Source organism: Lepidochelys olivacea, assembly GCF_965140295.1.
Source record: "Lepidochelys olivacea isolate rLepOli2 genome assembly, chromosome: 9".
In the NCBI taxonomy this organism is placed as follows: Eukaryota; Metazoa; Chordata; order Testudines; family Cheloniidae; genus Lepidochelys; species Lepidochelys olivacea.
Window position 1 is genome coordinate 50673728 of NC_140419.1, and position 121896 is coordinate 50795623.

Consider the following 121896-nt stretch of genomic DNA (forward strand, 5'->3'; position numbering starts at 1 on the left):
CCCTTTATGGTCTATATTCCTCCTGTTTACAATATTTACACTATCATGCTGTCTTTGAAGTTCAGTATGGATCAGTCTGCTAAGTGTCTCTGAATCGTACTGGTTTTCTAATTACATGATCTGGACACATAGCACTTTGGTCATCTGGCTGTCCAGTAATTGCAGCAACTGACTGTGGTTGGTTTTGAATCCTTGAGAAGTTGTTGTCATCTTGTTCTGCATCTGCCATCTGTGGAGTGTGCTCAGTTTGTTCTTTCTGAGGAAAAAACTGTAGGTGTTTCTAACTCTCTGTGATTGGTCTCGATCACTCAATCTGGGTGATGAAGCCTTTTTCTTTATAACGGCTGGAGTTGTCATCCTTTTTCTCCATCCAATTCAAGGTGAAGAGTCACATTCTACTCCTGGCAGCTCTCTAATTGAGTGATGTCTACTGTAAAAGTATTCCTAAGCTGTTTTAGCCTTTTTTATCTCTTCTGGCTACTCTCTGCATAGCTGGCCACTTTGGAAACAGGTTCTTTTCCCAAGTTGGAACAGTAATTCTCAATTGTCTTCCCATCAGGAGTTGTGATGGACTATATCCAAAAGCTGCTGTTGGTGCTGATCTGTAATTCAAAAGAGCAAGGAATGGATCTTCCTGCTGTAGGATTTTCTTCACTGTCTGTACAGCTCTCTCAGACTCTCCATTTGCTTGTGGGTAACACGGGCTGCTAGTAATATGATCAAAATCATATTTCATTCACAGTGACTTAAATTCTGCCACTGTGAATTGTTGTCCATCATTAGTTCTGAAATACCAAAGTGAGCAAAAGCGCACTTCAGTTTCTCTAACACTGACACGTTATGTCTTTCAAGTACACTATTTCTATATTCCTGGAAAAATAGTCCATAACAACCAATTAATGGTGTGCTCTGAAGTCACATAAATCTGCAGCTAGTTACTTCCAAGGTCCCTCTGATAGAGGTTTTTGTACACTGTATGGTTCAGCATTGTCTCTTAAGTTGACTTTTGTACAAGATCTCCTTTCAAATGTCCAATATCATCAAATCGTCAGAGTTCTTCCACCTTTCTCACTAGGCCCATCATGGCTGCCATTCTGCAGCTCAGAAGGTTATTGTTCTTTGATCTTTTTGATAGCATGCATTCTGAATGCAAAGTTTTTTGTCTCTGGAAGTTTTCTGTGGTGAACTGGTCCATGGAGTTCAGAATACATCCAGGGCTAGTCAGAGCTGTGTCAGGTGACTTCAGCTCTGGGAGGGATTCAAGGTGATTGTAAGTCTCTTCTGAGATGACTATGACCTCAGCTTCTGAGTCAATTTTAAAGTCAATAGTCTTGCCTTGAACATTTTGGTTTCACTCTCCAGTCAGGCTGTGTCTTCAGATGTGATAGATCCCAGAAACAATGGCTCTTGATGGTCTGTAATATGAGTCAACTCCCTGACTGCTTTGGTGTGGCAAACAGCTGCAAAATATTACACAATGAGCCTCTGGCTAGACATGCATCATCTCGGGATATGATTTTTTCCACACCTTGAACATGTAGGCTGGAATTAGTCTCTCTTAGCCTGGAAGTTCTTTCTCCTTGCCTTAGGGGTTTTGTGATGACGACTTTTATCACTCAAACATCTGTTTATAATTTCTAAGCTAGCTTCAGATTTTTCAAGATGCCTCTGTCTTTTGTTCTGTTTGACTAATTCTGACTGTTTTTGCTTTGCTCTCTGTGTAGCTCTGGTTAGGGTTAAAACTTTCTTCAGTAGTAGCTGCTGTGAAAGGTACTTATCTATTAACCCAATAACCAGCCTGTCTCTGATATTCATGTTTTGCATTCCCAGAATAAGTTTTCAGACAATGTATGCAGCACTTTTATCACACATTCAACATTTCCCCCTGGTTCTTGAATTCGCAGATGAACACATGCCCTTTCATAAAACACTTCACTTCTCTGATGTATAAAGTATGCATCAAACGTAGCCAGAACCCTTTTATGATCACCTTTGTTACTGTCTTCAGTAAAGTCAAAGGATTTAAAGATATGTTCCTCTTGCTTCCCAAGAGTATAAATGAAAGAAGATACCTGTATATCTCCCAGTTTCTTTGTGGAGCTTGTTTGCAATTTGAAATATTGCAAACTACTGCTTCCAATCTCTCCATTCTGAAGGTTTGTCAAAGCTGAAGTTCTCTGGGGCATTGAAGAATGTCATGTTGATGAGATCCTGCAACCTTTGTTACTATTCCTTCTGTCTGCAACTTTTGTTGCTGGTTTTTCTTCTGTTTCTGGTTTACTTCTGACACCATATTGTATTCTTCTGTACCAGATATGGATTGGTCACAGAGCTTGTTCATATACCCCAGATGTGTTCCTCACAAGATCCTTTAATGCTCTGCCAGGTATGGCTGAAGTTTGTTTAAATAAGGTATCTTACACATTGGGCTACCTAGTGGCTGAATGGTATAATCTGCTTTTAGCATTCTATTACAGCAGTGTTACAGCATTTCATTACACTAGAATTTGCAATGGTGATAATTAACACATTTAAACACAACTAAAATGTCACAGGTAGACCTGTCCAGTATGTGCCAGGGCATTTAGGTCAACTCCTCCTTGTACTGCAGCTGGGTAAAAAGAAGAAACCTTCCTGTTTCCAGTGTGATTATTCTGAGCAGGGTTTTCTTGGGCAAATATATTCCCAAAAGAGATGCCAGTAGGGTATGTTCTGGAACAAATGTATTTATTCCTCTGCCCTTTCTGTACCACAAGCACTGCTTCCATACCAAGGACTTTAAGATGCAGACACTGATAAATGTTTCTAGAGCTCCGTGAGGTTGTACCGCAGACTAATAGGAAAGATAGCTCCGAACCCCAGAAGTCTTTGGTTTTGAACAGCAGGGTGTCCTGGCTGGCACCAACCCTGCCCTAGTCAGATCCGTGCTTGCATTCTTGCTAGCTCTAACTTTGGTGCTGTTTGCGGTGTTGTGATAATATCTAAAGGGGAACCCTGGAGGTCACATATTCAGGAAGGAGTCCTAGCCACTGGCTGTGTTCGCATGGATGGGGCCAATGCCAGGGTGCAGCATTCCACTCAGGATGAAGATTGGGAAACTTTCCCTTTGTCCTCAACCATCACAAAACCTGGTCCTGTTTCTCTGCTGCTCAGTGTGAACTTTGGGTGTTGCTTAGGGTGACCATATTTTCCCAAAGGGAAAATGGGACATTGTACAGGGCCAGCCCGTGGTGCTCCCTCCTCCCTTCCCACACAGGTCTGGTGTTGTCGCCTCCCCCCACAAGTTTCTCCGTGCCCCTCTAGGGGTCACATGCCACTTTTTTGGCATAACTGGGCATTTAATAGAATTATAGAATATCAGGGTTGGAAGGGACCTCTGGAGGTCATCTAGTTCAACCCCCTGCTCAAAGCAGGACCAATTCCCAACTAAATCATCCCAGCCAGGGCTTTGTCAAGCCAGGCCTTAAAAACCTCAAAGGAAGGAGATTCCACCACCTCCCTAGGTAACACATTCCTGTGTTTCACCATCCTCCTAGTGAAAAAGTTTTTCCGAATATCCAACCTAAACCTCCCCCACTGCAACTTGAGACCATTACTCCTTGTTCTGTCATCTGCTACCACTGAGAACAGTCTAGATCCATCCTCTTTGGAACCCCCCTTTCAGGTAGTTGAAAGCAGCTATCAAACCCCCATCTTCTGCAGACTAAACAATCCCAGTTCCCTCAGCCTCTCCTCATAAGTCATGTGTTCCAGTCCCCTAATAATTTTTGTTGCCCTCCGCTGGATGCTTTCCAATTTTTCCACATCCTTCTTGTAGTGTGGGGCCCAAAACTGGACACAGTACTCCAGATGAGGCCTCACCAATGTCAAATAGAGGGGAACAATCACGTCCCTCGATCTGCTGGCAATGCCCCTACTTATACAGCCCAAAATGCCGTTAGCCTTCTTGGCTACAAGGGCACACTGTTGACTCTCATCCAGCTTCTCATCCACTGTAACCCCTAGGTCCTTTTCTGCAGAACTGCTGCCAAGCCATTTGGTCCCTAGTCTGTAGCGGTGTATGGGATTCTTCCATCCTAAGTGCAGGACTCTGCTCTTGTCCTTGTTGAACCTCATCAGATTTCTTTTGGCCCAATCCTGTAATTTGTCCAGGTCCCTCTGTATCCTATCCCTACCCTCCAGCGTTTCTACCTCTCCTCCCAGTTTAGTGTCATCTGCAAACTTTCTGAGGGTGCAGTCCAAGCCATCCTCCAGATCATTAATGAAGATATTGAACAAAACTGGCCCCAGGACCAACCCTTGGGGCACTCCACTTGATACCGCCTGCCAGCTAGATATGGAGCCATTGATCACTACCCATTGAGCCTGACGATCTAGCCAGCTTCCTATACACCTTATAGTCCATTCATCCAGCCAATACTTCTTTAACTTGCTGGCAAGAATACTGTGGGAGACCATGTCAAAAGCTTTGCTAAAGTCAAGGAATAACACGTCCACTGCTTTCCCCTCATCCACAGAGCCAGTTATCTCGTCATAGAAGGCAATTAGATTAGTCAGGCATGACTTGCCCTTTGTGAATCCATGCTGACTGTTCCTGATCACTTTCCTCTCCTCTAAGTGCTTCAGAATTGATTCCTTGAGGACCTGCTCCGTGATTTTTCCAGGGACTGAGGTGAGGCTGACTGGCCTGTAGTTCCCCGTATCCTCCTCCTTCCCTTTTTTAAAGATGGGCACCACATTAGCCTTTTTCCAGTCGTCCGGGACCTCCCCCGATCGCCATGAGTTTTCTGCAATCACATCTGCCAACTCCTTTTAGCACTCTCAGATGCAGCGCATCCGGCCCCATGGACTTGTGCTTATCCAGCTTTTCTAAATACTCCCAAACCACTTCTTTCTCCACGGAGGGCTGGTCACCTCCTCCCCATGCTGTGCTACCCAGTGCAGTAGTCTGGGAGCTAACCTGGTTTGTGAAGACAGAGGCAAAAAAAGCATTGAGTACCTTAGCTTTTTCTACATCGTCTGTCACGAGGTTGCCTCCCTCATTCAGTAAGGGGCCTGCACTTTCCTTGGCTTTCTTCTTGTTGCTAACATACCTGAAGAAACCCTTCTTGTTACTCTTAACATCTCTCGCTAGCTGCAACTCCAAGTGTGATTTGGCCTTCCTGATTTCACTCCTGTATGCCTGAGCAATATTTTTATACTCCTCCCTGGTCATTTGTCCAATCTTCCACTTCCTGTAAGCTGCTTTTTGTGTTTAAGATCAGCAAGGATTTCACTGTTAAGCCAAGCTGGTCGCCTGCCATATTTAGTATTCTTTCTACACATTGGGATAGTTTGTTCCTGCCACCACAATAAGGATTCTTTAAAATACAGCCAGCTCTCCTGGACTCCTTTCCCCCTCATGTTGTTCTCCCAGGTGATCCTGCCCCTCAGTTCCCTGAGGGAGTCAAAGTCTGCTTTTTTGAAGTCCAGGGTCCATATTCTGCTGCTCTCCTTGTGTCAGGATCCTGAACTTGACCGTCTCATGGTCACAGCTTCCAAGGTTCCCTTCCCTTCCAAGGTTCCTCCCAAGAGGAGCTCTGCCCCAGTTGGTTCCTCCAGCACTTGCACCAGGAAATTGTCCCCTACTCTTTCCAAAAACTTCCTGGATTGTCTGTGCACTGCTGTATTGCTCTCCCAGCAGATATCAGGGTGATTGAAGTCTCCCATGAGAACCAGGGCCTGCGATCTAGTAACTTCCATTAGTTGCCGGAAGAAAGCCTCATCCCCCTGGTCTGGTGGTCTATAGCAGTCTCCCACCATGACATTGCCCTTATTGCTCACACTTCTAAACTTAATCCAGAGACTCTCAGGTTTTTCTGCAGTTTCATACTGGAGCTATCTGCAGTCATACTGCTCTCTTACATACAATGCAACTCCCCCACCTTTTCTGCCCTGCCTGTCCTTCCTGAACTGTTTATATCCGTCCATGACAGTACTCCAGTCATGTGAGTTATCCTACCAAGTCTCTGTGATTCCAATCCCATCATAATTCCTTGACTGTGCCAGGACTTCCAGTTCTGCCTGCTTGTTTCCCAGGCTTCTTGTATTTGTGTATTTGTCTAGTTTTGCTAAAAAAATCAGGACAGGGCTTAAAAAAAGGACTGTCCTGGCCAAAATGGGACATATGGTCACCCTAGGGTTCCTCCCATCCTCCATTCTTCTGCCTCCATGATGGGGTGTGAATTGCTGTTTGGTTCTGCCTTGCTGCCTGTGGTACGTATGCTTCCTGGGTCAAGCATAGCTCGTGTTGATGGGGTGCACCCCCAGCCCACACATGATCCCTATCTTGTGTCACAAATCTGCCTTTGCAAAAGTGCTGTAATGAAAAAGAGCCACTTAGAAACTCAAAGGAAAATGAGAGGCAGAAAAGGCAGCAAGGTGAAGCCTTGAGAAGGGCTGTAGTGATGATTTCCAGAGGGACTCACAGGATTTCGCTGTGAGCATGTAAAGGATACACACGTCTGAAAACAGCAGGAGGCTTCGTGGGGCTGCAAAGGGCCATTTCCTCTTAAGCAGAACACCCCCACTGACTTCAGTGGCATAATTTGGCCTATGGGAATGGGGAAAAAGGAATGTGCCAATGAGCCCAGGTGCAGCGATGGAAGAGGTCACTGTAGGGCAACCAGTCCACTTCAGGTAAATGGTTAACCCTCCTGGGGTGGAAGGCACTTTACCTGCCATTAGCACAGCCTTGCAGCCAGAGTGCATTGCTCAAATTCTGGTGACATTAGCATATGTTCATGGCAGTCGAGCAGAAGTACAGGTGTTCTATCTGATGGAGATCTGCATTGTAATTTACAGCACCACTCGCTCCAGAGGCAAAAAAGGACGGTCTCGAGCCCCTTCTCCCTCCTGCAACGCACACCGCAATTAACAGCGCAAAGAGGCCTGAGCAGCCTCCCAGGTATTTCTGAAAGGCCTGACTTCAAAGGCTTTAAAAGGGGGAAGGAGGCTTCCTTTTGCTGCATTGCTGCATCTCCTGGAGGAAGGGTTATAATTAGAGTTGAGCTCAGGGTGTGATCAAGGGATTGCTCATCATCCTCACACACAGTCCCCCTGTCTATTTATCTCCTGCTCTCTGTGAGGCAAAGCCTCTATTTACAGACGCGGGGCTCTATTAGGAACAAAGGCTACATTCTGTTTGATGTGAATTAAATGCAATCTATAAAAGGGAGGAAAAATGCCAGCTTCACCTCGAATAACCTGTTCTTTTCTTCTCCTTCACGTGCTCTCTGGTACTCCAGGTGGTTTTGCTCATCCCCTTTTGTGCCAGAATCAGGCTGTGCCACATGCAAAGAGAAACTGGAGAAAGACGTTTCTGAGCTCTCCGTCTCCTTTCAGGCAGAGCAAATGTAGCCTTGCATCTCCCCCAGTGAAAGAGTAACCCCAAGTCTCCTGCAATCCCTGTCACAAGGTAAGGGGCCAAATTCACGAATGGATGTTGGAGAGTGATTTATTTTTTTTCCTCTTGTCAGAAGTGAAAGTAAGCCAAACCGGTCCAGTACTGCATACCGGCAAGAGCTGACCGTACTGGCAGGGGGCAGCTTCTCCAGGCCAGCAATTTAAAAGGGCCCTGAGCTACCGGCAGCGGCCGAAGCCCCTGGCCCTTTAAATCACCGCCAGAGCCCCAGGGTTCCCAGCTGCCACCACAGCTACCACTACCATGGGGCTCTGGCAGTGATTTAAAGGGCCCGGGGCTCCTGGCCGCTGCTACCACAGCCAGAGCCCCGGGCCCTTTAAATCCCCGCCGGAGACATGGGGTAGCAGCAGCGATTTAAAGGGCCTGGGGATTTAAAGGCCCTGCCCCCCTTGCTCAGGACCCCAGCCCTGCGTAACGGTAAGTCCCTTAAGTTACTTTCACCCCTGCCTGTTGTGGAGCCTTAACAAATGTTCTTCCTTTTATGCATTGATTGGACTTTGGCATCTTAAACTAATAGCTCCACAGACAGCTATTTAATATCTGTGCTGAATTGGCACAGCGATCGATCATTGCCCAATATTTATGACCTCTTTGATATCTCCAGAAAACTGGCATACTATATTTGTGATGTCAGTTTCTTGGGGATACTGGCGTTTGATAATCATGACAGCCATATGTAAAAATGAGGCACTAAGCAATAAATAGTGGGAATGTCCCTGTTTCCTTGTTGTGCAAACAACAATAATCTATTTCCCCCTCTGTCATTGTGAGAAAACAGATCTGGTGTATCCCTGGGACGATTGGCAGGCATGGAATGTCCTCCAGCAATGAGTCTTCCTACCGCTCCTTCCCACCTCCCAGCAAAGAATCTGATTCCTGAATCTCAGGTAGTGTTTTCCACTAAACAGTAGCAATGAGCTGAAAATCCCAGTTGATGTTTCTCCTCATTTGCTGAAGGACTGATTGATTCTGGCCTGGACTGAGCCGCATACCGTATCCGAGCAGGTGGGCCTTTTCCTGTTGATCAAGGTGGGGGCAAAAATGAAACCATTGGGACCGCTAAGGCCAATGCATAGAGGTGCTGCTCATCGGTCTTTGGTATCATGAACAAATTTTCTCAAGCATCCAAATGACTGGCAGATCTTATTTCATTCCATGATATTCCCTAAGGGGGTGAGTTTCATAATCACCAAGTGATTTAGGAGCCCAGGTCTTTCAATGGGGCTTTCAGTGGAACAAGCAGGAAAGAACAAGGCATTGCCTATAACTATGATCCTTTTCCCACAACTCTTGAGCTTATTTTATCTAGGCTTCTATGGCTCTCATTGCCACGAGTATTTGATTATAACATAGGCTCTAATGTAGGAAGAGAAATAGCTGGATTATTATACAGAGGGTTTGTAGCTTTGGTGTGTATGTATAGAGCTCCTGAGGCAAGATTTAGTCACAGAGGTGCATTTGTTTAGTTCTGAACGTGGTTAGTCCCGTGGCCATTCTTGTCTCTGACAAGAGTGAGCTCTGTAGCCACGGTCCAGGCCCTGGGAACGGCCCATCTCTCACTGTTAACTGGCCCAATATATACAAGGAGTTGGTGCCTGTTCTCGCCCATTTCAGCTAGGCACTGATACAGAAGCAAACATAGAGTGAGTTATTCCAGCATTCCACTTCCCCTGTGACTCTGCGCATTCTCTCTCTGTAAATGGATACGCTTCCAAGCCCTGTGGGTTCCACTTAGCAACTGACCGATTTCCCCAGAAACAGACCTGTTAAAGCAGCGCTTCGTTTTATCAAACCAAAAGAGAAACAGACACAGCAGTCATTGCAAAAGCCTGATCCTCCAAAGCGTTACTCGTGGGAGTAGTGTCATGGATGTACTACCTGCTGGAGTGAAGGTTACTCAAAGGAGTAAGTGACATGACAGGCCCCAGATGAAGAGGAATAAGCATCAGGTCCTAAATGATCAGGAATCAGCTAGTGAGGAAAAGAACAAACTTTCACTGCATCTGCAAGTGCATTGTAGCAGAATGGAAGTGGTCATCTGGTGGGGGGGTGTGTGTGTGTGTATATATATATATATATGTATATACAAACACTGGAACCAGTTTAAAAATAAGCCTCTGGGAAAGGAATACAGCATTCAAATGAGTCCCTTTGCCATCCCCACTTGTGACAACATCCTGTTTCTTGGTGAAAAGCAGTGGATGGTGCATGGCTTGCTGAACCCCTTTAAGAAATCTCACCAGGTTTCCACAGCCAGGACTTGCATGAGGCACAAGGATCCTTTGCCTCACTCCCCTTCACCTGAACCAGGAGGCAGAATGTCGCCAAGGGATGACCAACTGTTACTCTCTCTGCTAGTTGCTGCTTTTCACAACAGATCTAGGATGCAGCCAGGGGTGAAAGTAAGTCGAGTGACTTACCAGTACTCTGGGGCCAGCTCTGGCCCCAGAAGGGGCGGGGCTAGGGCAGAAGGGGTGGATTTGAGGGGGTCAGAGCCAGCCCCAGCCCACCCTGTAAGGTAAGTGTCCCCCCTCCACTGGGGTAGCAGCAGCAGCCCGGGGCTCAGGGGGCTATTTAAAGGGCCCGCTGCTCCCCTGCTTCTACCGCCCTGGCCCTTTAAATAGCCGCCGGAGCCCTGGAATAGTGGCAGCAGGACTCCAGTGGCTATTTAAAGGGCCCAGGCGGTAGAAGCAGGGGAGCCCCAGGCCCTTTAAATAGCTGCCGGAGCCCTGCAGCCGCTACCCCAGGGCTCCAGCAGTGGGGCTCTGGAGGCAATTTAAAGGGCCTGGGGCTCCAGCCACTGCTGGGAGCCCCAGGCCCTATAAATTGCCCCTGGGGAAGCTGGGCTGCCCCAGTATGGTGCACCGGCTCTTGCCGGTACTCCAAACCAGGGCACACTGGCTTACTTTCACCTCTGGATGCAGCCGGATGAGCTCAACTCTGTTACTAGCTTAGTCACTGGGAGCTACAGACCCTGATCCTCTGCACTGCCAGAGAGGTGCAACAATGTAATATAAGCCCATGCTACAGCCCTCTTATTCTGCCAGGGTGGTGTAAAGGGGCCTTCGTGTAAATGAGATCCCCTGCCAGTCAGGCAGGCTGCAGAGGAAGGATGGCCCGGTAATTAGGGCATTAGCCTAGGACTTGTGAGATCCAGGTTCAATTCTGTTCTTTGCCACAGCCTGCTCTTGCCCTTGGCACTTAGCCTTTCTGTGCCTCAGTTCCTCTTGTGTACAATGGGGATAACAGCCGTGCCCTGTCCTGCTCCCTGGGTGGTGTGAGGTGGAGTAGGTTAGATTGTCTGACGCTCTGATGATGGGAGCCATGTAGCTTCCTCGTCTACCTACCTGAGCTCACTGTGTTCTTTGCAAAAAGAAAAGGAGTACTTGTGGCACCTTAGAGACTAACCAATTTATTTGAGCATAAGCTTTCGTGAGCTACAGCTCACTTCATCGGATGCATACTCTGAAACCTGTGTTCTTTGCATTTATCACTTGGGACCAGAGCAGCACAATGAAATGAGCCCCGTGACAGATACAATAGCCAGGGCAGAGTCAATGTCATGGACAAAACAAACCCACTGAAGCGGTTTCATGTATTTGTGACAAGAAGGCTTATCTGTATTTACATGAGGTATTGCGTCTAATTAGAAATATTAGTCTCTTTCACATTGTACTCCTCAGTGCACCTGCAACCTGCCAGTATCTGAGGGAATTGTTCATTTGCATGTAAATGCAGCTATTTCTTGGAAGGTGTTAAATGCCCTCTGGTCAAAGAGAGTCACTGAAAACAGGTTCCTGTTTGCCTAGGAGATGAGATAAATCCTCTCAGTTTTGTATGGAGAGAGGTTAGCAAGAGTTGAGAAAAGAAAAGGGGTACTTGTGGCACCTTAGAGAATAACAAAATTTATTTGAGCATAAGCTTTCGTGGGCTACAGCTCACTTCATCGGATGCATTCAGAGTTGAGAGTGTCACAGAGAATCCTATGACACGTTTCAGAGTAACAGCCGTGTTCGTCTGTATTCGCAAAAAGAGAAGGAGTACTTGTGGCACCTTAGAGACTAACCAATTTATTTGAGCATAAGCTTTCGTGAGCTACAGCTCACTGTGTGAGAAGCCCAGGCAGCATCTTTTTTGTGTACCACAACCTTAGGGCAAAGCCCCGCTTGTGGAAAATGGGACAGCACCTTTTAAGGCAATGAATTATCATAGAAAATCCATTGTAACTGGGAATCTGGGGGCCAAATCTGGCTTGCTGGCAGTGGGGAAGCTCACTTGACTTTACTAGAATGGCAGTGACTTATACCAGGTCTGAATGGGGCTCAGTATGTGTCTAGTAATAAGACAAAGGGAATTGTAACTTCTGGGCTTTGCTGTAGCTTCAGACAAGAGGATGCCCTGTCATCAAGGCCTCCTAGATAGTATGACCCAGCCAGCCTTTAACTAACTGTCCCTTCTGAGCAAAAGAAAATTAGCCTATTAGCAGGGCAAAGGTCTCTGCAATCTGGGAACTCATTCTGGTGCTAGAGGTAGAAGGAAGAGGAGGTTTCTCTTACTCGATCTTTTCCCAGGTTTAACTTTAACAGCAGGATTTCCACACTGCAGAAAGCCATGTCTGTGGCTGGTGTTTGTTTAAATATAGCATATTTCTGCTGGAGAGGGTTGCCTAGTGGGTAGAGCACTGTGCTGAGAGTCAGAAAAGCTGGGTTGTGTTCCCAGCACCACCACTGTCTTGTTCTGTGACCTTGAGCCAAATCACTTCTGTTCCCCAGGCCTCAATTCCTCCTACCACCATTTATCAGTCTTGTCTACTCAGATTGTAACAGTAGCAGCTGTACGTTGTGCCCATGCTCTTTGCGAGAGAGCACTGAACTTCACTGGGGACACCATGGGCTTCTGTAATATAACCAATATTCAGCAGTTGCCTAGGTGATCTTAAAAATTAATGGTGGAAATTAACTAACTACCATGCTTCACTTATTGTGAGAGAAGACCTCCTCTGCCACTTCCAAAATGCCTGAAAACCTATTCTCTTGGCGGTCCACAGCTGCCTAGATGCTGGTGATGAGATAAGAGAGAGGCTCTCTTGAAGGCTGGTACCCAGAAGGTTCAGTGAGGAGACACACTGTCAGTTATTTGATTTGACCTGACAGCCAATTCGTTACTTATTCTGGTGCAAACAATGTGGAGTTTATTAAATAAACCCAGTAATAAAGGCCAGGGAAGCAGTAAAGGCCTGTAGCAGTAAAAGGTGTACTTCAGTATTCAAATGCTGAAGTCCATTGGCTGTGTGAATGGCTGCAGTCTTGCTAACTTGTGGGAGTTTTTTTGGTCACAAGGCTTGTGATAGCTTGTGTGCGTTTTTCCCTTTAAAGCTGCTGTCAATGTAGGAGAATTGCAGCTTCCATTGCAAAGACAAAGGAAGCATCTGGCTCTCGTGGTTGCTCAGAAAAGCTTAAAACCATGACCTGAGTGCAACCTGAAGGCTCAGAGACTAGAGAGTAAAGGGAAAGAACAAACCTTTGTGACCTTAAAAATCACACATCTATGGACCATGTCATAGAATGAGAAATGTAGGCCCAGCCCCCTGTGCTAAGGCAGGACCAAGTAAACATAGACAATCTAGTTTGGTGTTTGTTCTTAAACCTCCAGTGACGGGGATTCCACAACCCCCCTTGGAAGCCTGTTCCAGAGCTAACTACCCTAACTCTCAGGGTAGTTATGTCTACATTGGAAACTTCAAAGCACTGCCTCGGGAGCGTTCCCACAGCAGCGATTTGAAGTGCGAGTGTGGTCAAGCGCTGGGAGAGAGGTCTCCCAGTGCTTCTGGTAATCCACCTCCATGAGGGGATAGGCTCCCAGCACTGGGAGCCTGTCTACATTAGTGATTTTTCACACCCCTGAGCCAGCAAGTTAGAGCGCTATAAAGCGCTAGTGTAGACAAGCCCTTAGAAAGCTTTTCCTAATCTCTAACCTAAACCTCCCTTTGCTGCAAATTAAGCCCATTACTTCTTGTCTTGCCTTCAGTGGAGATGGAGAACAATTGATCCCCATTCTCTTGAACAGCCCTTCACATATTAGAACACTGTTATCAGGGACTCTTATCTGTCTTCTTTTCTGAAGACTAAACATGCCCAGTTTTGGTTGTTGTTTTTTTTTTTTAACCTTTCCTCAGAGGTCAGGTTTTTCTAAACCTTTGGTCATTTGTTGCTTTGTTTAGGACTCTCTCGAATTGTCCACATCTTTCCTAAACTGTGGTGCCCGGAATTGGAAACTATGCCCACGGAAGCCTCCCTGGTGCCTAGTAGAGTGGAACAATTACCGCCCGTGTCTTACATATGACACTCCTGTTAATACACCCCAGAATCTAGGCCCTTTTTGCATTTCATGACTGACCCCCAGGGGTTGGCTGTACTGTGTCCACACCTAGGTTTGTAGTAGTCCACCTTTCACTTACTTCAGTGCAGGGCTAGTGACTGAGGTCAGGAAAAACACAACTCAGGCTGCCTTTCCCCTATGTTAGCCTTCAGGACTTTGTGTTAGTATTTAATACTACCCCTTTTAGTACAAGAGGCCACCCCTGGCAGTCAGGGGCTGCCCAGATCAAGTACTAAATGGTAAGCTTCCAAGCAAGCTGTGCATTGCAAACCTTTCAGAGGGGGATCTCCCTGGCTTTGTAGACAGAGACTAGTCTTCCTTACTGAGAGCACTAACCCTCAGTGCTCAAGTCAGGAGCCAACAAAACCTCAAAGCCAGGTTTTATCCCAAGATCACCCGCTTAGCCGTGTACAGCACTCCTTCAGTGGCCATTCACCCAGCCCTTTTTTGATTAGATTTCAATACAGGGAACCCTTAGGCTTGCATCAGTACTGGGTTTACAATGGCGCCATGGTGCGGGGCCCACGCTCAAAAGGGGCCATGGCCCAGCCCACTCCACTTGCACTGCACCCAGAGCAGCTGGCTCCTGCCCGCCCCCAGCTCGCTCATCTCAGCCAGCCCAGGGTTTCTCTCTGTCCCTGTCACCGGCCGGCAGCCGCCGATGGAGACAGGGGCAGAGAGGAGCCTTCAGCAGCTGCCACTCCGGGCTGATGACCATCCACTTCTGCCTACCTAGGAGCAGGGCCCGCCTCCCCCCGCTGCTCTGTGGAAGCGGCGGGCTCGGGGAGTTGGCGACTGCCTCCCCCGCCACCCCATGCAAGGAAACGGCTTCTCTGCCATGACCACCACTAGCACCAGGCGGGTAGGGCTGGGTGAGCCCTGGGGAAATGGGACTGCTCTGTGCTCCCAAGCTTCAGCTGTGCGGGGGGGGTCCCTGTTGCATTGGCTCAGCAGGGTCTGTGGGGCAGATGCTGGGCTGTGAGGGGGTGGTAGGCTCAGGCAGTGGGGGTGGGGTTGTGTGTTTTGGGGTGTTGGGCAGTGGAGGTCGGGGAGGGGTGCTGTGTGGTTGTGGGGAAGCATACTGGGCAGTGGGGGTGGGGGAGATCTGTGCACGTTGGGGTGGTGGTCAGTTGTGGGGTCTGAGGTGCTGTGGAGAAGGACAATGGGCAATAGGGGGTGGGGGAGATGCGTGCGGGAGTGGGGGTTCTCTGTGGGGTGCTGGGCTGTGTGGTGGGGCTAAGGGTAGGGGTGGTGGTGTGCAGGGCATTGTGAATTTGTGCTTGGGGGTGCTGGGTATAGCGGGTCCGGGGAGTGCTGGGGGGCTGTGTGGCGTGGCGTGGTATGGTCCTGCATCCAAGGGGAAGGGGCATGCTGGCAGCATAGGGCAGGGTGGGCTAGTATGCATCTGGCGACTGCCAGTTTGTAAACAGTGCCCTCGCACTGAGCGGAGCGGGTCCACCGCTGCCATGCCAGGCCATACCATGCCCCATTGCCCCTGGCTTCGGGGACTGACCTCCTCATGCCATGTTCCATTGCCCCCATGAGGGCCCACAAATATGTTTGGGGCCGGGCCCAGAAAAGATTAATCGGTCCTGGTTTGCATATTAATTCTAATTGTAGCTCCTGACAGAGGGAAGGTTTACACATCTGTAATTCTTCCCTGTCTCTCAACACCAATTGCACCATGTTCTCTGTCAGCCCACAACCTCTCCCCACACTGTGCAAAGGCTGTGTTTTATAAATCATTAGCGAGTCAGCGTGCAGGAGAAGGGCCAGGAACATGTGTGGGCAGTGCTTTTCATGCAGCAAGTGAGAAACAGGGAACCAAGCCTCAGCATTCTTGTGCTTGGCCTCGGGAGCTCAGTTTATTGCTTTTACAAGACAGTTTTTGTTTCTGTTTTTTTTTAACTGAGGTCAAAAGCAAATAATATATCTTTTCAAAGGGCACTGTGTTACCCTGCAGCCTTCTACAACACACAGCTTGGAAATAACAGAACCTGGACATCTCAGTCTGGTCCAAGAAGGAGCTTTGCAGATGGGCAGGATCTCTACTCCTGGCTCACGTGTCTCTGACACACCCTGTGGCTCTGATCCAAAGCCTTCTGCCAAATGGGGGTTTTTTCAATGACGCCGTAGGGCTTTGGATCAGTATGTGTCTGACATGTATGTGGCTGTAGCATGTGCTTGTTATCCACACACAGGCAGTGCAGATCATGGTCTCACACCTGTTAAATTGAGCGTATTGAGAACCTATAATTACTGCTTCTTTGGGGAGGACCACAGATGCCCTGATGATAGGAGTCGGAAAAGAGCCTAGGCAAATGCTGTTGTTAGATACATAGGAGAAGGAGACTTCAGGGGTTTACATCTTGTCAGAGGTGTCATTTTTCCGCTTCCTGTCAGTATGCTGCTGGCTGTCATGCTTCCCTTACTGCTGGCCAATAGGAAATTGATAGTTGACCCAAAGCTGGGGTGGAAGATGTGACCCTATCCAGCTACCTGTAAATGCTTCACTGCTTGTGACTCTGGTGGAAACGTTTGCAGTGTGAAGATTTTACCTGCTCTGGTAGGGTGTTTCTCCCCTCCCCATTCCTGGTCTTTTCAATATTGTCACAAACTTTTCCATATTTTTTTTTCCTTATGGCAATAAACCTTGCAAAAAAGATACCAGGTTAAAAAAAAAACAATTAGTTTCCCCCCCCATTCACATGTTTGTTGGTGCAAAATTTTCCCATCCAGGGTCCACTCCTAACTATGCCCGTGGCCGAGGCACGGAGCTCAGGAATTGCACTAACCAGTTGGGTGCGGTTTTGCCTTTAAGCCAGTCTAAGAACTGGCTAAGAAGGGTGCCTAGCCTCTTGTTTTTGTTACCCTCTCTCACCCGCTCCATGCTCTGATCTTCCTGTCTGTCTCCTCACCCATGATATCTCCTTTTTTAGACTGCAATGTCTCGGAGACAGGGACTCTAATGTTCCACATGTTTGTACAGCGCCTGGCACCATAGGGCCCCAACCTGGTTGGCGGATAGGTGCCACTGCAGTATAAATGGTAAATAATAATAAAAAGAAACGGACATTCCCAAGATAAACTGCATTCATGTCTCATTGGGTACGGTCTCTTATCCCAGACGTTACGTTTGGCAAGTGGATCTGTGCTTAACACTGCTTTGGGCATCGTGGACTAGGAATAAAAGAAAATGAAGATGCCAAGCTGCTTTGCACTCTGCAGGGTGGAGGTTAGTCATTCAACCACTTGTGTGGCCAAACAGCCGTTTTTGCCTGGGCATTTGGTCCAACAATGCCTGAACTTTGCAGCCACTTCTTCAACTGGCGAGAACAAGGGGCAGAAATCTGATCCAATGGTGAAAGCAAAAGGGATAAAGGTCCAATCCAGGCAGGTACGGAGGACCCTTGATCCTAGGATGTTCAATAGGCACACAGAGCACTCAGCACCTTGCAGGGCTGAGCCTTTAGCCAACTGCCTCCTACAGAACTGCTAGGGAAAGCTGGACATGCTGTAGTGAAGTGCAGCACTCTGCTCTGCAGGTTCAAGACCATTTCAGCTAGGACAGGGCTAGGCAAAAAGACTAGGAAGCAGAAATCTGTTTTGGGAACTCTTGGGTGGTTTCTCGCTAACTTCAGTGGGGCCAGGATCTCACCTGTTCTTTCTAAAGAAGGGGCATGGAAGGTATTGAAAGCATCCAGAGGCTGGGTTGTACGGTGCAGGCGTGCCTTGTACTAGGGGAACGGGGTTAAATGGCAGCTGCTGAGAACAAAGGCATGGGAGTGGATGTGACTCTTGGCCGCAGCACGGGCTGCACATGCTCAGGAGCTGATTGCCTGGGCCGAGGCCGGTGCGGCGTGTGGGATGGGGTGGGCTGGATGGTGGGGGAGAAAGCGGGGGTGTTCAGAGATCAATAGGGCTAAAGTTAGTACTTAGGAGGCAGCGTGGTCTACTGTGAAATGGGAACAGCAGGGCTGGTCGCCCCCAAAGGGGGCCAAGCACAGGACAGTGCCTATGAGGAGAAATCTCCATAAGATTCCCTTTAGCCCATTGGATTGAGGGAGCTGGGTTTGCGCCCCACTGAAGCAGCTTGGGGGGCCAAGCCCTTCAAACCATCCCCATCCCTGGGACCCACACAAGCCCGAGAGAGCTGCTGCTCAGGAGGCCTCTGGGCTAGGTCCTGTGCCCTCTACTGCTCTCCCAGAGCTACCCCAGCTTTCCCGGTGCATAGGGGCTCCAGCACAGTGTTATAGCCTGAGATGGTGCCTTCCCTGGCCCTACCTCTCTGGCTGCCGCCCCAGCATGGATCCCTCTGGGGCTGAGGACAGTGAAAGGGGTCTGGGGTAGAGGAATGACTGAGCATAGAATATGTAATTCTGACCTCAGCAGACTGGATCGCAAGGCTGTTCTTCCCACAATCGCCCATGCAGGCCAACAGGAGAACAGGCACAGATTACAGATATTACAGAATAAGACACACTTATTGTTTTATGTTTGTTGATCAAACTAGCCCTGCTGGAGAGCTGCTATGGGAAGGCTATTTCTGGTGCAAATGTTGACCTTATTGCCTGACTTATAGGGATCCGGGCTGGGCTCTGATCTATCAATCAAGCACTAATGAGCTATGTATGACTTCAGGAAAGCTCATGAACAGGCAGAGGTGCAATGCAAGTCGATCGCACCAGCTAGTGATTCCCTTAGTTTGGCTTGTTTCATCAGAGTAATTAATTCATGACCTACAAGAATCCTAGGGCAGATCTCGGCCCTGTGGAAGGGCATTTTAATCCCTCCCCTAGCTGCTTCTCTCTCTGACCACAGAGTCACTGTGACTTGAGTGGAGTTTCGCCTGATTTAGACCAATGTGAGGAGAGACTCAGGCCCTGGGGGCTATTTCGATACATCTGACTGCAGGCTCTGGTATTTTTAATGAGCTTTGCACACATGGCCTCCCACGCAGCGTGAGGGAAACACAGTCCTTTTGAACAAAACTGTCTAACACCTGCGCTGAGTGGGTTAGAGATAAGGGGCATGATTTAATTGTTTCACTCCAGCCCCTTTGCACCATGCTTGTTGGAATTGCCATTCGCTCCCCCGTTACAGCCCGTTGCACGCCTGGAGCGATGTAGCAGGGTCTTAGTGTGACTGAAAATCAGGTTCCCAGAGTTTATTTATCTAAAATGTCGTCATCATCTGTGCGGTCTGAAGTAGGAAGCACCTGTTATTTGTCATCTTCCTCTGTTTGGGCTCTTGCCTCCTGAGTCTTCTAAGGATCTTTGTTCCAATCCCCTCCCTGGAGCCATGCTAGCAGCTACAAGGAATGATTTGGAGCCTTTCTTGCTGTAATTTATACAAGTGAATGAAAATGCACCTTGCTTTGTCAAGGCGTCTTTCTCCACCTGATGTTTCCCAGCTGGTGCGGAAGCTGCCCCGCGTTTGCTTTGAAAATGACACCTGCACAGCAAGCGTCGGCGCTTGGCTGGCTACCCCCCTTCCCCCTCCCCCGCCCCACTGTCAAGCAGTGTGGAACAGCTCATGCAGTCTTGCAGGGGCAGTTTACAGCTGGTTTGCAATTCCCAGGCATGTCCATCTCCAGCGCTGGCAGGCTGAGCGATTGCTTGTGGCCTTTTCTAGCTGACTTCCCCCTGCAATATGGAGGGCCTGGCGCATTTAGGGAAGTTCTCTTGGGTGCAGCATTGCAAGAGAGGATGCAGAGGCCCAGGCTGTATAGACAGCATTGGCTACCACTCTGCATGGCTCTTTTCTGGGACTCCTATGGGAGCCACTCAGCCATTTGCTGGCTCCTGCTGCAGCTACTCAATGGGCGATGGAAGGATTCCCCGGTGGAGTTAATACAGATCAAAATTCTGTTCGCTCCCAACCACCTAGAGGCCAACCTGGAACTTGGCCTGGTATGCTGGCGATTGATGCACCAGGGTGCAATTACTGCTCAGTCTATCGTTCCCCACCTCTAAACCTGTGTAGGGTCCCTTCTGCGAGTCACCCGTAGGGGAGGAGCAGGCAGCACCCCCTGTCTGGGGGATTGTCCCATGGAAAGTCCTGCAGGCCTGGCTTTATCACCACCTCATCCTGTGGCGCTTTGACAGCCCTGCCAGTGTAAAGTGTCTGCACTTTGGGACAGCAAAGGCTCAGTCAGCTGAGGGAGAACAGGCCTGGCCGTGCTCAGACGTGCCCTCTTCTTGTTCCTGGGCTTTCCCAGCTCCTCAGGCTGTTCTGAGAACATGGAGGCAGACAGGGCCAGGATGCAGCCAACCCCAGGGCTGGATGGCACAGACACCTGGCAGGATCTGCTAACTCACCAGGTCGCAGATTTCCACACCAGAACAGCCTGGACTCAGCCGCGGGAGAGCTGGCTTCTATTCCCAGCTTTGCTTCTGACCTGCTGTGGGACCTTGGGCTGGTCACTAATTCTCTCTGGGGTTTGGTTCCCAGTAGGTAAAATAGGGCTAGTTATCCTTCCCTACCTCACTGGGCTGCTGTGAGGCAGAGTCTAGGAGCTCGTGTGATTACTCCATGAGAGTCAACACTCCCATTGGAGTAAATAGATTGCTGTGGTTCTAGCTGGGGGGCTGGGCTAGAACTTCTGTGGCCCAGATTTAGCCGCGCACCTCAGCCCACACTGTTGAAGTCCTCACAGAGAGCAAGGGACTGCAGGATTTGCCCCCATGTGTCCCCTGACAGAGCCATGACTGAGAGAGAGGCTGTGGTAGGGCAGTGCAGCTAGGAGTTAGCTAAGTGATATGCTTCATGACGAAAGAACTTTCCATTATCAGCAATCAAGTCAAGGCTGAAAATGGACAGGGCAGAAGGATGCCTTGAGACGTGACAAATAGCAAAGAATCATTGGCAGGAGAAACGCATTGTCCTGACTGAAAACGCCAGTGCATTCCTGGTCCTGGTCAGAAGCCACCATCCAAGGCCTCCCCCAGAACTGTATTGTACATAGCATCTTATTGCTTCGACATCATGCAAAAATATGGATCCCAGTTTTTTACTGAACACCATAGTCTAGCTCCCCAACCATATGAACAATGCCATTGAGATTGGAGCAACAAGTACAAGCAAACTCCTCCATGTCAGGAGTGCTAACAGTACCAGGCCAGGATTTCCCAAGGGATTTGAAGACACGATTCCCATTAGTGTCTCACTGAACTTCCCAAGCCACCTTTGAAAGTCCCACCCTTTCTTAGGGCATGGCTACACTTGCAGATGTAGAGCGCTTCGAGTTAAACCCGCCTTCGGAGAGCGCAGCAGGGAAAGCACTGCAGTCTGTCCACACTGACAGCTGCAAGCGCGCTGGCGTGGCCACATTTGCGGTACTTGCAGCGGCATTGGGAGCGGTGCATTGTGGGCAGCTATCGCACAGAGCGCCTCTTCCCATTCTGGCGCTGTGGATTGTGGGAAGGGGGCGGGGGTGCGGGGCGTTCTGGGTCCTGTCCCAATGCCCCGTGATGCTTCGGTTCACATCCCAGCAATCCCTCTGCTTCCGTTCATAATTGGCGCCATCTTTCAATGTTTTTTGTACTGCGCGCGCTGTCTTCCCTTTCGGGCTGCAGGAATGGAGCCCAAACTGCTGAGGAGTATGCTGACGAGTGTCGCCAGCACGTCACGTTTGGCAGTCGAGTTATTCCTTAAGATCCAAAGTGACAGCGAGGACTCAGACGATGATATCGACGCGAGTAATGCATATGACATGAGATTGCTTGTGGCTTTCATGGACATGCTCACCACCGTGGAACGGTGCCTTTGGGCTCGGAAAACAAACACTGAGTGGTGGGATCACGTCTTCAAGCAAGTCTGGGATGATGAGTAGTGGCTGCAGAACTTTTGGATGAGAAAAGGCACTTTCATGGGACTGTGTGAGGAGCTCGCCCCCACCCTGCGGCGCAAGGACACGAGATTGAGAGCTGCCCTGGCGGTGGAGAAGCAGGTGGCGATTGCAATCTGGAAGCTGGCAACTCCAGACAGCTACCGATCGGTTGCTAACCAGTTTGGAGTGGGGAAGCTGACCGTTGGAATCGTGTTGATGCAAGTTTGCAGGGCCATTAATCACATCCTGCTCAGAAGAACCGTGATTCTGGGTAACATGCATGACATTGTGGCTGGCTTTGCCAAATGGGTTTCCCTAACTTCAGAGGGGTGATGGATGGGGACGCATATTCCAATTCTGGCACCAGCCCACCTATCCTCCGAGTATGTTAATCGGAAGGGGTGTTTCTCGATGGTTTTCCAGGTGCTTGTGGATCACCGTGGGCATTTCATTGACATTAACGCAGGCTGGCCCGGAAAGGTTCATGACACAAGCATCTATTGGAACACTGGCCTGTTCAGAAAGCTGCAAGCTGGGACTTTTTTCCCAGACCAGAAGATCACCATAGGGGAAGTCGAAATACCCATTGTGATCCTTGGAGACACCGCTTACCCGTTAATGCCGTGGCTCATGAAACCCTACACAGGGAGCCTTGACAGCAGCAAGGAGCGATTCAACAGGCTGAGCTGGTACAGAATGACTGTGGAGTGTGCTTTTGGCCATTTAAAGGGCTACTGGCGCTCTCTGTATGGGAAGCTGGACCTGGCTGATGACAGCATCCCTGCGGTTATATCCACGTGCTGCACCCTCCATAACAGTTGTGAAGGGAAGGGTGAAAGATTCATTCAGGCATGGAACTCGGAGGTTCAACACCTGGAGGCTGAATTTGAACAGCCAGAGAGCAGGGCTATTACAGGGGCCCAGCGCAGGGCTGCAAGGATTAGGGATGCCTTGAGGGAGCAATTTGAGGCTGAAAGCCACCAGTAATGTCTGGTGCCCTGAACGGGAGTGAAGTGCAGTGGTTCCAATGTTAGTAGGAATCTGTGTTTGCTATGTATGATACACTGGCTTGCAGTGCCTGTTTCTTTCCTGGGCTACGGTATCTTTTACTTTATGCAATAATAAAGAATGTTTTCAACGCAAAAAAATCCATTTAATGAAAAGAAAATGCATTTATTGAAAAGAAACACAACTGCTTGGGAAACAGACAGGGCAAGGGGGTGAGGTGAGGAACAGTGCAACCACAGATTTGCATGTGTCCTGTTATCATACTCAGCCTTCCTGGCCGGAGTGCTGTGCAATAAGTGCTGCACTTCAGGGTGGCTATACTGCATGGTGATGGGGGTTGAGTGCAGTGGGTAAGGGCCGTAGTTTTCAGGGCTGGGTGGTGAAGCTACAGGTGTTGGAGGCAGCTGGTGGGGGTAAGAACCCAGATGTTGGGGAAAGTGGGCTGGAGGTGGCATGGGGGCACAAGGGAAAGCGTTTTGGGACAAGGGCTGCGGGGCAGGGGGGCGCGCGGTGGCGCTCCGCCTGCATGGCTATGAGCGCCTGGATTGAGTCCGCTTGGAGCTCTATGATGCTTATCAGCCGCTCTGTGCTTTGGCGCCAGCGATCTGCAATCTGCTGGCGGATCCTCCTTTCACTCTCCTACCACTCCCGCACTTTTTGATTTTTCATAAAGGGATTACTGCATGACTTCATGCAGCATGTCCTCTTTGCTTCTACGTGGCCTCTTCCTGGTTCTTTACAGCCTCTTGGCTGGTGATAACACGGACGGCTGAGATCTCAAGGTTGCATCTGTAAAGGAAAAATGCAACACTTAACAGAGGCAGCATTGTTCACACCAGACAGAGCAATGATGCCCCCGTACTTAAGGAGGGCAAGCACAGTCTACACAATTGCATAATTTGCCCGTCCCAAAGCGAGCGCACATAACCCACAGGAGCCCCAAAATGCTGAGTCAGCACACGGTCAAGGGGGACTGATTGTTTCACGGCTGTACTGCCCTCTGGGTTTCTGCGCCTTGGGGAGAGCCAACAGCTGCAGGGGGCCCCTATACTGAACACCGTCCCTACATTTTCCACAGGAGTTTGTCCTAGAAGATATCTCGCTGCTGAGGGTGACCTGGGAAGCAAGGGAGGGTCTTCTACTAGAATTCGGCTTCCACCTTGGCCCATATGCAGCTTGCCTGTGTGCAGCAATGGTACCCCCACGCCACATGGCACAATGGCGTGGCCGTTAGCCTGACTGGGACAAGGAACAGAGCGGGTCTCCTGAGAAACCTGCGCAAGCGCATTGCCCAAGTTCTGGATGAGACCTTTGAAGAGATCGCTGAGGCCAATTACCATGATGTGAGAGAGAGCGCACCAACAACCTATTCCGCATCTAGGCATGCATGCAGCCCTAACCCTCCTCGCCCCAAGAGCCCACACCGAATATCTTCCTTCCCAAAATAAAAGCCGCTTACCAGGAACCTCCTCTGGTGTTTGTCCTTCCCCAAGCACCAACCACCGTGACTGGCTACCTTCCTCCTGGCTTGAGAACAGCTCCTGGCTGCATGCATCTAGGGATGCTGGGGTGTCTTCCTCCGCCTCAGCACCCTCACTCCTGCTTTGCTGCTCCTCCTCCTCCTGCCTTGTTGCACTGGGCTCTGAAGTGTCCACGGTGATACTCGGAGTGGAGGTGGGGTCCCCCTGAAGTATCGCGTCCAGTTCTCTGTAGAAACGGCAGGTCGCAGGGGCAGCACCGGAGTGGCTGTTTGCCTCGCGGGCTTTGCAGTAGGCATTCCGCAGCTCCTCCACTTTAACCCTGCACTGCAGTGCGTGCAGGTCATGGCCCCTTTCCATCATGTCCCTTGATATCTGCCCGAAGGTATCGTAATTCCTACGGCTGGAGCGCAGCTCAGATTGGACAGCTTCCTCTCCGCAAACACTGATGAGGTCCAGCACCTCGCCATTAAGAACATAAGATTGGCTATACTGGGTCAGACCAAAGGTCCATCCAGCTCAGTATCCTGTCTTCTGACAGTGGCCAATGCCAGGTGCCCCAGAGGGAGTGAACCTAACAGGTAATGATCTAGTGATCTCTCTCCTGCCATCCATCTCCACCCTCTGACAAACAGAGGCTAGGGACACCATTCCTTACCCATCCTAGCTAATACCCATTAATGGACTTAACCTCCATGAATTTATCCAGTTCTCTTTTAAACCTTGTTATAGTCCTAGTCTTCACAACCTCCTCAGGCAAGGAGTTCCACAGGTTGACTGTGTACTGAGTGAAGAACTTCCTTTTATTTGTTTTAAACCTGCTTCCCATTAATTTCATTTGGTGGCCCCTAATTCTTATATTATGGGAACAAGTAAATAACTTTTCCTTATTCACTTTCTCCACACCACTCATGATTTTATATACCTCTCTCATATCCCCCCTTAGTCTCCTCTTTTCCAAGCAGAAAAGTCCGTTCCTCTTTAATCTCGCCTCATATGGGGCCCGTTCCAAACCCCTAATCATTTTAGCTGCCCTTTTCTGAACCTTTTCTAATGCCAGTATATCTTTTTTGAGATGGGGGCCACAGCTGTATGCAGTATTCAAGATGTGGGCGTACCATGGATTTATATAAGGGTAATAAGATAGTCTCCCTCTTATTCTCTATCCCTTTTTTAATGATTCCTAACATCCCGTTTGCTTTTTTGACTACTGCTGCACGCTGCATGGACGTCTTCAGAGAACTATCCATGATGACTCCAAGATCTTTTTCCTGATTAGTTGTAGCTAAATTAGCCTCCATCACATTGTATGTACAGTTGGGGTTATTTTTTCCAATGTGCATTACTTTACATTTATCCACATTACATTTCATTTGCCATTTTGTTGCCCAATCACTTAGTTTTGTGAGATCTTTTTGAAGGTCTTCACAGTCTGCTTTAGTCTCAACTATGTTGAGCAGTTTATTATCATCTGCAAACTTTGCCACCTTGCTGGGGATCACCTGGCGCGTGGAGGCATGGTCACCTGGAAAGAGTCGCTGAGAGCACTCCACGCCTGGCTGAGCAAACAGGAAAGGGATTTTCAAAATTCCCAGAGAATTTAAAGGGTGGGTCTGACGGTTGGTCACCTGAGGGCAGGGCAGTAGAATTCAAAGTAATGACCAGAGTGGCTAGAACAGGCACTGTGGGACAACTCTGGAGGCCGATCAGAGCGCACTAACAGACCAGGGCATCCACAATGGTGCCGTGGCGCTCCAGCGGGGCGCACCAAATGTTATTCCACTCGCTGAGGTGGAGTACCAGGAGCGGGCCAGCTGCGGAGTCAGAGCGCTCCATGTGCCTTCCAGTGTGGACGGGTAGTGAGCTAGTGCGCCCGGGGCTCCTTTTAATGCGCTGTAACTCGCAAGTGTAGCCAAGCCCTTAATGATCAGTTTGGTTTGCCTGTCTTCTAGCAATGGCAACAAAACTGGAACATCTAATGACAGAGGCCAGGCCAGGACTCCTTGATAATGACAAGCTGTCAAAGATCAGACTGCTCCTTTAACAGCCTCTTTTATTGCCCGCTATGCTGATAAACAGAGCTTGGCATTTCCTCAGCCTGCTGCTGTGCTAGTCATCAGCTCCCTTGGCCCCTGGAGGGTGCATGCCACCCCTCCCCCATAGCTGGCATGTGGGACGAGCGATTTCCCATACCCATTGCTTTCCTCCGCTGGAAGCAGGAGACAGTTACAGCCGCATCAAACACCTGCAGCCTGCCTAGGACCGTTCCACCCACCGTGGCCACGGATTATGGTGTTGCACCTGGAATTGTGTCGTGAAGTTCCCAGTTACTCAAATCCATGAATCTCTGTGGCGGCACGAAGCATGCACCCCTTTGTGTGTTGCTGGGGAGCTGGGGAGCACGGTGTGCTGGGTGTTTTGTCCAGCTGAAGAGCTGCAGCGCTGCTTTTGACTGTAATTTGTGACTGAAGGAAGGCCAGATGGCTGTGAGATTGACATTTCGCACTTTGGCAGCACCAAATCCTGAGCACAGTGCTTAGGGAAGGCCTCTAACCGCTCCAAGCCTGGCTGTAAGAGGGTCCAGGTTTCTGCATCACCACCATCCAGCAACATAGGCTTGACAGATCCTGAACTTTGCCTCAGCGCAGAAACATTTTTACTACCCACCCCATAAAAAACCCTGCCACTTACGTGACACTGGCAGGCCATCACCTTCTTCACTCTGCTTGCGTGTACGATCCTCGTCCCACAGCACTCGTTCTGTCTTGTCTGTTTGGAGTGTGAGCTCTTCGCGGTACGTACAGCGCCTGGCGTGATGGAACCCACCTGGGGCTGTCAGATACTGCCGCAGTACTTGCAGTGGTAATGAATTGCTGTATCAGAGCATTAAAACACCCATCATAGTCCAGGGCCTGAGGGCTCCCTTCATACACACAGATGTGGCTGGTGCACATGGCACATCACTGCTCCAGTGGGGGCCGGTATCTCTGAGCATGGATCCCCCATGGCAGTGTAGGCAGTGCTCAGACTGACCCCCCCCTTCCCCCGAGGTTCTACTTCAGGGAGCAGCTGGGGCTTCCTGGGTGCCCTTCCAGGGAAGCTTCCCCTGTAGGTGCCCTAAATGCTCTAGACCCCACACCCTTCTTGTACCCTCAGGGGGTGGGGAGGCTGCATTTGCCTTGCACCCCTGCCCCGCTCTGCGGGAGGCTTTGTGCTGCCGGGTGCTGTGCAGCCAGGCCTAGGAGCCAGTCTGGATCTGGGAGGGAGAGGAAATGAAGCTGGACACTCGAGCAGAGACCTGCTCAGCTGTCAGCATTGGCCTGCACAGGTGGCCATGGTCTGCGTGCAGGACTTGCCTGGTATGAGGTTCTCTGCAGAAGAGGGGCTTGCCTGCAGGATCCCAGCAGTACCACACCTGGGTGGTCACTAGGGGATAGCATAAGTCAAGCAGCCCCAGCTGGCGGGATGGATGGAGACTCAGAGAAGCTGGCTGTAATTGTGGAATAACCAACCTGCAGCAGCTGGACAAAGACGGGCAGTCTCCAGGGCCCTGGCACTAGCCCGTGGCCAGTGCTGACGGCAATCAGGGCCACGTGATGCTGGGCTCTGGGGTTCCAGGCAAGGGCACAGGTGCATGTGGAGACTGCGTGGAGGGGTGAGTTGCTGGTTTGGGGACAGGGCTGGATGTTCGGGTGTCTGAGGTGGGCTTTTTGCAGGGAGAGCAGCCTGCCTGCTGCTCCTCCATCCCTGTCCAAGGGACGCATCCCAGGAGCCAGCCCTCCCCAGGCCCACCTTTCCCAACCCCTGAGCATTGACCCAAGCTAAACAGCCAGTGTTAGAATCCACATGGGCCAGCTGCGAGGGAGGGAAGCGGCACACACTTTGCCAGTGTTGTGAGCTATTTGTTAGATAACAATAGGAGTTGGGGGACCAGCATTTTCATCCTGGCTCTGAAGGGGAATGTGCTGTGCAGGCAGGGCAGCTCAGGACACATGGCATTTCAGATGCTCAGCATGGTGTGCATGAGACTTACGCTTTTCCTGTTGCAGGTTCTGTTTTCACCTCTGCATCAGCTGAGGTCGTGCAGTTGCTCTTACCTTATTTATAAAACGGAAGCTGTGGTTAGACTGCCTTGGAGGGTAGGTGTCTGAAGCCTTGACCAATGATCTGGGCTAGGAATTGCACTGAAATATAAAGAAAAGGAGTACTTGTGGCACCTTAGAGACTAACAAATATATTAGAGCATAAGCTTTCGTGAGCTACAGCTGTCTGAAGGTGAAGCCCCCAACTAAAACCTCTCCAACGCATCAACAAGGATCTACAACCTATCCTGAAGGACAACCCATCACTCTCACAGATCTTGGGAGACAGGCCAGTCCTTGCTTACAGACAGCCCCCCAACCTGAAGCAAATACTCACCAGCAACCACACACCACACAACAAAAACACTAACCCAGTTGTCCTGTGTTATCCTGGCAACAAAGCCTGTTGCCAACTGTGTCCACATATCTATTCAGGGGACACTGTCATAGGGCCTAATCACATCAGCCACACCATCAGAGGCTCGTTCACCTGCACATCTACCAATGTGATATATGCCATCATGTGCCAGAAATGCCCCTCTGCCATGTACATTGGCCAAACTGGACAGTCTCTACGTAAAAGAATAAATGGATACAAATCAGACGTCAAGAATTATAACATTCAAAAACCAGTCAGAGAACACTTCAATCTCTTTGGTCGCTCGATTACAGACCTAAAAGTGGCAATTCTTCAACAAAAAAACTGACTCCAAGAAGAGATTGCTGAATTGGAATTAATTTGCAAACTGGATACAATTAACTTAGGCTTGAATAGAGACTGGGAGTGGATGGGTCATTACACAAAGTAAAGCTATTTCCCCTTGTTTATTTCCCCTCCTACTGTTCTTGTCAACTGCTGGAAATGGGCCACCTTGATTATCACTACAAAAGGTCCCCCCCCCCCCCCCCCGGCCGCTGGTAATAGCTCACCTTACCTGATCACTCTTGTTACAGTCTGTATGGTAACACCCATTGTTTCATGTTCTCTGTGTATATAGGTTTCAGAGTAACAGCCGTGTTAGTCTGTATTCGCAAAAAGAAAAGGAGTACTTGTGGCACCTTAGAGACTAACCAATTTATTAGAGCATGAGCTTCTGTGAGCTACAGCTCACTTCCTCAGATGCATCTGAGGAAGTACTCCTTTTCTTTCTGTGTATATAAAATCTCCCCACTATATTTTCCACTGTATGCATCCGATGAAGTGAGCTGTAGCTCACGAAAGCTCATGCTCAAATAAATTGGTTAGTCTCTAAGGTGCCACAAGTCCTCCTTTTCTTTTTACGGATACAGACTAACACGGCTGCTACTCTGAAAACTGAAATATAAACAGCTGAGAGGTGAGGCTGGAACCTTCCCAGCTTAGTGCATGGTCACCTCACCTAAAGGGAATTTGGAGAGTCTCTCCCATACCACAGTGACCAACTTTGCAACTTAGTGGAACGAAACTCAAGTGTACCTGAGCCCTCTGCTCCTGTACTATGCCCCTGTCTCTGAAGGCCAGGGTTTGTAATCCCAAGCCACACTGATACATGTAAAGCATTTCCTCCTGACTAATCGTGGGGCATCCAGAATGCCAAAGGGATTAATAATTTACCACTGGTTGCAGAGCTGCCTCCTGTCACAAGCCTTGCAAATGCATGAACATGGTATGAGGGCCTTGCATAGTTTACCTTAGAGCTGTCTGAGGCAAATTCAGAGATTTCAGCAGCCTTGACAAATATCAGCTGTTTTCTCAGAAAAATGCAAGTATTGTGTGGGCTAGGTTGAATTTCCTGTGCCATGGACTGCCATCAGCCTTAAATATGAATGAGGAAACATACTTCCTAGCCTATTTTATACACAGAAGGATCCACCTGTGAGTGCTCTTATCCAGCTAGTATAAATTGGGTCAGTCTGGCAATTACACGTGGCCGAACTCCCCCAATCTCTCCAGGCCTTTGCAGAGATGCCTGGAGAAAGAAACGCTCGGTCAAACTGCATGGTAGATAAAAGGAAATACTTTTCCCGACATAAGAAGCCTGGGGAACTAATTGCCACAAGATCTGAAGAGCTAAGCAGGACTCAAGAAAAAGAATCATCCGTTTATATGGATGAGGGGATGTCTATAGTTACATTAGACAGGGTTTTAAAAAAATGAGGCCAGGATACACCAAGATCTGCAGAAGGGGGGAAGGAGGACTGGTCACGCCATAATTGGTCAGTGGGGGTTCTTGCCACTTCCTCTGAAGTGCTAATCACGGTCCGAGACAGGAGCCCAGCTCTGATCCAGCCTCTGAGAACTTGCTTCCTCCAATCTCACTGTCGGACTAACAAGGATAATGTCACTGTTCATTTGTTGTTGATTGTATTTGAATGCAGGTGTTAAGTGACCCAAGCGGCTGGCACAGGCTTCAGGTGGACAAATATGTAGATTTGGCTGATCTATGTCTGTATGGAAAATCATCAGCAACAGCCTAAACCAGCCTGTGGCTTCAGTGGAAGATGCTACATGCTGACACGCCTGAAAATCAGTCCATGTAAGAGCTACCGAAGGATTAAGGCCCTGATCCTACAAACACTTACATGCTTAACTTCACACACATGAGTAGCCCCACTGAACTCACTTGGCCAGATTCTCATTTATACTAAGGCCCCTTGCTGGCAGTAGGAAAGGGCCTTAAAATGAGTAAATTACACTTACACTCAGTGAGCAGCCTTAGTGTAAATAGGAATAAGGCCGAATGAGAGTGCCTGTGTGTGTTTGTGACACCTAACTTTAGGTACCTGTCTTTGATGCTATTGGCTTGCGGCAGTATGGTCTAGTGGACAGAGCGCTTAATGGGGACTCAGGAGACTTGGGTTTTAGATCTGGCTCTGCCACTGGCCTGCTGGGTGACCTTGGGCAAGTCACTTCCCCTTCTGTGCCTCAGTTTCCCCACCTGTAAAATGTAGCTAACACTGCTGACCTCCTTTGTAAAGCACTTTGAGATTTCCTGCTGCCAAGCACTATGCCAGGGTCTATATTTAATCTTTTATGTTCATGTAATTAAAAAGACAAATGCGAGTTGAATGATACAAAGAACTTTAAATGGCAAGAACAAAGAAAAAGGAGGAAGTGTCAGCTGAGTTGCATTAAAATCAGCATTAAGTCCCTCTGTGGGCCCGACTCTGCCTGAGTGCCCCATTGGGGGGTCTGTCCCCTCACGCACAGCGCTTGGCCAGATTAGGCCCCACAAAGAAGCCCATCGTTAAGTTGTCATCTTGAGTTCTTTAAAAAACAAATCAAACCCAAGTTTTAACTGAAACTTCTTGGCAGTTCTTCCTGGACAGCAGTTTTCCATTTTGTAACTTGTCTTGTAGGGGAACTGGGAGGATGCTAATTGCATTGTCCTAAGAATAGGAGTCCCTTTTTTCTTTTTCTTTTTCTTTTTTTGTGTGGCTATAGACACCAAATGAAGCTTGCTGCATTGGGGGAGATTTTCCATTGCTCAGTCTGTTTGAATATTTTTACCTCCAGGGTTTCTAAAGCGACACTCTTGAGCAGTTCTTTCTTCAAGTGCTTCCCTTCTAGCAGATCAGGTTTTGCTGTCTGGCATTTAGGCAGGCAGTTATTTCCTTGAGCCATAATAATATTCAAAGGGGATCCCAGCAGCAGCTGTGCAGCACCGCCTTGCCAGGAATCATTAAAATAAAACCTTTCTGCACAAAAGAGGGGTGTAATTAAATAGATGGGCTCACACCCACCCCACCCACTCCCTTGTGTGCTAACTGCAAGCTAGCGGCAGCGTAGACACTAAAGCACTCAGGTGCACAAAGCCGTTTCTTTGCCTTGTTCCCATTTGATTCCCTCTCTGATCCCTCTGGAGAGGGAAATTCCTCTACCGAAGATTCCTACCACCCCCAGCTGAAAACAAACAAAAAGAAACAATCTCAAGAGGGCTGGGCAAAAGATACAAAGCTCTCCAAGGCGGTGGGACTCCTCCTCTTGACAACTGACTTCTCCTTTAAATGTCTGCAAAGGCAGGCTCCAGCTAGAGTTGCTTTTGTGGCTGCTGGGGGAAAGTCTCCTTCGGGCTAGGGCACTGGCCTCTCCGAGGCTCACCGGCCACATGTGCCAGCTGACACAGGCAGTTCCTACGCTTCCTCTTTTCTGAGCCTCCCACCTCTGTGCTGATTTTTGTGCTTCCTTCTGGAAACCTTTCCTCTACCTAATGCCAGCTAAGAGGCCAGGCGGAGACAGGGATCAGCCGGCACGTGTGGCCGGGAGGAGAAGCAAAGCGGAAGGGCAGGCTGCGTGACCAGCTCTCAGAGGAGCAGTTGAAGCTGTGAGGCTCCTACAGTGAAAGCCTTGGCAGAGTCCTGCTCCTGGAAGTGCTCAGGGGGACGGGGGTGGGGGAAAGGAGGGAGGGTGATTACATCCAGGATGAGGAGGTCTCCAGAAGTGGTTGTCATGTGAGCTGGCTATGAGAAATCGGAGTGGATTCCTGAGCAGAGTACCACCTGCCCGGGGTCTGAAGACAGGAGGGCAGGAGTGTTCTTGTGCATGGAGCCAGTGAAGAAGGCCCCCTGATGTCTGCTTTGCTGGTGGTCTGGGCTGTGCTCCTGCACTCGGGGTTCACCAGCTACCTGGCCAGCGGAGGGACGTCATGGCGACATTGCACAGGTAGGAGCAGCTTGTCTTGGGAGTTAGTACAAGTTGTTTGATAAGCAATCATTGGCCATCTTGCTGGTGGGGGTGGGGAGCTGGGTGTGGAGGAGCTTGCAATCCAACCTCTGCGCTCAACGCTGCCCTTCCAAATCTGGGAGATCATCACAAACGTGTCAAACATCCCTCCTCTGGAAGAGCCACAGCTGCAGTCCAGGGACCCTGATGTGGAACTACACCCAGCATGGCTCTGCCATTGACAATATCCTCCGGCGCTCACCCTTCAGTGCTGACTCTGACTTAGGGCCGAATGAAGCTGGCGGACATGCCGGATATTTTGGGTCTGCCATGAGTCCTGTTTGCCCGGGAACTTGATCCAGCGAAGTGTCCTAATCCGTGCTCAGAAGCACAGCTGTGTTTGTTTCCTTCTCCCTCGAGGATCTTGTGCTGCCTTCTCTGGACGGTTTGCTCTGCTTTAGTTTGGCTTCCAGTCACAACGATCGGAACCTCAAGTCAATGGCTCTTGCAGTTTTTGCAGAAACAAATCCCCATGCTGTAACCTGTGGGTGGAAATTTGTAAAAGCTGGTGGGGCATCTGACTGAGCCAGAGCTAAGTGAACTGCTGGGTCTGCTTGTGGGCTTTTGGCTCTGCAATTTATTAAAGATGACCTGATTTATCTGCTAACGAGCTGGCTTTGGCACCATACCAAGTATTGTGATGAATAGCATGTGCCCTGCCATTCATCCAATGACCTCAGCTAAAAATAAGGGAGGAAATCAGGCAATCCAGGCCTGGAGTATTACAGCTGCCGTTGGCTGGGGGCTGCAGAAGATGTGGCCAATAATTACACGGATTTAATCTGCCAGGATAGGCTGTTATTGCCATGGCCTATATTGCTGTAGGAGAGTATGTGAGGGTTGTAAGCAAAGGACTGAGGCAACTGCCAGCCTCCTGGATTTGCTGGTGTAAAAGGAGAGTAGGGCTATTGATGGTGACTAGGGCTTTGTTTGGGCCAGCTAGAGCCATTTCAGAACCCAGCCCAAATGTCCTCCATCCTGAACTGTCATCATAGCAACTGACCTGGGTGCTCATCTGGCCTCTGAGCATCGCCATCATTAATGGGACTTGATCCTTGCAGACCCTGCCTCCTGGGAGGGTATGTGTGTGGGGTGTTTGGTCCCCATTTAGTAGGCAGGGAACCACAACACAGGGCGGATGATATCACTTGGCAAGGTCACCCGGGAAGTCCGTGGCTGAGGCGAGAATGAAAGCTGGGTCTCCCTAGGCTCTAGCCCTTTGCCCATCTTTCCAGTAGAGGCTAGTTCCAGTTCCTCCCATCAGCAAATCTCCCCAGGGACTCCGGAGTCCCGTGCTGCAAGGTGATAGCTGACAAAGATGGAGTTCCTGGTAGGGCTGTGGCAGCTGGGAGTGGGCAGGCTGGATGGGGGCATGGAAGGGGGGAAGAGTGGGCAATATATAGCACATGTTAGAGGAGGAGGAGGAGTGGCCCTTATGGGGCTGCCACGTTGTTCTCCTGCTTCCAGTGGCATCCTCTGCTTGCAGAAACCCGTGAATACAGTGTGGCAGGGACAAGGGGCAAGGGGCTGCCCATGTGCGGGAGGAGAGCTGCAGGGAAATACAGCTCGGGGGGAATCAGGACTCGGGCAGGTTGTGAGGAGTGTGTGGAGGGGGGTGCAGGGTGGGATGGGGACTCTGGCTGGATGCTGCTGGGGGGCAGAGGGATGGAGTGTGGGGAGTGGGATCTGAACCAGCACGGTGATGGAGCAGAGACGGGGCCTATGGCTGGGAGCTGGGGAAAGGGAAGATTGCTGAGTGGAACGGGGGCACAAGGAGGCCAGTGGGTGATGGGGATTGGCCATGATGATGGAGGATGGAAGTGGGGTGGGAGCAGGACTGACAGTGCTGTGTGCTCAGGGTGGTCCCTAGCCCCTCTGGCAGGAGACCTGCCATGGGGAGCCAGTGGGAAAGGGAAGGCTGAGCATTTCTGCTGCACGGCAGCCACAGCTGATTAACTAGTGGGGCCGCTTAGTGATGTGTCCCCATCCAGCCAGGCCCCAGCAGTGCCCCCAAGCTGGGTGTAGGGCAGCAGGGCAGGTGCAGGTGATGATGTCTGCCTGTCCCTGTCCCACAGCCGGGGTCTGCCAGCTCCTCAGCCCGAAACCCCATTGCCTCCTTGCTTCACGTGCGTGCTGTGTTTACAGTGTCGGGTTCAGCAAGGCTGACATTGGGGTGCTGGGGGTCTGGAGGGAGGGGCAGCACCAGATTGTGTCTTGCGGTTACGTTAGGTGAGAGTAGCCCTGGCAGATAGCACTCACTCTTCAGACTGTGTACAGACCTGCAAGACACTGCTGAGCCCAAAGGTTTAGTGGCAACACCCCTTGTAAATGCCAGAGTAGATCCTGATCTGCCATGCATTGTGTAGGTCCTGTATGAAGCAGGGCCTGGGCTGTGTGCCCATGGCAGGTCCATGCCATTGAGCCCATATGCGCTGGTTCAGGTCCACACACCGGGAAGAGGTTTGAATCCCTTTCTGGACAGGCTGTCCCTGGAATCCTTTGCTGTGGCACTGCTGGAGTTAGTCATCTCTGCCAGGGGAGAGTCAGGGCTCATGGTGAGCCCACAAGTCTGAGCCTGCTGTGTGTAATAACAGTGCAGAGCGTTTATTATCTTTAAGTGCTTTGCAGGCACCGAACACCCCTTCCAACAGCTCTGGGAGGTTCCTAAGTAGGTGCTATTATCCTCACTTCACAGCTGGGGATATTGAGGCAGAGATTACGTGTTTTGCCCAAGGTCACAGAGAAATCAGTGTCAGAGCCAGGGTTAGGCTCCATTCCTGCTGCTCAGGGCTGGGCGCATGCTCTCGCTTCATGATCATCTTGGAATTGGAGTCAGTTCTATCCCTGCTGCTCCGGCAGCTAAAGCAAGGAGTGGCGGCTGCATTCACAGTGCACTATCTGAGCGGATTCATGACATGCTTAACACAAGGCCTAAATGAAAACACTAAGAATGGAAGGGTAAGGAAAGCAGCCCTCAATACCCAGGCCTTGCCCAGACAGCACCAGCGTCCTTGCAGGGAATGGGTAACACGACCTAATTTGTATTGCAAAATTGCAGGGTGGATGTTTCCAGCTGAAGAGGTTGCGGTGCTGGGGCAGGCTGGCAGTGCTGCGATTTGGAGCGCCATCTTGTGAGCTTGCTGTGCACTGGGTGCCATTCTAGTGCTGCCCCTAGGATGCGGGGAGAGCTGCTGGGGGATCCCATTCACAGAACCTTCTCCACAGCTCTACTTCTGCATATGGGGAGGAGACCCTGATGGGCGGGAGGGGCAGAGATGGGGAGGAGGCTGGGAGGAGACCATTTTTAGGCCAATGTTACGTCACTCGGCTCTCAGGGGGTTTGATGGCCCATGGAGGCAGATGTGCATCTCAACCAGGGGAGGAGGTCTAGCCATGCCCACACACCTTAGCGCTGTGACCAGTGAGCGGAGAACCCCAGCACAGGGTGGTACCCCTGCCTGCAGGACCTGCCCTGCAGCTGGGGCCAGTGCCCAGGCCAAGGGAAGGGCATGGGAGCACTGTGGGGTGGCGCTCAGAGCAGTGAGCTGGAATGATGCCTGTGGGAGGCACGGGACACTGCTTGCAGAGGCAGGAGCAGGGCTGGGAGCTGGCACCCCAAGGGCTGGGCTTGGTGCTGGTGGTGCCCTTCTGGGAGGCCGGTTCTGCACCCAGCTTGTGTTGTGTTTTTGGTCTGAAATGCCCCGACTGGGGGAAGGGAGAGGAGGGACAGAGCATAAAGGGTGAATTGGTGCGCAAAGGAAATGGGGTTTCCTAGATATACCATCAGAAACGCGTAGCCGGCTCTCCTCTTGGTCTGTCTCATGGTGGTTTGAGGCAGCTCTGGGGTGCTCAAGGCGGGCTGGGAACTGGGCTTCCTGGCCCGTGAACGTTCCTGCGGTTTCGGGTCTTGCCTTGTTCTTTGTCAGGATGGACGTGCGAGCAGAGCTTCCTGTGATTCAGGCTGTGCGGGACCCAGGTACAAGAGCCAGCGCTGCCTGATTCCGACCAGGCCCTTGAACCTTGCTCCTTCATATCCCAGGTGCCCGACCTAGTCCCCTGGATGCTGGCTGGTCTAGGGACAGTGACTGGCTTTCTCTGGCCATACATTCCTCCCTGGACCTGACGCAAATTTAGTCCAGACTGAGACTGGTGCATTCCTGCCAAAAGATTGTTCTGGCAAATTGGCATTTGACAAAGGAGGTGGGGGTGGGGGCGGGAGAGGAATGGGACTGGCTGGGCCAAAAGCCAGGGAAGGGATGGTGTTGGGAGGCTGAGATTGGATGAGGAGCCCAAGGAGGGAGTCTGGGACTGGGAGCCAGTGGTGGGGGAGGGGAAAGACTGATCAGGCCAAAAGTTGTGAGCAGGGAACTGGGATTGGCAGGGCAAGGGGAATGGGATTGGGATGTGAAGCCTGAGAGTGGGGACTGGTCCTGGGTAAGCAAGGAGAATGGGACTGAAAGAAGGAGCCAGTGGTGGGGAAGAGCTGGATTGGGCCAGGGCAGAAGGGGAAAATGGGCAGAAGAGTCTGTGACTACTAGAGCACACTCCCCTCTAGAGCATGAAATGGAACCTCAGATGCCTATGAACTCAGACTGGCTATGAAACCTACTGGCACCCAGATGGCAAAGTGCATGTTTTGTTCCCCTTTAGTGCTGGTCCACACAGAGGATAACAACCTACTACATCTCTCAGGTACTCTGTTAGCTTGAGCGGCAGAGCTCTGTGCAGTGGATCTAACAGTTCCAACCCTGCTGATTAATCATGTGGGTGTCAATACAATGCCACAAGATGGAATTTGGTGTATGCATTATGAGACAGTTTTTAAATACATGATCACCTTCTATTTTTCCCACAGGACCCCTACCTCATTCAGGGCACAGGACGAAGTTGCTCTGGAGATGAATACATTTGTTAGTCTCTAAGGTGCCACAAGTACTCCTGTTCTTTTTGCGGATACAGACTAACACAGCTGCTACTCTGAAACCTGTGTAGTGAATGAGGCTTTTGTCTGTAGGCCCTGTCTCATTTGTTGCAGAGGTTGAAAGGTGATTAAAGAACGAGGAGGGGTTTGCAGGTAGAGAAAGGAGGGTCTCATGGTTCAGGCAGTTGAATGCTGCCCTGGAGAACTGGATTCTATCCCGGCCTCTGCCACAGATATCCTAGGTGTCTCAAATTGAGCCCCCAAAATTAGTGGAAACTCTTGACTTTCAGCACTCTGTGCCTCAGTTTCTCAGCTGTAAACTGGGGATAATACCACACCCATCATTTCACAGGGCTGTTGTTATAATAAGCTATGAAGCACTTGGATACTATAGTGATGAGGGCCATGGAAAAGACCGGGGGAGATTAATAATTCTGCCTTTAGAGAACGGTTTGAATAGTTCGCAATAAATAAATTCTGGGGTCACACCCTGAATGAGGAGAATACAAAATATTCCAGGGCTGCTCATTAAGTGAGCACCATCCATCCCGTGCACTGAATGAGGCAGGTGTCCTGTGGAAAAAAATACTATGTGATCATGTCATTAAAGACCATATCATAATGCGCACACACACAAGGGAGGTACATTTAGGTTGCACAGACAACATTAATTCTGGCATTTCCTAACTGTTGAGTACTTGACTTTGCAACCTTACAAATATTCTTTTCATGCAATTATTTTGTGTGTAAAATATTTAATATTATAAAAATGAAACCTTTCAATAAGGTCATTTTAATTTTTCCAGATAAACATGTTTTGGGATTTCCATTCGGGAAAATTTCTAAATTTCAACTTTTCTTCCTGATTTGGACCAAAAACCATTTTGGGAATTTCTGAATTTCCCCTGGGACAGAAATTCTGTTTTCTGGGCAACTCTAACACTTCGATTGTCAGGTTTCAGAGTAACAGCCATGTTAGTCTGTATTCGCAAAAAGAAAAGGAGTACTTGTGGCACCTTAGAGACTAACCAATTTATTTGAGCATAAGCTTTCGTGAGCTACAGCTCACTTCATCACGAAAACTTATGCTCAAATAAATTGGTACTTCGATTGTCAGCTCTTTAGGGTAGGGACAATCTCGCTGTTAGGTGTTTTGTGCAGTGCCTAGCACAATGGGGCCCTGAGCCAGGACTGAGGCAACGAGGGGTCACTGTAATACAAATAAGGCAGCCTCTTTCAGTGACTTGTAGTTCTGTTCTAGTCACAGAAATGACCATGGCTGTATGCAGTGTAGGGGTAGCTGTGTCAGACATCGTAGAGAGACAAGGTGGGTGAGGTCATATCTTTTATTGGACCAAACTTCTGCTGGTGAGAAAGACAAAAATGTCCAGTAAAAGACATTAGTTCACCCACCTTGTCTCACAAAAATGACCAGACTGGTTTGAGTGCAGGCAATATTTGCTGTCTGCACTGGCAAGCCTGGCTCTAAATGCAATAACACATTCAGCCAATCTCTTACGCATTGAAATGCACCTATTTTCTTGTAAGAGCATTCAGACTTTTTTTTCTTGTCTGTGCAGTGCTTCCACCCAAGAATAGCGTTCCTTTTTGCCAAAGGTAAGAGGTAGCTCACCAGATTCCAAGACATGAAAGCAGCCAGATTTCAAGATCTATAAGCTGGCCAAACTGCTCTAAACCACCCCAGCTGCTGCTCTAATCATTAATGAGGTTGTGTGTAATCACCAGCTGTGTTTTAATCATTAACAGTGCCTGTAATGTGGGAGCTGAACCAAAACACAAATCCTTGTCTTTGGTTTTAACTGAAGATCAACTTGGAGGGATGGTGGCTCTCCATTGTATTAAAATCTGACTGCAAGCTATGGAGAGCTTGGGTGCAAGAACAGCTCCCATTAATACAACTTATGAAACTCCTCATTCCAGATGCGTAGCCCTGTGGGAAATGAATTTTGGATGATTCATCTGCACAAGACAGCTGTGATTAGGGAAAGAATCCATGGGCTGCTAACAGCCAATGGCTCTGTAAATCCATACAGAGCTGAAAACCCAGTCCTAGGCCTCTAGTTCTTCAGTTTCAGAGGTATAGATGTCTCCCACATGAGCCAAATAAGATCAACCTCTGCTGAGAGTTGCCAGCCACAGGAGAACATTACAGCCCATGGCTGCCTCCAACAGCAAGTCCGGGCCCCAGGGCAGGATAGTCAATGGGCCCCCACACCTGCACAAGCTGCGTCTGCGTGGACGCAGTCCACCTGACATTTGGGCAGTGCTGCGCCTGTGCTGGCTGGTGCCCAGCGAGCTGCCGGGTGCGCTCTTCCGGCCCGGCCAGGGCTTCTGCATGCCCGCCCGGTAGGGTTACCAACTATCTAATTGCAAAAACCCGGAGACCCTTGTCCCACCCCTTCCCTGAGACCACGCCCCCTGCTCACTCCATCCCCCCTCCCTCTGTTGCTCACTCTCCCCCACCCTCACTCACTTTCACCGGGCTGGGGCAGGGGGTTGGGGAGTGGGGTGCAGGCTCTAGGAGGGAATTTGGGTGTGGGAGGGGGTGAGGGGTCTGGCTCTGGGAGGGAGTTTGGGTGCGGGGTGCAGGCTCTGGGATGGGGCAGAGGGTTGGGGTGCAGGAGAGGGGCAGGGGGTCAGCGCTTACCTTGGGTGGCTCCCAAAAGCAACTCGCACATCCCTCTGGCATTGGCTCCCAGGTGGGGGGCCCAGGGACTCTCTGCGTGCCGCTGCCCACAGGCACCACCCCCACAGCTCCCATTGGCTGCAGTTCCCGGCCAACAGGAGCTACGGAGTTGGCACTCAGGGTGGGGGCAGTGCACGGAGACCCCCTCCCCAGGGGCTTCAGGGACGTGCTGGCCACTTCCGGAAGTGGCGCCGAGCGAGGGCTGGCAGGAAGCCTGCCTTCACCCAGCTACGCTGCTGGTGGTGGCCGGGGGCCCCCAGGCCCTTTTAAATCACATGGGCCCCTGGGCAATTGCCCCTGCTCCTCCCCTCCCCCCCGGTCGGCAGGCCTGTCATACCTCAGATACGTGTACAGAGTTGGTGCATGCATTCGGCTGGGATCTTCAGTATTGGCCTAGCTCTGCTCCTATTGAAGTCAGTAGGCATCTTACTATTGACTTCAACAGGAGTTAAGTTAGGTCAGCGGTTCTCAAACTGTGGGTCAGGACCCCAAAGTGGGTCCTGACCCCATTTTAATGGGGTTGCCAGGGCTGACTTAGCCCGAGCCCCACTGTCTGTTGAAACTACAGGCCCCCTGGCTGGTGCTGAAACCCCTGGGCTTTGACATCCCCCCGCGCCTCCCCCCGGGATGCCAGGAATCGGGTGGGCTCAAGTCTCTGTCCCCCGTCCTGGGGTCATGCAGTAATTTTTGTTGTCAGAAGGGGGTTGTGGTGCAATGAAGTTTGAGAACCCCTGAGTTAGGTCATTGCAGGACCGAGCCCCGCTAACCCCCTGCGAAGGCCTGTCCCATTCCCCCCCCACCCACCGAGGAGGGGCTGCGTAGGGCTCCAGAATAGCTAGGGATGGCCCTGTCCACAGGCAAGTCCCTCCCAACCTGTGTAGGTGGGGGGGGGAAGTGGGGCAAGAGCAGTGAGTGATGGGAAAGAGAAGTGAATGGGGGTGGGGCCTTGGAGGCAGAAGCGGGGCCTCGGGAAGAGGTGGGGCAGGGCCTTGCGGGGAAGAGGCAGGTGGGGGAGGTTCCGGCACTCCTGCTGGAGTGTTACGGTCTCTAAATATTGCAAAGTTGGCAACCCTACTGCAGAGTCATTTCACATGGCGCCTCTTTCCTACTTGTTCTGCAAAGGTACATGGGTTCCCCAAGGAAACGGAGCAAATCCAGATCTGTTGTAAGAGGCTACAGGTCCCGCTGAAGTCTCTGGGTCATGTTCAGTAGTGATGTAAGCTACCCATCGTCAGTGCATGGGTCACAAAATGCTACCTCCAGGGTGGTAGAAAATTCTGATCGGACAGTGTTTTACTTGTCCGAGTCTCAATGACTAAACAAGCTGCAAGGCAGTGGAGGATCCAGCCCTTAGCACCGATTCATAGTTACACAGACGTTAAGGTCAGAAGGGACCATCTGCTCATGTAGTCTGGCTGCCTGTGTAACACAGGCCACAGAGTGTCACCCAGTGATTATTGCATGGAGCCCACAATGTTGGTTGAGCTGGAATGTATTTCTGAGGGTGTACCTGCCCTGCTGCCAGAGGTGTGACTGCAGCCGGCATAAACAGCTAGCTAGCTCTGGGCTTCAGTGCAGGCTAACCCCCTGGGGCTAGCTCACAGCGCTGCTAGCCAGATGTGAGCTCGCTCAGGTAGGTCTACTCCAGCTGCATCATACCATGTGACTGCAACACAGGCCTACCTGTAGAGAGACAGCCATTGTTCTCTGGAAGAAAAGTGTACCAGGTGGTCTTCCTAACTGGTGACCCCCTCAGACCAGAGGCTGTGGGGGAGGGCTGGAATTTGATGGTAGCAAGGTAGAGCTGAGTAAATTGGGGGGAGGACTTTCCCACGATCATTGATTTGAATTCAAACACAAATTCAGTTTCAGCCTTGTTCATGACCCTTTGCAGCTGGCTTGCCATGAACATCTAAGCAGTCAAGGCTTAGCATAAATAGCGGCTAAAAGCAAATGCTAAGCTTGAAAGCATCCATTTGGCTAAAAGGAAATTTTGAATTATAATTTGTTTGAATTGTACATTTGGTGGTTCGTTACATAAATTAGGAGGCAGAAATAATAGCCTGTGACTTGTGTTATTAACCATCGTGCAGCCATTTTCCAAGTTCAAATGTGGATCATTTCCAACCGAGTGTTCACGAGCTCTTCATATAAGGAAAACAGCAAGGAAGAAATGAGCAAGGAGTTTGGTGTAATGCACGCAGTCAAAAATTTTGTGATTTGTTTGCTAACCTTTTACAAGCAGAAGAAGAGGTGAAATTCAACAAATAGTGTGTTCACTCATAACCCAACTAAATATTGAGTGCTCCACTAGGGACCTGGGAATTTCTCTGTTTAACCGAATGATGGAAACCAGGACAAATTTGTATGAAAAATGTGTTAATTTCATTCCCTAAAATGTAACCAATTCAAAGAGAGGTTATAGCACGGAGCCAACAAACCCCAAAGCAACAAGAATGGCTGCGTCCAGAATGATGAGAAATTGAATCTGGAATGGTAACCAAGGTCATCTCCTTGGTGCCACAGAGTGCTGCCAGCCAGCCAGTCCAGCTGCTCCACAGATGAGGTTTAGGTTTTCTGAGTGCCTGGTGAGTTTTATTTCACTCTGATCCCATGGTGCTGGCCCATTGGAAATGCTTGGAGATGCAGAAATGGACAATGGGATTGTCTGGGTGAAACCCAATGCCCTGCCATAGCTTCTGGGACACGACAGGCCGGGTTTCATTTCCTCTGTCCTCTGAGGGGATGTCGTTTGTCTCATACAAACTGTGGGCCAAATTCTGATCCCCTTACTCACACGGAGTAGCGTCATACTCTGTTGTGTTCAGTGAGCCTGCTTTCTGACCAAGGTGCTACTTCCCAGGAGTAAGGGGATCAGAATCTGGCCCATTGCGGGTAGAAAATATTCACTGGCTACAGACACCTGCAGAATCTCTCATTGAATTCTGGGAGTTCCCGAAGCTCTTTGGGGCGGGATGGTCTCTTTGTTCTGAGTTTGTACAGCACCTAGCACAATAGGGGTCTTGGCCATGATGAGGGCTTCTAGGCATTACAGTAATACAAATAATATCTTCTCCTACAAGCAGGAGCCAGTAGATACCAAAGCCAGGTAAGCTCGCTGTCTAGCACAGTTCTGCTGAAAGGTATCTTCACCTTAAAAGCATCAGTGTAGCTGAGGGTGGGAGGAACATCAGTGCACCAGATTCTGTGCAACAGACAGATCTTTGCTCAAGTGCACAACCAGTGCAAACACTCTGGTCTGGTCTATTTTTGTTAAACAAAGAATGTTGTCAGGGACGCTGACAGCAATTAAGAAAAATTGGACTGACGTGACGCTGATGCCAGTTAATAGGTGAAGCACCCGGGCAAAGTTTTCTCCTTTGCAGTTGCTCCACAGCACGGTATTTGCGAAGAGATCAAACGGTGGGTTCTCTTAACTGGTTATAATTCAGCATTGCTGGCATGGGTTTGAAGCGCTGCAGACAGGTTGTGGGTGGCCTAGGTCTGCCAGGCTGATGTCTGCACTTCCCAGCTGTGCCCAATCAAAGGCTGTCTCCTCATTGAGTTTTTCAGTCCGGGGGATACCCTGAGGCCACCTGTGCGTTGCTTTCTTCTCTGAGTAGATGTTAGTTCTTTAACAGCGATGTCCTATGGCTCTGTGTGCGGGCAGGTGGGTGGTGCATAATTAGGGATGAGCCAAAAAACCTGGAACTTCCAAAGCAAGTTGTTTCAAATTCCTGGGCCATCTGGATTCTGAGCCCCAGATCTAAACCTGCCCCTACGACTTTGGTCTCAGTTCAGATGCAGAAACGTTCAGAGCCCTTTGTGGGATTCTGGGTCTCTGAAACTTCATGAGAGTGGCGCAGCTCCCAGGACTTTCCCCCATTTTGACTGAATTTGTGTGGGAACAGCTCCCGAAGCTTTGATGACCTTGATTCTGCACCCAAACCCCAAAGCTGCTTGAGCCTCCAGCCTGAATCATAGTGTAAATCCAGACCTGAACTTCCGCAAATGCAGATGCAGGCTCTGGTTAAAGATGATTTCTAGCCTAAAACTACATCAGGATCCGCACCCCATCGCCTCTGCCCATCTCTCTGCCTGCCAGACACACAGTGGGTGGGGTGGTGCTGTACAAAGCGTTTACCAGCAGGAGTTTGGGCTGGCCGCATTCCTCCCCAGGGTGTTCTGTGCTTCCAGGAGTCTTTAGAAAGCTGTGCTGACACTGTTATTTGTGTCCCGGGGGCATGTAAAGCCAGGCACCTCAGTACCATACTGTACTTGAAAGACTGTGTTATACTAGAAAGAAAAGGAGGACTTGTGGCACCTTAGAGACTAACCAATTTATTTAAGCATAAACTTTCATGAGCTACAGCTCACTTCGTCGGATGTGTGTGTGTTGCCCCCTAGTGGCAGAGAGGATATGAGCCCCATTGAAGGGAGACGGCTTTTAGCTCACATGACAATGACCAGTAGTTTTGGAAGAGAAGGGCCAGGATTCTATTCTAAATCCGGCTTCCCCCAACCCCGCATGCTTGATTGGCCTAGTCATTGATTAGCCTAGTCATTGAGCATGTTGTCTGCAGCACACAGATCCAATGCAACACCACTGAGAAATCCCTACAGTAGCTGTTATAATGCCAGGGTTGCAGGGGCCAATCTCCTGGGCCATAGCAGGGCTGGCAAACAAGTGCTATGTCTCAGCGGGAAGCTGGCCTGATGGACTGAGAGCTACTGGCTCTTTAACCTGTCCCTGGCACAGGACTGAGCAGCGACTGCCCTGCAACTCAGAGCAGGGTCATTGTTTCCCTGGGGTGGGGAGGGGAAGGAAATCCATATCCGAAGGACGGGAGTAGGGGGCTGAAGAAGGAAAGAAATGTTTTTTTAAGCAGTTGTCGGAAGCATCTCACAGGTTTGGGGTGTTGGAGTGAGTCCCATGGAAGGTGGGAGGAGTGCAGGGGCAGTGCTCAAAGGTGCATGACAAAAACAGTTTGTCAGCCATCCATGCTCTGTTGTACGTGGATATCACCAATCCTTTTTCGGCGGTGGAGCTGAGCCCGGCATTCCCTCTTGGGGATTCTGCATGGTGTGGTCAGCATTAATTTATGGCCAGGGATCCATGGGAAAGGACATGCTAGATCAGAGCTTCCCTGGCGACTCTCATCCAGGTCCCACAGTGGAGGGAAGGGAGAAGCCACTTTCCATCAACACCCCTCCTCTATCATCGGGACGGACATCTGTGCCAGCAGAGACTGAAGTGGATCCTGGGCTGATCTGGGCCCCAGTGCATTGGGGGAGATAATCTGTTGCATTATCTGAAACGTATTAGCAGTGATTTTTCCTCTCCCTCCAAGCACAGCTGAACTCCGGGTTCCAAACCGGGATGGCTTTACAGGCAGAGGGATACAGATATTGTTTACAATGCGGAGTGAACTGGCGCTGCTTCATTGACCAGTCCCATGAGTTAAAAAGCATTCTTAATCCTTTGTGGTCAGGTAGGAAACTCCCGCCCCCAATGTATTTTTTGAGGGGAGAGGTTGTCTTCTAAGCATCAGGGATGGCCATGGCTGGAGATGGGACACTAGACAGGGCGGGCCAGGGCTCTGAGCTGGCACGGGACATTCTCTCTCTGGTGCTTTGCTGGCTGCATCTTGCTCACATGTCTGATTGCCATGTGGGGTCGGGAAGGAATTTTCCACCACGTCAGATTGGCAGTGACCTCAGGGCGTTTCACCTTTCTTTGCAGTGCGTGGGTGCGGGTCACTTGTCAGGATTATCTGGATATTTCTCACTGAATCATTCCTGCCAATGCAGGGGTCTCAAGCATTGGTGCATCACAGTCTCTCCATTCTCTGCCTTTGGCACACAATAGTCTAGTGTCCTGTGGACTGTAATATTTTGTGTTAATTCAGGTTGTTGGGCTTGGCGTGCAGGTGGCTGAACAGTGCCCAAAGTGGTCTGAAAACCCTTTGGGGGCTCCTCTCAGAATCTGGGAGCAGCAGCTGTGGTAAGATGGTGCTTGAAGTGTCCCCTCAATCCCCTAGCTCAATTGAAATCAGTAGTAGTAGTATTTGGCCAGGTCTGCAATCCCTTGTGCCCTCTCCCCACTTCAAGCGCTGTGGCTGGGTGGCCATGGGGGCTTGTGCTGTACAGGTCAGATTATGATCGGGTGGCCCCTTCTGGCCTTGAACTCTGTGACTCTCTGCAGAATACAGGGCATCAAATTCCTGTCCAGGGCTGTAGAAGTGAGTGGGTGTCACCGCTCATGAGGAATCCAGCCATCTCAAACCAGTGATGCTACAGCGCTGACTCCATGCAGCAGGGTGGGGTGTGCGTGAGCCATCTGCACGTGTTGTGATGAGTGCTTGTCCAGGATTCTTTTGTGGGAGGCACCTCCCAAAAGCAACCACAGGCACATCTGCCCAGAGGAGCGCACAGCCTGCATCCAAAATGACACGGAATATTGAGGGTTAGAAATAGACCAGGGGGAGGGGAAGCAGGTGGGCGGAGCTGACAGTGGTCAGTCCAGGCCATGACTCTGGTAAGGCATGTGCACATGGCATGGCAGCTGTGCTTTTGGGGGTTTTGTTTGTTACCCCCCTCTCCCCACATCTGATCCATCATCTTCCCCCCACATTTGTTGATGATTCCAGCTGGGTGGTTTTAGTTACTTATTTAGCTGAATTGATTTTCTGGTCACAAAAAGCATTTTTCAGTGCTCCCAAACTATTTGTGAATTTGGGTCAAATTCAACAAATGGTTTTTGGCTGAGGGAAAAAAATGAACTTTCTTTTTGAAAAAGTCGACACATTTCACTTTGGCCATTTAGAAACAACTTGTTTGGGCTTTTCATTTTGAAACAGGTGTTTTGAATTCAAATTTGGCCAATTAAAACTCTCCCCCCCACACACACAAAGGGTGAAAAACACCTGAAAAAAGCCAATTTGAAATGAAAAACTCAAAAATCATTTTGAATCAACCCAAAATATTTCAGTTGATTCAGAACAAATTTTTTATTAGAATTTTTTTTAAAAAAATGGTTTTGAATTAACCAGATTTTTTTTCTGGTTTGGTACCCAAATGGAAAAATCCATTCTTAGCTCAGCCCTACTGATGATCTTCATGCCATTGGCAAGGGTCGTGAGCAACCTTAGCGATGTGGCTCTGTGATTTCTCTGACACAGACTTGCGCCCCCTGGATATTCTCTCGGAAGTGGTTCCGACTAGTGGTGTGAGAAGTGGGATTCGGATGCTCCAAGTGCAGGGGGCACGTGGGTTTCAGTTCTCTGCATCAGCACGCCATGCCCTGAGCTTCCCGGCTTCCCAGATTTTCCTCTACTGTGACCTCTTCCCAGAGGAATTCTCCATCATCATCACCCTGAGGGTCCTCAGCGTCCCACCAAAGGTAAACACCAACCGCGCCTGCACCAGGGCCCTGGGTGTGGATGCCCCTCCCCTTTGGTGAATGGTTAGGACCCAAGCCCATATGCAGACCTGAGTTGCACTCCAGTGTCTCAACCACAAACTCATCCTTCCTGCCTATGAGCTCTCAGTTCTCCAGTGCAATCAATGAGCAAAAAGGTTTGCATGTATAGTCGTCTATGGGCAGCCTCCACGCCCCAAATGCTGGCCTCAGAACTAGCCCTTTCCCTGCTCTTTCAGAAAAACGAGTATATCTTCACTGTGATGAAGGAGGAGAGCAACACGGTGCTTGTTGGGCTCAGGTACTCGCTGAACAAACTCTACTTCTTCTTCTGGAGCAGAGAGTTCTCCAACGGCTGGCAGACCCAGGTCATCTTCCAGGGCATCTCCTTAACTGACAACCAGTGGCACACACTTGTCTTGGCCGTGTCTGGGCCATTCTTCTCCCTAACTGTGGACTGCAGTATCCCCATTGACGTGTATGTATAGTAAGTGCAATTCAGGGGGACCTCCTGGGTGTAGGGCTGGCTGCGGGGTGGTGAAAGCTTTTCAGATGTGGGTGCTCTGCAGGGTTTGCTGTTGCTCTGTCTACTCCTGCCATCTCATCCTTGCACACATAACAAAGCAGAGAACCTGGATGCTTACCAATGCTGCACAAAGGACAGAACTCTATGTCCTGTCCCTGTCCCTGTCCCTCAGGCAGGGAGTCCTGGAAAGCAGAGTCTTGCTCCAGCTCTCACCAGCCTGGCATTCTCAGAGGGTACCCAGCAATGTCAGCAATTTTTTGGAGGACTCTGCTCTCTTCCCCAAGTTTGGAGCCAGGCTCCTTGGTACTGGGGGTGACATGCCTGCCCCAAGAGGAGTTCCACAAGCGTCTCCTCTGGGGTGGGAGCACTGAGCCAATCCAGATTCACGGTCTCCCCTTTTCTGTGCCATTCTGCCATGGAGTTACGAAGAACAGAGCTGGCTGGAGTCCGATCATGCTGGGCTAGAGGCTGTCAGTCACCCTGGAGAGGTGCCATGAGGCGGGCAGGGCAGCAGGAGGGTGCTGAGGCAGCACTGGCAGGGTAAGCTGGGTGGGGGTGGGGGAGATGTTTTGGGAATGGGGAGGTAGGGAATGGAAAGAGGAAGGTGTCTTCTTGCTTTCATCTCATCCCCCCCAAATGCTCCACTTCTGTGTTGTGTTTGTCTCATCTCTTTAGCCTGTGTTTCAGGCCAGGGATCTGGTGCTCTGAGCTGTGTTGGGGCTGGCTGGAAAAATGTCACCAAAAAGCCAGTTAAAAACAGGGTTTCATTGAAAAATGACTCTTTTTTTTTTTTTTTTTTTTTTTAGCTGAAATGCCTGTTTTCAAGGAGATTTTGAAAAAAAAATTCTAAATGTTCATTTGGAAATACTGGGGAAATTCCCTCTTGCTCTTAGTTCCCCCCACCGAAAAAAAGGGAGGGGGAGTAAAAGTGTGGGAAAGGGGGGAGCCCTCCTAAAACTGAAACATTTTTGGAATCAAAATGAATTTTTTCTAAATAAAATGAAAAATTTCCATTTTCACTTTGCAATTTTTCATAGAACAATGAAAACCCAAAACCGAGTGAAACATTGGACAAAACAAAAACTGTTCATTTTCTTTCCAAAATTTTTGCAACCCCTACAAAATGTGTGTTGCCCAGCTCCAGGGCAAGATGGATCAGTTTGGGAGAAGGGCCTTTGGGTGCTATTGCAGTATAAATACTACATAACAATCACCAAACTGGCTGCAGGCAGTCCATAGGCTGATTGGCTCTGCTGTCTGGTGACTTTAGTGTGAGAAGGGTCCACCACTGGCTCCCCCTTTGGGGGGAGGGGGGGCCTCAGCTGTAGCTTGGCTGGCTCAGGAGGAAAGTACTGACCCCTGGTGGAAGGTCTGGGGGAGCGGGTGCCTTCCCTGGAGGGAAGGGGATAATCTGGGGCATCTGCAGTGTTACAAATGGGGAGGGAGGATTTGGTAGGCAGATGTGAAGGGGAGCAGAGAGAGTGTCAGCTTAAGTAATCTCACTGAAATCCTGCGTAGGGGACTTGTCATCTGAAAAGTTGCCGAATGTTCTGTCCAGATCAGAGTCAAAACAGCCTGTGAGACCCGGTTCTTCCCTAAAATCCAGAGAAAAGGAAAGACTTTAGTGCCCATCACAGAATTACCTTGTGGAACTCTCTGCCACATGAAATCATCACTGAGGCAAAAGTCTTTTAGTAGGAGTCCAAATATGAATAGCCATCCTAGCCACTGTCTGAGGCAGGATCCCAGGCTAGATGAACTAGTCTGGCAAGGATCCCAGGCTAGATGAACTAGTCTGGCAAGGCCTGTGTTTACATTTGTCTTCCTAGCAACTGAGCGCTGTAATTACAGGAATCTCCTTAGGCCATCAGGCCCAGGTTTGGTCTTTCCAGTCACCAGTGGATGCCATGAAGTTAGCTGCTCTGTGCTCATGTGCCTCTTATTGTAATCCCTCCAGGGTGGTGGATACACCGTTCCCCGCATCCTTGGCTGTGAAGGGATCCAGGTTTTATGTTGGGAGCAGGAGGAGAAGGAAAGGGCTATTCACGGTAAGTGTCACTAGTGACATGGGATTGGCTCGGTGTGCTCTGAGAACATGATTATCAGACACAGGGCGGGCTCTGGCTCATGTGGGCTCCGGTGAGATATGTTAGCAGTGGCAGTGCAGAGTTGCCCCCATCTCTGGGCCAGAAGCATCATCGGTTTGAGACACACTCCTCTCAGGAAGACTGGGCTCAGGTAGCACAGAATGCTGGGCTGGCCTTTGGGAAAGATGCCTGCACATTTCTCAGCCGAGCTCCCAAAGGCAGTGGGAGGGGACCCCAGTTTAAAACTCCACCATCTGAAAAAGGCTTAGGAGCTCCCTGGTATGCTGGCCTCTATTGTCTCCCTCCATTAAACAGCATCTAATGGCTAAGGCAGTTCCTGAACACATATTGGCTCCCAGCCACACTGGCCTTCGGTCACTGTCCTGATAGTATCTACACTGGGTTTCATTCCAGCTCTTTATTCATGAGCCCAGGCTTCCGTCGGGTAACCACAGCCCCTGCTTGCACCATAGACAGTACAGAGATGCCGGGATTGCTGCAGAGCGGCCAGTGCTGGGACACCCCTTAATACTTTGCAGAGTTCTTTGGATGCCTCTGAGGGTGCAAGGCCTTATCCCTAATTCTCTGGATGGCTCTGCTAATGTGAGCAAACTCTGCAGGATTGGAGCCAGGATGGACAGTGCTGATCTGCACTGTTGTGGCTTCTCCATTCACTATTCTGGCAGTTAGAGAATTCTGATAGAGATTAACATGGCTGCTTCTGTTCCCTGCTGATTTATGATTGCAAACGCAAGCACATTTCTGAGCCGAGACCATGTGCTTCTTCTCATGCAGTCTTTGCCCCCAGTACAGAATTCAGCTGCGAGACAGCATGACCAATGTGACAGAACAAACCTGGAAAATCTGGGGTCACTTCTTAATAGGGTGGACCCCGGTCCTGCAACTGATAGCATGCGAGTGGATTGCTGTGCCAGTGTGGGGTTCCAGTGGCACCATTATGAGCACTGGGCACATGGATTTACCCATGTGGTTCTTTCTGCAAGACTGGGGCCTTATTCCTTTTAGGTATTTTTGGATGGTGTGCTCATCTTCTCCCTCAAAGACAATGGCAGACTCCAGATTACCTTTATTTTTGGAACAGCAAGGCCAACAAAAATTCAAGCATTATTCAGTTGCCTGTTACTTTGTTTCACAGCTGGTTACGTTGCTGAATGAAAATAGAGTATGTCAGCGGTCATGTTAGTTACCAAATGCAAGCACTTAAGATCAATGAAGTGACTAGATGCGGAATCTATCTGTATCTGCCTTTTGTCTCTCATCTTGTACTTAGACTGACCTTTTACTCTATGTTTATACAGCACCCAGTACAATGGAGCACGGATGCATATTTATTACTTACATGCTTTGCACCAAGAGGCCCCAATTAGGAATGGGACCTTTGTGTGTTACCACAATATAAATCTCTGTCAATAATACCAATAATTATAATAATAAACCTTCCACTGCCCATGTAATCAACAACAGCATAATTCTTATAGAATATGAGACCAATTTCATCACAAGAGAATAGCTTTCACTCTGGCCAATGGTTTGATGGGGTTTTGTTGTCTTTGTTTTGGTCTCTAAATAATTTTCATTTAAAAGATGTTGGCAAACAGGGAAGTAATGTCCATTAAATGTATTTATTAACTGGCCACCAAATTTTATTTTGTCAAATTACTTTATAATTCCTTTGAGAATAATGACAGGCTTCAGAGTAGCATCTGTGTTAGTCTGAATTCTCAAAAAGAAAAGGAGTACTTGTGGCACCTTAGAGACTAACAAATTTATTTGAGCATAAGCATTCAAGAGCTACAGCTCACTTCATCGGATGCATTCAGTGGAAAATACAGTGGGGAGATTTATATACACAGAGAACATGAAACAATGGGTGTTACCATATACACTGTAACTAGAGTGGTCGCTTAAGGTGAGCTATTACCAGCAGGAGAGCGGGGGCGGGAACCTTTTGTAGTGATAATCAAGGTGGCCCATTTCCAGCAGTTGACAAGAACGTCTGAGGAACAGTTGGGGGGGGGGGGGATAAACATGGGGAAATAGTTTTACTTTGTGTAATGACCCATCCACTCCCAGTCTTTATTCAAGCCTAAGTTAATTGTATCCAGTTTGCAAATTAATTCCAATTCAGCAGTCTCTCGTTGGAGTCTGTTTTTGAAGTTTTTTTGTTGAAGTATTGCCACTTTTAGGTCTGTAATTGAGCGACCAAAGAGATTGAAGTGTTCTCTGACTGGTTTTTGAATGTTATAATTCTTGACGTCTGATTTGTGTCCATTTATTCTTTTACGTAGAGACTGTCCAGTTTGGCCAATGTACATGGCAGAGGGGCATTGCTGGCACATGATGGCATATATCACATTGGTAGATGTGCAGGTGAACGAACCTCTGATAGTGTGGCTGATGTGATTAGGCCCTATGATGTTGTCCCCTGAATAGATATGTGAACACAGTTGGCAACGGGCTTTGTTGCAAGGATAGGTTCCTGGGTTAGTGGTTCTGTTGTGTGGTGTGTGGTTGCTGGTGAGTATTTGCTTCAGGTTGAGGAGCTGTCTGTAAGAGAGGACTGGTCTGTCTCCCAAGATCTGTGAGAATGATGGGTCGTCCTTCAAGATAGGTTGTAGATCCTTGATGATGCGTTGGAGAGGTTTTAGTTGGGGGCTGAAGGGGATGGCTAGTGGCATTCTGTTATTTTCTTTGTTGGGCCTGTCCTGTAGTGGGTGACTTCTGGGTACTCTTCTGGCTCTGTCAATCTGTTTCTTCACTTCAGCAGGTGGGTATTGTAGGTGTAAGAATGCTTGATAGAGATCTTGTAGGTGTTTGTCTCTTTCTGAGGGGTTGGAGCAAATGCGGTTGTATCTTAGAGCTTGGCTGTGGACAATGGATCGTGTGGTGTTTCGTGGATGGAAGCTGGAGGCATGTAGGTAAGTATAGTGGTCAGTAGGTTTCTGGTATAGGTGGTGTTTATGTGACCATCGCTTATTAGCACAGTAGTGTCCAGGAAATGGACCGCTTGTGTGGATTGGTCTAGGCTGAGGTTGATGGTGGGATGGAAATTGTTGAAATAATGGTGGAATTCCTCAAGGGCTTCTTTTCCATGGGTCCAGATGACGAAGATGTCATCAATGTAGCGCAAGTAGAGTAGGGGGCGTTAGGGGACGAGAGCTAAGGAAGCGTTGTTCTAAGTCAGCCATAAAAATGTTGGCATACTGTGGGGCCATGCAGATACCCATAGCAGTGCTGCTGATTTGAAGGTATACGTTGTCCCCAAATGTGAAATAGTTGTGGGTGAGGACAAAGTCACAAAGGTCAGCCACCAGGTTTGCCGTGACATTATCGGGGATACTGTTCCTGACGGCTTGTAGTCCATCTTTGTGTGGAATGTTGGTGTAGAGGGCTTCTACATCCATAGTGGCCAGGATGGTGTTTTCTGGAAGATCACCGATGGATTGTAGTTTTCTCAGGAAGTCAGTGGTGTCTCAAAGATAGCTGGGAGTGCTGGTAGCGTAGGGACTGAGGAGGGAGTCTACATAGCCAGACCTGCTGTCAGGGTGCTAATGCCTGAGATGATGGGATGTCCAGGATTTCCAGGTTTATGGATCTTGGGTAGCAGATAGAATACCCCAGGTCGGGCGTCTAGGCATGTGTCTGCACAGATCTGTTCCTGTGCTTTTTCAGGGAGTTTCTTGAGCAAATGCTGTCGTTTCTTTTTGGAATTAATTTGCAAACTGGATACAATTAACTTAGGCTTGAATAGAGACCGGGAGTGGATGGGTCATTACACAAAGTAAAACTATTTCCCCATGTTTATCCCCCCCGCCACACTGTTCCTGAGACGTTCTTGTCAACTGCTGGAATTGGCCCACCTTGATTATCACTATAAAAGTCCCCTCCTCCCCCCCCTCCCCCACCAGCCTCCGCTCTCCTGCTGGTAATAGCTCACCTTAAGTGATCACTCCGGTTACAGTGTGTATGGTAACACCCATTGTTTCATGTTCTCTATGTATATAAATCTTCCCACTGTATTTTCCACTGAATGCATCCGATGAATTGAGCTGTAGCTCATGAAAGCTTATGCTCAAATAAATTTGTTAGTCTTTAAGGTGCCACAGGTACTCCTTTTCTTTTTGAGAATAATGTTTTCTGTGTAGTTTAATAGGCGAAGAGTATAACAGCCTTGATTTATAGTGAAATGACAGGTGCATGGGTCTTATATTGGAGACTGATCCATGTGTCTGTTTTAGCTTTTGTTTCTTTTTTTCAAAAGGGTTTTATGTTTTCGGGTTGAGTAAATGATGGGTGAGTAAGAACGTTGTTGCTTTTTAAAGACCATTTCCTTGCTTGGACTAGTAGCAAAGCAGGAGGAGAGAAGTCCCAAGCTCATATCACTTGGCAGGCAGGAGCAGGGAAAGCTAGCTGGCTCTGCAGCAACTCACCCAGACCTGCGCGTGTTTTGGCCCTGCTGCATCTGTGCTCAAAACACAGAGAGCAATGAATCCTCAAGTCAAATGATAAGGACTGTCCTGGAGTTCAGGGGATTCAGGGGGCCAGTCACAGGTGTGGGGGTAGAGATTGTGCCCATCCTGATTACCACAGAGGAGGGCCCTCCTGGGTACCACCCCCCATTCCTGCCCTACAGCTGCAGCTATTGAGCACCCCTGTCTAAGGCTGCACAGCCCATGAATGTTCTCAGCTGACTGAGAACCACAGAGGAAAGCGCTCCCCTAAAAAGCTGGGGAAACACTGTGCATGGGTACTGCCATCCTGATGCCCTCTCCCATTGCCAGGGGAGAGAGTCGTCATGGACCATGCCCCTGAGCAGGGGGTGGGGTTGAGTGTAGGTACCAATCCCCTACTTGACTTTGACTGGCTTTCTGCTGCACCAAAGCACACCCAGGACATGGCACAATAGGTGTTTAGAATTCCTTTAATCTGATGCTAATTGATCTTTCCCCATTTATGCTGTTTGTTCAGTCTTTACATTTCTCGCAGCTTGGGTTGGGAAAAGCAGCTAGTCAGTTTCATGCTGGGGCTTTCCTGCACAGGTCCTGTTTAAGTTACAAACCCTTTGTGACAAGTTTAAACCCAAACATATGCAATGGTGCCAGTTCTCGTGATTTTATTGCTAGTCTTGTGATAATTGCTGTTCATCCGTCTGGGACAGTTCCTCAGATTTGCCACCTAAAAAGAAGGGCTCAAGTGTGGGAATCCCCCGCACATCCTCTGCAGTGAAGACCAATAAAAAGAATTCAATTAGCTTCACCACCACACAGTCCAGCATAACTGACAGCCTCAACCACTGAGAGCATCAAGGCTGGAATAAGGGGGTGGGCTGCAGGGCCAGATTCAGGTGCATTGGCAGAGCTGTGCAGAGAAATGATCCAATGTGCCTGGGCTTGCTATATAAGCATCTAATCCAGAGATGGGCAAACTATGGCCCACAGGCCACATCCAGCCCGCGGGACTGTCCTGCCTGGCCCCTGAGCTCCTGGCCTGGGAGGCCAGTCCTCGGCCCCTCTCCCTGGTCCCCCTCCCCTGTAGTTATGCCACCACGCGGGCAGCGGGGCTGCAAGCTTCTTCCGCTCTGAGCAGCATGGTAAGGGGGTGGCGGTGGGGTTGGGTAGGGTGTCCTGGGGGGCAGTCATGGGACAGGAAACAGGGGACAGTTGAGGTGGGGGAGGTCCCAGGGGGCAGTCAGGGGACAGGGAGCAGGGGGCGGTTGGATGGGGCGGAGGTTCTGGGGCAGTCAGGGGTCAGGGAACGGGGGGGTTGGATAGGGCATGGGAATCCTGGGAGGTCTGTCAGGGGGTGGGTGTGTGGATAGGGTTAAGGACAGTCAGGGAACAGGGGGGGTTGGAAAGGGGGTGGGATCCCAGGGGGGCAGTTAGGGGTGGGGGGTCCCGGGAGGGGGCGGTCAGGGGACAAGGAGCAGGGGGGTTGGATGGGTTGGGGGTTCTGAGGGGGACAGTCAGGGGGCAGGAAGTGGAGGGGGCAAATAGGGGGTGGGGTCCAGGCTCTTTGGGGGGCACAGCCTTCCCTACCCGGCCCTCCATACAGTTTCACACCCCAATGTGGCCCTCAGGCCAAAAAGTTTGCCTACCCCGATCTAATCGCTGCTGGGGGAAAACCTAATTTTCATTCAGCTGTGAAAGCCTAGGAGCGTGTGACGTTTGGAGAGCTCTTTGTACATACGGGTGTAAGAGCTAAGTGTGGCGGGATGGATTCTGTCTAGCAGCTGGGCACTACACGCATGGCCTAGACTACTAGGGAGGGGGTTTATTTCACCATGTTAAAAACTGCTACACTTCTGCATCTCAGCTTCACCCTCTCTCAGGATCTTGACAGTGAGTTCCTTGGGACAGCAGAGCAAATAATTCACAACAAATGCATCCAGATTTAGCCTCTCTGCTGCTTGGTGAATATCTGTGACCCCTGGTGATTTTCCTTGAATGTATTAGTTATCCACATTTATTCAGCAAATGTTGCATTGAATTAGTTTTTTACTTTCTGAATTGACTGAGGGCGGGTCTCTCTCTGAGAATTTCAGAATTAAAATCTGAGCTGTGGTAGCCAGAAAGTCACATAGTATTGTGGCTGGATGAGATTGCAAGGACCTCCAAATACTTGTGGGTGGGGATTTAAAGTTAGTTTCCCACAAACACTCAAACACATGACTTTGAAATTGCGTTTCTCTGAACATTGATGTGAGTAAATCTCAATTGGTTGGGTGTTTGCGGAAAGCAAGCACATAGGGCAGCAAACGTGGCCAAAGAGAGTTCATTTAAATGTGGGAGCGAATATTGTTGGAAAATGAATGATCATATCATAGAATCTTAGAACTGGAAGAGACTTCAAGATGTCATCTACTCCAGTCCTCTGCACTCATGGCAGAACTAAGTATTCTCTAGACCATCCCTGACAGGTGTTTGTCTAACCTGCTCTTAAAAATCTCCAATGATGGAGATTCCACAATGTCCCTGGGCAATTTGTTCCGGTGCTTAACCACCCTGACAGTTAGGAGATGAAATATCTCACAGCTCTTTTCCAGAGGCAGCTATGCAGCCAGGTGAGTTGTTAAAACATTAGGCAGTAATTTGTTTCCCCTGTCTCTCATCTCTAGTTGCTAGTTAGATAAATGGGTTGTCCTGAAACCAGCCTCATCCTTCACTGAAACAGCAAATACAACACTGTCCGCCCCAGTGATCTATCCCTGGAGACCTTCCCTCCCGCAAGCCCACATCCACAGGCTACAAATATGAAATAAAGCGTGCTTGCGACATAATGGATAACTTGAAAGCGAGAGAATGGCCTACAGCCACCCCTGTGATCACAGGGTCAGAACCATCAGCCAGAGCCCACTGAGTTGCCACTACTGGCTGCACAGGTGGAGAACTTGGTGAGCGACCTTGCAAAGGAGGTTGTGGAGGGGGCTCAGATGTGGAGCACGCCATGGAGGAAAAGGATTGCTAATGCAGTAGTTTCTTGCTGCTCTAGGACGCACAATCCAGCCAGTGGGAGTCACCATGTTGGGTGCCATTGCTGAATCACCTGCAGGACATGCCAAGTTCTTTCCTCTGGATGGGCTGTCAGAGCTCCAGGAAATAGGCCCCTCCAGCAAATGAGGGTGTTGGTGGGGGGAAGGGAGGATGAGGGTGTTGCGGGAAGGGAGGATTTGGGGGCTTGGTGAGAGGGGATAGGGAGGATTTGGGGGTTTGAGGGAGGGAAGATTTGGGAGTTGGTAGGAAGGGGAGGAGAGGATGGGGGGGCTGGGGAAGAGGGGAGGATGAAGGGGTTTGGGGATGTGAGTATTTGGGGGTTGGTGGGAAGGGGAGGGAAGGATGGGGGGGCTGGGGAAGAGGGAGAAGGGAGGATAAGGGGTTTGGGGGGAGGAGAGGCTGGCAGTTTGGGAGGACTGAGGGGGGAAACTTGGGCGTGAGGGGGCTTCGGCTGTAAGGGTGAGGCTGCAGGAGGGGTGAAGGGGCCTCGCTGTGCTGGGCCTTCTGCTTGTGCAAGGAGCTGGTGGCACTTCAGGGCCCGCCTCCCCCCATCTTTGCTGACAGAGTCACGCCCCCGAGGACAGAGGCCATTCAGGAGCTGGGTTGGGCTCGGAGTGCTGCTAGCGTAGCTCCCAGGAGGAGGGCCTTGGGGAGGTACAGCGCCATCCCCACACCGGGGCTCTGCCCCCAGCTCACCTTGAGGGTGACATGGTTTAAGAGCAGCCCTCGAAGGGCAGGGCAGTGGCTTGGCCTGGGCACCCCTGTGGGGATGAATGCCAGCCTTTTACCCCACACAGGAGTCCAGGCCCTGAGGCCAGGCGCAGGAGTGAGCGGGGCAGATGGGTGGGGCTGGGCTGGGAATGGGCAGAGCATTGGCTCCACTCCCCCTTTTCTGGCCAGTGCAGAGAGTCGGGGAAGCAATTTGTTGTTGAGACATGGCAGCAGTAAATTACCATCCCCTGTGAGCAAAGGGACGGACCTGAGCTCATATGGTGGTGCAGCAAGGACATAATCCTTCCTCTGCATAGCATGGTCAGGCCTGTGTTTCAAGCTGCTTTTCCTTTGTCAAGCCGTTGGCACAAACACCAGGTTAACCCATGTTTTTTCTGAGAGAAGTGGGCACGGTGAATGTCAGTCATGTATCTGAAGCCCACCCCTAGACAGAACAAGCCCTGCTGGCTGTTATGTATCCACAGGCAAGAACAAGGCACGCCCCTGCAGTCTCAAATAACTGGCCTTTTAAATCAAGGAAATCAGCAGGTAAGAGCAAAAGTAAAGTCTCCAAAAGCGAGCACAGTGTGTGCGTTTCCTCTGTTCCAGACTAGAGACAGCTCTGAGAACAAAATGGCCAATGAACTCTACATGAATCTACCTGTGTAGTTTAGGTGTTTTACGCAAAGCTGAGCACTGCCGTATCTATGCACTGAGAGCCAGATTATTTAGGTGCCTAAAGATGCAGACAGAGGCCTAGTGAGATTTTCCAATGTGCCTAAGCAAGTTAGGCATCCAATTCCCATTGAAACCCATAAATTAGGTATCTTAGGAGAGTTTGAAAATACCACTAGATGTATAGGTGTGTTTTGAAAATACCACGAGATGGCTGTGTTCATCTTTAGATCCCTAAACACCTTTGAAAAATCCGCCCCTACTTCCCTAACCCAAAGCAACTCCCATTGATTTCAATGGGCTGTGGATCCGGCTCTGAGCATGGGAAATGTAAAAGCGCAATACGCAGAAATCCAATGTCAGTTTGTCAGCTACGCCTGCCATATGCTCCACTCATAGCAGGCTATGCTGCGGGTTGATAGGGAGTGAAGTGCCGTGTGTGAAATTGCTGAAGCACCTGCAAGAGGAAGGCTAGCCACACGCACTGGAATCTGACCCAACATTTCCTGGCATTTTCCCAGACTTGCATGACACATAGAAAGTGACTCAGGCAGTTTGCTTAAAAACTTTTGACATTTTAACAAATATCTTAGCGGTGTGAAAAAATATTGACTGTCCCTTATCTATGGGACTGATGTGGTTTTTGAAATGTCAGTGATTTTGTAAAGGCAAGGGGACAGTTGCCTGTGGTCATTCTTGGTCTCTAATTTGGCAGCGAGGTCTTTTTAAAGCTAATTGTCTCATCATTGACATTAATATGATGATGGCTCTAGAACTGCTGTGGATGGACATCTTGGAAAGCTAAGATGGTGTCATTAAACTCTGACCCTCGTTCATGAATCACACCCACTCAGACTGTAGGAGTTTAAGGGAAATTCAAACCACAGATCACCACCTATCATTGCCCATGCCCTGCAGTCTTGATGGATTATTCCTACCTACATGCCTCCAGCTTTCACCCTGACCACACCACACGATCCAATGTCTACAGCCAAGCTCTGCGATACAACTGCATTTACTCCAACCCCTCAGACAGAGACAAACACCTACAAGATCTCTATCAAGCATTCTTACAACTACAATACTCACCTGCGGAAGTGAAGAAACAGATTGACAGAGCCAGAGAGTTCCCAGAAGTCACCTACTATAGGACAGGCCTAACAAAGAAAATAACAGAACGCCACTAGCCGTCACCTTCAGCCCCCAACTAAAACCCCTCCAACGCATTATCAAGGATTTACAACCTATCCTGAAGGATGACCCAAGACTCTCACAAATCTTGGGAGACAGGCTAGTCCTTGCCTACAGACAGCCCCCCAACCTGAAGCGAATACTCACCAGCAACCACATACCATACAACAGAACCACTAACCCAGGAACCTATCCTTGCAACAAAGCCTGTTGCCAACTGTGCCCACATATCTATTCAGGGGACACCATCACAGGGCCTAATCACATCAGCCACACTATCAAAGGCTCGTTCACCTGCACATCCACCAATGTGATATATGCCATCATGTGCCAGCAATGCCCCTCTGCCATGTACATTGGGCAAACTGGACAGTCTCTACGTAAAAGAATGAATGGACACAAATTGAAGTCAAGAATTATAACATTCAAAAACCAGTCGGAGAACACTTCAATCTCTCTGGTCACTTGATTTCTGATCTCAAAGTGACTATCCTTCAACAAAAAAACTTCGAAAACAGACTCCAACGAGAGACTGCTGAATTGGAATTAATTTGGAAATTGGATACAATTAACTTAGGCTTGAATTGAGACTGGGAATGGTTGAGTCATTATAAAAAGTAACCTATTTCCCCCTGTTTGTTCCCCCCTCCCCGCCCACTGTCCCTCAGACGTTCTTGTTAAACCCTGGATTTGTGCTGGAAATGGCCCACCTTGATTATCATACACATTGTAAGGAGAGTGATCTCTTTAGATAAGCTATTACCAACAAGAGAGTGGGTTTGTTGGGGGGGTGGGGAGAAAACCTTGATTTGTGCTGGAAATGGCCCACCTTGATTATCATACACATTGTAAGGAGAATGATCACTTTAGATAAGCTATTACCAACAGGAGAGTGGGGTTTTTTTGGGGGGTGCGTTGGGGGGGAGAAAACCTGGATTTGTGCTGGAAATGGCCCACCTTGATTATCATACACATTGTAAGGAGAGTGATCACTTTAGATAAGCTGTTACCAGAAGGAGAGTAGGGTGGGGGGAGAGAAAACATTTTGTAGTGATAAACGCCCATTTTTTCATGGTTTGTGTATATAAAAACATCTTCTGTATTTTCCACAGTATGCATCCGATGAAGTGAGCTGTAGCTCACGAAAGCTTATGCTCAAATAAATTGGTTAGTCTCTAAGGTGCCACAAGTCCTCCTTTTCTTTTTGCGAATACAGGCTAACATGGCTGTTACTCTGAAACTTGATCTCCCTAGTTTTTCTTCCTCTCTTTTCAGGGCTTGTTAAGACAGCTAGTCCTGTTGCCAGGATCTGATGCTACCTCAAGGATGTGCACTAACATGAACTTTAAGCTAGCAGTGCTCTCCATCCCCCCAGTACTGCAGGATCTCCCAGTGAAGCCAGCGAGCAATGAGGTGCTGAAATACCCTGACGGTCAGTAACATGCAGCAGATAGTTCATGAGGTGCCTCACCATCGCGCATTAGCAGAACGTTAGAGCAGAACCTTAGTGCTGCTTTCTAACTGCACGGAGCCTGATACTAGTCTGATGGGAAAGCCAACCACGGTGAGTGGACTGCATAGCAAGCAGGCAAGAGTTGCAAGGCGTTTAGCATCTCAGGGGAAGGAATTTTTGTCTTCCATTGATTTTATCCTATTCCTTTTCTTGGAAACTTGCAGAATCAGTCATGGAACAGAGCAATCTTATGGGTATTTCCCATCAGGTGCCTGGGCCAAGCTTGGAAGGAATAGCAGTAGCTCATCTCCTTTCCCAGAACAACACTTAGTTAACAGCAATATGCAAGATAATGTATTTCCCTAAGCAATTTCCTGTAAGTACAGTATAGGAAGAATCTTAAAACAGTAGTATATTTAGAAGAAGGATAGTAAAGTGACTACGGTGAGGGGCCTGGGCAGCAGCAGACCCAGCTTCTTGTTCTGCTATAAGCTTCATGGATGATTTTAGGGTGGGTATCTTTCTGAAAAGCGAATGGCTTGTTGAGAGAGAGAGAGAGACGAGGGTTTTGAGAGAGACGAGGGTTAAAAAATGAAGGTTTTCTCCCCTTCTGAAGGTTTGTTTTGGCTTGTCATAACTCCAGAATGGCTTGGCCCAGAAATGACTGATTTGGTCTAATCTATTGGTCTGGGTAAGAGTTGACGCTAATGAATAGTCTTAGGATGGGGCGTATGGAGAGAGGGCCCAACGGGATGATGCAGGGAGGAGAGTTGGCCCATACAGCAGTCCAGAGACCCACTCCTGAAATAAATCCGCCATTCAGTCTTCATTAGACTTCAGCGTGAAGACCTTATTAAATCGCATGGGGACAATTCAGGCCATTCATATTCATTGTGTCTGGCTGTCTGCAGACTCAGGCAGGTAGCACTATTGTGTTGTGCATTCTGTTCCTGTTTGGAAGGTGTTTGTCAGTCCCATAAAAGCTACAAACTTAATTTTTTTTTTTAACATGAAAGCTTAGGCTAGCATCCAGTTCTGGCAAGGGGTGGATTGGGTGGCAAATTCTGCAGAGCCCTGTCAATAAGGAAGCTGGTTTTATCCCTTGGAAATAGCAAGAGAAGCTGCGTTTCTGAGTTTGATCTTTGCGGTACGTGTCAGTTTGCAAACGCCACTTCTGAGAATTGCTAGGGAACAAGGCCCTGCCAGCAGAATTGCAGATCAGCCTGTGAGAGCTGTCCTGGGGATGTAATGCCTGTAGTGCACAGTAATATTCTCATTAGAGCCCTGCTGTGTGGAGCTCTGTGGAAACAGGTCTGGGCTGGTCTCTCTTGCTCAGAAAACATCCCAGTGTTATTCCCTATGCTGTTATTCTAAGCACTGCTGTGGTTCTGTTTCCCCTCCAGGCTATTTACTATCATTCTAAGCATAGTGCAGCATCTTCCAGGGCTTGTAGCTCCTGGAAGGATGGTGTGGTCCAGGTCTTTGTGTCCCCGAAGGGAATAGAGCAGGGAGCTCACTCTGGAATTCTGGGAGGAATCCATTAATACATCTCCATGCCTGAGTTTCCACTGGCTCACACCAGTGTGATTCCTCAGATGTCAGTGAAGTTACCCCTGATTTGCACTGGTGTAAGAGCGAGGAGAATCAGGCCCAAGTTTCGGGAGTCGCTGCAGAGCAAAGGAGAGCCAGGCACTGAGAGCAGGGGGATCCGAGAGCGCACTCTGTGGCTGGTAAGGTGGTTGTGGCAGGGGGTGATGTAAGCCAGGAGAGAGAGAGAGAGCAGTTCCGCCCCACCAGCCCAAATCAGCCCAAATCAGGTGACGCTGGGCTCTGTAGAGTTCTGCAGTAGGTGGTTCAGAGAAACTGAACTAGCAGCTGAATTGAGATACCAGGGGGAGAGCTCGGAGTAGAGGGAGAAAATTAAAAAAAGAAAAGTTTTTTCCACTTTTAAAACATATGGAATTGAGGCACTGCATAGTGATCAATATGCAAATTAAGCTCTTGTACATTTTGTATGATATCTCCAGATTTCTGGACCTTGGGCCTTAACAGATATGGACTAGATTAAGCCCTCAGAGCTCTGCAGCATATCTGCTGAGTCTGGCTTTGTCTTGGAACAGTGCCCTTGCTAATTGCTCCTGCAAAGTGGACATACAGTCTCTTTCTCGTGAGTGAAGGCCCCATTCAGCACAACACTAAAGCACATGCTTGACGTTAAGCGCAGCGGTACTCTAATTGACATGAGTGGGGTACGCTGATCTACTTAAAGCTAAGTGTGTGCTTAGGTGCTTTGCAGGGTGTGGGTCCTAAGCCATGTAACCCACTGTGATCTGTAGGACTCTCTACCCAATCCAGGCCACCCTATGCTATATGCTCTGGCAGGGCAGTGGTCTCCATTTTTAATAGTCCAATTTAATCTTTCATTGTATTGAGGGCATTAAAGGGACCTGTTTGCTTTTGTTTTGTGTTCAGAGGCTGACATGAAAGTGACTCTAGGATCCCGACCTCCCTGCACGAAGAATGAAAAGGCCCAGTTCTGGTTTAACGCTTCTCAGAAAGGGCTCTATCTATGTGATGGGAGTGCATGGATCGCCATGCTAGAAGGTAAGAGATCTGTGACTGGTAGACAGCTCTGCTACTATGGCTCACTTTGTTGCTTCTAGTGGTAGAGATTTAGATTGTGAGCTCTGTGGAGCTCAGACTTAGTCTTCTCATCTGGGAGCACATGTGATTGGTCTGACACTCCCCTGGACACATCTTATGGAATTAAGATAAATGTTATTGAATTAAGTTTAATATCTTGGGGTCTATTGTATTAAAAATGCAAGTGTGGATGTGTTATTGTGGAGCATCTACAGGAGACTGACTAGTACAATCTCTGGGACGGATTAGGAACTTCCGAGGACTTTTTGGGGACAAGAAGTGTGAAGTGGAGCTCCTAGGAAATACATGAGGTGAGGGCATTGCAACTCCCCACCTACACACTCAGTCTTTGAAACTTCGCCTTGTGGGGGCACCTGTTGTCTATTGATGACCTGTTACATGCGGGCAGTTCAGAGACACAATCTGGATTCTCCAGGGACCTACAGACACAGAAAGGACTTCACAGAAAGATGACTCAGGACCTTCTCCCTGATCCAACAAATGGGCAGGACCTCTGGGCGACAGAGGGCCCCAATCTTTAGGGTTGGAAGGATTTGACCATCTGAGGCCCCATAGGACTGGGTGCTGGTTCTGAGCTGAGGCTTCTGACCATAGCAGAGACCGCTTTGTGGGGTATGGAAGAACTTCTCCTGCCATAGCCCATGGTAGAGTTGGGGTGACCTCTGGTAAACTTGTCTGTGTGTACATAGGTTCTCTTCTCGTTTTTAATATGTTTTCTCTGGAGTGCTTTTACCCAAAGAATAAATGTGCTTGCTTAGGAAGAGCTGTGTAGTAGCTTAATTGTGGCCAGCAAACACTATTAGTCCCTGGAGAGAAAGCAAGCAAGTGTGCTTAGACAGATTGTCTTTTCCTGGGAATAACACAGTGATGGCTGGGAATTGTTCAGCCTGTAGACACCCTGTTCAGGAAGAAAAGAAACGCAGGTCTCCACCCAAGAGAGGCGATGGCAGGGGAGCTAGGGGCCCTTGCTGTACCACTGAGGGAAAACACAGGTGCAGTTGCCCTGAAACATGACAGCACCTAGCATATATTTGGTGCTATATGAATAATAATAATGATGATGATTAACAAAAGGTGTAAGTATGGCAAGTTGAGGTGTTTTCTCTCTTTGTCTCTTGTGCAAGGTTGTTCTTTGCTAGTGAGTGTGTGAGAGCTCAGCAGAGGTACAGAAAGATTTTTTTCACTGCTCTCCTGCCCTCATTTTTCATTCTTTGTGTGATGGGTTCTTTCACAGAGACTCCCCTCAAGAGTGTCACTCAGTGAGCTGGGATACCACTGAGAACAACCCTCCTGCCAGAACAGGTGCCCCTCCACTCCTGTCTTGCTGAGTTAGACACTCCAGCACAGACCCAAAGGTTGGACAACATCTCTCTGCAGTTCACTGAAACAGATTCACTCAGCCAAGAAGCTTCTCAGTTGACAGGGACTTGCCCAGTGGTCAGCCTTTCTGGGAGCCTGAACTCCAGATAAATCCGTTTTACTCTGTATAAAGCTTATACAGAGTAAATTCATAAATTGTCCACCCTCTATAACACTGATAGAGAGATATGCACAGCTGTTTGCTCCACCAGGTATTAATCACTTACTCTGGGTTTATTAATAAACTCAAGTGATTTTATTAAGTATAAAAAGTAGGATTTAAATGGTTTCAAGTAATAACAGACAGAACAAAGTAAGTCACCAAGCAAAATAAAGCAAAACCATGCAAATCTAAGCCTAATACATTAAGAAACTGATTACAGGTAATATCTCACCCTCAGAGATAGTCCAACAAGCTTCTTTCACAGACTAGACTCCTTCCTAGTCTGGGCCCAATCCTTTCCCCTGGTACAGTCCTTGTTAGTTCCAGCAGACATCTCAGGTGGTAAGCAGGGATTTTCTCATGACTGGCCCCTTTTGTCCTGCTCCACCCCCTTTTATAGCTTTGGCACTCGGGAATCTTTTGTCTGTGCTTGTCCCCACCCTCACCTCATCAATGGAAAAGTACAAGGATTAAGATGGATTCCAGTATCAAATGACATGGTCACATGTCACTGTAAGATCCCAAGTCTCCATTTTTCCTGGATTGGCCCACACATGCACAAGAAGGCTTTCAGGTAAATAAACCATTTACAACCAATTGTCCTAGTCTATGGGATTCTAAACCACCATTACTGGCCCACACTTTACATATTTACAATAGGACCTCAGAGTTATACTTCATATTTCTAGCTTCAGATACAAGAATGATACATGCATACAAATAGGAGGAATATTTTCAGTTGGTTATAACCTTTTTTATGATACCTTACAAGAGACCTTTTGCATAAAGCATATTCCAATTACATCATATTCACACTCATAAGCATATTTCCATAAAACATATGGAGTGCAATGTCACAGTATGGATGTACATATTAGAAGACCAAAGGTCAGGCTTTCTCACCTATTTAGCATCTGGTTGAAAACTGCTTGATTGCTTAGTACTAGGAAAATTCATCTCTAGGACTGCACTGCATAGGGTACTAGACTAAGGTTCAGAGTGCCTGGTTTCTATTCCCAGCTCTGTTATGAAATGGCCTTGGGGAAATAATTTCAATTCTGTGTACCCCTCTGTAAACTGGACATGGATTTCACCCCATCACTGTAGCATAAGCACCTCTCAATATTTAGAAATGGCAACAACATTTATCTACTGCCTGCCTTCCACTCCTGCAGGAGAACTAGCTTGACTAGCTGTTTGTGTGTGAAGAACTTACTGAGTGAAGGCGAATTCAATCATTGTAACGAAACTCACCTGCCTTTATAATGCATGTTGAGAGCTAGGACTGAACAATGCTATGCATTAAGTATTAAATGGCTCTATTATGAAAGAGGTTTTACATATAGCTGGGGTCTGCACAGTTAAGAGCTTTAAGGAGCAACTGAAAAATAATGCTTGCAAAATGCTTTGTACAAAGTATTATTAAAGAGGGTCAGTGATAGGGGTGGGACTGGAACTTCAGCTGCAGACTCAGAACCTCTCTGTGCACTCCTTTTAAGCCGTGTGATTTCAATGAAGTCTTGTGGTTGGAGAGAAAGCTGCTTTTAACATTCCTTGCATGCATAGGTGCTAAGTTTTCTTTTTCCTCCGGGGGTGCTCCCCCCTGCCCTGATCCAAGCCCCCCCGGCTCTGCCTCTTCCCACCCCTGCTCCCCCTCCTCCCCAAGGCTCTGCCCTCTCTGTCTCTTCCTGGCCCACTCCAACCCCCCCCCAAGGCCCAGCCCGCCTGCCGCTTGCTGCTCTCCGCCCTCCTGCAAGTGCCTCCCCCAGCTGCCGAGCAACTGTGGCTGGTGGGTGCTGAGCACCCACTATTTTTTCCCCTTGTGTGCTCCAGCCTATAGTCCAGGGATTCTCACAACAAATGTTTGGGTGGCCTCAGAGTGCAGCCACCAACTCTCACTGGTGGCCGCACTGACACTTTCCCCCTAAAATACTTAATTAACTTTCGGAAAAACAATTCCATAGGCACAGATTCAACTTCCAAATAATTGTAACGAGTATTTGTAGGGTTTCTTGGCAGACTCAATAACAAAAATCATGCTGCCTCCCCCTTCACTTCACTTCCCCTCCCCTCCCTCGCCCCATGCAGGGCTTCATGGGTCTTGGGGCTTGCTGTGAACAGAGATATTTGTATATTTGTTAATATCACAGCACACTTAGTAGCTACCTGGGAGGCTATGAAAAGTGATAAGTGATATTAACAAACATACAGGTATCACTTTTCATAGATAGCTAGTAAGTCTGCTGTGAAAAGTGATACTTGCACGTTTGTTAATATCACTTTTCTCAGCAAGCCCCAGGACCCATTAAGCCCTGGATGGGGAGGGGGAGGGCAAAGTGGGGAGGCAACAGGGGCCAGAGGCGATGGGGGGATGGATGCAGGGCTGGGGGAGGCTGAAGGGTCCTGGGTGTGGGGAGGGTGGATGTGGGGCTGTGGGAGGCAGTGGGGGCCCATGGTAATGGGGGTAGGGGTGGATGTGAGGCCAGAAAGGCAGCAGGGTCCAGGGGCAATGGGTGGGAATGGATACAGGGCTGTGGGAGGCAGCAGGCGCCGGGGTGATGGGGGTCGGTGATGAGCCCCACTGTTGCATGGCCAGAGGCAGGGCCTGGTGTCTGCTGCCATGCGTCCAAGGCTCAGTGCCCGAACCCGGAGCTGGGGACAGGAACTGCATGGCTGGAGCCAGGGATTGGAGCCCACTGCCATGCAGCTGGAGCTGTGGGTCAGCGCCCAGGGCTATTGCCTGCCGCTGCATGGCCAGAGCTCGGAGGTGGGTGCTGGAGCCCAGGGGTTTGTGGCTGCAGCCAGGAGTCAGCACCCGCCATTGAGTGGCTGGAGCCAGCACTTGCTGCTGTGTGGCCAGGGCCAGGGGTTGGCACCTGGGGCCAGCTCCCACCACTAAGTGGCAGGAGCCCAGGAACAGAACCGTGATTTGGTGCCTGCTGCCATGCAACTGGGGCAGAGGATCAGCACCAGGGGCTAGGGCCACGTGGCTGGAGCCTGGGGCCAGTGCCCACCACCGAACGGCTGGAACTGGGGGCCAGAGGCAGTCTGAAGCTCTGCTGCCAGAGCTGGGGGTTGGCGCCCAAAGCCCTATGGTTGGAGCCCACTCCCCTGGGGCTGGGGCTGGGGGTTGGTGCCTGTGGCCAGCACCTGCCACTGTGCGGTTGGAGCTCAGGACTGGAGCCGAGAGCCAGTGCCTGTTGCCATACAGCTGAACTCCGGGGCCGGAGGCTGAAACCCTGCAGCTGGAGGCCACGGCCATGTGGCTAGAGCCGGGGGAGGGGGAGGGGGGGATGGTCATTTGGAGCCTGGTCAGTTGGAGCCTGTGGCTGCACAGCCAGGTTCCTGAAGTCCCCGCTGCTGGAGCCTGCTGCCCAGACCCCCTCCCACAAGGAGAGTCAAGAACTCACCTTGCTCCTGCAGCGTTGTGCCCCACTTCTCTCCAGAGGCCGTGCAGGGTGGTGCATCCAGAAGCAACAAGGAGGGAGGGGCCGATGCTTTGCCCCTGCACCCCTGGAGACTGTCGTGGCTGCATGAAAAACCCCTGGTGGCCGCATGCGGCCCCAGTGACTGCGTTTGAAAAACATTGCTCTAGTCAGTGCCTATGCTTTGTGACAGGGCAAGGCCAGGTGGCTATGGAAAATTAGTGGGAGATAGATAGATTAGCTCCAGGCTAAACAAATCCCTGGTACCAGGATAAATGAAATGGCAGCTGCTCCAGGTCAATTAAGACACCTAGGGCCAATTAAGAACTTTCCAGAAGGCAGGGAGAAGGCTAGGTTGATTGGGACACCTGAAGCCAATCAGGGGCTGGCTGAAACTAGTTAAAAGCCTCCCAGTCAGTCAGGTGGGTGTGCATGTCAGGAGCTGTGGAAGGAAGTTGTGCTGTTGGAGAGGCTGAGCAGTACACACCATATCAGGCACGAGGAAGGAGGCCCTGAGGTAAGGGTGAAGTGGAGCTTGAGGAAGTGAGGGCTGCTGTGGGGGAAGTAGCCCAGGGAATTCTACGTGTCATGTTTCTAAAAGGTCAGCTACCATAGCTGATACTATTAGGGTCCCTGGGCTGGAGCCTGGAGTAGAGGGTGGGTCCCCCCCCCACCTTTGCCCCCTGATTAATCACTGAGACTGGGAGACAACGGAGACTGTGCAAGGAAGGATAACTTCTCCTCACCTCCCTTGCTGGCTTATGATGAAAATGGCTCAGTAGACTGTGACCCTTGTCTCTAGAGAGAGAAGGGTTACATGGAGGGTCACAGTGAGCCTCTGAGGCTAGCGAAATCCACCAGGAAACGTGGGACCCACGGAGGCAAGGACAAAGCTTTGTCACAGCTTGCATGTTTTGAATCCTCTTGGTGCAGCAGGCGTTTCAGTGGGTAGTTAAATAGCTGTATGTGCATGCTTACTACACCCATGTTTGAAATGGCTGTGTAAAAGCTAATGACAGAGATGATGGGTGAGGTAATATCTTTTACTGGACGAACTTCTATTGGTGAGAGAGACAAGCCTTCAAGTTATACAGAGCTCTTCTTCAGGTCTGGGAAAGGAACTGAGAGTGTCACAGCTACATACAAGTGTGGAACAGAGAAGGAGTTAATAAATGTTGCAAGAGATCACGCAAGGTGAAGTGGGTAGATAACACCTCTACAGGCCTAGGACAAAGGAGGATTACTGGGTTACTGCCCTGCAGTCTAAAAGCTCTTTTCTACTGAGCATGGGCTGTGGAATATTTTCAAACCTTCATAACTTCTCCATTTTATCTTCCAGTTTTTGCAGGTGCCTAAATCATGCACTTCCTACTCCTTGTGGATGTACTTTTCAGTTGATTATTATTTATCTGTATTGCAGCAGCAGCCAAGACCTCAACCAAATCACACCCCATTTTGCTAGGCACTATACATAGTGTAAGAGACACTCCCTGCATTAGATTTACAGATTATAAGGCTAGAAAGAACCATTGTGATAATCTGATCTCCTGTATAGCACAGGCCAGGGAACTCCTCCAAAATAATCCCTAGAGCAGATCCTTTAGAAAAACACCCAGTCTTGATTTAAAAATTGTCAGTGATGGAGAATCCACCATGACCCTGGGTAAATTGTTCCAGTGGTTAATTACTCTCACTCTTAAAAATTTACATCTTATTTCCAATCTGAATTTGTCTCACTTCAACTTCCAGCCATTGATTGTGTTAGACCTTTCTTCACTAGACTGAAGAGCCCATTATTAGATATTTGTTCCCCATATAGATACTTATAGACTGTAATCACATTACGCCTTAACCTTCTCTTTGCGAAGCTAAATAGATTGAGCTCCTTGAGGCTATCGCTCTAGGGCATGTATTCTAATTCTTTCATCATTCTCATGGCTTTATCTGAAACTCTCTCCAATTTATCAACATCCTTCTTGAATGGGGGACACCAGAACTGGACACTGCCTTGGGGAGCTTACAATCTAGATAGACAAGAGAGAGGAGGGTAAGGGGAAGGAGTATAACATACAAGCAGAGTGAACAATATGATAGTGACGTGTTTGTGGCATGATAGTACCACAATTTTTTTTTTTTTTTGCCAGGCTCAGCTCTGGCTGGCTGAGTTTCTGGCTGTCTCCTCCCAGTAGTGTCTTCCACCTGTAGCTGATAGGAAAGTGGGAGATCTTGTGTCCCTGAAAGGGGAATCCTTTGCACAGTTCTGGGTCTGGGATGCTGGGGAGAGGGTTTAACTCCAGCTGATCTCAGCTCTCCCCTAGAGGGTGTACCTGCTGTAACTGCTTTTCTTTCCTCCAGGTGGCTCCTTCCAATGGTCTCCTCAATTAGATTCAAAGTTCAGGGACCTTCCCCACCCCTTTTTAAACTAAAAAAAGGTGATTTTTTTTTAACCCTCTCATAGTGGGAAAATGCCTGACTGAAGGGATTTTGCTCCAACTTTCTAGAAGCATTCATGGGCTGGCAGAGACCGGACCTACAGAATGCAGCTCTGGAGGCGAATGTGTTGGAAAATGATCAGTATGTCTTATGCACAGGGAGGTACAAAGGCAACTGTTTTGCATCCTTAAGCAGAGTGGCCTCTGCAATACATGTAACATCCTTCCACTCACAGCGCCGTGTTTACGGAACCCTTGTCTTCCTGGTCCATGCTGTCCATTGTCTGTGGCCATCACTTGTCAGGTCACTTTGCTGAGGGCTGGACTGTGCAGGCAGAGCCCAACAGTAAATTAACTTGCCCTTTGATGGTTAAGCCCTTTAGCACAGGACTTTTAATTTGGCTACTCAGTGCCATGCATACAAAATAACCAAAAATATAGCCCTCCATTGAACTTTGGAACACAGTTGAATTAAGGAGGCATCTATTTTTCATTTCCATCCTTTTTTGTTATTTCCTAGTCAAAGAGAGGCTGGACTATGTAGAAGAATATCAGAACTTGATGACCAACTCTGAAACCATGGGCATCGAGATCTTCGTCATTCCAAAGGTGGGGGTTTTTGCGGCCACAGCAAATCGGTACACTCCGCCTGGGTCAGCTATCTACAAATGGACTGATGGAAAATTCCTGTCTTACCAAAACATCCCCACCTACCAAGCTCAATCCTGGTGCTATTTCACCATAGGAAAAAAGGTAATTCCGCTTTTAGGGTTCCTTTGGTGCTGTGTCAAACTGTGTCAAATTCTCAGAAGGGCTGGCCCAACTTTGAGTCTTGTCAGGGTTAATGGTTTAGGGCCAGATCCTTAGCTGGTGTAAACTGGTGTAGCTCAGTTAATTTCAACAGAGTTGTGCTGGTATAATGGGGTTGTCCCCATGGCTAATCTGCAACTGTACATAGATGATTGGGAAGGAAATGTTGCTTTTTTTGATTTTACTATTGTACAAAGCAGCAAAAATCCTAGCTAAGCTGATATCAGTTACTGACACGCCATAGGAAATAGATACTTGTTTGTCTCTCCATAGCATTCAAAGCTCATCAGTCAGTCCTTCTTGAATTACTATTCTCCACAGCATGTAGGTCTATATGAAGTCTCCAAGCCTGTGATTTTCTGTTCAAGATTCTCCAAAACAACAATTTGTTGCTGCTGATTTCTGGTGGACTCTGTCTGCTCTCAGCTCAGACATTAATAGGTTTCTATTAAAATCATATCTGTGAATGTTGCAATGTCCTGTTCCCATGCAGGTCATGTATCCAGCAGAATTGTATCATGGATGGATTTTAATAAGTCTAATGGGTATGCATTTCCCAGTCTAATAACTGGCTTTCCAGAGAACTGGGCTGTGTGACACATGCCCCCTTTGATTCCATAAAACTATGTAAAGTTCCCATTGTCCAGAAAATAAATTCGATTTCCAAACCTGGGCAGAACTCCATGTCTGTAACATGAACCTTCTAAAATCTTAGCCGGGACATGCTTCCATTTACGAGATCTGGAGCCAGATTCTCTTCTCCATTGTCCTAGTTTTATGCTGTTGTGACTCCATGGATTGTCCAGTCTATTTCCAGCATAAAAGTGGTGGGTGGTGGAGTGGAGAATCAGTAAATTGCACATTGCTTCTGCTGTAGTTTGCTTTCCCTTTTCTGATGTACTCATAAATGGAATCACACCTTATGTTATGTGTGTGACTGTCATGGTTCAGGGCCAGCTGCCCCCATGGCCCAGCTCTTATCTCCCCAAGTGCACCCAACTCCCGGCATCAGACCTCGTGCCTTCACCTGCCCTGCAGGGAATCCCATGACTCTCCTAGTCTTAGACTGGGCTGAGGGCTGCAGTGCCCTGTGACTGCTTAGCAGGTGGTAGCACAGGGCGTGACCAAACAGCCTTCTGAAAACAAATGATTGTTTCCCCTTAGCAGCAGGGAAACAGCGCAGCACGAGAGAGAGGATTTCAAACAGTGAAGGCCTTTACACTGGTCGGTCGGACCAGGCCTGGCCCTCAAGAGGGACCAGCTGCTACAGACCCATCCCACAGGGCCTGCCTCTGTATCAGTCCGTTTCTCCACAAACGGGTCCTGACAACTGCCTCCTCCGCAGTCACTTTTGATCTGTTTCAGTCCTTTCAACCCAGCTGTGCCAACCCGGGCAAAACAGCTGTGTAACCAAGCTCACCAGCCTAGGCCCCTTGCAAGGGTTTACTTGGAGGTTTCTTATCTATTTGTGTTCCCTTCCTGCTACCTCTGTTAGTCAATATAGTCCTAAAGTTCACGTTGCCCGTGACTCGGTCACATACAAGCTTCGTGAATGAACACAGATCTGTAGTAGCAGTATTCCTATGTTATTACATCTCAGCCCCACCTCCTGCACACTGACCTCTTGCTCTGCACGCTGCTCAGCACCTTGCTCCTCGTCGCATGGGAGCTTTCTGTGCAGGCGGTGTGCATACATTATGTGCTCTGCCGTATGCACATGTTGTCTGTTGGGGATGGGCAAAGAGGCTTGTATTTGGATTTAGATTATGTTTGGCTCTGAAGTTTCTGACATTTGGATGATGCTCATGAATACCCGCATTCAGGAAAATGTATGTTGGTCTGGAGAGGGAGGTGTTGGTAGAAGAACGGCAGCACTTTCCTAGCAGATTGAGAGAGCAGGAGAACCACATCGGGCATTCACCAGCTCCAAAGCCCACCATAACAGCTGGGCCCCAGGGTTCAGAGACCACAGACTCAGCCAGGGAAGCGTCCTCCAAGGAATGTTAGTGGGGCTGCTCTTGGCTGAGAGCTGGCGGCTCTGTGCAGGTGATGCTGTGGTGGGTGTTTGTTCTCTCGCTCGCTTTGTGCTTCCTGTCTGAAGGGGCAGGCTGCTCAGCCACAGAATCTTCAAAAGTTCTCAGCAGCTCCTGTGGCCCTCCCTGGAGCCTGCTGGGGGCTGAGCTTTTTTGAAAATCTGGCCCTAGTTAGGAGTGCGGAGACCTTGAAAATTTGGTCCTGGAATCTTTTGCAAAGCTGGCCCTTCGAATCCCGCTGCTGGTGGTTGCTCTCTGGCTTCTGTTCTGGTACCTGCAGGCAGAGGTAGGGAGCTGGGCCCACAGCTCATGGGAGAGCCGGCCTGCTGTCTGCAAACACTTGAGGAATGTCTTTTCACAGTCATGGATATACTGCTATGATTGAAACACATGTTGAAAACAAAGGCCCCCCCAACTATGTACATGCACTGCTTACGACCTCCCCAACCTCTGTACATCTCCTCTGTCCATACACAAATCCTCCCAATTCAACCCCCCAACAATCACATCCCAGCTCCTTGTGCAGCTGAAGCATAGAACTCTGCGGAGCCAGAATTCACCATGCCAGGGTAAGGAAGGCAGTCAGGGTGGCCTGCCAGCACCTGCCTCTCCTCCTCTTCCTCTCTGCCACTCTCCTTCCATTGTAAACAGCTACTGCAGCAGCACCTGCAACATGTTCGTGCTCCTGTCCAATTTCTATTGTGGCAAGGGAAAGAACTGGCCCCCTTTTCTTAAGGATTCTGGATGTACTCTTCAGTTCATGCTGGCTACCCTGGATGTCTCAGTTGTGGAAGCCTTAGTGATAGGAATAATAAAATAAATAGTTGATCTAGCTGTCCAGAAAATGTAATAGCACCTTACTGAAAGAAAAGTTGGGATAGGTTCTGAAAAAGTCCTTTTAAAAATTATGAAGCTATTAGCTTTTGCTGTATTTCTGGGGCCCTTCCTAGAGAAAACCTGTATTTCTACTTGTTTCAGAGTAGCAGCCGTGTTCGTCTGTATCCGCAAAAACAACAAGAGTACTTGTGGCATCTTAGAAACTAACAAATTTATTAGAGCATAAGCTTTCGTGGGCTACAGCCCACTTCATCGGATGCATAGAATGGAACATATAGTAAGAAGATATATAGATACATACTGATAAGTTGGAAGTTGCCATACAAACTGTGAGAGGCTAATTAGTTGAGATGAGCTATTATCAGCTGGAGAAAAAAACTTTTGTAGTGATAATGAAGATGGCCCATTTAGACAGTTGACAAGAAGGTCTGAGGATACTTAACTTAGGGAAATAGATTCAATATGTGTAATGACCCAGCCACTCCCAGTCTCTATTCAAACCGAAGTTAATGGTATCTAGTTTGCATATTAATTCAAGCTCAGCAGTTTCTCATTGGAGTCTGTTTTTGAAGCTTTTCTGTTGCAAAATTGCCACCTTTAAGTCTGTTACTGAGTGGCCAGAGAGGTTGAAGTGTTCTCCTACCGGTTTTTGAATGTTATGATTCCTGATGTCAGATTTGTGTCCATTTATTCTTTTGCGTAGAGACTGTCTGGTTTGGCCAATGTGCATGGCAGAGGGGCATTGCTGGCACATGATGGCATATATCACATTGGTGGATGTGCAGGTGAATGGGCCTCTGATGGCATGGCTTATGTGATTAGGTCCTATGATGGTGTCACTTGAATAAATATGTGGACAGAGTTGGCATCGGGCTTTGTTGCAAGGATAGGTTCCCGGGTTAATATTTTTGTTGTGTGGTGTGTGGTTGCTGGAGAGTATTTGCTTCAGGTTGGGGGGCTGTCTGTAAGAGAGGACTGGTCTGTCTCCCAAGATCTGTGAGAGTGAGGGATCATCCTTCAGGATAGGTTGTAAATCTGTGATGATGCACTGGAGAGGTTTTAGTTGGGGGCTGAAGGTGATGGCTAATGGCGTTCTGTTATTTTCTTTGTTGGGCCTGTCCTGTAGTGGGTGACTTCTGGGTACTCTTCTGGCTCTGTCAATCTGTTTTTTCACTTCAGCAGGTGGGTATTGTAGTTTTAAGAATGCTTGATAGAGATCTTGTAGGTGTTTGTCTCTGTCTGAGGGGTTGGAGCAAATGCGGTTGTATCTTAGAGCTTGGCTGTAGACAATGGATCGTGTGGTGTTTCGTGGATGGAAGCTGGAGGCATGTAGGTAAGTATAGTGGTCAGTAGGTTTCTGGTATAGGGTGGTGTTTATGTGACCATCGCTTATTAGCACAGTAGTGTCCAGGAAATGGACCGCTTGTGTGGATTGGTCTAGGCTGAGGTTGATGGTGGGATGGAAATTGTTGAAATAATGGTGGAATTCCTCAAGGGCTTCCTTTCCAAGGGTCCAGATGACGAAGATGTCATCAATGTAGTGCAAGTAGAGTAGGGGGCGTTAAGGGACGAGAGCTAAGGAAGCGTTGTTCTAAGTCAGCCATAAAAATGTTGGCATACTGTGGGGCCATGCAGATACCCATAGCAGTGCTGCTGATTTGAAGGTATACATTGTCCCCAAATGTGAAATAGTTGTGGGTGAGGACAAAGTCACAAAGGTCAGCCACCAGGTTTGCCGTGACATTATCGGGGATACTGTTCCTGACGGCTTGTAGTCCATCTTTGTGTGGAATGTTGGTGTAGAGGGCTTCTACATCCATAGTGGCCAGGATGGTGTTTTCTGGAAGATCACCGATGGATTGTAGTTTTCTCAGGAAGTCAGTGGTGTCTCGAAGATAGCTGGGAGTGCTGGTAGTGTAGAGTCTGAGGAGAGAGTCCACATAGCCAGACAATCCTGTTGTCAGGGTGCTAATGCCTGAGATGATGGGATGTCCAGGATTTCCAGGTTTATGGATCTTGGGTAGCAGATAGAATACCCCAGATCGGGCATCTAGGCATGTGTCTGCACAGATCTGTTCCTGTGCTTTTTCAGGGAGTTTCTTGAGCAGATGGTGTAGTTTCTTTTGGTAATCCTCAGTGGGATCAGAGGATAATGGCCTGTAGAATGTGGTGTTGGAGAGCTGCCTAGCAGCCTCTTGTTCATATTCTGACCTATTCATGATGACAACAGCACCTGCTTTGCAGCCTTTTTGATTATGATGTCAGAGTTGTTCCTGAAGCTGTTGATGGCGTTGTGTTCAGCACGGCTGAGGTTATGGGGCAAGTGATGCTGCTTTTCCACAATTTCAGCCCGGGTACGTCGATGGAAGCACTCTATGTAGAAGTCCAGTCTCTTGTTTCGACCTTCAGGAGTAGTCCACGCAGAATCCTTCTTTTTGTAGTGTTGGTAGGAAGGATTCTACCTTAGTTAGTATGTTGGTCAGAGGTGTGTTGGAAATACTCTACTGGCCTTACCAAGCACAGCGTATCAACCTTCCAAAAGGAGATCCAAATATAGTAAAATATAAATTACAGGAGGAAGTCAGTGAAGAGTCCTTTAGGTTGCTGCTGAAAGCACATGTCTGAGCTGATGCAAGCTTTTCTGTTGTTTGTATTCTCTGCTCTCTTGCCAGCAGCTCATCCAGTTTTGCATGTGGATTGCAAGAAGCTTTAATCTGCTTAGAAGACAGTGATCCCATTTTTCTTAAAGTGAACATGCATTGAAAGGCATCTGGTGTCATCACTTGTCAAGGGATATGTATTGTTGCTTTCAGGATATGGTTTTGTTGATCAGTTGGAGAGGGGTCAGAGAAGAGTCACAAGAATGATTAAAAGATTAGAAAACCTGCCTTATAGTGATAGACTCAAGGAGTTCCATCTATTTAGTTTAACCAAGAGAAGGTTAAGGGGTGACTTGATCACAGTCTGTAAGTACCTGTATGGGGAACAAATTTTTAATAATGAACTCTTCAGTCTAGCAGAGAAAGGGATATAAGGTTGAATGGCTGGAAGTTGAAGCTGGACAATTTCAGATTAGAAATAAGGAGCATATTTTTAACAGTGAGGGTAATTAAGCACTGGACCAGTTTACCAGGGACCATAGTGGATTCTCCATCACTGGCAATTTTAAAATCAACTGGATTAAAAATAAAAATAAAGACCTAGTTCAAACAGGAATTACTTGGGGCCATTTTCTGGCCTGTGTTATAGAGGAGGTTAGAGTGGATGATCACAGGTGTCCCTCCTGGCCTTGGAATCCATGGATTGCCTTGGTTTTCTTAAAGTACAGAATCATTTCCAGCTTGCTTAGTGCCCAGCCCAAAAGGATTTGCATGCCCCTGGCGGCTTATAAACTGACGGCAAACAAACTGAAGAAATGTCATAACTTTATGCAGTACTGCCAACCCCAAGTGTTCAAAAATCATGAATCAGGCCCCAAAAAGCATGAGAGATTTTTAAAATAAATATTGAGTTCTTTTTATTTGCTGTCGGGTTTCTGAGGCTAGGGTACATTCCAGTTCCATGTTCAAGCATTTCTCTGCAACCACAAGGGCTGGAAACATAGAGCTTGTCTGCACTTGGAAATTTACTGAAGTAGCTATCACAAGTGATTTTCTGACACAAAAGGTATAACACCCAACATAAGGTAATTCTATTTTGGACTCCTTGTGATGGCTAAAGATGAATTAATCACTAGACTGGAAATTGGTGGTTGCTTAAGGACCAGTCAATGTGATCTGATTATATTCAACATAGGGAAACAGAGGATAGTCCCAATCATTGATATATGCACTTGGGGCATCAAAGGGGCTACTTTCCCAAAGCTGAGGAAAATTGTAAGTGAAATTGACTGGGAGGAAACATTTAGCCAGAAAAATTTGAATGAAAATTGGGTGTTCTTTAGGAAGAGTTTATTAGATGGAAAAAAAGCCACGATTCCATAATAAAAGAGGACAACTTTAACTAAAACCCATCTTGGTTTAGTGAAGGCAGTAACTAGAAATAAAATGGCAAAGTATAAAAAATGGAAAACAAGGGCAGATAGATAGTAATTGATATAAATGAGAAATTATGAAGTGTAGAAAATTGATAAGGGAAGCTAAAGACATAAGGGAAATATCCATGACTAGAAGTGCTAAGGACAGTCAGAAGGAGATTTTAAAGTATATTAGGAACAAAATAAATAATAGCAATTATATAGGCCCATTACTAGATAGAGATGGTAAAATTGTTGTTAATAATCCAGAAAAATCAAGAGTATTCAGTAAATATTTCTGTTCTGTATCTAGAAAAAAACATGATGATGTGCTTGTATTGCATGAGGATGGCAAAGTACTTTCCAGTCCCTCCCTTATTAAGTAAGGTGGATGTTATACGTCTACTCAGGATAAACATTTTAAAATCAGTAGCCCTGGATAACTTGCACCCAAGAGTCCTAAAAGAACTGACAGCTCATTGATGTTAATTTTTAATAAATCTCAAAATACCAATGAAATTCCAGAGACTCAAACAGTGCTACTGTCGTGTGAGTATTCAAAAAGGACAAGTGGGATAACTTGGGTAACTATAGGACAGTTAGCTGCACATAAGTCCTGGGCAAAATAATGGAAAAGCTGATAGGAGATTCAATTACTAAAGAATAGGAATACAATTAATGATAGTCAATATGGTTTTATGGAAAACAGGTCTTGTCAAACAAACCTGATTTTATTCTTAGAGGAGATTACAAGTTCGGCTGATAAAGGTAACTGAGGAGATGTTATAGACTTAGTGTTTTGTAGGGCATTTGACTTAGTACCACATGATTAAAAAATTAGTACTATGTGATATCAGTAAAGCATACATTAAATGAACTCGTTACCTGGGAGATCTCAAAAAGTAGTTGTCAATGGGGAATCATCATCAAATGCGGAGTGTTTAGTGAGGATCCATAGGGATCCGTTCTAGGCCCAACACTATTCAACATGTTCATCAGTGATCTGGAAATAAATATAAAATCACTGCTGATAAAATTTGTAGATGACACAAAGGTTGGTAAATAATAATGAGGACGGGGCAGTTCTACAGGGGGATCTGGCTCACTTGATGAGGTGAGCCATTTCAAGCAAAATACATTTTTATACAGCCAGTGCAAAGTTATACATCTAAGGACAAGGAACGCAGGCCACATCGACAGAACGGGGGACTGTATCCTGGCAAGCAGGGACCCTGAAAGGATCTAGGGGTTGTAGCGGGTGCACAGCTTAACCTGAACTCCCAGTGTGAAGCTGTGGTAAAAGGGCTGATGAGGTCCTTGGATGTAGAAACAGAGGAGTAGTAGGGAGGTTATTTCCCCTCTGTATATGGTTGTGGCTCCCAACATTTTACTAATGCAACCCACCATTTTAGGGGGGCCCACCATTACTCCTGCACCCTCTGCCCCTTCTCAGCTCCCTGCTCCCCCATCTCCACTCTGCTGCTCAGTCCAAGCCCCCTGCTGAGCTCCTCCCCCCACAACTCCCTTGCAGTAGCTTTCCCAGCCCTGTCCCTTCCCACAGCCCCAGCTCCAGCCAGCTCCTCTCTCCCGGTGGCTGGGCCATAGTCACTACCAGGCCACTGACTGTCTCTTTGCTGGCTCCAGCTGCTTCCTATCCTCTGCTGCTGCGATCTCACTCCCCATGCTGCCGCCTGCTGCCCAGGGGAAGTGAGAGCCTGGGCTGCGGGGCGAGAGCACATGCAACCCACCTAGACCCTTCCTGCAACCCACTGGCGTGTCGTGACCCACCATCTGGTAAACACTGGTCTCTGGCATCGGGGAGACCGATATAGGAATATTGCATCCAGTTCTGGTATCCATGTTTTCAAAAGGATGTTCAAAAATTGCGGAGGGTGCAGAAAAGAGCCACAAAAATGATTCAAGGGCTGGAGAAAATAGTGTAGATTCAGGTGCCAGGCTCTGAAGCCCAGCAAGCGGGGAGGGTCTCCAAGCCTGGGCTGGAACGTCTACACTGCTATATCGAGCCCTGTAGTGTGAACCCCACAAGCCCAGCTGACCTGGCCCTGAGGCTTTCTGCAATAGGCCAGGGGGAGGTTGCAGTATGGACATTCCCAGAGAGCTCAATCTGTTCAATTTCTCAAGCAGAAGACGACAGTGTCTGACGACCTTCATGGGGCTCTTTAATCTAGCAGGAAATGGCATAGCAAGGACTAATGGCTGGAAGCTGAAGCCAGACAAAGTTTCTGTGAGAAGCAAGGCACACAATGCTGACAATGAGGGTGGTTAACCACTGGCATGAACTACCAAGGGAAGTGGTGGATTCTCCATCTTTTGTCTTCAAATCCAGCCTGGCTGCCTTTCTGAAAGGTGTGCTTTAGTCAGACACAGGTTTAATCACATTCAGGAAAACCTGGGTGAAATTCTCTGGCCTGTGCTGTACAGGAGGTCAGACTAGATGCTTTAATGGACCCATCTGGCCTTATATTCTATGAATAACATTCTGCGTGGACACACTTATTCTGGAACGAGTACCAGTAGTTAACTTATTGCTTGTAAGGGACGTTGGGAAATACTGACTATACAAGGAGCTATACCAAAGGTATATACCAAAGATAACATTTGCAGTAAAAGGAATTATTTTTCCTTATTTTGGAAACTAGAGTGAGCAATGGAATTTTTGGTTCGGTAGCTGAGCCAATAAATTAGAAAAAAAACCACCCAGTGCATTTCAAACCAAAACTGATTTCTTTTTTGTTTGTTTTTTCTTGCTAAAAAAATGAACTTTTTTTGCATGGGTCAAATGCAATGTTTTGAATGTTGCTTCGAATCAACATTTTGGTTTGAAAATGTCTTTTCAAAATGAAATGTCAAAGGGGGTTGCTTAAAAAATGTCAAAACAAAACAAGTTGGCCTTTCTGAAACAAAATCAGGGTTTTTTTTGCCTGAAACTATTTGCCGAATTTTCTCTAAATTATTCCAAACAGTTAAATCCAAAACAGACTGCGAAGAGTTACAAAGGGATCTCACAAAACTGGGTGACTGGGCAACAAAATGGCAGATGAAATTCAATGTTGATAAATGCAAAATAATGCACATTGGAATACATAATCCCAACTATACATATGAAATGATGGGTCTAAATTAACTGTTACCACTCAAGAAAGAGATCTTGAAGTCATTGTGGATAGTTCTCTGAAAATGGCCACTCAATGTGCAGCAGCAGTCAAAAAAGCTATGTTGAGAACCATTAGGAAAGGGATAGATAATAAGACAGAAAATATCATATTGTTTCTATATAAATCCATGGAACTCCCACATCTTGAATACTGCATGCATATGTGGTCACCCCATCTCAAAAAAGATGTATTGGACTTGGAAAAGGTTCAGAAAAGGACAACAAAAATGATTGAGGGTATAGAACAGCTTCCATATGAGGAGAGATTATGAGACTGGGACTTTTCAGCTTGGAAAAGAGAAGACTAAGGGAGGATATGATACAAGTCTATAAAATCATGACTGGTGTGGAGAAAGTAAATAAGGAAGTGTTATTTACTTCTCATAATGCAAGAACCAGGGGTCACCAAATGAAATTAGTAGGCAGCAGGTTTAAAACAAACAAAAGGAAGTATTTCTTCACAGAACATGCAGTCAACCTGTGGAACTCTTTGCCAGAGGATGTTGTGAAGCCCAAGACTATAAAAGGGTTTAAAAAAGAACTAGATAAGTTCAAGGAGGATAGGTCCAGCAATGGCTATTAGCGAGGATGGGCAGGGATGCAAAACCATATTCTGAAGTGTCCCTAGCCTCTGTTTGCCAGAAGCTGGGAATGGGCGATGGGATAGATCACTTGATGATTACCTGTTCTGTTCATTCCCTCTGAAGCACCTGGCATTGGTGGTTTAGTTGGGGTTGGTCCTGCTTTGAGCAGGGGGTTGGACTAGATGACCTCCTGAAGTCTGTTTCAACCCTAATCTTCTATGATTCTATGATTGGCCACTGTCAGAATACAGGATACTGGGCTATATGGACCATTGGTATGACCCAGTATGGCTGTTATGTTCTTATGTTAAATTTGTGAATAGTTTCAGTGCCCCGAAAAAAGTATTTTTTGGCAAATTCACTATTCACTGATAACATTTTCACCCAGCTCTGTGACAGTTTTAAGTCTGATTGTGATGGGGTGGATCAGCCCCGCACTGCTACCGAAAGGGTTCCAACTGGAAGTCAGGTATAAAAGCCTGCAGAGCTGCTCAGTCAGGGCTGGCTGCTGAGGAGGAAGGACGCTTGGCAGAGGCTCCAGCCCAGGAGCTGCTACAGTCCTTACCTACGAGGGCTGAAGACCCAGAAACTTGGGCCAGAGGCCTGAAGCTATCAGAAGCCCAGGGAGTGCCGGGTGCTGAGGAACCTGGAGATCTCGAAGCTGAAGAGCCAGAAACCTGGACCAGAGGCTTGCAGCTATCAGAACCCCAGGGAGCATCTGGTGCTGGGGAACCTGGAGACCCTGATGCCATATGGACTACTGCTGCTGGAGAACTGGTAGGAAGTGACCCAGGGAAGGTAAGGGAGTGGCACCTTCCACCATAATGAGGTCAGCGTGTTTCAGTAGGATTCCCTGCTGATCCTGTGGTGGACCGCTGTGCCACTGGCAGGGCCCTGGCTCGGGGCCTGGTGGAGTTGGGTGGGTCCGGGCCCCCCTACCAGGGGTCACCACCCCCTTGCAACGGCCCCAGTTACATGATCCTTGTTTTGTCTCCAAAGTGGGCAGCTTGGACTCCGGCTGCTAGGCTGCGCTAAGGGAGGGGGAATTAGGCGGACTCTGGTCATTGGGCCGCACTGTCCTAGGGGCACATTGTATGGACTCTGGCCGCTAGGCCGCATTACCTCACTCGGGGAGAGGTAGTATACGGACCCTGGCCACTGGGCCACACTGTACTGACTACCGGGGTGTGTGTGTGTGGAAACAGACATAGGCGTAGAGAGGCAGGTTACCACTCACCCCCCTGACTCAAAGGGTTGACGAGGTACAAAACCCGCCACACTGATGAATTGTGATTATGCTAGTGCTGTCTTTTCAAAAGCTACGCAAGCTCAATTCAAAGCTCTCAAGTGATAAGTGTACCACTTTGCTCAGTAAGATGCTCCGATGGTTCTTTATCTTCTTTGTTAAGAAATTGCATTTTTTCAAGTTTGAATTTTTCTAACTTCCACATCTAGCCTGTGGATCTTGTTCTGCTGGTGAGAGCTAGATTACAAAGCCTGCTGGTCTCAGAAAGCTCCTCATCTTGTAAGTGTTTGTCGACCATGATCAAGTTGCCTCTGAACCTTCTCTTCAATAAGCTATTGAGATTGAGCTTCTTCAGTTTTTAACGGCCTTCAGGAAGGTGTGCTTCCCGGATGCTGGGACTGGAAGACGGGGTGGATCACTTGATAATTGTCCTGTACTGTTCATTCCCTCTGAAGCATCTGGCACTGGCCACTGTAGGAACACAGGATAGAGGACTAGATGGACCACTGATCTGACCCAGTATGGCCATTCTTATATTCTTATGACCTTGAATCATTCTTGTAGTTCTTCTGAGTCCTCTCCTGGTTTTCACCATTGTTTCTGAAGTGCACACCTTGGAAGTGAACTCTGATTTTTTAAGTCTGCCTGTAGCCTAGTACCTACAAGAGGCCAGATAAATATTTTTACTAGGCCTCCCTGACAACAGCCTATCTTACCAGCTCATGGGACAATCTGACCTCTGAGTAAAGGGTGTATTCATTTATCTGTTCATCACTTCTCCCATCTGTGCTGTACAGAACCTAGCACCCAGCTCCCTGCCTCTCTGCCCCATCATTCACAACCTCCTCAGCCAAAGTGGAGGGAATGACGCAGAATGGGAGAGGTGAGAGCAAATCTGGTGCACTTGAACAAGATGGTTTGAGGGGGATTTCCGAGGTTAATGTTCCTAATCTGATCGTTGCTAGCCTGGTTGTAAGGACCTGGTGTTGTGGTCCTAGCATCAGACCCAGTGCCCAAGGGAGTCAAGAGAGAGGAAGCTTTGCAGTGACTCCACTGAGCTTAGGATCAAACCCCTATCTGACAGTGCCTTCTGCCCACATGAGCAAGAAGAAAGAGCAAGAAGGGATTGGACATTATCATGTGAAGCCAGGTATTTCCCCACCTGGATAGAACTCCACAGATGCTGTTCTTCAGAGCATCACATGGACTGGAAGGTAAATTATCTTGCGAGTAAAGTGTGGGGGGTTGGATTTTGTTTTTTACTTTCAGTAAACCGTCCCTCAGCCACAGACAATGCATTGAATAGAAATAATTCAATATTCACCCCGAGTGATTCTCACTTTCCCACCTCTTGTCATTAAGATCCTTTCTATCAGAGTGCTTCTCGCTATATTTTGCATTGTTAGGTAGATATTAATAGAGGGGCCATGTCTTCTGGCTATCATCCAGCCCTGCCCACATCTGCAGACTGAGAAGGCCTTTCAGCAGTTCCAAAGCCAGAAGGGACCACTGTGATCATCTAGTCTGACCTCCTGCATAACACAGGGCAGGGAACGTTCCTAAAATAATTCCTAGAGGAGAGCTTTTAGAAAAATGTCTGTCTTCCTTTAAAAATGTCCAGTGATGAAGACTCTGCCAAAATCTTTGGTTCCAGGGTTTAATTACCATCACTATTAAAAATTTAAGCCTTTTTTCCAGTCTGAAATTGTCTGGCTTCAACTTTCAGCCATTGGATTTTTTACACATTTCTCTGCTAGATTCAAGAGCCCATCATAAATATCTGTTCCCCATGTAGGTGCTTATAGGCTGCAATCAAGTTACCCCTTAACCTTCTCTTTGTTAGACTAAAAGAGCTCAAGCTATTTAGTTTATCACCATAAGGCATGTTTCTAATCCATTAATCATTCACAATTCAACATCCTTCTTGAATTGTGGGCACCAGACCTGGATTCAGGATGTCAGCAGTGCTCTCAGCAGTGCCAAATATAGATTCCCTTGTTTTTGCATCCCAGGCATCACATTAGTTCTTTTGGCCAAAGCATCACACTGGGGGCTCATGTTCAGCTGATTCTCCACCATGACCCCCAAATCTTTTTCAGAGTCACTGCTTCCCAGGATAGAGTCCCCCGTCCTGTAAGTATGGCCTGCATTCTTTGTTCCTATACAGATACATTTACATTGAGCCAAATTAAAACACACATTGTTTGCTTGCACCCAGTTTACCAAGCAGTCCAGATCGCTGCGTATCAGTGACCTCTCCTCCTCATTATTTACCACTCCCTCCATTTTTGTGTCATCTGCAAACTTTATCAGTGATGATTTTATGTTTTCTTCCAGGTCACTGATAAAAATGTTAAACAGCATAGAGTCAAGAACCAGGAGCGGTGGAAGCTTCTGAACAGTGGGGGGCCACTTGCGCCCAGACCATGGCCCAACCCCCCCATACAGCCCCTTCCCCTGAGCCCCTGCCCTTGAGGCACCCCTTTCCCTGATGCCCTGCCCCCATGCCACCCCTTCACCCGAGGCTCCACCTTCCGCACTGCCCTTTCCCCCTAAGGCCCCACCCCTGCACCGTTCCTTCTCCCCGAGTCCTTGCCCCCATGCCATCCCTTCCCCCTGCCCCTGTGCCACCCCTTCTCCCCTGCCCTCACACCACCCTTTCCCTGGAGGCCCTGCTCCCACACAGCCTCTTCCCTCCCAAGACACCATCCCCTCCCCGCATCGCTCATCCTTAGGGCTGATAAAAGGTGGAAGGGCATAGCCCTCCCTCTTTTAAAAGTGGAGGGGCCATAGCCCCCAGCCCCCCATTCCAGCACCCCTGCCAAGAACCAATTCCTGCGGAACTCCTCTAGAAACACACCTGTTCAATGACAATTCTCTATGTACAACTATATTTTGAGATCTATTAGCCGGTTTTTAACCTATTTAATGTGTTCCATGTTGATTTTCTATTGTCCTAGTTTTTTAATCAAAATGTCACGTGGCACCAAATCAGATGCCTTACAGAGGTCAAGTGTATTGTATCAGCACCACTGCCTTTATCAACTGAACTTTGTAATGTCACCAAAAAAAAGACATCATTAGTTTGACATTGTTCATCAAATGTCTGCTGTTTCCCACATGAGGTTCTGTCACATCTGCAAATTACAATCCAACAATATGAGCATCCTAATCAATTAGGGGTCAGTTACCACATAACTGATTCAAGGGTTCTTAACAGGGTATGTTACAGCTACACAACCTGTGAGAGGAAAGCTATTGGAGAAGCTATTGGAGGAAAGCTAATGGAGAAGGTAAAGTATTGGATGGAAATTAACATTGTGATTACATGGGCACTTTCTGTCTTCTCCCTGGTATCTGGGGAAATCTTTCGTAGAAGATTAGGGTTGGAAGAGACCTCAGGAGGTCATCTAGTCCAATCCCCTGCTCAAAGCAGGACCAACACCAACTAAATCATCCCAGCCAGGGCTTTGTCAAGCCGGGCCTTAAAAACCTCTAAGGATGGAGATTCCATCACCTCCCTAGGTAACCCATTCCAGTGCTTCACCACCCTCCTAGTGAAATAGTGTTTCCTAATATCCAACCTTCACCTCCCCCACTGCAACTTGAGACCATTGCTTCTTGTTCTGTCATTTGCCACCACTGCGAACAGCTGAGCTCCATCCTCTGTGGACCCCCCCTTCAGGTAGTTGAAGGCTGCTATCAAATCCCCCCTCACTCTTCTCTTCTGCAGACTAAATAACCCCAGTTCCCTCAGCCTCTCCTTGTAAGTCGTCTTTGCAATGGGAGGTATTCTAACAGTAGAAATAACAGCTTTTGTTAAAAGAAAACAGCCAAGGTTGCTGGTCCCCGGCATTTACCTACTCCAACAGCAATCTCATCAGGGATGTGTTCGTGTACAGATTGCAAACAAGCAATTATTTTTCTCTTCCTAAATCCATCCTTGCTGCAGGATGAAACAGAATCCCCTGTTGCGTGCCTTTGAGTGGCTGCTCACTCTAAACAACACTGCTGTGAGAGGCCCATGCACTTGATGCATTTGTGAGTTTTGCTGGAAGCTATTTTTTTCTTCACTCTGTAGCAAAGTTCAGTTAAAAATAAAATTGCAGTCCCTTTAAGCTTTATGACCTGCCAGATCAGATGCCTGTCATTTGTAGGCTTTGTGATAGGGTGCTTGGAGAGCCAGGCAGCCTAGCTGGTAGCACACTCAATTTCCATCCCCTTGCTCTCTGTTAGGGCAGTAGAGGGGCTGGTCGCTGACCCTAATCTGGAATCTTTGGCTCTCCACCTGCATCTGGGCAACAGCCCTTAAGTGGCCGTGTGAGGGGGACCTGTTCCTTCCCTCTCCACATATCCCAGCCCAGGGCCCCGTGGGAAGCAACGCTGGCATGGTTCTCCCTTCAGGGAGTCTAAATTCACTGGCAAAGCTAGAGAGGCCTTGTGGGTCTGTTGGTTAAAGAGGTTTGTGCCTGTGAGCTAAGAAACTTCTCCCTTTGTTCTTGGTCCTTCTGTATTTGGAGGAGCTGGACTTTGTATGTTCCTTACAACTAAACAAGATGTCAGCAAAGAAAATAGCAGCCTCTATCAATGTATCCTTCCAGCTTTGACTAACTGCTTGGATCAAAGAGGGGCAGCACATGTGCAGGAGTGAGACCAAGTTTCCAAGGAGACTAGAAAGATTGTGAGCTGCTGTTCCTGTTGAACCAAGATGGAACAAATAATGGAGTTAATTCCAGAAAACAAAAATTCCCAGCACGAATTAAAACAAGACCTAAAGCAGGATCTAAAGTGAGAGCTGGAGGTTACCCGGAAAGGGCACAGAGGTGACGTGCATGCTGAGAGGAGATCCCTTCTGGATCAGCAACTACCAAGTGCTCAGACGGATTGGGAAACCCAGCTGCGACACCCAGGCTGGAATGGGGTTGACCAACAACCTGACTGCCACAGACCAGAGATTCTGCCAGGAGATAATGTAGACCTAGACAAGCTTTGGCCTATCTGGAACTTGCTTACTCTGATGAGTTGCAGCAGTTCAGCCCCCCCGAAGGAAATCAAAGGGGCATTGACCATAGCAGAAGGCAGTTGCCTAAATGATGAATTGGGCCAGCCAGGGGACATTTACAACAGTTTGCTACCCTGTTTGTAACGCGCAGAGGGCCAGAGGGGAGCGGTCAGGCTGTCCCAGCTCAAGTAACTTTGTCCCAGCTCAAACATCCAATGAAGTGGGCTGTAGCTCATGAAAGCTTATGCTCAAATAAATTTGTTAGTCTCTAACATGCCACAAGTACTCCTTTTTTTAAAAAACTCTTGGAGGTTTATTTGGCTCAATTCGACACTGTAGCTCAAATGAATGGCTGGGAAGAGGGACAGAAGGAGGGCGACGATTAGCAGCCATCTTGGGTGGTCCAGCTCTGATGGTGCTGCATAACTTACCCCCAGAAAAGAGATTAAGTTATCCAGACCCAGGACAAACCTTTGAAATGTGGTTTGGAGCTACCCATGTAACTTAGGCCTTGGCTAAACTGGGAACTTACATCGGCATAGCTACATCTCTCAGAGGGGTGAAAAATCCACACCCCAGAGGGACACAGATGTGCTGACCAAAACACCTGGTGTAGACAGACCTGGATTGATGAAAAATTTTTCCATCCTCTCAGGGAGGTGGATACCTACAGCAATGGGAGAACCCCTCCCATCAGCATACATAGTATCTACACCAGCGGTTGTCAACTTGCGTCCCATTCAGCACAGAGCTGCGGCCCATGTGACATCCTCAGGCCCAAACAGGTAGATGACACATTGTGGGCTGCAGCTGCGGCCCACAATGGTAAATAGGTGGAAAGCCACTGATCTACACTGAAGCACTACAGAGGCACTCTAGTTGTTGAAGTGTAGATATAGCCTGCGCTAGCCGGGGCACAGCTAAGAGCTCGGAGAAAAGGGAAAGAAGAAACTTCACCAGAACCAGCAGAGGATCTGCACAGACTTGTGTTCCTGGCATACCCAGATACCAATGTGGCCTTCCAGGATAAACAATGTATAAGTGCGCAGCTAGAGTTGGATCTGCAGATCAAGATCGGTGGAAGGAGGCACAAACGCTCCAGGAGGCTGTGGAATTTGCCACCAAGCTAGACTCTCTTTTTTTCAGCAATGCACCAGAAGAAAAAGCAGCCAGGCGTGAGGAAGTTGGAAGTTGTCTCTCTGAGCCTGGTAAGTGCAGCTGTGTCTAATATGAGTGATAAAAGAGGGGATGCTAATCTGGCTCATGACACTTTTGAATGATTAGAAAAAATGATACATTTGGCTTGTAAAACAAAGGAAATTGGCAATAATGCACAAACTAAAGGAAACAGTTTAGTTAAATGCTGATACTGTGACAAAACTGGCCACAAAAAGATTGTAATAAATTTAAGGCAGGCCAAGACCAACTGTCACAGGTGTCTAATGAAACCTCTTTCCTAGTTTGGGAAATGGGGAACACCAAGCTGAAGGGGCAAAGTTTGGGGGAGGTACAAGGATCAGACCCACAGATCTGGGCAGCTAAAGCGCAATATTGGGGGTTTAGCTATTGAATGTGTAATAGGATGTATCCTGTGTATTGGAATAGTTGACACAGGCTCAAACATAACAGTTGTTAGACCTGATGAAGAACTCTGTGTAAGCTGGAAAGTTTGTCTCTTTCACTAACACAAGTTGGTCCAATTAAAGATATTACCTCACCCACCTTGTGTCTCAGGCCTGGCCTTCACTCAAAAGTTAGGTCGACACAGCTACGTTGCTTAGGGGTGTGAAAAAGCCACACCCGTGAGCGACATAGGGCTTGGCTACACTTACGAGTTACAGTGCAATAAAGGAGCCCCGGGTGCACTAGCTCACTACCCATCCACACTGGCAAGGCACGTAGAGTGCTCTGACTCTGCGGCTACAGCGCTGCTGGTACTCCACCTCGGTGAGTGGAATAGCGTTTGCTGTGCCCCTGCTGGAGTGCCGCGGCACCAGTGTGAACGAGGTGTTTCTTTACTGCACTCTGATCCGCCTCCGGAAACATCCCCTAATCCCCTTAAGTCAAGTGGCCACTCTTGTCATTGTTTGGAATCGGCTGTAGGAATGTGGAAATGCCCTTTGAAAGCTCCGTTTCTGACAGCCGGCTGCTTATCTGCTCCGGGACAAAGCAACCATTAGTGTGGAATGCTGTGAGAGAGAGAGGGGTGTGAGGGCGAGGGGGATCTGCTGCTGTCTGAGCTTACAAGACATCATGCTGACATGCTCTCAGCCCCCCAAAAACCCACTTTCTTCCCCCCACATACACACAACACACTCCCTGTCGCACTCCACCCTCCCCCCCATTTGAAAAGCACATTGCAGCCACTTGCATGCTGGGATAGCTGCCCATAATGCACCACTGCAAGTGCCGCAAATGTGGCCACGCCAGCGCGCTTGAAGTTGTCAGTGTGGACAAACTGCGGTGCTTTCCCTGTTGCGCTCTACAAAGGCGGGTTTAACTCAAAGCGCTCTACATCTGCAAGTGTAGCCATGCCCATAGTTAAGCCAATCTAATGCTCGGTAGACAGTGCTAGGGCAACTGGAGAATTCTTCCATCAACCTAGCTGTGGCCTTGTGGGGAAGTGGATTACCTACACTGATGGGAGTATTCCCACTGATGCTGTCAGGAGTGTCTACACTGAAGTGCTACAGCAGTGCAGCTGCACGGTTTAAAGTGTAGACAAGCCCTTAGTTATTTGACCAGCTGTGCGAAAAAGGCTAGGAGATAGGGATCCAAAATAGAAGTACCTAATTGGTTCCAAATGGATACAGTGACACCCATCCAAAATTTGGGAAAATTGGGTTTGAATATTGGTCCTCTGGAATTCAAACAAGAAGTCTGGGAGGCTGAAATGGTGGATGAGACAATAATTTGCTTGTCATTTTGACTAATAACTGTGTAATCAGTGCCAGGAAACGTGTCCTCCAACTTCAGTCTGTGGAAATTCCTTTTAAATATGTAGCCCAGGTGAGACCAATGGTTTGTAGGCACTTGTGTGCAGTGAATGTGTTCTTCTGCCCCTGGGGACAGACACTATATCAGCTATGTGCTGTGATAGCTTTCCAGCAAGGGAACAATGGGGAGTGACTGAAACTGTTCTGAGACCCAGGGTCCCAGGGGAATCTTAGCTGCTAAAGCTTTTTATGGCTTCGAATCAGGAAAGGATCCCTGTTTGCTGAATGTCTCTGATAAGCAGCAAATATTACAAAGGGAACTATGGTTGTAAAATGTGAATCAGTGGATCTGGTAAATATCAGTACAGAGGAAAACTATAAGAGGGAAGTAGGGAAAGGTGAGCTCCCCGAGTTTCTATTGGACTTGCTGCAGCACAATGCTGTACATTTAAATGAAGAAAAGCAGAAGAGTGCAGGAGACATTCAGGTCAGGAATCAGGACGCTTCTCTCCTGTCCCAACAGAGATACAGGCTGTACTGCACTGGTCCGGCCCAGGACTGATGCTGTGGGAAACTAACCCGTTAACCATCCACCTCACCGGTCACCGGCAGCAAAAAAGGGAAGAGGCACTACAGGCCGTCGCTGAAATGTATCAGGGAGACACAAGTGAGCCTTCAGCCAGCCCTAGGGCCTCACCTGTGGTGCTGGTTAAGAAAAATGGTGGAAGCACCAGAATCTGTGTGGATTATAGAAAATGAAATGAAGTCACTTTAAGGGATTCTTCTCCATTACCATGAATGGATGATGCTCTGGATGCTGTAGCAGGTTCAGTCTGGATTTCACAGTGGACCTGAAAAGTGGGTATTGGCAAGTGACCCCAAAGGATAGGGAAAAGACTGCTTTCACAGCAGGACAAGGCCTCAGAGTGGTGGCTTGCAGCCTGTGCAATAAACCAGATGCATTTGAGAGGCCCATGGAGAAGGTGTTACATGGCATACCCCTCTCAGCCTGTCTGTTATACCTAAATGATATAATTATGCATGCTAAAGCATTCCAGTGGGAACTCATACATCTACAGCTGGGCTGTGCTAAACTGATGACTGCCAGTCTGAAAATGAACCCCAGGAAATGTGAGTTTTTGCTCATAGAGGTAATCTGCCCTGGGCACACAACCAGGGAGGGGGAATTCCCTTGACAAAAAGAAATCTGAGGCTGTACAGATCTGGCCAACTCCCTGAACACACGTTTGCACAGAGATTTGCAGGGCTCTGCTCCTGTTCCACTGGGTTTATTTGTGGGTTTGCCAATATTGCAAGCCCACTGCATAGACCAGGTGAGACGGGGGAAACCATTTCCGTGATCAGCAGAGTGTGATGTATCATTTTTTGAGTTGAAAAAGGCTCTGGTGACTAATCCTGTCTTGGCCTGTCCATGTTTCAAAACCTCTTTCAAATTGGACACAGATGCTGGTGCTTATGGTTTGGGGCCAGTATTGACACAAGAACACAATGGACGTGAGCGGGTAATGGCTTATTACAGCAAACATCTAAGCTCTCTGGAAAGAAATTATTGTAGCACTCAAAAGGAACTCCTGGCAGTGGTTAGATCTACAGAACATTTTCATCCCTATCTGTGACGGGAGTTCTTTATGGTCAAGACAGACCATGCTTCCCTGCAATGGCTCTTTCGATTCAGAAATCCTGAGGGGTAGCTTGCCAGGGGGTTGGAGAAACTACAGTGCTGTGATTTCACAGTGACACACAGGCCATGGTAACTGTGATGCCTTGTTTGGATGGTCTTGTTGGGAAGCTAATTGCAAACCCTGCCCCAAGCAGGAGAGCAAGGAATTGGCTGCTCAAGGGAATGGATACTCCTCTCTTCCTCTAATTCGCAGAAGTCCCCATGGTCCTGGTTCATTCAGGGGAACAGTGGGGGTGGGGTTTCAGGAATGGACCCCAGAGCAACTACAAACTTCCCACAGAGGATCCTGATGTCAGGATAGCGTGTGATTGGAAAACCAAAAAAAACCCCTGGATGTAGTGTCCCCTGACAAGGCCACAGTAAAAGCTTTCTGGTCACAGTGGGGAAGCTTGGAGTTCAAAGATTGAGTATCCTATAGGTCGGAGATGGGGGAAGCCAGTGAGTGATAGGTACAGGTGCCAGCTGGTTGTGCCAGATACATTGAAAACAGATATAGAAAGCTGGTGCAGGAATGTGTTGCTTGCATTGCAGAGAAGGGGCCTCCTATGACTAGGAGAGCCACTTTACAGCAGTCTCGTGTGGGGGCACCAGTGAAGCACTTTGCTATTGATGTTCTTGGGCTCTTGCCTGAGCCAGAGTCTGGCAATCAACATTTGCTGTTAGCTATGGCCTGAGGCTTATCTAATATGGGCTCAAGAAGCTGTGACATGGGCCTCAGTGAACGTATGTTTCACCAGATTTGGGGTCCCAGCTGAATTATACACAGATCAAGGCTTTGAATCCAATATGTTTCAACAGGCTTGCGAGATTCTGGGATTCCACCAAACCCCAGCTCAGCCCCAGTCTGACGGGATGGTGGAAAGGGTCAGTAGGACTTGGGGGGGTGGGGTTCAGCTGGTTCCCTGTGTGGAACAGCACCAAAGGGACTTGGACCAGCACATTTAATTCCTTTTGATAGCTTATAGAATGGTTGTCAATGAGAGTGCACAGTGTGCCCCAGTACTCCTCGCGTTTGGGCAGGAGCTGAGAACCTCAGCAAAGCTCTTCCCTGGAGAGGAACAAAGGGATTTCAACCATTTGGAGCATGTAGAAACCGTACAATGCAAAACTGAAAAAGTTCCCCCCTTTGCTAGGGAAAATGTGAAGATCTCCTTTACCAGAGTGAAAGGGCTATAGGATGTAAGGGTCGTATAGGGAAACTGGTTTGACAATCCCAGAGGAAAGAAGGGTAGGAGCCCTAAGCTGAGTGAACCTTGGCAGCGACCGTACACAGTGCTCACCCAAATAAACCAAGTGTACAGGATCTAGCTGGGGCCCAGGACTAAATCTAAAGTGACCCAGAAGGACCATCTGAGGAGGTAGCGGGAGAGAGGATTTCAGCATAGCTACCCCCAAGGGTCAGATCGCTGCTCAGCCTCATTTGGAGAAAGAACTTGGACCCAGGTCTCCCACATCTCTGGTGAGTGCCCTGTCCATCTGGCTGTTGTGAGGCAGATTGCTCACAAGCTCTTCTGGAAGAGTTGTTCGGCGTTGTATAAATAATTAAGTATTCAGTAGAGCAGGAGCTTGATCCCAGGTGTCACATATCCCCAGACCCTAACCACCAGGCTACAGAGTCAGTCTCTCTAGCCCAAAGTACATTTAATTGTTTGTATGAAGTGGAAGAACTCCCAACAGGAGAGTCTGAGAATGTTAACTAGAAATCCTCCCTATAGTTTCATGCAAAAATTTTCAAAAGGTCTCGGGTTCTTCTCAGCGTTGACCAAGAAATGTTTTGAAATGTCAAAAATATTTGTGGGGCAGGAAAACTGTTTCTACCCAGCTCTACCTTTAATACTTTTAATTGTAAAACCACAAATGTTGGCCGAATACTGCTGAAAATGGGAAAATATTAGGCCAAAAACTGGAAAGACATATGGTTTTTGGCTGACAATTTTTCAGTTTTCTGACCAAAAGTCGAAAATGTCCTGGAAAAACACACACTTTCTGTAGAAAAAATTTATTGAATGAAAAATCCAATTTTCCCTTGGAGGGGAAAAAGGTTTCAATGGAAAAAGTTTGCCCAGCCCTACTAGAAAGCTGGTCTTCTCCATCCTAGGAAATATAGCGAGGTCTGTAGCTAGCTAGGCAAATAGCTGTCATGGCAGAGTGTTTTCTGAGCAATCAAGAACCGGCGGAGCAGAGTTTCTGTAATGCTTTTGTGGGATTGTTAACTAGCTGTGTTATGGCTGAGGTGGTGACCACCAAAGATGGACTCAGGAGATATACATTAGGTGCCCGGCTCTACCCCAAGACACCTTGTGTGACGTTCCTTTATGCCTCATTTTCCGATGGGAATAATATCACTTTCCTGTGGGGGGTGCATTCTCGTCCTGGGGACAGTCAGTGGTTAGTCCCTGAGGTCTGGAATAAAACAGAATGAGTTTATTATGTGCCCTCACTGCTCTTTGCCCAGGTGCTGTGAGCATAAATTCAGTAACGTGTATGGGGTGCTCTGTGAGCACCACAGAAAATCCTTTACATAAAGCCAGTGCGGTACAAGCTTCCTCTGACTGGGGTGTTGTGGCAGACATATTCATAGGCACCCCACTGCTGGTGATTCACACAAACACTCATGTATTGAGTGTGGATGCATGTGCAAGCATCGGAGCTGTGCTATGCAGGCCAGGATGCTGATGGCAATGCTGAGCGTTTGCACGAGCTCCATGGGTTTGCCTGGTTTTGTAAAGCTAACCTCAGACAGCTTGGAGTTGGATATTAGCTAAGGGAAGTGCCAAAATGAAGGGATGCTTATCTGAGCTAGCACCAGATGCCGTGGGTCTAATTGGTCAAGCTAGAAGCTGCAGATTCAGAGGTGGGGGAAACCAGTTAACATTGCTTTTCTGAACCTCAGAAAAAAACTTTCTTTGAATTTGGGGTCCAGGTGGAGGGGGCTCTTCTGTTACCCAGTAGAGCTCTGCAGAGCAGCCTCACCTTGCAAGGAATTTGGGGTGTCCTTCAGAGCGATACGGTGGTAACTGTTAACCAGGAGAACTCACTTCCCCTCTTCCCCCGTGGACGCAATAGACATCAAAGATATCATTGACAAGGGCCAGTCTGAGCCCTGGCTCACGGACCTGGAAGGAAAGGTGGGCAGACAGACTAGGCCGACTCAGAATGCCTCCAGCTGGTGCCACAGAGCCCCGTTGGGGCACAAAGCAGCCTTGGTAGAGTCTTTAAAAGGGCCCAAATGCCCTTTCCCCTCTGTCCGTTCTCTTCCGCCCTTTCCCTCCATGCCTCTCCTCCCTCTCCCTCCCCTCTGATGCAGGGACGGGGAGGGGAAGAGAGAGCTGCTCTGTGTGGCCAGCAGGGGGTGCACTTTAGCTGCACTGTCCTTCAGCCCTTCCAGAGAGCAGTAGCAGCCCTGCTGCCTGGCCCTGCCGTGACCCAGTGGGACGTGCCCATGTGCCGCTCCCAGCACTCTGTTCCAAAGCGTGCCCCATTTTCACTGCACCTGCGCTTGATCATTCCCTGTGAGGGGAGAAACTGAGATGTCCTGGCTTGTTATTTTTCAGATCTTCCTAGCAGTGGCTAATTTTGAGCAGAATGAAAGGGGTCAGGAGTTCTCTGTAATTTACAAGTGGAGCCACAGAACAGAGAAATTCTTCCCGTACCAGCGGATCGCCACGCACAGCGCTAGGGACTGGGAGGCCTTTGACATTGAGGGAGAGGCCTTCCTCGCGGTTGCCAACCACCGAGAAGGTACCTTGCCCTTATTCTTCCTGGCAGTGCTCGGTCGGTAGGTGCTGAGTGCAGGAGGTTTAGTGGGATACAGCCATCTGGGACCTGTTGAAGGAGGACTCGGGGACCCATCCTGCCTGTAACACCCCGTTTCAGAGTGGGGATGTTCTGGACCGACCTCATGGTGTCGTTAAGCGCCCCGTTATTGGGCAGGCACCTCCACAGCAGGAACATGGGGTGGGATCCTGGCCCCAGGGCCGTCAATGGGAGTTCTGCCAGTGGCCTCAGTAGTGCAAGGATATCACCCATAAAATGCAAACCCTGGGAAAACGCTGTTGTATCTGGTAAGGCTGATGCTTAGTAAAGTTTTAAACAGTAGCCTTTTGCATTCTCAGCGTGCTGTCTGTAGCAAAGGCAGGAGCTAGCCCTGCTTTGGGGGCACTGTTTTGACTGGATATTTGATTCATTTCCATTTGTTTGTCAGGAGAAAGGGTACGGAAGAAGATGTAACAGTAGCTACTGGAATCAGCAGAGACTGATCCTTGTCATGGATGGCTAATGTAATGACCCCGCTAATGTAAATGAAGGGCATTGGACATCCTCTCTTTTACCTGCAGAACCTTCTTACCCCTTCTACCTACAGATAGCAAAGTACTCTGCAGAAATTATTAAACCACTCAGAGAGAGAAAAATATTGTCTGCATCTTACTGAGGTGGGGAAACTGAGGCACAGCATGATTAAGAGTCTTGCCCACAATCACACAACAAGCAAGTTGCTTAGAAATAGACACCAGATCTCCCAGCTCCAGTGCTTTAACCACTAACCATGAGTCTCCCTAACATCTCCTAGAAGGTGGTGCGATTTTCGGTTAGCAAACAAACTGTGGTGATGGGAAGAAATGTGGTCATTGCTGGGAGGAAGGGTGTACAATGATCCATTTTACCCCGTGGGAAATTTCCAATCCCGCCGGCCATCCACACACAGAGCTCCCCTGGTTGTTAGGTCAAAGAGATCCCAATCCCCTGTCATTCATAGGTGACCTCTTCCATCACAGCCCACTTCTAGCCCATCACTGGAACAGCGTCTCTGCCTTGTAGAGATCCCTCTCCCTCTTACCCCGGTGTGGCTGTAGATATGAAATGATACATCTGAGTTACAATTTCCCTTCTCACCATTAAAGTGAAGGATTCCACTTCAGAGGGACTCTGACAAAACTCCTCGCTAATGACCCAGCAGTTGTTGCTTCTCGCTAATCCTCCTGTTTGTCACAGTTCCATACTGAGGCACAATCCCAGTTGCCTCACTGCGGTCCTTGACATGCGTTCCTGCTTCACGCTGGAGAAAGCGGATAGTGTACAAGTGGGTCTTTGAAACACCAGGCCGGCGAAGAAACCAGCGTCTTTCTCCTGTTGAGTTAGCCAAATCGTGTTTCGCTGCACCCAGAAGACCCTTACAAACACCAGCCCTTTAAAGATGCTCCTTCTGCTGATCTGTCAGACGTTAACGACTGTGAAGTATCTGCATCAAAAGGGCACCGTCAGCCTGGCCACATCTCATCCTGAGAGAAAAGTGTCCCTTGAACTCTCAAGTTAGGGCAACCATCGGGAGCACAGAGGCTACCTTGTAACATTCTCCAGAGTACATATATGTTCTTGCTACATACTCTAGGGTAGTTGACTAACTGTTGCTTGTATTGACTGCTTGGACTGAGAGTCATGAGCCATTTCTTCATTAGAGTGTGTTTGCATCTGCCCCGCCCCCAACCCCATCCTCTATGGAGTAACCATGAGCATACCATGCTGGCCTGACTTCATTCCATGTGTTCACACCGGCGTTTGTGTACCATCAGCTGTGATGATCTAGTGATGGGGATTTGGATACCCCCATACAAGCTGGCTGGGCATTGTGATATCCTCCCTAATAGCTCACCTACCACCCCCATCTGAGGTTTGTTCTGCCAGGAGGGATATTGCAATGGTTTCAATGGATGGGCTGCATTCATAGAATCTCATGGTTGGAAGGGACCTCAGAAGGTCATCTAGTCCAACCCCCTGCTCAAAGCAGGATCAATCCCCAATTTTTGCACCAGATCCCTAAATGGCCCTCTCAAGGATTGAATTACGTGGCATCATTCCTAAAGGCTCATCAGAAGAGTTTTAAAGAGATAGTACTTCTACTGGGGAGCAGTGAAAACACACTTGGTTTCCCAATGGGTTAAAATAATCTCTGAAAGTACCTTTCCTCTTACACAGTCTGCATCTCCCGCAATAACTTGCTAGGCTTTATACAGCACTTTTCATCAGTAGGTCCCAAAGTGCTTTACAAAGGAAGTCGGTATCATTCTTCCCATTTTAAGGGTGGGGAAACCAAGGCCCAGAGAAATGATGTTCCTTGCCTGGTCGTCTTGGCAGAGCCAGGAATAGAAGTCAGGTCTTCCACTGAGTGCTGTAGCCACAGTTCTAAACGCTGTATCTGACCGCCAGGCAAGGCCAGTAAGAGACACCTGCCAGGGGGGAGAGAGCCCCACAACCCTGGAGTCTACAGGCTCTGTCGGCCGCAGGAGTAAAGACAACAGTTGCCTACGGAAAACCTAGAACTAGCAAATATGGGCTGGTGAATCTGAGCGATGAATCCTGTGTTTGTAATGGGGAATTGGGGGCATCAGCAAGGAGTGGGAGGAGACCTTGGGAGCCATTTCGTTTCCAGGGGAAACCTCTGCTTTGCAGCTGGAATCCTCAAAGCCTCACATCATGGCCATGATGCGAGGGAGGTGCAGGGTCTAGTGGTTAGAGTCCTAGACTGGGGTGTGGGAAATGTGGGGTCAGTTCCCTGCTGTCACAACCTGCCTGTGCGACTTTGGGTGAGTCACTTAGCCTCTCTGGGCCTCGGTTTCCGCATCTGTAAGGTGGGCATAACAGCCCTGCCCTACATATGTTACCCACTAGGAGGTGCTCAGGTGCTGTGGTAACAGGAGCAGATAATTACCATAGATAGACTCCAGCTGTCAATCATTCTCCTCCCCCGGGGAACGTCTCTAGGTGTAATGCCTGTGCACCCCTTCACTCATCAGCATGGGGGTTACATAGGACTTACGTGTGCCCAGACCTTGTGCTGGCCTTGCATGGGGTGAACATCATTATTTCCCCATTATTTCCCCAAAGTGTTCATGTTGCTGTCACATCATCTCCTCTCCGTTGGCCTCTAAGAGCAGCGTATTTTTCCCCGTGTGTCAGCTGCATCTCCAAACATCATCAGCTAAGGGCTAGTTTTCTCAAGCGCTGGGCATGTTTGATCCTGTGAGGTGCTGACCACTAGCCAAGCATTTAAACACATGCTTACCTTTAAACTTCAATGGGATTGGGCCTGGGGCTTGGTTTCAGTGGCACGCCTCGCAAATGCCAAGCCCCCTGGACTGAGTCCCAAACCCTCAGCACCTCGCAGGATTGAGCACTGGTGGTCTTCAGCTCCCACTGAGCGCTAGCTTGTGTCCATACTAACAGGATGCAGGAGTTTGGACTCATTCCACACACTGAGGCTAGCCATGAAGTTGCAGCGTGCTGCCACCCAGAGGGGAATGTTAGTATAAAACCACGAGGCCTTCAAATTATTTAACACAAAAGGGCCGCAAGTACCGCTCAGAGCTCTGGCGACGGTAAAACGAGTGACTAGCCAGTGGTTTAATCAGATTCATGAAAATAGCTGAATCTGTCTGAAAAGCACTTTGCTCTACTATTAGTGGTACAAGCACAAAGAAAAGAGCAAGGTTTGTTAAAGGGTTAGGGTGGTTAATAAATGCATAGGTTGGAAGGCCAGAAGGAACTGCTAGACCAAGTAGTCTGACCTCCTGTTCACCAGAGACCAGAGACTTGCTCTTAGTGATTTCTGCATCCAGCCCATATTCGTGGTTGAGCTAGAGCATATTATTAGAAAGACTTCAATCTTGGTTTAAAGACTGATTTCCCCCTGAGAAATGATCATGCCCATAACTGAAACCTCCTTGATATCTATTTTTCTTCTATATCTGTCACCTTCTCATTTTATGCTTCTGTAGTAAATAAACGGTACAAACAACCACTCCACTTCTCTGCAGTTAAAAAAATGAGCGATTAAAAATTCAATAAAAAATACAGGTTTAAACTGGTGTGCCTGAGAAGGACTGAATCTCTGCACTGCTGCAAATATAAAGTGGAAAGATTTATTTCAGCCTTCTCACTGTAAATCAAGCAAACAGCCAGCCATCCCGCGTGACCAGCTGTGCAATAATTAGGCATAGAACCACAAGAGGAAGGAATCGGAGATATTGACAGTAGGTAATCAGTGGCCTATGAAAACTATCAGCCCTGCATTTTTAGGGGCCCACCATTACACACATACTTGTAGGAAAAGAAAATTCAGGAAAGAGACTTGTTTTAGCTCAATGACAGTATGAAAATCAAAAGGCTCACCTTTTATTTTCTATTATAATAGATCATATAATACAACAGAAAAATGTTGCAACAAAAAGTCATTTCAAAAGGAAAAACTGAAAATGTTTCATTGTGAAAATGCTGAGACGGAACACTGGGATTGCTGGAACTATTTTCTCTCTCTTTGTCGCTGAAATGTTGGTGAAATTGCCATGATTTTGTGACGCGTTTAGATTTTGATGGAACTGCATGTGCTGATGGAACACTGTTGGGCTGTAATTTTTCAGACCAGCTCTAGTCCTTGCGCATGCATTAGTATGCATTAGGCTGTGTGCTAAAGGCAGGCTGGAGTGACTCTCACGTTCGGGCAGCACTATGGTCCAGGAGAGCCTGGGGGTGGGAGCTGAAAGGTGCTGGGTAACTCCACCGAGGAGAGATGAAATGGAAGCCCCCAAATCAGGCCGCCCAGGAGGTTACTTTGCATGGTGAGGAGGATGGAAGGGAGGGTAGAGAGCTCTATTCTCAAGTGTTTTGCTGGGAAAGGGAAAGCTGGCAATGCAGCCAGCCAGTTGGGCCAAACAGCATTCTCTGTGTGTCACCCCCTGTGCCTGGTCACAGTGCTAGCACCAATCACTTTTTCTCCTGCACGGTGGGCTTTGGAACCAGGTTTGGTATTTGGGAATGAAGTTCTCTTGCCTTCGCACCGGGCTAGCGCCACGGCTGCCGCCCAGAGGTACTCAGCACAGTTGAGTCCAAAGGTCACTTTAAGCAAACTTTGCATCAGGCGGATGGGGCTTGTCTAGCCCCTTGCATGACTCAGAGCAGACTCAGGACTGCTCTGTGTTATGTCTGGCTGCCCTCAGCCCTAAGGAGTTATTCAGGCAGTTAGGGAGCGCCATGGCATAGGGATAGCCTGGCATGAGCTGCAGGACGGTCTAGCTGCCCCAAGTACATGCCTAGGGACTCAGATGGGCACACAGGTGGGGTGATTAGTCCTTCCCACAGCTCATGCTGCCAGGGCTGCGTTCTATTTTCAGTGCACTAGCTCAGGGAGCACTAACACAGTACGTCTCTGCGAGCTGGCCATCACACCCCAACCCAAAGCGTAGCCTCACCCCTAGATGTAAGAGCTGGTAGAGCCCAGTCAGGGTGTGTGCGCGAACAGGCAGGACCACGCTGTAGTGTCTATATCTGTACACGCACAGAGAGGAACTGATTGTCCCTTCTGTTGATCCCTCCTGTGCAATATTTCCTCAGGTCTCTCGGAAGCAAGACTGGTCCAGTCTCACCCAGCAGTTTTCCAGGGTGAATGGCACATCCCCAGCTGCCTGGTGTAGCTGGGACATTCCCTTTGAAGTGCAACATTTCAGTGGTGCCCAAGCACCAAACTCGGTAGCTGCACCCCTACTGAGTGGCAGAGGGCTGCAAGGCACTGTTAGAATTGCCCCCACATATCCAGGAGAAGTTTCCACTTAGGTATTACTTACTCCTCATTGTCCTTGCTGGGTTAACGCTGTCATTAGCTGAGAGAGGAACTGAATTGGTAGCGTCTGCTCCTTTGCTTCTTGGGAAGAAATTAGTCCCTAAGGGACAGACAGCTTAACTACTTTCCCCCCTTTCGTATATTTCTTCTGATCCTTCGCTAGTCTCTGTCAAGTTACTGTCTCATTTCTTTTGATCACCGAACTGCATTCTGTTTGCTAACGCCCTCTTCTTTTTCTGTCATTCCCAGGGGATAATCACAACATCAATAGTGTCATATATCGGTGGAACCCCAGGACTGGGCTTTTCGAGGCCAACCAGACAATTCCTACCTCTGGAGCCTACGACTGGGAATTTTTTACTGTTGGACCTTACTCTTTCCTAGTCGTGGCCAACACATTTAATGGCACATCTACAAAGATCGACTCCCACATCTACATCTGGCTCGGTGGCTCCTTTCAGCTCTTCCAGTCAATCCTGGTAAGAAGTTGCTAGTAGTCAGATTTGACTTCCCTTTCGCACTGAGTAGTTCCAGTGAGTTTAATGGGACTTCCCAGCTAAGTGAGGCCAGCTGGATCTGGCTGTATGAGGAGGTGCATGGCTCATGCAGGCCAGTGGGATCTGGCTGTAGGAGGAGGTGCGGCTCCCGGGGCCAGTGGGATCTGGCTGTAGGAGGAGGTGCGGCTCCCAGGGCCAGTGGGATCTGGCTGTAGGAGGAGGTGCGGCTCCCGGGGCCAGTGGGATCTGGCTGTAGGAGAAGGTGCGGCTCCCGGGGCCAGTGGGATCTGGCTGTAGGAGGAGGTGCGGCTCCCGGGGCCAGTGGGATCTGGCTGTAGGAGGAGGTGCGGCTCCCGGGGCCAGTGGGATCTGGCTGTAGGAGGAGGTGCGGCTCCCGGGGCCAGTGGGATCTGGCTGTAGGAGGAGGTGCGGCTCCCGGGGCCAGTGGGATCTGGCTGTAGGAGGAGGTGCGGCTCCCGGGGCCAGTGGGATCTGGCTGTAGGAGGAGGTGCGGCTCCCGGGGCCAGTGGGATCTGGCTGTAGGAGGAGGTGCGGCTCCCGGGGCCAGTGGGATCTGGCTGTAGGAGGAGGTGCGGCTCCCGGGGCCAGTGGGATCTGGCTGTAGGAGGAGGTGCGGCTCCCGGGGCCAGTGGGATCTGGCTGTAGGAGGAGGTGCGGCTCCCGGAGCTAGTGGGATCTGGCTGTAGGAGGAGGTGCGGCTCCCGGGGCCAGTGGGATCTGGCTGTAGGAGAAGGTGCGGCTCCCGGGACCAGTGGGATCTGGCTGTAGGAGAAGGTGCGGCTCCCGGGACCAGTGGGATCTGGCTGTAGGAGAAGGTGCGGTTCCCGGGGCCAGTGGGATCTGGCTGTAGGAGGAGGTGCGGCTCATGCAGGCCAGTGGGATCTGGCTGTAGGAGGAGGTGCGGCTCCTGGGGCTAGTGGGATCTGGCTGTAGGAGGAGGTGTGGCTCCCGGGGCCAGTGGGATCTGGCTGTAGGAGGAGGTGCGGCTCCCGGGGCCAGTGGGATCTGGCTGTAGGAGGAGGTGTGGCTCCTGGGGCCAGTGGGATCTGGCTGTAGGAGGAGGTGCGGCTCCTGGGGCCAGTGGGATCTGGCTGTAGGAGGAGGTGCGGCTCCTGGGGCCAGTGGGATCTGGCTGTAGGAGGAGGTGCGGCTCCTGGGACCAGTGGGATCTGGCTGTAGGAGGTGGTGCGGCTCCTGGGACCAGTGGGATCTGGCTGTAGGAGGAGGTGCGGCTCCTGGGGCCAGTGGGATCTGGCTGTAGGAGGAGGTGTGGCTCCTGGGGCCAGTGGGATCTGGCTGTAGGAGGAGGTGCGGCTCCTGGGGCCAGTGGGATCTGGCTGTAGGAGGAGGTGCGGCTCCCGGGGCCAGTGGGATCTGGCTGTAGGAGGAGGTGCGGCTCCTGGGGCCAGTGGGATCTGGCTGTAGGAGGTGGTGCGGCTCATGCAGGCCAGTGGGATCTGGCTGTAGGAGGAGGTGTGGCTCCTGGGGCCAGTGGGATCTGGCTGTAGGAGGAGGTGCGGCTCCTGGGGCCAGTGGGATCTGGCTGTAGGAGGAGGTGCGGCTCCTGGGGCCAGTGGGATCTGGCTGTAGGAGGAGGTGCGGCTCCTGGGGCCAGTGGGATCTGGCTGTAGGAGGAGGTGCGGCTCCTGGGGCCAGTGGGATCTGGCTGTAGGAGGAGGTCCATGGCTTATCGTCTGGGGACAGACCGACAACCTCTCTCTTTGTGCGTGAATTGGTGAAAAAAGCAAAAGCTGCTGAGAGCGTCTCCTTTGATCACGGAACTCGTGGAAGCCTATTTTGTGCCCACTGAAGACAAAAATCAATATAGAAAATTAATCAAGCTTCTTCCTTCTCACAAAACATACACCCTTCCCCAGCTTTGTTCTCTTGTCTTTTGCTACTTGAGTGTAATAGCCCAAAGTCTGTCTCCTGCCTTCCAGGGATTCGAGACAATGCTAGATAATAAGTGTAGAGAGAAGTGTTCTCTAGTCCCATGGGGTACTGCTGGGGTTTTCTTTCCTAAAGACTTGCCAAGTTCAGGTTTTTTTTGTATGCAGTGGCAGTGTTGCTAGCTGACATCAGTGGCTGGGAGGTACCCCCTTGGGTAAGGTGCCAAACTGGTTTGGGGCAGCAGAGGAGAGGAACAGTAGAGTGTGGGGCGGGGGGGCTACATGACCTCGGCGTCGACCCCAAGCCCATTACACACCTGCTTTCATCAATGCACATATTAGTGTTTGCTGTCTGTACAGTTCCAGTCGTGTGCCAGGCACTTTAGAGACTGCTGAGAAGACAATGTCCATGCCCCCACAGGCCGAGACCCGAACATACAAGCTGAGGAGAAGAGCTGGGGGCAGCTCCTTGAATGCTGCCTGCCTTTCCTCACAGCTTTACAGCAGCTCCTAGTGCATCCTGCCATGGGCTGACTCAAACATGAAGCAGAAACCATGTGAACATCAAACAAGCCCAAACTCGCCACAGCTATTTCTGATCACTCTAGATGTAGAAAAAGTGACTTATACAGCCCCTGCTGTGTTATCTTGCTGGGGGAAAACATTGCTGGGTGGGCGGGGATCTCCCAAGTCACTTTGCGGGCCGCTCTCCAAATCAGCAGAGCAGCAGGGCTCAGTGGGCTGATGGAGAGAGCAGCCCTGGCTGAGACAGCAGCGTAGTGCTGTCTACATCCCTACAGAACTGTTAGGCTCCGTCTCTCTGCCCTTCTCTTCATACACCTCTGCCCTCTCAGGCCCTGTGTTCCCCAGCCCATTAGCCAAGCAGCATCCGACACTGATGGTGAAACTCTAGCCCTCTGAGGTCTATGGGAGTTTTGCCATTGACTTAAATTTCACCCTCATCCCGTTGACTGGAGCAGTCTCTGCTGAGTGCTGGGAGTTTCTTTCTATCTCCAGGAGCTGCCTTCACAGCAAGAGCAAGAACACAGTGTAGGTTTCACCCAGCTCCTGGGTGTTAATCTGCCAAACTGTCCTCGTTTTAAAAGCAAGTACCCGTGCTTGGCTGGTCTCCTTGCCCAGCCCTTAGAGCTGCAGTCTGTGCTCTCTGAGGGTGACATCCAGGGCAGCAGCTACTGGGGTCTCGCTGGATCTAGAGTAAAAGTTCTGCCTACTGAATAATAGCCTGTGTTCCTAATTAGTCAGAGCCAGGGTCCAGAAAAGTAAGAGAATCACTGAGGTCACCTGCAGTATCCTTCTGAGAAAACAACTGGCTGAAATCAGCAAATCGCTCGCCTGGTGGCATTGCCACACCCTTGTACAAGGCTTCTTGGAAGGTTCATTATTTATACAATTTCACCTTCCCTCCCTTCCATGTGATTTTTAAATCCATGATGAGGGTGCTGAGATTTCAGTCCCTGGAGGACCGGGGCAAGGAGTGTTGTGAGAGGAATTCTGGGTTTACTGGAACACTTCGCTATGAGAAAGAGCCACTGGAGGATTCGGAAAGCTGCTGCTCTCCGCCAGTTACCAGCAGCAGGACTTGCTTCAGGCCGTAACAGCCAGTTCCTGTGTGGATGTTGTTTTTGGCAGGGCATGATTGCTCTCTTGGGGTATGTTCTCTCTTTCACAGAGGAGTATTTAACAAGCTCCAAATTGCAACCAGTGAAATGTGGCAGCTACATTCTCACAAGGCGGAGATGCATTTCAGTCCCATTTCTTGGATGCTGCTCCATGTCTGGCGAGCTTGATTTCTTTTTAATGGGAAATTGCAAACTCCCAATTTGATTTTAAAATTTACTCTTAAGATTTGTGAAAATCCCTAGCCTCCCTAAAGCAGCAGGAGCTAATAAAAGGAACAGAAAGTTCAGAACTAGAGCTAAGCAAGCTATGCCCTCAACATCAAATTGCCTGGACATTGATCTTCCGAAGCGTGTCACTCTAACACGTAGGGCTTCCTATCTCTCTGTTTCACTTTGTGGGGAGGTTGTCACCTAGAGACTCTGCTAGTGTTGGGGAGGAGAACCTGTGTCCCAAAAGCCTGTCCTGGAGCTGCCAGAATCTCTTCTCTTTCACAGCTTTGCTCAGATTATTTTGTGACAATTGTAGCCTCTGGATCACCAACTCTGAAACAGCGTGTACGACATCTGTTCCTGATACATGTATAATAGCATCACAGTGTGAAGCTGCTGGGGATGAGAGGTGATGCACTGTACAATGCTTTGGTCCTTCCATACAACAGCCTTCTCAGGCCTTGATTCAGTAAACCATCCCTCTTCAACCAAGTACCCTTTAAGTTCTGTATGCACTGTAAAGGGACTTAACGCATGCTTGAAGTAAAGCATGTGCTTAAATTCTCTGCTGAAATGTGGCCTAAAACAGGCCTACGCACACCTGTGTAATAGGTTTGAGACCTCCATCAAAAATTTATTCATTGAATCATGGAAATGTCAGGCTGGAAGGGACCTCAAGAAGTCACCAAGTCCAGTCCCTTTTATTGTCGCAGGACCAAGTAAACTTAGACCAGCCCTCACAGGTGTTTGTCCAACCTGTTCTTAAAAACCTCCAAGGATGGAGATTCCACATTCTCCTTTGGAAGCCTATTCCAGAGCTTAACTACCCTTATAATTAGAAAGTTTTTCCTAATATCTAATCTAAATCTCTTGCTGAAGATTAAGCCCATTACTCCGTGTCCTACCTTCAGTGACCACAGAGAACAATTGATTGCCTTCCTCTTTATAACAACCCTTAACATATCTGAAGACTTTTATCCGGTTCCCCCTGAGCTGTCTTTTCTTAAGACTAAACATGCCCTCTTTTTTATAGCCATTCTTCGTAGTCAGGTTTTCTAAACTTTTTATCATTTTTGTTGCACTCCTCTGGACTCTCTCCAATTGTCCACATCTTTCCTTAAGTGTGGCACCCAGAACAGGACACAGTATCCAGCTGGGGCCTCACCAGTGACAAGTAGCGCAGGACAATTATCTCCTGGATCCTACATATGACACTTGTGCTAATACACCCCAGAACGATATTAGTCTTTTTTGCAACATCCATTGTTGACTCATATTCCATTTGTGATCCACTATCACCCCCAAGTCCTTTTCAGTAATACTGCCACCTGGCCAGTTACTCCCCATTTTGTAGTTGTGCATTTGATCTTTCCTTCCTAAGCAAAGTCTTTATTGAATTTATGCACTTGTCTTTATTGAATTCCATTTTGCTGATTTCAGACCAATTCTCCGATTTGGCAAGGTCATTTTGAATTTGAATTCTGTCCTACAGAGTGCTTGCTACCCCTCCCAGCTCAGTGTCATCTGCAGATTTTATAAGCACACTCTCCAGTCCATTATGGGCACTAGGACCCAGGAAAAGCTGCTTATCCGAGACATTAATGAAAATATTGACTAATACTGGATGCAGGATTGGCCCCTGCAGGACCCCACTAGGCACAGCTGTCAAAGTTTGACTCAGACTCACAATTTATCAGACCACTCTGTTTTATTAGCAAAGCTGCTCTGCTAATACATTTAGAAGTGAGCCCCCGAGTGGGGCTTGTGTCTTTTAATTTATACAGTTTTTTGGAGAACAAGTTACAGAGAAGTTACAGACAAAAGAAGAAAAAGATTTTAGTCACCACCCTTCAAGATCCCTGAGACCAGTCACGTATCTTCAATTACCTGCCACCCTTAACAATCTCCTTTTACAGCTTCCAGTTAACTTAACTAATTGCCCTTCACACCTTCCATTCTGATGCCTGCTTCTTAGACGTGCTGGCTCTATCTTAATTGCTTCTCCATTCAAAAGCTAACTGTCCCTACGTGTGCTCCCTCAGATACTTTGTTACATGTTTTGGCATGCCCTCTCATATACAATGTATCCAGCATGTCCCCTTATACAACGTTATACTTATACAATGTTATACTTCCACACACCCTCCACAGCAAACCATTGAAAACTACCCCCGAATATGGTCTTTCAACTAGTTGGGCATCCATGTTAAGGTCGTTTCATCTAGACCCCATTTCCCTGGTTTGTTTATGAGAACGTCATGTAGGACGGTGTGAAGAACCTGACTAAAATCTAAAGATATGTTACCCAGGTTCGCTTTTTCGGTTCATTCTAGACTTTTGGTGCTGCCGACTGGGAGGCCTTCCCCATTGGAGACAGAATCTTCCTCGCGGTGGCTAACAGTCATAGTTATGACAGTGCAACGGTAGTACTGAACAACTACTATGCCATCAACTCCTCCATCTATGAGCTAAACATCACGGCACAGATGTTTGTCAAGTTTCAGGATCTTCTCACCTACAGGTACCAACTCTCTTTTCAGTGCAAAAACATCTGCACTGGGTCCCGGAGAGCTCCCAATTTAACCTCCTTTCCAGTGATCACAGAGTCAGACATTTGTAGATTTTTCAGACCAGAAGGGACCGTGACCTCCTGCATAGCACAGGGCAGAGAATTTAACCCAGGGATTCACATAATACCGGCATCTGCCAGGGATTGCACTCATAGGCATAGTTTGACTGCTATACTGGGGGTGGGAGGGAAGCGCACCCATGCACATGCAAGCACCCACACGTGCATGCTGAAGCCGGTCCCCTTGGTCACTGGCTCTCTCCCCCCGCCTACAGTTGTACCTGGGCTGCTGGTGCTGGGGGGGACAGAAGGGCATAACGGGGGAGCCCCAGCTGCTGCTGGCAGCCACTCCGGCACCGGCTGCTGCAGTGATGTCCTTGCTCTACTGCTGCTGCAATTGCCTCCCTGCTGGGGCTGCTGCTGCCCAGGGAATGCCCCATGCTGGGCTCCTGCTTCCCCCGTCCATTCCTGTATCCCCTTTTCTTCCCCATCCGCTCCCTCTTCCTCTCCCCTTCTCTTCCCCCTGCCCCAGCCAACTTCCCTTCCCCACTGTCTCTTCTCCTCACCACACCCCCCTTACTCTGTTCCCTCGCCCCGCCCCAAGGGGCACTCATGGCTGTAGAGAAAACAGGTGGGCACTAGGACCCAGGAAAAGCTGCTCACTCAGTCCTGCTCCATCCGTTTCCCAGAGCCGAAATGATGGCAATGACAAAGTCCCCTTCTCTCCCTGGCCCCCAGGCTGAGCAGAACAAGCCCTGCAGGGCAGCTGAGCACTCACAGAAATAGGGGGGAAGGAATGGCATGTGACCCCTCCATGCCTCCCCTGTTTGAGAGGACCATGCCCCAGAGACCCCCCAAATTACACCTATGATTATGCTTCCCCTCCCCCCGGGAAACATGACGAGAGGGAGTCACTACGTAGGAACACCAGGGCCCATACCCTGACCTAGCTTAAATCAGCTGACTTCCATGAACTTCAATAGCTGTGCTGATTTACACCAGCTAAGGATCAGGCCCCCGATTTGGAAATTGAGGCATGTTCCCATTTAAGCAAAGGAGGGAGAGTGTGGCACATGACTGATGACTGGGGGTGGCTGGGGTGCTCAGAAGAAGGAGAGTCCCGTGTTTGTCAATGAAGGTTCCACCAACGCGTCTGTTCCCATCCTGTTTCAATGAACCACATTCTGTAAGAGGAGGACACAGCTGGCCACAGGGGTTATCTGATGTTTAGCAGTTGAGAGCGTAGGTTGAACAACTATCTAGATAGTTACTCTCTCAGGTCTACTAGCGTAGAACTGGGAGAAGGTGGTTAGAGGAACCCCCCACTTTGGACCCAGTTTTTCCCTCCCCACACTGGATTTCAGTGGCTGCATTATATGTCCCCTTTGCACCATATAACAGGCTGCCCAAGGTGCAAGGCAGAGGAGAACCAGGCCCAGTGTCCTATGCAGAGCTCAGTTACAAAGTCTGTATCACCAGCAAAGCCAGACAAGAACAAAAGGAAAAAAACCCTTCATTGTCTCTGTCCATTTCCCTGGCCCTCTGTGCCCAGTGGGGACCCACCATACCCAGGGCCCATCCAGATTACCCAGGGCCCATCCAGATACAAGCACTTCACTCTGCTCCACACATTCCTCTGCACTGAGGTGGATCTTCCTGGCCAGGCTAGTGGGGAGGCCCAGGTCCTTCTGCTGGCAGGGTGTGGGTAGATTTCAGAGTGCCGATCCCAATGGAAGCTGTGGATCATGTGGCCTCAAGGCCTGGCGCTGGAGCTTTGTGTTTGCTGAGACCGGGGACAGAAGGGAGCACTGAGAGGCCGTTTGTAGCTCAGCAGAAAGGAGGCTTCTCCCCATTCGATCTGAGTGCAGACCCTAGGGGGATGGATACATCGTAAAGCCTGATTGGCAATGTAAGAGCCCTGGGCTAGGCAGGATTGCTCTTCCTTCAGCCAGCTGCTTCCATGTCAGTCTCCACAATAAACTGAGCCCAGACAAGCCCTCCCTCATGAGTGCTGCCAGCCCTGTGCATTGGCGTAACACCCGCGAGCAACCTGCACCTTGGCAGGTCTTTAACTGAACTCCTCCTCCTGTGGGAAATCAGCCTTTCCGTGGCACCAGCACCATGGCATAGGTGAGCTACTTGGCCATCGTTTGTCAGCCCGCTCAGATGGGGTTCTAGCCCAACATGACCTCAGCTGCTCAAAGGGCAGCGTGCCTCTTTTGGCTGAGACTGAAGCAAGGACGTGTGTTTCAGGCCCCCTGCCGTAGCTGGCTGTTTCTCGCTCCTTCTCACAACCAGCAGCCGTTCCGGAAAAAGCAAGTGGGTGAGTCCTTGGTGCTTTGGCCTGTGTGCGAGCAGTGGCCTTCTCCTTTCCCCAGAGCAAAGCACTCAGGTCATCTTCTTTGGAGCTGTCTGCAGGACATGCGGAGAGGTGCCCCATGAAATCTCTGCCAGCCAATCCCACTGCGGGTGGAGCTTCAAGAGTGGCAATAACAAATAGTGCCAGTCTGGCTGTTCTCAGCCACCAGATTCAAGCCACTCAGCTTAGGACTTCAGCCCGCTTTACAGGGAAGGAAATGGAGGCATCAAGCTTAGTCGCTTCACATCGTCAGGGCTTCTCAGCACTTCTTCAAATCAGGCCTGAAAGCAAGCACCAGCCATACCCGCCGTGTCCCACCCATGCCCTGTCCCGGGGTTAATCAATAGGCGGCCCTCAGGCCAAATCCAGGCCGCCAGCTGCTTTTGAACGGACCCCGAAATCTTGTTATTTACATAGTATTGTTACTGCGGTGTGAAAAATGTTTCTCTGGAGTCTGGACCTTGGCCGAGAAATGTGGAGCTTGACAAAAAATAACTGACTACCCCATTCCCTCTCCACTGACCCACACTGGGAATTTGCTGAAGGGTAGCTCATTCTGGAACATGATAGTCAGGAACTAAAATCCGTGAGGATCAATTGTTGAAAAGATTCTTTTCAAAATGTATTATAACTGAAGGCAGCTTGGGGAAAACCTGCCTCTACGTGGAAATAGCTGCATTCCCCTCAGACTGACATAGTTTTTGTAAGTCACTTTTAAGGGAGGAGTGATCTTGCCTCTTCTGTATACAGCATACAGGCCCAGTTCTGTCCTCCTCAGTGCCCAGCCCAGTCATGTGTGGCTCTGAATTTAGCAGCAAGCATATCTCAAATGGAAAGCTTGGCTGTGATCCCTAATCATTCCCTGTATCAGTGCCTCTGGGTCTGGACACCACACTGCAATTTGACCATGCTGAAAGGAGGTAAGATGTTGTCACCCATTTAACTCCTAACCTCTTGTGGTGCGAGATGTCACAGTACAGCCACAGCAATGACCCACACTGTCTGTGTTTGCAAGGCTTGGTATGCTGGCCTTCACCTGGCCAGAGCTGACATGACTCTGTGGCATGTATACCTCACACCCACATATGGACCAGCCACTGTTACCAGAGGCCAGGCTTGCTATGACTGAAGTGCTTGTGGAAAGGGCTGAATTAGCAACTGTTTATCTACAAAACAAGTGCCTTGTGGGCAGTGGCCCAGCAAACTGTCCCACCAATGTGCCTCCACCCTGACCTGGGGAGACCATACCTGTTGGGAGGAGGGTACTTTATACCCATCATCCCTTCCTGCTGCCATGTCCACTCCATGCCAGCTGCGGTCATGGCCTATCTCCTGGGGACACTAGGATCTGGACTGGAGCCACCAACTCATCACAAAGCCCAGGGAATGGCCAGCAGACGGTAACAGCTTTGTGTCTCTGTGCTGCCCTGGGCCGGATGGCGGCTGGTGCCCCGAAGGGACCTGGTGAGCCTCTCTAGGGATGGTTCTAATGACCCATCTGTGTGCTTGCTCCCTATCACAGTGCTCTGGACTGGGAGTTCTTTTCAGTGGGAGAAGATTATTTTCTGGTGGTAGCAAACTCCTTTGACGGATTCACCTTCTCTGTGAACAGTATTATATACAGGTAACTATGCCCGAATGGTGCTACCCCATCTTAGAGCCACAGGCAGTTGGAGAGGCACCGTCAATTGTCTGCAGTCAAGGGCCAGAGGAAATGCAGACAGAGACAGCTCAGAAGGCTCGAGTGATTCACTTCGTCCCTTCACCCTGCTCTGCCTCCTCAGGATCTGGGCTGCTCTGCATGGGGCCAGGTGGCCCAGAAGCAGAGCAAGCAAGAAATGTACAGGGGAGGTTATTCCACCCTCTTCTTCTACTCTTGCTACCTGATTGCAGATCCATACCTCTGAATGGGCCCTAGTGCAAAGCGAGCGTCTTTCTAACCCATGCAGAACTGGGCCATTTCAGCCAAAAGCAGCAAAAGAAGGCAGTGGGCCTGAAGGAGGAGTCAGGGAGAGAAGGAGTGAGACTGCGCCTTCCACTGCTCTCTGGTGGCCAATGGATGTGTTGGGTTCAGTGCCCACAGGCAGTGACTAGAGGGGGGACCATGCAGAGGCCTTTCCCCTCAGGCTTTTCCTGCTGGATGCAGAGCTGGTAACATGCACCCGAGCGAGCGTCCTGCAGGCCTCTGTCGGGCTGGGGACCAGTGCTGTGTGGGCAGTAGCCCCGCGAGCTCTGCGTGCTGCCCCCCTGCAATCCTGACTGGGAGGTGCTACCACCAGGGTGAGAGTCTCCATGGCTGGGCTGCCGGTTGACCTTTGCTGAGCCTGCCCACCTGCTCTCAGTGACCTGTGGGGTGGTGCTGACCCTGGTCACTAGGGCCTGGACTGAGGCCACCAAATCCATTTCATGTAGGCCACCCCACCCAGCCATCAGGTGACCATTCTAGGCCACTACTGGGCAATTTTTCAACCATCAGCCTAGAGGGAAAAGGTTCAGTATTTCATGACCAGTCACCAGTGCCTCATCGTCTGGAGGGGGGCAGAGGTATGAAGCTGTTCAGACTGGGAATGAATCCGGTGTCTGCTTCTGCACAAAACATCCCTGACAGGAGAGGTCTAACACAGCACCAAGCCTCGAGCAGCAGGATCTTCCTCTAGTTCTGTTCCAGTCACAGCCCTTCCAGATAAGGAAGCATGCAATGGAGTAATGGGGGCTGGGAGGGGCCAATGCATCTTTGTGGGACAGCGTTTCTGTCAGTTTGAACTAGCAAGGGTCTGTCTACGCTGCACTCAGAGGTGTGACTGCAGCACGCTCGGACATACCTGAGCTAGCTTTGGTCTAGCTAGCTCGGCCCATGCTGCAGCAGCTTCACTGCTGCTGTTATTGGAGCTAGCTAGGTCAGAGCTAGCTTGGGTGCTTCTACACCTGCTGCAGTCCCACCGCTGACTGCAGCGTAGACAGCCCTTCAGAGTCACTAGCGTGGGGAGGTGCCCAGTGGAGATGCAAGCCCATGCTATGGGTATTAACGCTATCCTCTGCGCTGCAGGTGGCAAGGGTATGAAGGCTTCGTAGCGGTTCATCGTCTTCCGACGTTTGGCTGTCGAGACTGGGAAGCGTTTCACACAACAGCGGGCTCCTACCTCATCTACTCCAGTGCCAGGGAACCACTCTCCAAGGTGCTGAAGCTGAAAACCATCTGATCAGATATTCAGTGATGTCTGTTTACTGCCAGGAGCGGGACAAACCCAGGCAAAGAGGTGACTTGTCCGGCTCTGCCCAGGCTAGAATTATCCCCCTGCAGGAAATACGCCAACTCAGGAATGCTGGGAAAGTCTGAAGCCTCAGTGCCAAATCCCTGGGGTTGGTTGAGCTGTGCTCTGCGCAGGACCTGGACAGATCGGGGAAAGTGGTTCTATGGCACCTATCCCATTCCTTCATCCAGGAGCTGGCCGGGGCACCATGCGAGCCCAGCTATGGCTTGAGCTAGATGGCGGCCGTCAGGCTGGTGCTATTCTGAGCTCCACGGATAACATGCAGCAGGGGAGATGGTCCGAGGGCACAGTCTAGTCCTACATTCAAACCCATCCTAGGCAGCCATCCTCTAGCTCACTCTGCAGTAGACCCCAGCGGGTGAGAACACCAGCTCTGAGGAGTGTCCAGCCTCCATTGGATTGGTCTGATGCACGAGCCTTGCATGGTTATGTCCTCCAATAACGCTGCCCATGTCCTCCAAGGTGTATTGATTCTTGTTTCCATGCCCACCTGCCTGTAATGCTGAGGAGGCGTGCAGTGTCTGTCTAACCTCCTCCCATTACTGTAGTTGTTTCCAGTTATTCCCTGTACGTGATGGGTTCATCTTGCAGAAATCAATAGGTATATTTTACAACCACGCTGAGTAGATGGAGATGTGATGATTTATCACCTATAATGATAGAGGCAGCGGTGACAGTTCCACAGTTACGGCTGCACTGCGATTTGCACTTAGAGGGATTTTAGTCATTAGAGTAGCAGGTCAGATCCTCAGATGGTGGAAATCACTCTCACGCCATTGGGCCCTCGCCCCCCAATCTGGCAAAGTCATTTTCCCATGGAAGTGTCTGTTTAATTGTTTTAGTAAGAGATTCAGTCAGTCACAGAGGGAATGTTGCAAAATGCTCCAGTTGCAATTTTGTCCTGTTTCGCTCATCCTTCTTTGAGGTCCTCTGCTTAGAATCATAGAAGATTAGGGTTGGAAGAGACCTCAGGAGGTCATCTAGTCCAACCCCCTGCTCAAAGCAGGACCAATCCCCAATTAAATCATCCCAGCCAAGGCTTTGTCAAGCTGCGCCTTAAAAACCGCTAAGGAGGGAGATTCCACCACCTCCCTAGGTAACCCATTCCAGTGCTTCACCACCCTTCTAGTGAAATAGTGGCTCCTAATATCCAACCTAAACCTCCCCCACTGCAACTTGAGACCATTGCTCCTTGTTCTGTCATCTGCCACCACTGAGAACAGCCTAGCTCCATCCTCTTTGGAACTCCCCTTCAGGTAGTTGAAGGCTGCTATCAAATCCCCCCTCACTCTTCTCTTCTGCAGACTAAATAACCCCAGTTCCCTCAGCCTCTCCTCATAAGACATGTGCCCCAGCCCCCTAATCATTTTCGTTGCCCTCCGCTGGACTCTCTCCAATTTGTCCACATCCCTTCTGTAGTGGGGGGACCAAAACTGGGCACAGTACTCCAGGTGTGGCCTCACCAGTGCCAAATAGAGGGGAATAATCACTTCCCTCAATCTGCTGCCAACGCTCCTACTAATACAGCCCAATATGCCCTTGGCCTCCTTGCCAACAACTGCTGACTCATATCCAGCTTCTCGTAATCCCCAGGTCCTTTTCTGCAGAACTGCTGCTTAGCCAGTCGGTCCCCAGCCTGTAGTGATGCATGGGATTCTTTCTTCCTAAGTGCAGGACTCTGCACTTGTCCTTGTTGAACCTCATCAGATTTCTTTTGGCCCAATCCTCCAATTTGTCTAGGTCATGCTGGACGCTATCCCTACTCTCCAGCATATCTACCTCTCCCCCCAGCTTAGTGTCATCTGCGAATTTGCTGCGGATGCAATTAATCCCATCATCCAGATCATTAATAAAGATGTTTAACCAAACCGGTCCCAGGATCAACCCCTGGGACACTCTGCTTGATACCGGCTGCCAACTAGACATCGAGCTGTTGATCATTATCCATTGAGCCAGACAATCTAGCCAGCTTTCTGTCCACCTTATAGTCCATTCATCCAATCCATACTTTTTTAACTTGCTGGCAAGAATACTATGGGAGACCATATCAAAAGGTTTGCTAAAGTCAAGATATATCATGTCCACTGCTTTCCCCATATCCACAGAGCCCGTTATCTTATCATAGAAGGTAATCAGGTTGGTCAGGCATGACTTGCCTTTGGTGAATCCATGTTGACTGTTCCTGATCACCTTCCTCTCCTTCAAGTGCTTCAAAATGGATTCCTTGAGGTCCTGCTCCATGATTTTGCCGGGGACTGAAGTGAGGCTGACAGGTCTGTAGTTCCCCGGGTTCTCTTTCTTACCTTTTTAAAATATGGGCACTATACTTACCTTTTACCAATCGTCTGGGACCTCCCGGACTTAACCAACCAGAGGTCTACCAATCCATAGGCTCAGAGACAGAGCCCCCTTTGAACGCTGAGCATGCACGGAGTTATCGCCATTATTAATCACAGCCCCAGCCTGCCCACCCTGGCTCCCCGCGTGCACCAACCAGCAGCTCTGGGAGGCTGAGCACTGGGAAAGGGGACATGCGGGTGGCAGGGGCATGTGAGGAGAGCATGGGGAGACAATTGGGGTGTGAGCTAGAGGGGAAAGAAGCTGCACTCCAATGAGCCACCCCCGGGCATTGGCACTAGGTGCTCTGAAACAGCCGGCCCGTTTCCTCCAGGGGGGCTGCATGGAACCACTTGGGGATGATTTGGGAAGAAGCCCTGTATGAACATAAGATCAATGTACTCCCCCACATTGGAGAGTGCTTCTGGGGGAGCCCCAGCATGCTCCGGGGGGATTCCCCTAGAGAGATGGGAGCACCAACTACAGAGATTCTGATGAAGGAGTCCTGACGAGGGGACAAATACTGCAGAAAAGATGGGGCAAGATTAAATAAGAAGGGCCCCCCCAGACCGCTAGTGCACGGGCAGAAGGGGCTGTGCTGGCCCCAGGGCCCCTAGTGCATGAGCAGAAGGGGCTGAGCCAGCTCCTGGGTCTCCAGTGCACAGGCAGAAGGCAACAGACAAAGACTGAGGAAAAACCCATTTGTGCTTCACAGCCAAACCCAGCCTTCCCCTTAGCTGCCCGCTTTGGAATCTAAACTGGAGCATGTATTTCACACTGTTGGGGCACAGTGGGGAGGTGAACGTGGCTTTCAGCTCAGAGACCCTGCCCTGGCCTCGCTCACATCACAAGTACAAACACTTCTCCTGTGGCCCCAGCCAGCACCCAGCACCCCCAGACTGCAGGGCTATTTCAGCTGGCTGAGGCTGGGGGGCTCTTGGCAGGGTTACGTCTGGGCAGCCAGCGCAGCAGCTGCCTGCACGTGGCCCGACAGTCTCACAACTCCTCGTCCTGCCTGCAGCACTCGGCCTTTAGCACGCAGCCGATCATGGCTGTGGGAAATGGCACTGAGCGAATGAACTTTGACTAGACCAGCTCTCGGCTCCAGACCTCTCCTGTCCCAGCTGCCTGGCCCGCTCCAGAACAGCTGTAATACCCATCCCACCCAGAGTGCGGAGTGTGTAAAACAAGTGATAGGACCACTGCTGCTGGTTGCTCTGCTAGAGCCGGGAAACCATGCCCATCTTCGCTAGGGCCCCACTGCCAAATGTCTACATTGCCTTCACGCGCTGCCACGTGATTCCACGTCCACTAAAACAGGTCCCACCCCCAATCCCTTTCCATTTCCCCTTCATACGCCCCCAACCCAGCCAGCGGCTGGTTCCCCCCTCTCCTGCCTAGACCTGGGCTACGCTTAGAAATAAGCCACAGCGCTCAGGGCAGTGAAACGTGGTGTGCGGTAGTTACGGTGACCTAGCCGCTGGTGTAGACACAGCTCAGTTGACGGAAGGATTCTTCCATTGACCTAGTTACCGCGTCCCGGAGAGGTGGAGTAACTGCATGGCTGGGGATAGGACAAGTCTAGGGTGCTATAACAGCACAGCTGCAGCACCATAGCTGTGCTGAGAGGCTCTAGTGTAGACATGGCCTTAGACTATAATCCTACCCTGTCCTCTTCCCAGGGGTCGGACAGCCACTGACAGAGCTGGGATATCTCCCCAGTCTGCGCCTTTGAATTCTTCTCTGCCTGGAAACTCCAGTCTCCTAAGGGTTACCACGTGAGGAGAGGGATTGCTCCGGTTCAGTTCCTGAGCTGTGTCCCTCCCTCAACTATGTCCGTATCGCCTGGGAAAGGGAGGAGAGCAGAGATGGCCAGGGTGGAGTCCAGGACATTGGGAGAGGCTGGCTGCCACAGGCTGTGTCACCGAGTGGCTGAGTCAGGCTTTCCTAAGCAGTAATGTCTGGTTTAGAGCAGTGTTTTCCAGCCAGCTGAAGAGGAGAACATTTCGAATGCTCCAGCTGAGAAAGGCCTGTCCTAAAAAACGTGCTGTTCACTGTGCCCATCGCCCGCTGCTCTCCACAGCACACTCCCCGTGCGTCCTTCCCCCACCTCCAATTACCATCCGAGAACAACTCGTGCAGCCATTTCAACTGGCGCCAAAGCTCAGTGCCCTGGTTATATTTCATCTTCCCTTCCCAACCCTGATAAATGGGCAGACTGTATTTTACAATCCTGCCACGGGGACGAGACAATTAAATTAGCAGATGCAAATCGAATCCAAGGGAACGGTTTGGGTTCGGCTCACCAGAAAAGCCTGACATTTTTGCCTTGCTCAGACAGTAAAAAAAAGCTCAGACATGTTTTTCCTTAGTTTTCCATTGGTTATTTTCCCACCTCCTGGGTCGTAGCACCGCATGGGGCTATTTCATTGCTACATGTAAACTACGACTGTGATAAATGGCTATGTCTGCAACTAGCAATTTGTCTGACTCCAGGTTTTAGATGTCTATTGCAATTAGACGCTGTGGGTCCTGAAGATGGGTTGCCCAGAATGTGCACTAGCTAAATTGTTATCGAGGCAGGGGTATAACAAGGTGGGAGGTGGGGTAGAGGGCTGAGGTCCCCTCCTTGGCCCCTGACCAGAGCTGGAAATTTGGCCAGCCACTCGGGGCAGCTGGACCAAAATTGAGTGGCATGGCAACCCCCCTCATATCTGATTCCCACACCCCTCTTTGCAGTCCTGGCACCTGTGGCCTTGCCCAGGGCCTGGGGAGAAGAGGGGCAGGGGGCCTCAGGACCCCCCAGCCCCGGGAGCGGTAGGTCCAGCTTTTGGTGCTTCCTGGGGAAGCAGAGGTGCAGAAGGTGCCTGGCTCCCAGAACTGCCTGGCTGCTGTTGGGGGTGGCACTCTTCAGGCAGACCGCCTCCCTTGCACTCAGGTCTGGGCATGGCACAGGTCTGGATGCA

The 121896-nt window shown here is 49.2% G+C and overlaps 1 protein-coding gene across 1 annotated transcript; it reads left to right on the top strand.

Moving 5' to 3' along the window:
• The first annotated feature begins 32600 nt into the window (after nucleotides 1–32600).
• On the top strand, nucleotides 32601–121385 carry TSPEAR (thrombospondin type laminin G domain and EAR repeats). Its single transcript, XM_084639334.1, has 12 exons — nucleotides 32601–32881; nucleotides 47751–47971; nucleotides 48229–48467; nucleotides 50473–50563; nucleotides 61966–62122; nucleotides 64616–64747; nucleotides 72707–72939; nucleotides 98081–98267; nucleotides 104386–104615; nucleotides 110727–110914; nucleotides 114844–114945; nucleotides 116368–121385. Exons 1-12 carry the CDS (start codon nucleotides 32788–32790, stop codon nucleotides 116519–116521), a joined length of 2028 nt encoding a protein of 675 aa, XP_084495460.1. The 5' UTR covers nucleotides 32601–32787; the 3' UTR covers nucleotides 116522–121385.
• The last annotated feature ends 511 nt before the right edge of the window (nucleotides 121386–121896 follow it).

Coding starts and splice junctions, on each gene's coding strand:
- TSPEAR (XM_084639334.1), top strand. CDS start 32,788: ATGTCTGCTTTGCTGGTGGTCTGGGCTGTGCTCCTGCACTCGGGGTTC. Junction 48,468..50,472: donor TGCAGTATCCCCATTGACGT/GTATGTATAGTA, acceptor TAATCCCTCCAG/GGTGGTGGATACACCGTTCC. Junction 98,268..104,385: donor GGTTGCCAACCACCGAGAAG/GTACCTTGCCCT, acceptor TGTCATTCCCAG/GGGATAATCACAACATCAAT.